At 44.8% G+C, this 144179-nt stretch overlaps 1 protein-coding gene across 2 annotated transcripts; it reads right to left on the reverse strand.

The window, feature by feature from the left end:
- Nucleotides 1-8014: 8014 nt before the first annotated feature.
- LOC127582047 (rab-like protein 6) lies at nucleotides 8015-87791 on the reverse strand. 2 transcript variants are annotated; one of them, XM_052037004.1, is made up of 15 exons: nucleotides 87508-87791; nucleotides 83149-83283; nucleotides 79950-79997; nucleotides 66097-66149; nucleotides 63531-63622; nucleotides 61165-61305; nucleotides 55663-55768; nucleotides 45499-45602; nucleotides 37478-37842; nucleotides 36158-36305; nucleotides 25234-25410; nucleotides 19129-19486; nucleotides 18323-18500; nucleotides 13412-13461; nucleotides 8015-11599 (listed from the first exon to the last, which is right to left on the reverse strand). In XM_052037004.1, the coding sequence occupies exons 1-15, from the start codon at nucleotides 87635-87637 to the stop codon at nucleotides 11348-11350; spliced, it is 2337 nt and encodes a 778-aa protein (XP_051892964.1). In that variant the 5' UTR covers nucleotides 87638-87791; the 3' UTR covers nucleotides 8015-11347. The 2 variants fall into 2 exon arrangements, with proteins under 2 accessions (XP_051892964.1, XP_051892963.1); XM_052037003.1 differs by having other exon boundaries at nucleotides 13403-13461.
- Between the last annotated feature and the right edge of the window lie 56388 nt (nucleotides 87792-144179).

A 144179-nucleotide genomic window follows, 5' to 3' on the forward strand; every position in this document is an offset into this window, starting at 1 on the left:
AACGCCCAGCTTTGATCACCTTGCAGCCACGGTTCTGTAATGGTAATTAGATCATACATATTTAGTTTTATTTGTGCCATTTATCCACCTATTTTGTTGCTAATACCGCATGCACTTTGATTTATATCTTTAGTTTTGAGGTTTTAGCATTTACCCATGTTTTGACCCCCATTCACACCAGCCTTCGTTTCTTCTGCCTATTTTGTTTCTTACTACTTTTCTAACTTCCACTTCTTGTTTTTTGCCTCTGCTTCGTGAACTCCCACCAAGATTCCCATCCTGCTGCCGAGCTAGTAAAACCCTGCCCATGAGCGCCAGCAAACCCCTGGCTAGGATACTTGCCCTGGTCTGTTTGAAGTGAAACCCATCTGATTAGCGCTGGTCCAACTTGCCTCAGGAACAGAACCAACGCCTCATAAACCCAAATCTCCCCCTCCTCCATGCTCCACCCTCCTATTTCAGTCGCCATTGGCAGATGGTATAGGCAGGAATGCTGGGATAAGTCCCAGTGTCCCATACTCTTCTTCCAGGTGATGGAGTTATGGGAAAGCAAAAAGCTGCAGATGCTGGAAATCTGAAATAAAAATAGGAAATGGTTGGGGTGAGGCGGTGCCTGTGGGCAACTCTACAGGGTTAATGTGTCAGTGTGAAGACCATGCTCTGAGTTTGGGAGCAGGAGCTGAAGAGCTCTGCGGTAGCTGCAGTGGATGTGAAGGGAATGAACGTTTAGCACGGACGGTGGTGTGCCAATCGATCGGATGATGCTGGCGGATTGTGTTCACCTTCCTGAGTACAGGCAGTGCTGCAGTCCCAACGAGCGAGGAGTATTCACGCACACCCTCAACTTAGGGCCTGCAGTTGGTGGAAACTCGTTGGCTCGATAGAGACGAGTCACTCGTAATAAAAATGGAAAATGCTGGTCAGGCAGTGTCTGTGGAGAGGAAACGGTTAATGTCTGAGGTCTGGAACCTTTCATTAGAACCACAAAAGAAAGAGACAAGTTAGCCCAGGTAGCAGAGGAGGTGGGGAAGGACGGGCGGAGAGAGGGAATTTGTCCAACAGGGTGAAATGATGTGGCAGTTATGATAAAATTAAATTTCTTTGTTGTGTAACATACAGTATGTGTAACGTTGTACGATCTGTAACATCATATGAAGAACACGATGATGCTGGAGGAACTCAGCAGGCCAGGCAGCATCCGTGGAGAAAAGCAGGCGGTCAACGTTTCGGGTCAGGACCCTTCTTCAGGACTGAAGATAGGGAAAGGGGAAGCCCAATATATAGGAGGAAAAGCAGAGCAGTGATAGGTGGACAAGGGACGGGAGGCGGGGTGGGCACAGGGTGGTGATAGGTAGATGCAGGTAAGAGGTAGCGATCAGCAGGTGTGGGGAGGGACGGGAGAGCAGATCCCTGAGGGATGGATCAAAGGTGAGGAGAGAAAGGGAAACAAAAGGGGGCTAGGAAAGGGAAGAAGAGAAGTGTGGGTGGGGGTGGGGATTACCTAAAGTGGGAGGATTTGATGTTTATGCCGTGAGGCTGCAAAGTTCCAAGACGGAAAATGAGGTGCTGTTCCTCCAGTTTGCGCTTGGAATTCTCCTGGCAGTGGAGGAGGCCGAGGACTGACATGTCAGTGATGGGGTGGGAGGGGGAGTTGAAGTGACTGGCAATGGGGAGATGCAGGTTGCGGTTAACGTTATATAGTATGTGTAACATACAGTCTGTGTGTCACGTTGTACAGTCTGTAACGTCACACAGTATGTGTAACATACAGTCTGTGTAATATTCTATAGTGTGTGTAATGTTGTACAGTCTGTGTAACTTGGCTGTGTAATCAGAATCAGGTTTATTATCACTGACATATGTCATGAAATTTGTTTTGTGGCAGCACTACAGTGCAAGACAGAAAGGCATAAAAATTATTGTAAGTTACAAAAATAAATAAATATTGCAAAAGAGGAATAACGAGGAAGTGTTCATGGGTTCACGGACCGTTCAGAAATCTGGTGGCGGAGGGGAAGAAGCTGTTCCTGAAACATTGAGTGTGGGTCTTCAGGCTCCTGTACCTCCTCCCCGGTGGTAGTAACATGAAGAGGGCATGTCCCGGATGGTGAAGGTCCTTCATGATGGATGCCTCCTTCTCGAGGCGCCGCCTCTTGAAGATGTCCTGAATGGTGGGGAGGGTTGTGCCCGTGATGGAGCTGGCTGAGTCTACAACCCTCTGCAGCCTCTTTCAATCCTGCACATTGGAGCCTCCATACCAGGTGATGAAGCAACCAGTCAGAATGCTCTCCACCGTACATCTGTAGAAATTTGCAAGTCTTTGGTGACATACCAAATTTCCTCAAATTCTTAATGAAGTAGAGCCATTGGCATGTGAATTTACAGATGGCGTTTGAGCTGTGCCTAGCCACACAGTCATGAGTGTAGAGAGAGTACACTCATGACTGTGTGGGCTAAGCACGCATCCTTGAGGTGCGCCTGTGTTTATTGTCAGCGAGGAGGAGATGTTACTACTGCTCTGCACTGACTGTGGGCTCCTGATAAGGAAGTCAAGGATCCAGTTGCAGAGGGAGGTACAGAGGCCCAGGTTTTGAAGCTTGTTGATTGGTACTGAGGGGATGAGAGAGTTGAATGCTGATCTGTAATCGACAAACAGCAGCCTGATGTATGTTTTGCTGTTGTCCAGGTGCTCCAAAGCTGAGTGGAGAGCCAGTGAGATTACATCTGCTGTAGACCTGTTGTGGCAGGAGGCAAATTGCAGCAGGTCCAGGTCCTTGCTCGGGCAGGAGTTAATTCTAGTCTTGACCAACCTCTCAAAGCACTTCATCACAGTAGACGTGAGTGCTACTGGATGATAGCCATTCAGGCAGCTCAACCTGCTCTTCTTGGGCATCGGTATGATTGCTGTCCTTTTGAAGCAGGTGGGAACCTCCGATTGCAGTGAGAGGTTAAAGATGTGCTTGAACACTTGAGCCAGTTGGTTGGCACAGATTTTCAGTACTCGGCCAGGTACACTGTTGGGGCCTGATGCCTTGCGAGGGTTCACCCTCTTGAGGGATATTCTGATATTGGCCTCCAAGACAGAGATCACAGTGTCACCAGATGCTGTGGGGATTCGCACAGGTGTAGTATTATTCTCCCTTTCAAAGTGTGCAGAAAAGGCATCAAGCTCATCAGGGAGTGAAGCATCACTGCCACTTATGCTGTTAGGTTTCATCTTATAGGAAGTAATGGCATGCAAACCCTGCCACAGCTGTCATGCGTCCAATTGTGTCTCTAACTTCACACGGAATCGCCTTTTCGTTCTCACAATGGCCTTCCGTAGGTCGTACCTGGACTTCTTGTAGGGTTCTGGATCGCTGGTCTTGAACGCCACAGATCTAGCCCTCAGCAGACTGTGAATCTCTGGTTCATCCAGGCCTTCTGGTTTGGGAAGACTCGGTATGTTCTCAATGGCACACTCTCGTCCACACAGGTCTTGATGAAGTTGGTGATGGCCGTGGCATATTCATTCAGATCCGACGATGAATCCCTGAATATGGTCCAGTCCACCAATTCAAAGCAGTCCTGTAAATGCTCCTCCACCTCCCTTGACCAGACCTCTGTGGTCCTCACCACTGGTGCTGCCGTCCTCAGTCTCTGCCTGTATGTTGGGAGTAGAAGTACAGCCCGGTGATCGGACTTGCCAAAGTGCAGGCACGGGATGGCACGGGCAGTGTTCCTGATGGTGGTGTAACAGTGATCGAGTGTGTTGGCTCCTCTGGTTCTGCAGGTGACGCGTTGGTGGTAGTTTGTCAGAGACTTCTTCCAGCTGGCCTGGTTGAAGTCCCCCGCAATGATCGGGAAGGCATCAGGGTGCGCTGTCTTGTGACTGTTGATCATGGTGCTCAGCTCCCCCAGTGCCAGCCTAATGTCTGCCAGGGGTGGAATGTTCACCGCCACCACGCTGAGAGTCGGGAACTCCCACGGCAGGTAGAACGGACGACACTTGACCACCAGATGTTCCTGGTCGGGGGAGCAGGACTGATACAGAACTGCCACGTCTGTGCACCATGATGAGTTAATCATAAAGCAAACGCCGTCACCTCTGCCTTTACATGATGCCACTGTCCGGTGGGCGGTGAAGCCCTCGGGCTGGAGCGCTGTGTCCGGAATGCTGGGGGTGAGCCATGTCTCTGTGAAGCAGGGTACACAACAGTTCCTGATGCCCCTCTGGTAAATCAGAGACTGGCCAGACGGGCAGGGGTGCCAGCTCAGATAATTCCGGCAGGCATTTGGGTTTATATTGGAATAAAGGCAGAGACAGCGGTGAGATTCCAGGTGTTGCCAACAGCAAGTGTGTCCTGCAGATTAAATCCCAGCCAGGGTACATCTGACCCAGAGAGGCAGGGGAACATTGTGCTGGAGCTGAGTGTCACTCCAAATTCAACCTGTTTGGATTGGAATGGGTGTGACGGAGGAAATGGACACAGGCACACAACAGGTAAATGGGATCACCATTGGCCCTGAAAGAGGGCAAAAAGGCAAGAGATGGGTGATGGACAATTTCCACGTTGTAATCCATTGTATTTTTGTAGTTTAATCCAGAAAATCTGTCAGAGCAGTCTCGGGGGAGGGGGACGGTGGGCAGTGACCCTCACACACTGGGGGTGTGACAGTGGGCAGTGACCCTCACACTGGGGCTGGGGGTGGATGTGACGGACCGGCTGCACGGTAACAGTATATTTCAAGGGATCTCCAGTTCTGTAAACAGGTCTCCACTGACACCCAGCGGTTCGGTGAAGTAAACTCTCCCAGAGAAATGAACCGGCAAGTTCCTGAGCATCTGGAATCCGAGGAATTCCCATCCCCGAGGCTCCGTCACCGAGTGCATTGGAACGGAGACCGGCGGAAGGGCCGTGGGGCCAAAGGAATGGAGAGATCAGGCGTGGTCACACTGAAGGGCAGGGCTGACTCGAGGGGCCGAACGACCCCCTCTCGCTCTCGATAGACCTGCAGCCAACATGTAGTGTGATCCGGTGAGCAGTCTGGCGGTGAGGTGCCGTCACTGGGAGTCCGAGCGAGGCGCCGGCTCTTCCCCGCCGGACTGTCTCGGTCACTGGGGCTGGATCCGGCCACCACCCGATCTCGGGGGGAGGGGGAGGGGGGGGGGTGGTGGTTCCCGGTGGGATCCTGGACCTGCCCCCCGGGGTCACCAGGACGGAGCCCCCGCACCTGGGACCCCGTCCCCCGACCGCAGGCGGCGGGGCGCTCGGCTGCAGCCGCCCCTCCCCCGGGGAACAAGCCGCCCCACCGGTGCCGGTACTGGAGGCGAGGGGCCGGGGAGCCTTCACCCCCGGACAGCGGGGGGACACCGGGGGGGGGGGGGGGCGGCCGGTCACTATAGAGGTCGATCCTCCGCCTGACATCAGATGCTCCAGCCCAGAGCCGCCGGGTCTCCTCCTGTCCCTCAGGAAGCTGCCGCCCACCTCCCCGGGGGTCGCTGACAGCCCCACGGCGGCGACCACTCGCCCGGCTCCCCAAGCCCACGGACGGACGGGACCGGCGGGAGGTGGTCAGCGGGGGCACCTTCTGTCGTTGTGGAAACGCTGAGCAATGATCAGCACATCTGGCTGTGAACCTGGGGCATCTCGTTCAATGGTCAGGACCCGGGCTCAGCGGCCGAGCGTGTCCACGGCAGAGACCGGAGACCGGTGGGTACGGCGTCGGTATAGTGGTGGTACTGAGGTCAAAGACCAGCCGGGACCCCGCAGAACGGCAGAGCAGGGACAGGCGACCGGCCCGTGAAGCCGAGGGTGTTCGGGGGTCGGGGCCGGGACCTCAGGGGTCGTTTCTTGCATTAAAGTAAATGCAGTCTGACCACCAGATCTTCCCCACACCCTCCTTGCTCACTTCAATCTCTATATTGGCTTCTTTCTCACCTGCCACACTACTACCTTGGGTCCCTCCCATCTACCAGAATAGTTCAAACTCTCCCAAGTAGCTCAAGCAAGTCTGCTCGCCAGGATATCGGTTCCCCCTCCAGTTCAGACGCAACCCTCATGTACAGGTCACCTCTGCTCCAGAAGAGATCCCAATGTCCAAGAACCTGAATCCCTCCCTCCTGCACGAGATCCTCAGCCACACACATTTGCCTGATCCTCCTACTCCACCCCTCACTACCACGTGGCACTGGGAGTAATCCAGAGATATCAATCCTTGAGGTTCTGCTTCGTAACCTTCTGCCTAACTCCCTATATTCATCCTCATCCCTTTCTCTACCTGCTCAGTTCCCTCAGCAATACCCCGAGGCTTCCAACAACCACAGTGATCCTTCCTGCTCAGTGGGACTCAATCCAGCGCAGAGCGTTCCCTCCCGGCTTCTGTGACAACTCTTCCTTGAGCACAGAAGCCACCTCCGGGCCAAGTTCCAAGGAGCCAACCCCCACGACAGACAGCTCCATCCTCATCAAGGAGCTGTCTGTTGGAGGGAAGGATTAACTAGACAGCTGCAGAAAGAGCCAAGGAACCAACACCAATGTCAGACTGGGCTGTTGTTGGACAATGATCAATGGAAATGGACAGGAGACAGCCAAGAAACTAGTTATTGTGAAAGATTTTGTATTCATTTTGCAATTCAAAGGGCAATGCAGCCAGTGTGAACTGCCACTGATGTTGTGGTCTCTGCCTGGGATTCCACTATCAAGTCTCTCTCAATGTCCAATAATCCCATTCCTCTCAGGAATTTGATGGATCCATTACCCAGGACCGCAGGAACTTGCCGCAGATGGCTGCTCCTGGTCAGTTGCTTCTTCCCTAAATGAGGAAATGTCTCCCAACTTAAAGAACGCCAACACTGTGACAGGCATTCCCAATTGTGGGAAGCCTGTTCTCATACCCTCCTGAATTGTCCCTTCCCCGGGTCAAGAATCCCACTGTGGCTTCAGCCTATCTTGCCGTGAAGCTGACACATGGTCTAGGTTTGGTCATCCATGGACACCCACATTCAGTGACCGTCTCCTTCCTTTACAACCCATCAGAGCCAGGCACATTCACCACCCAACCTGGGCCATTTCTTCTACATATCAGGCCATCAACCTGATTCTGGTCATGATTGAATTGGGACTGGGTGTCAGATGGACTGTGCGCTGATGACTATACTCACATCTGTAATCCCCTGATGACAAACATGATGATGCTGGAGGAACTCAGCAGGCCAGGCAGCATCCACGGAGAAAAGTAGGCGGTCAATGTTTCGGGTCAGGACCCTTCTTCAGGAGTTCCTCCAGCATCATCGAGTTTTTCATCTAGGTTCCAGCATCTGCAGTCCTTTGTTTCTCTGTAATCCCCTCTCCACCCATCCCCAAGTATTTCTCACCGCCTGGATCTTGGATGGTTCCACCAATCCTCTCTCAGTGGATATAAGCCTAGCCTGTCTGACCTTCCTCATAAAACCATTCCAGGTACTGGTCCAGTAAACCTCCTCTGAACTCTTCCAACGCATTAACATCGGCACAAAGTTCCCACCCACCGCCCCATGAACTGCAGTTACTCTATCCCCCACCATGGGTCCTCTGAATCTGCCAGATTCTCCATGTACAGTGGGCACGTAGAGGTGTCAGCCACCACTGAAAAATTGCATAGAACAGTACAGCACAGGAACAGGCCCTTCGTCCCACAATGGCTGTACAGAATTAAACTAAACCTCTTCTGCCTGCACATGGTCCATATCCCTCCATCCCGGCATATTCATGTGTCAAAGTCTCTCAAATGCCACTATCATATCTGCTTCCACCACTACCTCTGGCAGCCTATTCCAGGCACCCACCACTCTCTGTGTAAAATAAAACTTTCCCCCTCTAACCTAAATGCATGTCCTCTGTGACTTGACATTTCTACCCTGGGGAAAAGATTCTGACTGTCTACCCTATCTGTGCCTCTCATCATTTTATAAGTTCAAGGATGCCAGGGGATGTCCTACAGAATATCAATAAAAACAACCAAACACCAACAAAATACTCATCAGGCCAGTCTGTTAAGCAAGAAAATATGTTTTTTTGTCTTTAATGCAGAAACATAATCGAAGATGTTTACATACAGGGTGCAGAGGAAGGCGCCAAACTCTCTCAGCCCTCTTGTGACAGGCCACACTCTCTGAGATGCCAGCCAGTAGGAGGGGCTTTGATGATGTAATTCTCTATGCTGGTGAGCGCTCCAATTGCTTTCAGTATCCATGCCTCTCCACAGGAATGGTTGCCCACTAATTAGCAACATTAATCACCAGCCCCATTGGAAAACAGGCACCTGATCCACGAACAATGAAGACACCAAAGTCTGCAACATCAGAACACTCCAATCTGCCCAGCCACTTGAGGGACTTCCCCACACTATGGTTTCTAAGCAAAGTCAGAAAATGCTGGAAACGCTCAACATGTCAGGCAGCATCTGTGAAGAAAGAAGCAGAATGAACATTTCAGGTTGATGACCCTTCTGGCTTCGAGAAGTCTCTTGGACCTGGAACATAAACTCTGCTTCTCTTTCCACAGATGCTGCCTGACCTGCTGAGCATTTCTGGCATTCTCTGGTTTTGTTTCAGATTTCCAGCATCTGTTCATGTTTTAATGTTGATTTGCAGGACAAGGGCTTCACTGGCTGGGCTGGCACTGCCCGTCCCTGTTCCTTGAACAAAGCCGGCGTGACTGGGTCTGAAGTGGCACACTGAGCAGACCCGGCAAGGTTGGCAGATTCCCTTCCCCGAGGGACGTCAGTGAACCAGAGGAAATAATTTACCTGCATCTGCAGCAAGTGGTTTTCACAGACTAAGAGGTTTCAATTAGTGGGAGGGCCACTAATCAGAGTTCATTAATTTAGGGTAATTGGAAGAGCAGCCAGAGGTGAGAAGCAAGCTGTGACCCTCTGGAACACTGTCCGTGCAGTGTGGGAACCCACTGCGTAAGGGAACTGGACAGACAGGACCACCTGCACTTCACAGGCCGCAAGTACAATCCGATGTTAGGTTCCAACTCCACTCCGTCAGCTCCCCCATCCATCCTGTTCAACAGTCTGGCTCTGCTGTGCACTGACTGGAAATGGGTTAACACTGCTCCCGACACCCCACCCTCCAGGTAGCCTGGTCAAGGCCACTCCATGGAAGCTGGGTGGGAGTCCACTCTCTTCAGCGAGCCCCACTGAGCTGCATCCCTTCTATTGCCTTTCTAAAACGTCAACGGCAAATGGGCCAGACAAGTTATACGTGGATACTACACCTTAGCAGAGCACAGGTACAGCTCTAAGAAAGGGTCCTGCAGAAGGGCAAACCTGCCTGCACACTTCAGCTCAGAGTGCACACAACGTGTGGAGGTGACTTATCCCAAAAGGAGGACAGGGCAGCTCGAGGTGCTGTCAGGTACAGCACAGGTGCTTTAATGATGTGTCACATAGTCCCCACTGCCTGCTCATGGGTGGGGGAAGTGAACAGACACAGGTGAGGGGACGGTGAGGCAGAGCAGGAGCGGATGAACTCTCAGTCCTTAGTGGTTAGCAGTTTTGCTTCACTGCTCCAGTGATGCAGGTTCACTCCTGACCTCGTGTGCCGTGTGAAGCTTGCACCTTCTCCCTGTGACCAAGTGGGGTTCCCCGGGTGCTCCAGTTTCCTCCCACATCCTGAAGACCTACAGGTTGGTAGGTCAACTGGCTGCTGTAAATTGCCCCTGGTGTGTAGGTAGTGGAAGGAGAATTGGTTAATTGGTTGGGGGGGGGGGGGGGCAGTTGATGGTGATGCAAGAGGAAAATTGGGATTGGTGTAAATAGCTGCTTGGAAGGTAGGTGCAGACTTGGTGGGCTGAAGGGCCTGTTCCTGAGCTGTGACCCCACATCTCCAGTGAGAGAGCGAGCGTGGAAATGTTTCACCAGTGCAATGTGTCACGAAAGACAGATCCAACGCAGACTGTAGTGCAAGAGTCACCGGACAGTTTGGGAAACACAAACTAAAATCTGAACAGGCCAGTGTAGTAACTGAAGAGAGCGGGGAGCTTCTCCACCCGGGTTATGCCATGAGAGGGAAGCTCTGGAACTGCAGAATGTGGGATACAAGTTCTCCCTGGAGAGGAACAACAGGGCGGAACGGCACAGGCACAGTTCACCTGTACATTCGGCACCTGCCTCACAGTAACTACCCTCCCGCTGCATGAAACTCTTTGCCGACATCACCCTGGGGCTACGATTCCTGCCCAAAGCACCCCATTCACATGGGCTCCCTCAGTGCTGCTCCTGTAATCCGGGACAGTAACACACAAAGGACTCATGTTAGATTGGGGAATTAATTAGTTTTACACTCTGGTAGTTACCTTGATGGTTATAAAAGCTCTGCACCCAACAATTAGATACTAATCATTCCATTTTTATTTGAAGCTGCCTTAATTACACTGATTTTAATCAATTCTGTGGAAATGGAAGTCAGGACCACACACTGGGACCCCTGTGAAACAGGCTTTAATTACCTCACAGGGCTACACTCATTCCCACCCTTGCCAACCCTAACATACCCGTTGTCTGAGTGAGTGGGGAAGAGGCCGTGAATGAATGCCACAGTCATCGACAGCTCAGCAGTTTGAAGAGCCAAGGGCAGGTTGGAATATCCAAACTCTTTAGTGGTTCAGGGTTCACGGATCCAGTCACTCCAACGGGAAAAGAAAGGTTAACGAGTGGGGGAAGGGAGGAGACACTTCTGTTTTTAAAAGGAGTCTTTAAGTCACAAGACTCCCAAACTGCCTGAGTTTACTGCAGGTTTTTAAAGGCACAGGGCCAAGTCCCGAGGCAGAGCGTTGGTTCTGTGCTGTAGCACTGGTGACAGGATGGGAGGGAGGGGGTGCTGAGCCATTCTTACCTGGGTACAGCCTGTAAGCGAGCACAGAGCAGGAGTGATGGGTTTGTCTGCAGTCAGAAGACAATCCAAAACCCGATGGTAGAAATGCAACAAATTCTGCTGAAGATGAGCTTTACTAAAGGCTAAAATCACCAGTTTCAACTTCAAGGAATCCACCCATCTCCTTGAGAAACACGACTAAAGTTAAGCTGCCCCAAGGACTTGTTTAAACTCAAAGGCAGCTGGCTGAAGCTGCCAGATCAGACCAGACACATGACACCCCGATTCACCTTGCATTGATACACGTTCAACACATCCTTCCCGGCACTGGGGAATACTTACAGAGACCCGTGATGGAGGTTGAGTGGACCAAGGAGTGCTTGGGACAAACAGCTTCTGCCACAAAGCCAGGGCACATGCTTTGCACCAGTGTTAGAGAGAGACTTAAAGTGTGGAATGAACAGGGTTGTAACACCAAGACAAACACCAGTACCGATGACCAGTCTATAGCTCCTCGTAGTCTCCTGCTCCCCTGCTCCTCACGTGACTGTCGCCACTGCCAATCAGAAACTTCTCCAAATCGTCCACGTCCGCGTCCACATCCGCTTTGTTCTTGGCTGCCTTCTTCCTCTTCTTTTTCTTCTCCTTCTCCCCCTCGGCTGTTACCTCTCTCTCCTTTTTCTGCCTCTCCTCTGTTGCTTCCTTCTCTTTACTTCTCTTCGGTTTGTGTCTCTTTTTTTCCATTTTCTCATCGTCCTGAAAAAGCAGAGCATGAACTGGTGCTCGGAGCTGCAGCCCCTCCGGTGGGGAAATGGGGAAAGCTGCTGGAATAGCTTCTGCATTTTCAGTAATTCTAATCCAGCCTTTTATTGCTGCCTTTCCCACATTATAACATTTTATCCCCTCAATGCACTTGTGTCTGGAGTGATGTCTGAGTGGCATGCAAACAGAAGTTCTTCACCTTACCTTGGTGCACATAACATTAATAAATTACCAACATTAGCTAAACTTCAAAAATACTTCAGTAAATGGCAATTGACAAAGTGAAGACACTTCATCGTGAGTGAATCTTTTCAGGATGCCCCGAGGATGTGGAGGTGCCACAGAAATGCATGCATTAAAAAAAATGCAACAAAGAAACAGCAACATTAGATCGCAGGTGAAACTGTGGGCATGATATTAACATGAAGATTCTTATGTTCAGAGGGAGAAACAAAACTACTGGAATCTTTTATAACTATCAAAAATGTTTGTGCAGTGTTGTAGCTTTCAGCATCAGAACAATGTGAATGGCTTGTTTAACCCATTAAACGCTCTGACCCAGGGACCTGGTGCCACAGAACTGAGGAAACCAGCAATAATTAACCATGGTAGCCCATGAAGTGGATCAGAAAGGCCTCTGGTTTTAGTGAACTGACTCTTCCCAGATCCCTCCAACAAGGGCCGGCATTCCTACAGTATCTGGATATACCAGAAGGCTACACAGTCAAAAAGGTGTCTTTCATTAGTCGAGGAACTGAGTTCCAGAGTCAGGAAGCTATGCTGCAGCTTTATAAAACTTTAGTTAGGCCGCATCTGGAGTATTGCATTCAGTTCTGGTCGTCCCATTACAGGAAGGAGGCTTTGGAGAGGGTGCAGAAGAGGTTCACCAGGACGCTGCCTGGATTAGAGGGCATGTGCTATGAGGAGAGGTTGGACAAACTTGGGTTGTTCTCTCTGGAGCAGCGGAAGCTGAGGGGAGACCTGATCCAGGTTTACATGATTATGAGAGGCATGGCTAGACAGTATATTTTTCCCCAGAGTTGAAATGTCTAATACCAGAGGGCATGCATTTAAGGTGATGGGGGCAAGTTCAAAGGAGATGTGTGGGTCAAGTTTTTTTTTTAAACACAGAGAGCGGTGCGTGCCTGGAATGTGCTGCCAGGGGTGGTGGTGGAGGCAGATATGATAGGGGCATTCAAGGAGCTCTTAGATAGGCACATGAATGTGCAGGAAATGGTAGGATATGGACATTGTGTAGGCAGAAGGCATTAGTTTAGTTGGGCATTTTATCACTAATGTAATTGGTTCGGCCCAACATTGTGGGCCGAAGGGCCTGTTCTTGTGCTGTCCTGTTCGATGTACCTTTGAAGTGTAGTCCAATTTGTCATGTGGGGAAGGCAGCTATTTGCAGTCAGCAAGATGCCACACACAGCACTGGGATAAAGATCACACCATCAGTCTGAAGCAGCATTGGGTGCGGGACAATTATCAGCTGCCACATTCAGAGACCTGCCCTGCTTCCCTCTATAGTGTCACAGGGTCAGTTAAGTTCACCTGAACAGGCAGACAGGCCCTGCTTCAATAACACAACCTAACAACGGCACTCCCTCAGCAGGGCGATGGATTGTCAGGTTAAGGCCTGTGGAGGGTGACTTTAATCTGTGACCCTTCTGCCTCAATGTGATCACTTTTTCCTTCCTCCCCGCCCAACTCAACAGCTAGTCGGTACTTTCGGGGTGCCTGCTTCCAGAACATGCAGTGGTGTGAGGATTATTCATTACTATGGAAAAAAAGTACCTCTCTCACTTTTTTCTTCTTTTTCTTTTTGTCTTTCGAGGAAGTCTTGCTCGTTTTTTCTGTCAAGAAAATCAAAGACAATTTCAGTCAGCCGTGAGCTGGTAATGTGTAATCCAGGTTACACTTACCAATAGGAGCAAAGGTACCTGGCCAGGGGAATGAGTGTCCAGCACGTTAAGTTAGTAAGAAGGTAGAACACATCACTGAAACAACACTGAAAGCCGCCACATCACAAATATATTTGACATTCTTGATAAAAGTACTTAAAATTCAAATAGTTTTCCACCTTCTTCCTTTAAACCTGTGAATTCTGATCTTAACCCCATGCCTACAGTTCCAGTTAGTATATTTCAGCCAGATCCCATCCCCGCCCCTCCCCCTGGACCATTTCAGCCCAAGGAAGGACACTTCCTGGCCCTGGGAGACTTGAGGACAGACTCCCAGCCCCTGGTCTACATGGTTCAATTCCCACAACCCCTCCAACTCAACACTGTTAATGAGGCATGAGAGAGTCAACCTGATCTGTGACTGCCCAGGGGTGCAGGAGAGTGGGCAGGGTGGGGGTGGTTACCTGCTGGTTAAAATGCTGTTCTATAATACTACAAGTTTAATAAGTCAACAACGAGTTACATTGCTCAAACGACAGCCTGGAGACGTGAGAAATTTCAGGCATGTCAAGTGATGGTGGAAGAGTTTTGGAAGTCCTGCCATTGGAAACTCTGGAAATCACCACAACCTGCTCTTAAACTTCGGATCCTCTTTAAAAGTTGTTATTTACCGAGTGTTCTTGGCATCAGCAATGGGCTATTTTTACATAAGAGCCAAGGGTATACCTGCTGCTCATGAGGTTGGCCAGTCATTGGATGCTGGACTTGAGAGATCTACGGGAGGTTATTGGTTTAGTTCTATATAGGGCAATAGACAATCTAAACCCCAACCCCAGTGTGATGATGTCAGGAGGAGTGAGATGGAAGTAAGGTGCGCAAGATACAGTAACTCCACACGCTACCACTCTCAATGCGTGATGGGCACCTCAGTCAGAGGATGCCATCTCCTTGCCAGAGGCAGGGTTGGGGTTAGGATGAGGGCACAGTGGGCTCACTATAGTGCGGTGGCTGAGTGAACTGTTGCCAGTGGGAGCCTTGGATAAAGCAGCCTCTGAGTCACCTCCTGTATTCCTGATCAGTAACGGTACAATAAGCTGTGCGCTCTCTGCCTCTGGCTGCTCAGACATTAACTTCCCTTCCGGTCTCCTCACTCTCCCTCCAAGATGCTAGTTGCTGGGATCCAATCCAACACTTCTCATTGACCCCTCACTCCCACCAATCACTGTCAACTGCATTCCTGACCCATCCTGCAACTTATTGGGCTGTCCCTCAACAAGACAATCAGAAGTAGAGACACAGCTCTCGTCTGATTTACTCTGCTTCACACTGGGTAAGATGTCGATCACCAGCAATTCTTGAAAATCAAAAACACTGCAGATGCTGGAAATCTGAATTAAAAACAAAGTGCTAGAAACACTCAGCAGGTCAGGCAGCACCTGCGGAACCACAAACAGGAGTTAGTGCTTTGGGTTGAAGACCCTGCCTTAGGGCTGGGAAGGAGAGCAGGACAGAAGAAAGCCGCAGGGAGGATGGGATAAGGGAATGTCTCAGATAGGGTGAGGGCAGGGTTGCCCTGGGGACAAGCTGTAGATAGGGGCCAGTTAGACTGTGGTCCTTGAAGCCATGAAATGAAGGCAGAGAGTGACGACACAGACAAGGGAATGCAGAGCTGTGGGACATGCCCAGCAGGTTAGTGGAGGGAGGAAATCTGAGACCCGATGGAGAATACAAGTTACCCAAAACTGTTGAGTCCGAGGCTGCAACATGCCCAGACTGAAAGTGAGGTGCCGTTCCTCAGACTTATGTTGGGCTCATTACAACAGTGGGGGAGCCCACAGACAGACTGGTCAGAGTGGGATTGGAGAATTAAAGTAGCAAACAATCTGCTGGAGGAACTCAGCGGGTCGAGCAGCATCTGTGGGGGAGAAGGAATTGTTGACGTTTTGGGTCAAAACAGTGTCCCCTGATGCAGGGTTTCGACCTGAAACATTGAAAATTCCTTTTCTCCTACAGATGCTGCTCAACTCTGAGTTCCTCCAGCAGATTGTTTGTTACTCCAGATTCCAGCATCTCCATCTCTTGTCTCTCTGGAGCATTAAAGTGGCAGACAACTAGAAGCTCAGGGTCACTCCTGTGGAATGAACATAGGTGCTCTGCAGAGCAATCACCCAATCTGTGTTTGGTTTCTCCAGTGAAGGGGAGACGAGACCGTGAACACTGAATGCAGGCCATGAGATCGGAAGACGAGCAAGTGAATCGCTGCTTCACCTGGAAGGAGTGTCTGGGTCCCTGGGTGTGGGAAGGGAAGAGGTGAACGGGCTGGTGTTGCACTATGACTGCATGGCAAAGTATTGCTTTTAGTATATTATTGTCACTTGTACAGAGGTACAGTGAGAAGCTTGTCTTACAAACCGATCGTACAGGTCAATTCATCACACTGTGCAGTAATGCAGTCAAAGCCATGACGAGCCTCAGTCGAACAATAGTGAGGCAGATGTGCTTTTATGACAATCCAGCAGCCTCAGGCTACCATTATTGAAAGTCAAAGCAGAGTGGTTGGAGGAGGCAGAAGAGTGGAGCCAGGGAGTCACAAAGGGAATGATCCTGTTGAAATACTGAAAAAGAGGAGGGGAAAGATGTGTCTGGTGGTGGAATTTTGTTGCAATGGCTGACATTGAAAAGGATGATTGTTGAATGTGGAAACTGGTGGGGAAGGTGAGGACCAAGGGAATTCCATCTTGTTCTATTCAAGAGGGGAAGGAAGCAGAAGTGCGGGAAATAGACGAGATGCAATCAAGGACTCTGTCAATCTTGGTACAGGAGAAACCACAGTTCAGGAAGACATCTCAGAGGCACCTCTATGGAAAGTCGAAGAGCGTAGACTAGCGACAAACATCCACGAAAGGCTTACAACCTCCCACAGCTACCTCAGCTATTTGTGCCATCCTGCCTCCTGTACAGACTCCTTTCCATTCTCCATTTCTCTGTCACATTTGCTCCAACGTTGAGACTTTCCATACAGATGCCTCTGAGATCCCTTCTTCCTGAACCATGCATAGCTAACAAAGCCCTTGCCTACACCTCATCCATTTCCCACACTTCTGCTCTCACCTGCTCCTCCAGGACATGGCAAGGATGGAACTCCCTGGTATAAAAACAGAAAGTGCTGGAAACACTCAGCAGGTCAGGCAGCGTCTGTGGGAAGAGAAACAGTTAAGATTTCAGGTCAGAGATCCTCCTTCAGTATTTTCTGTTTTTATTTCAGATTTCCAGCATCTGCAATTATTTTTGATTTACTTTGAGTTCCCAGTCCTCCCAGTAGAGCCCACCAGCATTCAGAGGGCAGATTTCCTCAGCCGAACAATAGTGAGGCAGATGTGTTTTTAAGACAATCCAGTGGTCTCAGGCTACCATTATTGAAAGTAGCTTTAATTCCAGACTTATCCAAATCCAAGTAAGTTGCTTTCTGTTCACATGTTGAAGACCATGATGAGAAGGGAGGATTTGGTTTCCTTGTGTCATTATTTAAGACCACCTGCGAAATCCATTACCAAGCCTTTCCCAGGCTGTACCTACACCACATCACTCTGACTGTGACAAACGTTCATGGTCTTTGACTTCCACACACATTCATTAAAATAAATTATTAAAAGTTGAAAACATAATAAATCAAAGACCTGTACATGTAAATTAAAAACATTTAAACTAATTTAATTAAATCAGATTAGAGCTCTCCTCATCTTTCTCCCCATAGCCAGTTTCCTCCATGCATTTCAATGGACCCACCCTGGGAGCTGGAAACCCGTTGAGGCTCCACTGGACTGCACTAGGGGAGGGCCGGCAGACAGCAGGAGTCCCAGAGCCTGCGCTCCACTCTGTGGAAAGCCGTGCCCAGGAATTTCCCATTCTCGGCTTATCTGCCAGCAGACCTGTGTGGATCTCAGCAGAAGATTGGGGCCAATGATGCACTCTGTGAAAACCCAGATAATTCAGATATTATGTTCCATCCACAGGATCGCAATAAAACTAGGACGCACTGGTTTGCTGGAAATCTATTTGTTGTTCCTATTGCTACAGCTATTTTAACCGTCATGGGACTTGCTGTGCTACACTGAGCAAGAGTAGTTATTCATAGAGTTATACAGCATGGAAACAGGCACTTCGGCCCAACTCATCCATGCTGACCAAGATGCCCATCTACAGCAGCCCCATTTGCCTCAGTTTGGCCCATAACACCCTAAACCTTTCCTGTCCATGTACCTGTCCAAGTGCCTTTTAGCTACTTATTGAGCTGAAATTGAATGCAATGAATCGGAGCAGAGGTTGCGAGATGAGTGCTGAACCCCCCTCATCAACAGTCTTCTCTTCTATAATGAACAGCCGGCAAGAGGAAGGAAACACATTTCAGGCAACAGGGAACAACTGGACACTGGAAGTGCCTGTGGGCAGCAGCTTTCTGCCTGAAGGAGCCAGGAGCCACAGTGATTTTCAGAGTCTGTGTGTTCCAGGCATGTTCACACCAGAGAAACAAATAACCTCAGCACACTCACTCCCCAAATTCTCCTTAAAAAATATATGGTCTTTACACAGTTACGCTGAGAATACAAGCAGGTGACGCCTGTAGCATTACAGAAGGTGGTCTGGAAAACAGTAGGAAGAATATAACCGTGTTATTGTAGGATAGTGCCCTGCAACAAGTTAACACTGCAACCTTGAGAGAGGCATTTATCCAAGCCTTGGTACCAGAATAAACCCAGTGTTAGCTCCCTCATTAAATCCAGAATAGTTTCCGTGCACAACCTCTCGCCATCACCTTCATCGGTGCTCTCTGGGGCTGCGGGGCTTTTGCTGTTGATGCCTAGGCCGAAGATGTCCATGTCATTGGTCCCCTTCACGATCCGTGCCGGGGCTTTCACTGGCACGGTGGGCTTTGCCAAGCTGACGTCATCGTCGGAGAGCTCAGAGCTGTCCTCTCGCACAGGGAACTCCTCCTGCAGAAAGGCAGCACCAGGCAACAGTCAATGGGTGAGGATCAGGACCACAGAAAGAAAACAGGCAATGCACGGAGCCAGCAGCCAGCTCCACAGGAGGAGTCACCCAGGGCTCTCACCTCCAGTCACAAAGTCGTGAGGTCCAGTCCCATCCCACAGACTCCACAATAAATCCCAGGTGGGACTTGAGTGTTGCACTGAGAAGGAATGTCACTACCACAGGCCTCATTCAACCGGTATGTTAAACTGAGGGATGGATTGGCCTCTCAGAAGGGGAGGGGGGAACCAAAAAGAACCCACAGGTTTATTTCAGAAAGAGCAGGCGAGTTCACCTTGAATTTGGGGGCCTATATTCAGCCCCAATCACGTGTGCAATCTCCCGGACCCACCCTCCGACACACTGGATCTCTCCCCCCCCCGGGCCTGCCCTCCGATGCACTGGAACACCATTCAGCACTCGACTGGTATTCTCACTCCAACCAGCCCTGGGAGTAACTGGTGCAGAAACTGGGGGAATACCCTCACTGCTGACTCTGCCTGAAACTGAGGCCACTCTATCCCATTGCACCATTCCCCTCACACTGATCACTCCAACATCAAAGAAGTCTCAGCAAATCCAGAAACCTACAAGTTTTGGTCTTCTGTCAGAATCGTCACTCTCGAAGTCAGGGTCGTCCAACACAAAGGACAGCAACTGCTTGGCGATCGGCCCTTCGGGGTCACTCTCAGATGACTCTTTGCCTTCTTGCGCTTTAGCTTTGCTCTGGTCTTTGCCTTCGGTCCTGTGGAGCGGAGCTGCCACTGGGGCTAGTGGAGTTGCCAGAGAAGGCATGGGGGTCAGGAGGGTGTTAGCAGGCTGGCCAAAGGTCATGTGTCTGTTGCTAGGTTGCTCTGGTTGGATGGGAACAGAAGAGCTGATGCCAGGACTGTGTTCGGTGGTTTTGGCTGGGAATCCGTCTTGGGATTTCAACACATTTTTGGAAGGCCTGTAAAGGAAGGAGAAAGTAATGAATATAAAGAATACTCCTGCTTTAGACTGCTCAATCTTAGCACTTGCTCCCAATACTTTCACTGCACCTGTGCATATGACAATAAACTTTGACTAATTCAGGCCACTGGAGAAGAAATTCAGGTAGGAGGGCCTGTGATCAGCTAATTTCTACATTTTTAACAGAGATTTGATTTTTTTTGCATCTGCTACTCATCTCTGAGAGAGGGAGAAGCAACTGTCATCTTTGGAGATCCACTCTTGATGCATCTGTAAAGTGGAAACTACAATGTGTGTGAGATTCACAAGGGCAAGTTCACAGGGCTACAGGTAGATGGTGGTCACCTTGGCTGGTAATTCAGAGATGCAATTATGACTCAGAGTCAAGTTCAAATTCCACCATACATGGAAAAGTTAAAATACTACTTTGTAGCGGCTGCTACCGCGATGTGAAAACAGACACTAGTCGATGGGTTTCAGAACAAGAACTGGTTTATTTTCCCACCTTGCGCGGGCCTTTTAAGAGAGACTGTTCCCGCCCACCAAAAACGGAAGTGACGTATACGCTACGTCATCAAACTTTTCCCGTGCGCGGGTCCTCCCTGTCGCTCGGGGAAGACGAAGGCCCAACACCATCTTGGGCCTCGCCGCTCCGACAACACGTGACCTGACCACCGAGCCGGTTCACTTGCTCGGACGGTGAGTCGCTACAACTTTAACAAATCTGTTGATTAACGAAAACTAGCATTAATAATGGTGACCATGACACCATCAGATTGTTAAAGGAAGTTTTCAGATGACACAATGGAAGCAGTGTTGATGGAAGGATTCGATTATATGGAGATTATTAACAGATTAAGTGAATGGACAGAACTATAGGAGATAGATTTCAGTGTAAGCAAAGAACGAACATGAGAACTGAGGTCCATCAATAAGACCATGGCTGATCTTTAACATGGATGCTCTGTTCCTGCACTAACCCCATATTACCTGATCCTTTACGGTCCAGGAATCTACTGCTCTTCGCCTTGTGAACTCAGTGGCCAAGTCTCCACCACCTTCTTGGACAGAGGATTCCAAAGATTCACTACCATCTTGGTTAAGAAATCTCTCCTTGGCCAGAATAGTCAAAGATCCCTCCCACCCTGGACATTCTCCCTTCTCCCCTCTCCCATCGGGCAGAAGATACAAAAGCCTGGAAGCACGTACCACCAGGCTCAAGGACAGCTTCTATCCTGCTGTTATAAGACTACTGAACAGTCCCTTTGTACAACATATACTCTTGACCTCACAATCTACCTTGGTATTGGTTTATTATTGTCACTTGTACTGAGGTACAGTGAAAAACTTGTCTTGCTTACTGTTTGTACAGATCAATTCATTACACAGTGCAGACACATTGAGTTAGTACAGAGTGCATTGAGGTAGTACAGGTAAAAACAATAACAGTACAAAGTGTCACAGCTACAGAGAAAGTGCATTGCAGGTAGACAATAAGGTGCAAGGTCACAACAAGGTAGATTGTGAAGTCAAGAGTCCATCTCATTGTATAAGGGAACTATTCAATAGTCTTATCACAGTGGGATAGAAGCTGTCCTTGAACTCGATGGTATGTGCCCTCAGACTCCAGTATCTTCTGCCTGATGGGAGAGGAGAGAAGAGAGAGTGACCCGGGTGCGTAGAGTCTTTGGTTATGCTGGCTGCTTCACCAAGGCGGCAAGAGGTATAGACGGAGTTCATGGAGGGGAGGCTGGTTTCCGTGACGCGCTGGGCTGTGTCCACAACTCTCTGCAGTTTCTTGCGGTCCTGGGCAGAGCAGTTGCCATACCAAGCCGTGATGCATCCAGATAGGATGCTTTCAATGGTGCATCGATAAAAGTTGGTGAGTGTCAAAGGGGACATACCAAATTTCTTTAGCCTCCCGAGGAAGTAGAGGCACTGGTGAGCTTTCTTGGCCGTGGCATCTACGTGGTTGGACCAGGACAGGCTATTGGTGATGTTCACACCTAGGAACTCGAAGCTCTAAACCCTCTCGACCTCAGCACCGTTGATGTAGACAGGTGCATGTACACTACCCCATTTCCTGAGGATTCCTTACCTTGTTATGGCCTTGCACCTTATTGTCTGCCTGCACTTTCTCTGTAACTGTAACACTTCATTCTGCATTCTGTTATTGTTTTCCCTTGAACTACCTCAATGTACTGATGTGAAGAAGTGATCCATCTGGATGACATGCAAATCGAAGTTTTTCACAGTACCTCAGTACATGTGACAATAATAAACTAACTTAAAAATATCTGCTTTTCCATTTCTTCTACCTTAGTGGATGACCTCACATTTTACCACATGATATTCCATCTGTCTTGCCCTCACCCTTTCACCTACCCTAAAGCCTCCTCACAGCACACACAGGCACCCAGTGTTCCTTATCAACAAACTTACATACATTACACTTGGTTCCTTCATTCAAATCATTGTTATAGTTCATAAAAAGCTGGGGCCCCAGCACAGATTCTTGCATCGCCTGACTGCTTACACCCTCCCAACCCAAAATAAAATCTGTTTATTCCCACTCAGTTTTTTTGTTAACAAATCCTTCATTCATGCCAGTACATTATCCTTAATCCCACTGCTCCAATTTCATGTAATAACTTCTGCTGGCACCTTCTCGAAGGCCTGTAGGTTCAAATACACAACAACCACTGGTTCCCACTCATCTATTCTCAAAACACCCCAACAGATTTGTCAACCATGATTTCCCTTTCATAAATCCAACATGACTCTGTCGAATCATTTTCCAGGTGCATTGGACCCACTTCTTTAATGATGGATTCCAGCTATTTCCATACTTCTGATGTCAGGCCAACTGGTCAGTAGTTAACTGTTTACTGTACCTCTATTCTTGAATAATGGAGTTATATTTCTCACCTTCTGATCTGTGGGAACTGTTTTAGAACCTATGGAACTTTGGAAGATGACAACCACTACATCTATTCTCCTCATCACCACCCCCTTTAAAACCTTGCTCACAGAACATCAGGTCCTGGGGATTTATCGGCTTTTAGTTGTTAATTTTTCTAATACTTTTTTTTAAACTAAAGTTTACTTCACTCAGTCCTCATCACTTGAGACTTGCTGCTCTCCAATTCATGGACAGATGGACATCCAAATTAACAGCAGGAATAGGCCATTCAGCCCCTCAAGCCTGCTCTGCCAGTTAGATCAGGGATGATCCAACTGTAACTTCAACTCCACATTTCCATCTACCCTCTCTCTGAAGTTATCAAGAATCTATCTACCTCTGCCTTAAAAATACAAAGACTGCTTTCACTACCCTTTAAGGAAATATTCCAAAGAATCATGGCTCTCAGAGAAAAATTTCACCTCACCTGTCTTAAATATGTGGAGCCTTAGCTTTAAATAATGATTGTTAGTTCTAAGTTCTCCCACAACAAGCAATATCCTCTCCACAGCCGCCCTGCCAAAACCCATCAGGGTCTTGTAGACTTTCAAGTCCCCTCACTCTTGTAAACTCCAGCAGATACAAGGCTAGCCTGTCCAATCTTTTCTTATAAGATAATATCCACATTCCACCTAAAGGCCTGTAGATATTCTTAGAACCATTTCCAATGCATTAACATCCTTAAAATAAGGAAACCAAAACTGTACACAGTACCCCAGAGGTGGTCTCTTCACTGCCCACTGTAATTGAAACACAATCACTTTCCTTCTGCATACAATTCCCTTGCCATAAATAATTTCAGCTTTCCTAATTACCTGAAGTACCTGTACACTAGCCTTTTGTGAATTATGCACTTGGACACCCAGATCCCTCTAAATCTCAGACATGAAACATATAGGAGGACATGGATGGAATTTAAAGCAAAGGAAAAGGGAGTAATACATTCTGGTGGGAAAACTGAGAAGAAACAATATTAAGTGGAAAATCAAAATCAAAGATGCTGGAAAGCTGAAGTAAAAACAGGAAGCACAGGAAACATTCAGCAGATCAGGCAGCATTTTGTGGAGAGAGATATTTAATGCTTCAGGTCAATGACCTTTTATCAGAATTAAGTGGTGCATTTACTATAGCTGAACAGGGGATTGAATTTTGACATTCAGCCATAAACATATTGGACGGCAGAACAGCACAAAAGGTTGAATGGCCCCCTTCTGCTGCTATTTTCTATGCTTCTATTTGTAAAGAGAACGCAGGAGCCAAGGGACTGGAAATTTGGAGGTGTTAGGTTGAGAAGACAGTTACAAATAGCATTGGCTGTATCAATCCAGGAAGAAATTCCTCCCACATTCCAAAGACGTACGGGTTAGGAAGTTGTGGGCGTGCTACGTTGGCGCCAGAAGCGTGGCGACACATGCGGCTGCCCCCAGAACACTCTACACAAAAGATGTATTTCACTGTGTGTTTCGATGTATATGTGACTAACAAAGAAACCTTATCTTATGACCTGCCCCTCACCCACACCCTCCTCCCTCTGGTCCCCCACCTCCTTCCCTTTATTCCATGGTCCCCTGTCCTCTCCTATCAGATTCCATCTTGTTCAACCTTTTGCCTCTTCCACCTCTCACCTCCCAGCTTCTCACATCACTCCCACATCCCCCCCTCCCCCACCCATATACCAATCCCCCTCGCCTGGATTCATCTATCACCTGTCAGTTTGTGCTCCTCCCCCTCCCCCCACCCTTTTATTCTGGCTTCTGCCCTCTTTCTTTCTAGTCCAGATGAAGGGTCTCAGCCCAAAATATTGACTGTTCATTTCCCTCCGTAGATGCTGCCTGACCCGCTGAGTTCCTCCAGAGTTTTCTGTGCATTGCTCCAGATTTCCAACATTTGCAATCCCTTGTGCCTCCACTGTGAAATCTCTTTGGGCTCTTTCACCAGCTTGCCTGTGTTTCCCTCCTAAAATGTCACTGTTTACGGCAGGAATTTCATGACCCTGAGATGCAGAGGGATCTGGGTTTCCTAGTGCATGTTTGCAAAGGCTAGAACGTACGTCCTGCAAGCAATCAGGGAAGCTAGCAGAATTCCAGCATTTATTGTTAGTGGAAGTTGTACTTCAGTATGTATGGCATTGGTGAGACCACATCTGGAATATTGTGTAGTGTTGATCTCCTTATTTAAGGAAAGGTGTTAATATGCTGGAAGCAGTTCAGCAAACATTTAGTGGACTAATACCAGGATGGACAGATTCTTATGAGGAAAGACTAGGTTTGTACCTGTTGAAGTTTAGAAGAGTGCTTAAATTAACTGTCTTATCTAAGATCCTGAGGGGTCTTCATAATATGGATGCAGTGAGGATGTCTCTTCTTGTGGCAGAATCTAGAACTTGGGGCAATTAAAAGGGATCGCCCATTCAAGACAAAGGTGAAGCAAAACTATTGTCTTTGGAGCTCTCTTCCTCAAAGCACAGGTGGGAACAGAATTGTTGAATATTTTTAAGGTGAGTAGATAGATACTCAACAAGGGAGGTGTGTGAAAGGCTACTGCGGGTAGACAAGGCGGCAGAGGTGAGGTTACAATCAGATCAACATAGTTTTATTAAATGACAGTACAGGCTTGAGTGGCTGAGTGGAGTACTCCTGCCCCAGATTCGTCAGGTATGCAGGTCTGGAAATTATGTGCTACACACCCAGGTCCTGTTGTCTATGTATGTCAAGACCAGTGGCTCCCACATTGCTCCTGGGCCAGCACCATTATACATTTCCCTCCAATCACGAAGCACTGACCTTTTTGGTGGATCCAGACTCCTGGTGACTTTTGCATTCTCATCTTCATCACTGGACAGGGTTATATCTTTACTGGGAACCTGCGACTTCACGCTGGGCTTCTGCAGCATCTGGTCATCAAGATCCAAATCGTCCTGGAAACCGGCGACCATGGGATTGCCCTGCCTCTCTCCGTCACTGCAGCAGAGAAAGACAAGCAGCTGTCAGTGGATAGTACAGCTGTTCTACCACCTGTGTTACTAAATGCCAGCATCTGTGTTCCCCAGCACTCTGCACGTGGCCACACCCTCCACCCAGTGGCCTCAGCTGGCCTTGTGCTCATCACTCAGTGCATCGCTGCCTGTGGCCTCCCACAGCTCTGTCCCATCACCTCTGCACCCGGTGCAAAGGCCACCACGTTTGTCTCCCCGAACACTGACCCTGTATCCCCTGTACATCCAACCATCTACCGATCTCTGCCGTGAACACACTCAGAAAACGAGCCTCCCCAGCAGCCCTGCCTGGGCCGTGAGTTCCGCAGATTCACCAGCCTCTGGGCGAAGGCATTTCTTATCCCTCTCCTGGCTGACTGATGCTTTTGACACAATTCATCTGTCAGGCCCTGTAGAATTTTTTTTAAAACACTTTAAACAAGATGCTCCGGCACTTTAACAAGATGCTCCAGATGTGCTGATAATTGTTCAACATTTACAGAATCAAAACCTGTGTTAGCACAAGATGGCAACGGGTTCATTTTGCTCTCACTGCCACTTCCTTCCTGTCATTTTTTTTCCTTTTTAAGTGTGTTTCCAGTTGCCCTTTGAAAGTTATCACTGGATCAGCTTCCATCCCCGTCAGACAATGCACTCTAGATCGTCATATGCATACCACACAAGGGTTGGGCTGTTAACAGCAGAGCAGAGGTTAACAGCATTTCATCTAATGCAGGGACCTTCCTGAGGCAGGCCTGTCAGTCAGTCCAGGCACTTCGGGGGTCATCCACACCCCACCCCCACAGGGCGGGGTAAACACTGCACTGCACCTGTACGCTACACGGCAGCCTCAAAAACATTCCGCCCCCATCCACGGTGGATCCCACTCCCCAAGTACAGAAGGCAACTCTGATGCTGGCAACCATCTTCAGCTGCCAGTGCTGTCTCGGCTCAGCCTACACCACAGACTAGGGTTTCAGTGTGTCCACAGACCTCTGACGGCAAAAACACAAAAGCTCACAGGGTTACTCGCAGCAAGGCTAACTGTATGGGAAAGGTGGCTGTCAAGGAATGGGACCCTCCAACGGTGAGTTGTAGGGGGAAGAGGGGCCAACGACCTGCGATGGGGCACGTTGTTCCCAACACGGAGGAAGAGACCTTGGCTGCGAGAGGTACTTGGGAAAGGGTGGGGAGGGGATTACAGCGATGTGAGAGCAGTCCTCAGCACACAGGACGTTGGTGACCCCGGTGTGAGTTACCACAGCTCTGGAGTGAAGATTTCATATCGTCTTATGACACTGGAGCTCACTATGTAACCCAATTAATCTATGCTTGCACTCGGAGAAATCTCATCAATCCCATTCCTCCACTTATTTCCCTGTAACATATTCTCTCTCACATGCCCATCAAATCCATCCCGATTCTCCTTCCACCCACCTTCACGAAGGGCAATTTTCTGTGGCCAATTAATCTAACAGCCAGCACGTAGGTGGGCTGTGGGAGGAAACCAAACTGCAGTCCCAGTTCCAGAGTGGTCAGAATCAGGAACATGGCCAGATATTACAAAAATAACTGGGGCAATGACAAGAAAGTGCTTTCAATGATTCGATGACTGGGTGGTGTGAATGTTGCTCTCCATTTATCAGCTCATGCCTGAATGTTACCTAGCTGGGACTGTATGCAGGCGTGGGCTGCTTCATTCGCTGAAGAGTTGTGAATGGAAGTGAACATCTCCATTTCTGACCTTCTGATGGAATGAGAGTCAATGATGAAGCAGCTCGAGATGGTTGGGCCCAGGACGTTGCCCTGTGAAGCTCCTGCAGATTGGGCTGGGATGAATGACCTTCTACAAATTCGCCGACACCGCTGTTGTTGGACGTATCACAGGTGGGGATGAGTCAGCGTACAGGAGCGAGGTAGGACACCTGGTTGAGCAGTGCCGCAACAACAACCTCTCGCTCAACGTCAGTAAAACTACAGAGCTGATTGTTGACTTCAGGAAGGGGAAGGAAGGTGAACATGTGCCAGTCTACAGTGGGGAGATCGGCGGTGGAGAGAGTCAGCAGCTTTAAATTCCTGGGCGTTAACATATCGGATGACCTGTCCTGGGCCCAGCACATAGACGCATTCATAAGGAAGGTGTGCCAGTGTCTTTACTTTCTTAGGAGGTTAAGGAGGTTCAGCTTGTCACAGAACACTAACAAACTTCTACAGATGCACTGTTGAAGGTATCCTGACTGGGTGCATCATGGTCTGGTACAGCAATTCGAATGCACAGGAACATAAGCTACAGAGAGTCATGGACTCAGCCCAATACATCACGGGCACATCCCTCCCCACCATTAGTAGTATCTACATGAGGCGCTGCCTCAAGAAGGCAACATTGATTAAAGATCCCCACCATCCAGGCCATGCCATCTTCTTGCAGCTACCATCGGGCAGGAGGTACAGAGGTCTGAAGTTCCACACCATCAGGTTCAGGAACAGCTACTTCCCTTAGAACATTCAGTTGTTGAACCAACCGGCACAACCCTAATCACTACAGTTTAGCAACACTATGACCACTTTGCACTAAAATGGACTTTATTTTTGTTCTAATTGAGTTCTTTGTAAAAACTGTGTACAGTTTGTGCTTAATTTGTGTTTCTCTTGTGAATGCTGCTTATATGATGCTACATGTCTGTGATGCTGCTGCAAGTTTTTCATTGCACCTGTGCACACGTCCTTGTGCAGATGATGATAAACTTGACTTTGACCTCCCAAACCATGCAATTTTTGACCCAGACGACTTCAGTAGAATCGTTTTGATGCAGGTTGCAGTAAGCCAGCCTATTGAGTCTTACCTGACTCCTGGGGGAGTTTTTACATACATATTCAATGTTGTTGTGCCAAACCTTTAAACCTGTGTCCTGGGTAGCATTTCCTAGTCCTCTGGAGCTCTGCTCATTCTAGGGAGCACTGGAAGAACACAACCAGCTTTTCTGCAACCTTCACTCTAATCTCCCACAGCAATCCAAGTTGCAACCAATCCACATCAGGGGGTGTGTTCACTGAAGGCATAGCCAGCCTCTCTCCTGCCTCCTCTTTGTCAAATTTGACCTACCCATTATTTCTACTACCTCCCCATATGCTGAGATTCTGACAGCATTCTCTTCCTTGGCAAAGAATGAAGTGGAGTACTCAGCTCGTATTCCAGCACTGTTCTCTGCCTCTGTGCTCAGATAACCTTCATTATCCCTAATCAGCCCCACTACCCTCTATCTTTCACTGAATCAGAAAATTTCTAGCTCATATTTGTGCTGGTCGAGAAAGAATTCCCAAGCGTAATTCCCAATTCCCAGCACTGGGTCTGTAACCTCACAGCTAGAGCTCTTCAGCAACACCTCCCAGTACCGTTTGTGTGTATAATCCTCCATCCTCTCAGGCAGTGAGTTACAGAGCTCAATGTGCTCTGGGTGAAGAATCCTCACCACCCCTTAATCCTTCCACTAATACATTCAAGCTCCCTCAACCCCTTTGTTACGGGAAATCCTTCCTATTTACTCTATCCAGAGCCTCCAGTTTTATACACCTCAATATATATTGGGAAGGGGTTAGAGCAAAGGAAAAGGGGAGGAAATTCTGAAATGTGTTCTCAAGAACCTCCTTGACTGCAATCCAATAGGCAGATGTTGCTGGATTTGGTGCCAATGAATGACATAGGCACACAGGTGGGGAGCACTCGGGTAAGAATGAGCATTATCAAAAGCCTCAGATAGTAATGAAGAATGGCAACAATTCATCTAAAATACAATTTCTAAATTGGCAGAGGGCTGACTTCAATGGGATGCAAGAGGTAAAATGGAACCAAAGATTGAAAGGAAAAACCACAATAGAACGATGGGTGATCCTTAAAGAGATGCTTCAGGTATGGGCTGGGTACATTCCCACATGAGGGAAAGGTAGGGGGAACCAAAGCCTGGGTTCCTTGGATGATGAAAGAGACAGAGAACATGATGAAACAAGAAAAGGTTATACAATGCAAATCAGATGAATTCTTCAAGGGATACATGGAGAAGTGAAGACAAAACGAGATTGGCAAGGATAGGAGGACAGAATGCAGTTAATGTAAAAAGGGAACCCAAAATCTTCCAACAGGGTGGAGGGTGGCGGGTAGGGGTTGTGCCCAAGGGTCAGCACTAGGACCACTGCTTCTTTTGATTTGTATAAATGACTTGGATATTGAATTACAGACTGAAGTTTCAAACTTTGATGATACCAAATTTAAGGGTGAGGATGATACCAATGACTACAACATGGTGAAACTGCAGCACAATACAGGGAAGTGTGAGGTGATGCCAATATTGTCTTCTGCCAAAGTGCGATGGCACAGTCGTAAAGAGTGTGTGGGAACAGACAGACCTTGTGCTCACCTGCATAGGAAGTGACAGAACGTACCAAAGGGCTACATAATGAGAGGCAGAGGTATCGAGTACAAATCAGGGAAATTACGTGGAACGTTTACGAAGCCCTGGTTAGGCCACAACACTTGTCGTCACTACATTTTGGGAAGGACGTGAAGGTCCTTGAGAGGGTGTGGAGATTTACTGAAGTGTTCCAGGAATGAGGTATGTTAGCCGTGAGGTTAGGTTGGAAAAGTTGAGGTTGTTTGCTTTGAAGGAAAGGAGGCAGAGTAGAGATATGACAGATGTACACGAACATGACAGGTTCAGATAAACAAAGAAATGCCATTCCCATTAGCTGGTGGTAAAAGGGCTATGAGACCTATTTTTAGGCTTTCAGGTGGAATTTAAGGAAGGACTTGTTACACAGGTGAGGACCTGGAAGACAATCCTGAGGGCGAAGGAAGAGGCAATGATGAATGATTTGGCTATCATTTGAGGGGAGTAAGTTCGCAGGACCACAAGGATAGAATGTGGAATTGACAGGATGCTCCACAGAGCTGGCTTGGATTTGACAGTCTCCTGCTGTGCTGTTTGGACTTTGATGACTTCATTCACAACCAGATGTGGTAGGTCTGCTGAAATTTGTTGCAATCTGTTAAATCAGGGATTGCTTAGTGATGTTCTCTGAATGTTGATTTTGCTTTTTGGCATAAACACAGACCTGGCTGCAGTTTCCCCAAGTTGGATCCTCAATTATAGGTACACATGGTGCTCCCAGCATGCCCTTCTGCACTCCACATTGACCCTCAGTTGGTCTCCTGGCTTGGTAAGTAATGGATATCCCAAGTCATGAGGTCACAGCCTGTTGTGGTATAGAACCACTGTTAGTAGATCACGAACTCGGTGATGGGCCCTGTATTCTACCTGCTGGTCTACGTCAGAAGGAAACGTTCATGACTGGGTGTTGCCGATTAATGCACTCCAAGGACCAGAAATACCTGCTGCATGATGCATTCAAGTCAAGTGTGCCTTGGTACTGGGGAAGATTATTGCCCAAAGCCACCTCCACTGAACCTCTGGGCACAATCTACGATTTTTTGAAAAGAAAGGACTAGATATTACAACAAATGTGAAAATGACACACAGCCTGTGTTTCAACAATATGCACAAATCTTCTGTGAAATTTTCTGCAAAAATGCAGTACTTAGTTCTGTCATAAACCTTAAATACATGTCGATAAACATAGAAATTGTAGATATTCACATGAATGAAGCTGGAAATAACGTCCAATGATCCAAATGTGACCTTCTCCTTGCCAAACTGTGGTTCAGCTCACAAAGGTCTCTTGTGTACTAAACAAATCAGCACCAACACAACCATGAAAGGTGGCACAACAGCAGAACCCAAGGCAGACGCAGAGCTCCGGTCTCTACCCACTGCTTCAAACATCCTATTGGGCATCTAATGTTGGAGAAGGATATCCTCACTAATGATTCCAGACAATCCTACCTGTACCCTCAGGCGTACAAGCACTGATTCCAGTCATCACTAACACCATCTCCTCCACCCATCTGTAGGGCGGAAGCTTTAAATTCCTTACCTTTACTTCAGTTCAGAAAGAGGATACTGGGAGACTCTCTGTAACCTTCTCCAGCCCTATACTCGCCAGGATACGCGTTCTCCTCCACTTCAACACCCTTGAATTTAATCAGCCCTCCTTTGGCATGTTCACCCTCCGCTGACAAGGCCTCATACTCCGCATTTCACCCTCTAACCCTCTTCTTCCCCCATTTTCCAATGACACTCCTTCCTACCTCTTAGATCAAGTTTTTAGTCACCTGCCACAATGTTACATTTGACAATATTCTTGTGGAGTACAACACACTTCGCTACTCCCACAAACCACAGACAATTCCACCTGTACACACCCTGTATATCAATAATCCCACAAACTGGTCAGTTCCCTACATACACCCTGTACAGTGCTCGTCAACTCATTGGAATTAAATCTACCTGTACACACCCTGTGCAACACTAATCCCACCAACTACAGTCAACTACACCTGCACACACCTCATAGAGCACTCATTGCTGTCAATTCCACCTGAGCACTTCCTCGACAGTACTAAATTCATTCACCCAATCACTCCGCAGAGTGGGTGCATTTCACCTGAATGTATCTTCAACAGCTTGGGAATTAGGTGCAACAAAGAAAGAGGCGCTATATTGGAATTACTGAATAATGGTTGAATTAATAAGCAGCACCAGTGGAAGCAACCTAAGAGTTTGAGAAATGGGTGGCACGGTAGCGTAGCAGTTAGCGCGACGCTATTACAGCGCCAGCGATCGGGGTTCGATTCCTGTCGCTGTCTGTAAGGAGTTTGTACGGTCTCTCGTGTCTGCATGGGTTTCCTCCCACATTGCAAAGACATAGGGGTAGGTTAATTTGGGTTTAAAAGGGGCGGCGCGGACTCGTTGGACCGGAAGGGCCTGTTACCACGCTGTAAATAAAATTTAATTTATAATTTATAAATCAGCTTGTGACACGAGGAATCAAACACGAGTTACCTCTCATAAATCCATGGCAACTCTGCTCAATCTTATTATTTTTCTCTAGGTCTAGTACAGATTCCAGAGTTTTCCAGTAGTGATGTTAAGCATAAATTTGATAGTTCCGTTTTCTCTCTCCCTCCTTCCTTAAAGAGTGGATCACATTTACTCCCCTCCAACCTGCAGAATCTATAGAATTTATAGGATCACATCTATACAGGATCACATTTACAGAATCTATAGGATCACATTTTCCCCTCACCCACCAAACTGTTTTTGTTTTCCTTTATACATACCTAAAGAAGCTCGTACAGTTCTTAAGTTTCTCACCAGTTTACTCTCATCTTTGACAACTTTTTGATCCTCTTTTGCCAAGTCCCAAATTGCTCCCAATCTTAGGTTTACTGCTATTGCTGGTAGCTTCATGCCTCTGCTTTAGATAAAACACCATCTTTACTTTCTACTGTCAGCCACAGACGGATCATCCTGTCGGCCTTCTGCACCTCACAGAATACATTTTTCTTTTACAAATCATGCAGTATCTCCTTAAATATCAGCTGTTGCCTGTGCATCACCATTTTAATGAAGTTTTCCCATTCACCCAAAGCCAACTCATCTCTTGTAGCGTCGTAGTTTCCTCTTTCAGTTCAACACCCTGCTTTCAGATTGGACTACCGCAATGCAAAATTCTATTTATGCTCTCCATTCCTTAAGGTCCCTTTCCAGAAAGATTAACACGTTCTCACTGCACAGTACAAGATCAGAAAGGCTTTTTCTTTGGTTGGCTCCTCAACATATTAATCTAGAAAACATCTCATACACAGCCTATGAACTCATCCTCCACCTTATTATTGCTAATTTTCCTTCTACTCCCACCTCACCCAGACATGCTGTTTGTTATGTATTGTCCCTTACCACCACCTTTCAGCTAACACCATCACCACCCGTTTCTCAATCTCCACCACCTCACAGATCTTCCTCTTTTCTCTCCACCCTTCTCCTTCCCCTTGTGACTTGAGATTCGTTTCATTTCTAACTTTCTTCAGTCTTGGTGAAAATTTATCAACCTGAAACATTAACTTCCGTTCTTCACAAATGCTGACTGACCAGCTGAACGTTTTCGACATTTTTTGTTTTTATTTTAAAAAGTAGATTCAAAAGCAATGGTGGACATCTGAGAAAATATTTCATAACCTTCAACAACATACTGAGAAGTAGAGGCCCTCAAAAAATGCTAACTCTGAAGTTCAGAATAGTATCACATTGAAAGAAAATACTTGTGAAGTTAGTGGTGGTCAGAAAACTGTGAGCATTTCAAAAATCATAAGGAAGTTGAATAAAATGGAAGCAGAAAACAAATTATGACAGCATACTAGCAACTGATGAAGGATCTTTGACCTGAAATGTTAAACATAAAGAAAAGTGATATGAACTCCTGCAAATATATAAAAAGGAAGAGAGTAACTAAAATAAATGTAGGTCCATTAGAGGTGAGACGTTCTCTGGGAATGATTAAGGGGAGCTAAAGAAATGGCAGAGATTCTTATATCTCATCAGAGCAGAGACCAGTAAAAGCATTGGTAGAAAATCTGAGGGTAAAAGGGAAGAGGGAGTTTCAGCACAATAACTAGAGGTAAAATATTAGACAAACTAATAGGAGCGAAAACTGACAAGCCTCCTGGACAAGATGCATCTTGGGGTCTTAAAAGTGGCCAAGGAGACGATGGATGCATTGGTTACAATATTCTAATTCCCAAGATTCCAGAAAAGTCACAGCAAATTGGAAAACCGTAAACATAACAACCCCAATGAAGAAAGGAGAATGATAAGGAGCAGAAAACCATTGCTAGGGATGGAGCAGTGGGGTTAAACTCCTAACTTTGCACAAGGATATCAAAGGATGCAATGTCAACCATTACATTAAGTTATTGTAACTGCTCAATGCGAGTAAAGGTAGATAATCACAGAAAAAGAAATTCTGGTTTATCATCATTTATTTATTTATTAAACCCCTGGGACAGACTTGTCCAGCCAATGGTGTTTAACTCTCACCCACTGCAAACACTGACAGGCGATACTTATCCTACACTGGTGAGGGGCTTCAGGGACAATGCTGGAGCCTCAGCTATTTACAATCGATATTAATGCTGTAGATGAAGGCAATGAGGCTGATTCCTGGGAAAAAGGGGCTGTATTAAGAGAAACCATTGAGCAAGTGGGACCTATGACCCTAGGAATTTAGAACAATGGTAAGCATATTGAAACTATAAAATTTTGAGGGGGCTTAACAAAGTAGATGATGAGAAATTTCCCCTTACAGGGGAATATAGAACTTCTAAAGTGTCAAGAGGACTTTTCCCTCTGTGGGTCTTGTGAAAGAGGTACCCTTGAATATATTCAATATTGAGAAGGTTCTTTAGTCTGTGGGGGAGTTGAGGGTTATGGGCAGTAAACCAGAGCAGAGGCCAAGGTCAGACCAGCCCTGATCTTACTGACTGGTAGGGTAGGCTGGAGGCCTCCTCCCGCTCCTCTCATGTTCACTCTGACAATCACCATCTCCTCCACCCATTCTACAAGAAACGTAATAAAGAGTTGCATCTATATAAGCACCTTTCAAGAACTATGCCCAAACCAATGAACATGACTCAAATCCACCCTACTCTATTTCTCCTCTATATAGTAATACTCTTGCTCTCCACCAATAAAGTCTTCACCCATAGTCTGCAGAGTGATAACACTCTGCTGATTTTGCCTCCTGTACACAGCCTGCATGGCTCTCATCCACTCACCACCAACAACCTCCTTTGCACACATCCTGAGTAGCACCAACCCCACTAACTGCTGCCCGTGCCCATCCTGCACACTGCAAATTCCATTCACCACCAACAGCCTCCTCCTCCTGTCCCCACCCAGTAAAGAAAGGGAGAAACAGAGACTTGGATTTATAAAGCATCTTTCATCACCTGTGGACAAGGCAAACACTTTACTGCCGAAGCAGCAGTGTAAATCTCACTCACCCTGCCTCAAATACAGTGTTACCTCCACTCACCAACACTGCCTCCTGCACAGTACTGATCCCAATCTTCACCAACACCTGTGCGATGCTGTCCGCCCCTCGTGCAAACCCAATCTCACTTCCATCCTTCACAGTGCCTATTCCACTCAGCAGTCATGGTCTCCTGTCCAGGACCAACCACACTTACCCTGAAGCTACCCCCTGTACAGTGCTCATCATCACAAATACCGGGATTCAAGAGTATGGGAACACCACCACCTGCAGGTTCCCCTCCACGCCACACACCATCCGAATTTGGAAATACGTTGCTGCTGCTTCATTGTCGCAAGATTTAAATCCTCAACTACCTCCCCAGTGGGAGCACCTTCAGCAGAAGGACTGGCGGTTCAGGGAGGTAGCTGACCACCACCTTCAAGGGCAATAAATGGCCTTGGCAGCAACATCAGATCCCAAAAATGAATAAATACAAAGAACCACTCATACTCCCTTGCACAGTGCTAATCCTGCTCAGCAGTAACACTGCTTCCTGTACACGCTCTCTTCACCTCTATCCCCAGCCACCTGCCTGTATCCAGCTGGTGTAACAGTAATCCCGTTTGATTGAAGATTATTGACAGTTCATTTCTTTAGATTATCATCAAATCATGAAGAGTAGATAAATGATTAAGTGCAAGTAAATACCATCATTCATTATGAAATCTGAGTGTTGTCCTTCTCAGTTCGAAGGCTCCTGAATCAGTACCTAAGATGAATGGTGGCAGTGAATGTGCTGGAAGCCCTACCTGTCACTCTCCTGCCCTGCTTCACTGCTCTTTTCCTTCTGAGGAGCTAGGTCCTCCAAGAAGCTCTTGTCCAGTCCCCCATCAGGGACGAAGTCATCAACGCATTGTGGCTTCACTTCTTCCTCCGGGGATACCGGGATTACTGCATCTGCACAGGAAGGGGAGAGAAGGTGGGCAAGAAAATTGAGAGACAAGCTTTGGGGAACTGAGGACTGTTGTCCAGGGGGTGGGGGGGGGAGAAACTCCATCAGATGTGATGCAAGAAGGGCTAAGGCACAGAATATACAGACAAAGGTCAATGGAGGCAACTTTCCAAATGACAAAGACCACAGATTATTTGCTCGTAAAATAATGGGGGGGGGGGGGGGGGCACGGGGGTTAGAGTGGAGGACAAGGGAGAAACAGCCAGTGAGGGTCTGGGGGCGTGTTAATGCAGTTTCGAACATCTAGGAAGACAGTAATAAATGGAAACCAGAAGGGAGGGGTAGGTTAAAAACTTTGAAGAGGGGACCATGAGGGTGAGTGGATTGCAAAGGGGCCCAAGCAGAGGGGTTACTGAGGGAGGGATACAGCTGTGGGTGGGAAAACACGAGCTGTGGGAACAAGGATCAGCAGAGAGAGCAAACTGTGTCAGTCAGGGGGCTTAAAATTATTCAGGTCAGGCAGCATCTGAAAGATCACCCACCAGAAACATCAACTCTGTTTCTCTCTCCCCAGATGCTGCTCATAAAATTACCAGCAAAACCAGTCAGGCCCACTGAACCAGTGCTCTGAGTTTTTACGTTAAATTTACAGCATCTGGAGCGTTTTGCTTTACTTTAAAATTATTCTGATAAATTGGATGGAGATTTGACTGTTAACCGGCAGAAACTGGGAAGTTAGTTCAGTAGGCCCCATTGCTTTTCCTGGTAATTATAATATTTTAAAGTGAGGAGATTTAAGATCAGATTGGTGTTGTAACTGCACCACTTTCCGTATTTATAATGGGACGTGGGAGAGTATCCACCCCACCTCCCCACTCTCAGTCTGTTCCCTATTCCAGTATTCCCAGACTTTAACTCAATCTACCCGTCCTTGGTGCACAGCTCTCGATTCCCCGTAGCAACAGAATCCCAACAAGCCCCCTGCAACCACTGACCGTGGGGAGCTCTCGACTACCAGCAGCCACAGTGAAGACCTGCTGCCTGCTTTCCTCCTCAATGGCTTGGCTCTGATTAATGCCCCACCCCTTGATGTCTCCTGCTCCCCACCCCAAGGAGGGTTTTGCTCCAACAACCCTCAAGTATCCCAGTGTATCCCTGGAATTGCTTCAGTCCTTACCAGGCTTGGTGGCCGGAGTCTCGGGTGTGAAGGAGGATCCAAAGAGCCGGGAGATGAAGCTGCGTTTCTGAGCCACGGGTGCAGCCGGGGTGCTGGCAGGAGGGGAGGGGGACGGGGTGCTGGCTGGCACAGGTGGCATTTCGGTGCGTTGCTCAGCAGTGGGGGACACTGAGGGAGGGGGAGGGGACACCGATGGAGTGGGTGGCGCTTGGATAAGAGGCTGGGGAGTTCCTGGACTGGAGTTGGTCGTGGAAGCTGAGCTTGGGGGTACCACAGGTGACTGTGACCCTGACGACGGGCTTTGCTCGTTGGCTGCGACAGGAGAATTGAAATTCCGATTCTTGTTATCCATCAGCTCAAGAAATCTGCAAAACAGGAAGGAAACACAGAAGATGTTAGTCAGGCTGCATCTGTGGAGAAGGGTTATCAACTGGAATGTTGGAACTTGCTTGTCCGTATTAGAGCATCTCCAGGATTCTTAAAAACAAAACTAATGCCAGAAGTACAAAGCCATACTTATTGAATGAACAGCTAATGTTCTACCTTATCATACTGACTGGTCACAAATTAAAGCAAGACCATTCTGTTGGCTTTGAATACAACATTTCTTAATGATGGAAAATATGTGGTGTTTTAACAAGAGAGTTAGGATTACATTTAAAAATGTGGGGAGAATAAAATGTACTGCAGGATGAGTGAAGATGCGAGTTTGATGTTCAGTGTGGATTTGTCGCTCTCTAACACTTTGCGACTCTAAGCTTCTGCTTCGTATTTGAGGGGTGCAATGTTTATACCCTTGACTGACTGCTGTTTTCTGTTCATTGTCCATCTAACAGTCTCCCTCGTCATGTTCTCAAACTTCAGTCCGAAGGCGGTGAGTTCAGTCCGCTCTCTAGAGGAGTGCACTATCCAGGAAGACTGTAGGGCAGAGGGAGCGCTGCACCGAGCGAGGGTCCAGGCAGATGGAGCGCCGCGCCGGGCAGCGTATGTGCGTTGAACACTGGTTCCAAAATTCAGTTTCCTTTTCTTCACGATTCTACAAAGATTCATTGCCAAGGCCCCACTTCTATCTCAACACAGCTCTTTGTGAAGTTTATTAATTCTGGCATTCCTTAACTTTCTTCCAAGTAATTTTCCACTGTGGGTTAACTTTCCTCCTCCAGATAACACCTCGGTGCCTCAGTTCCAGAGAACGTTATTCAATTATCCAGATACATTTCCAATAAGTTGGATTAGAGGGTGGGGTTTGGGTATAAGCCAGGAAAGAATTGTTGCATCACCTTTCCACCACTACCCTTTGTCCTCTCAACTCACCCGCTTCCAGCTCAGCCTCATCTGCCTTTGTGCCTAAACAGCAGCTTTGAGGAGAGAACTGGACAGTCGACATTTTGGGTTGAGACCTTTCATTTGGACTGAAAGATAGAGGGGAGATAGTCGGTATAGGGGCAAGGGCCAGGGGCAGGGCATAGCTGGCAGGTGATGGGTGGATCCAGTGAGGGACGGGTGGAGATAGTGACAGAGGCTGGGAGGTGAGAGGTGGAGGCAACAGAGGGCTGCAGATGGTGGAATCTGATGGGAGAGGAAGGTGGAGCAAATAAAGGAGGTGGGGAGGGGCAGAGGAAGGGGAACAGTGAGGTGGGGGTGGGAGGGAGGGAGGGGGGACACTGAGGTGAGGGGGCAGAGGAGAACTGGTGGGAGGGAGGGAGGGAGGGTGGGAGGGAGGGAGGGGAACACTGAGGTGGGGGGTGGGAGGGAGGGAGGAGAACACTGAGGTGGGGGGCGGAGGAGAACTGGTGGGAGGGGTGTTTGAGTGAAGGGCAGATGGAGAGGGTGCAGATGGGGAAAGAAACTGGGTGAAGGGTGTGGGTTGGGGCGGGGCTGGGTTGGGGCGGGGGTGTAGGAGAAACTGGGTAGACCAGGAGAGAGAATGGGACAGAGGGGGAGCAGGTTACCTGAAATTGGAGAGTTCAATGTTCATGCTGTCAGGTTGCAGACTATCCAGGCAACACGAGGTGCTGTTCCTCTCATTTCCCTGGCAGCAGAGGTGGCTGAGGACAGACGGGCCTCCTCTGCATCGGTGAGATCGAGGGCAGACTTGGCGACTACTTTGCTGAATCCTGCACTCCCTACGCCGTGGCTATCTGGAGCTCCCGGTTGCCAGCCATTTTAATTGCCCTCCCCATTCCCACACTGACCTGTCGGTCCTCAGCCTCCTCTACTGTAGGCTGAGGCCCAATGCCAGCTAGAGGAACAGCACCACACGTTCTGCCTGGGTAGTCTACAACCCGATGGCATGAACAGTGAATTCTCCAATTTCAGGTAACCCGCTCCCCCTCCGTCCCTTTCTGTCCTCCTGGTCTACCCAGTTCCTCCTACACACCCCCATCCCACAACACCCCACCTCGAGCACCCCCATCACTGTCTCTTTCCCCTCCCTCACCTATCCATCGCCTATCACCCACACACTCCCCTCCGACCCCTACTGCTCCCATCTGCCCTCCCCACCTCCCTTATTTGGTTCCATGCTCCATCTTCCTCTCCCATCAGATTCCACCATCTGTAGCCCTTTGTCACCTCCACCTCTCACCTTCCAGCCTCTGTCACTATCTCCACCCCTCCCTCCCCCACTTGACTCCATCATCTGCCAATCACCCCTCCTCACCTGGATCCACCTATTGCTTGCCTGCTCTTCCCCTCCCCTCTTTATACTGGCTCTCTCCCCTCTACTCTTTCAGTCCAGATGAAGGGTTTTGACCCGAAATGTTGACTGTCCATTTCTCTCCACAGATGCTGCCTGGCCCACTGAGTTCCTCCAGCACTTTGTTTTTGCTCCAGATTCTAGAATCTGCACCTTCATGTGTCTCAATAAGAGGCATTTTGCCAAAAGTTCTTTACAAATTCAAATAAGCCACATTCTGGGCATCTTTCCCAAGTACAGTCAACATAGCTGGTCAGGTGGTACCAAGGACACATTACCTGTTCATATGAATTGTCAACAATGCATGTCTAACAAAGCAGCCGGTGGCAGATGGGCCTGTTACTGTGAGTGAGACTTGTCATGGGAGGGGCTCGTTCTGTAGTGTCAAAAAAGAAAGGCAGAACCAAACCTGTACAATTCAAAGGTGGCCAAATGTCATCCAGCCATTTGCCCCCCTCTCTCCCCACTTCCTCCTGCCCCCCCTTCTCTCCCCCACTTCATCCTGCCCCCCTCTCCCCCTCATCATTTTGTACACCACTATCAGGTCCCCCTCAGCCTTCTTCACTCCAAGGAAAACAAGTGCATCCTATCCAGTCTGTCCTCGTAAGTGAAACGTTCCATCCTGGTGAATCTCCTCTGCACCTCTCCAGTGTAATCACACCCTTCCTATAGAGTGGTGACCAGAACTGCACAGTACTCCAGCTTTGGCCTAACCAAAGTTTATAAAGTTGTACCAAGACCTCTTATGCTCTATGCCTCAGCTAATGAAGACGAGCGTCCTTGATGCCCTCTTCACTGCTCTCTGCCTGTGCTGCCAGGCCAACTTCAGGGATCTTTGGACCAGTACACCAAAATCTCTGTTACTCAGTACTCTCTGGGGTCCTCCTGTTCATGGTGCAAGTCCTATCCCTATTTGACCCACTGACTCACACTTACCAGGATTAACTTTCATTTGCTCTTGCTCTGCCCACCTTAACAGCTGATCAATATTATTCTATAGGCTGAGACCATTTTCCTCACTATCAACAATAGCATCAACTTTCATGTCATCTGTAAACTTACTAATCAAAGTCTAGAATAAAGGCATCATTTCAAAATGCTGCATCACATCTTCAATACAGAGATGAGAAAGAATTTCTTCTCTCATTAAGTTGGGAATCATTTGATTTCTCTACCCCAGAGAGCTGTGGAGGTGGAGTCTTCGAACATGTCCAAGGCAGAGATGGACAGATGTTCGGCCCATAGGAGTCAAGAGGTAAAGTGATTATGCAGGAAAGTGCAGTTGGGGTTGAGACCAACAATCTGATTACAGAATGGCAGAGGCATACAGATGCCTCTGTTTGTTACTATCTTTTCAAAGCTGCCCTTGGCACTTCCTTTGGGGCTGAAACAGATTGACAGTTGTCTTTCTATGCTGAATGCCACTTAAGTCAACTGCCATCAGTTTTGGCTCAACTTGTAACAGTCTCAACTCTTGACTAGATGAGCATAGTGTAGGCTGACACCTTAGTGCAGAACTGAAGGAGCGTTGTGAGATCAAAGAGGAAACTTCAAACTCAGACTGTGTCGACGCTCTTTGAGAATGGGGAGCGTTCCCATCAATTTATCATCTTGTACACTGCAGCCTGCATCCCAACTTGCATTAAAAGCTGCTCCTCATTGAAAACCATTGTGGGTTAGTCAATCTGGTAAAGCCTCAATTTTAAAATTCTCACCCTTGTTTTAAAACCCCCCTCTGGCATCGACACCCTCTTTATGATATTCCAACCATTCCTCCAAATCTGCCCTCTGTTTCCCCTGCTTTAAGCCCTCCATCACTAGGAGACAACTTCATGTGCCAAGTCTGGAATGCCAGAATTCCTTTCCTTACACCCTCTGCCTCTTTCATCCTTCAAGAAACTCCTTAGAAACTGTATCTTTGACCAATCCATTGGTCCTAATATCTTGAGTGACTTGGCTAAGTGTTAATTGATAATGTTGTTGTGGCACATCTTGGGATTTTTAACAAGTTACCAATGCTATACATGTTACTGTCTTGTGTACTGGCCAATACCAATCCCCCTGGCCAGCATCACTTAAACAGCTGAGGGTCCTCATCATCTTGCCGCTTGTGGTAACTTGTGCACAACATTGGCAGTGATGTTTCTTACATTAGAACTCTTTAAAAGTAGTTGTTCTTTAAGACAATCTGTAAATGCAAGAAATTTACATTTCTTCAGTGCATTTCAATCTTTTGCTTCCTTCAGTCTTGCTTTCACCCTGTTGCAGCAGTAAGGCAGCTGCTCCAATAGCTTCAGAACATAGTAAGAGAACAACTACAACATGCTCTCCCACCCCCAACAGTTGAAGTGCCTATCCTGTCATGTTCTGTCATCCTACTCATTGCCAGCTCTGTCAGTCCTGACAATCCCATTTCTGGTTCAAGCAGAATGTCTCCACAGAGGCTTCTCTCCCCACTTTCAGTCACCTGGCAGCTGCCCAAGGATTTAACTTCAGCTCTGTTTTCTCCCTTGCGTAAACGCTGTCCTCTGGTCAAAATGAATACTGGCAGGTCCCAATTCCATTTGCTAACTGCTGATGCCAGGCTCCAAGCCATCAGCATTCTCCTTAAACACCTATCACCCAATATCACACTAATTAGCCAGAATTGCCTGGAAATTTTTATAAACACGAGAGCAATTATTTGGAGCTTCATTACAACCCACTCACCCCACGATTCACTCCACCCCTTTTTGTTGCTTAGCCTATTCAAAATTGTACCTTCCTGAGCAATCCAGAACCGAGCTTCTAAACAAAAACAGTAATAACTTTCAAACCACCTCTTTCTAACACTCTGTGAATGCTTTCACTTTACTCCAATCTATCCAAAGTTCAGTTAGGTCATTGGTGGATGGACGGTTGCAGAAGACCACTTTTTTTGGCGGGGGGGGTGGGGGGGGTGGGGTGGGGGTTGCAGGGGAGCGACAGAAATTTAAAATCCTCAATCTCATTTTTAAACTTACTATGCTTTTACTCTTAAATGTCCTTTTCACTTGTATCTGCCTCCTCAACTCTTCACCTCTCCAATTTTGGCTTAATCAGATGACAAAGTCTTCAGCCAGTAATTCCCAGTATCAATGGCTTTAACAGGGTGATTTCTAGCACTCTACAACTTCCACAGAGGTTCCAGCAACCTGAGGGGGCTGCTTCAGGAACATCTGTTGTGAGCCTATGATCTCTGTCCTCAGACTCACCAATCATCACCTGGGCTTCCGTTACACATTGGGTCACGAGGCAGATGCGCTTCTTAACTTGAACTCTTATACACATGCAAACTTCAGGGGGAACTTATTGACGCCTCCCAAAACAGAAAGGATAATTAGATCAAAATTTTACTCCCAAAACAAGATTCCAAACAGAACAGGGAAGTCAGAAATCCATAGTTCCGAGCCTGCTCCCTTTGCAGAAATGTTCAACGATCAGAGCGGTTTGCTGAAACAATGACTTCAGCAAACTTCTGATTTCTGATGATTCCACCCACCTGGTCAATCACATAACTGACGACGAGGCAGAATTACAATGTAGCACGTGATGAGGACTGCCACTCCAAATTCCTAATTAAAATCCAGGCCTGTCTCCTCACTGAGCTCCTTACACAATGATATTAACAAGTTATGGGGCAGTGACGCTACGGTTAAGAACTTCTGCAAGGATACACTGCAATCAGCTCGTGTTGAGAATCCAAGTGTCCCCACATTGGAACGAGTGTCTCTGTTGCTGCAAGGTGGGCAGGGAATGGAAAACCGATCCCTTACGCAACCACTCATCCAACATTACAATAGCTTTAAATAAATTAATTAAGAGGCCAGGCACTACAGATTCAATATCAGGGACACTAGTCTTCTCTTACAGGAGAAAACTGATCTGTAACTATTTGTGGCTCTCGCCCAAGGGTTGCAGAGTGTTAAGCCCACACATCACAACCGGCTGCCAGTCACCATTTTGTGTGGGCAATAATGCCTCGAAACTCCTCCATTCCAGCCTGTCCCTGATTCGCCGGACACCACAGGATCATTCCCCTTGATTATTTCCCACCCCCACTGGGATACCCTGGTGTTATTTCATTCTCACAGAATATCCCAGGAAAATATCAGATGTGTACAGGGCAGATAGGGCAATGGGTGACGTAACTGCATACAGAGGGTGGGGTGTTGACTGATGCGCCCCAGTCATGGTGTCAGTGAGTATGCGGTGTTGGTGATTCACCCGAGTCATGGAAGAGTGAGGGGGGTTGTTGGTTGATACACGTCAACTCTGGGACTGACTGCTGACCAATGCCATGGTACATCCTGGCATCAGATTCCAATGAAACACATGGAGCACACGCAGGTCTATGCCCAATTTCTCTTGTGAGAAATGAGAAAATATTGAAGCAAGCTATAGTTAAGTGACTGATTTTGTGAACATTTGTTATTTATTTTCAATCTAACTGAGCCACATCCAGATCAGGCTTTACTAATTCAGTTAGATCCCAAGGGCCAGTGCCAGAACAGGCAGACTCTGGATGTCCAAGTGTTAGTTTAGTCTGGTGCTAACAGGCTTGCTTCAGGCAGAATGACTGTTCGCTCAAGCTTCACTCCAGATCTTGAACGCATAATCCCAGCTGTCTCCTCTGTGCAGTACTGGAGGAAAGTTACACTGTTAAAGGTGCCCAATTTTTAATAATGTGTTGAATTGAAGGCCTAGTGACACTCTAAACACTAAAAGATGAACTCTTGATCTCCCAATCTACCTCATTGTGGCCCATGCACTTTATTTGTCTACCTGCACTGCTCTTTCTCTGTAACTGCAACACTATATTCTGCATTGTTTTTCCTTTTTGCTACCTCAATGAACTTATGTACGGAATGATCTGTCTGGACGGCACACAAACAAAAAGCTTTTCACTGTATCTCACTATGTGACAATAATAAACCAATACCAATTCCAGTTGAAAAATCCCTAACACTGGCCTCTGACATCAACAACTATCTTTGTAACCTATCCTTCAACCACCTAACTGGTTATTTATCTCTTTAATGTTTTGGGGAACTTGTTGCAGGCTCAGTACTTGAAATAATTGCCTTGGATCACTATGAAGATGAAAGATTTTATAAATACAAACTCCCTCTTCGAGATGTGGCATCATGTTCCCTTCATAACTTCAACTAAGTTCCTATTTTAACGGGAGGAGGAAAAGAAAATCCCACAGCAATCAACTGCATGGCAGAACACACCCAGAGCTAATTAGAAATGGAACACATCTAGTACCTGCCAACAGAAACAAAGCTGAGCTTATACCTACAGCTCATAGTTCTGGTCCTCGGTCTCAAGCTGCACGGAGAGTTCTTCCAGTGTGGCATCAATATCCAGCTGATTGGTCTCCAACTGCCTCAGCAACGTCTCTCTCTGAAGGAAGAAAAGACCCAGTCAAAGTCTGGGAAACGAGATATCCACTCACCTGTACACTGCAGCCAACACAAGTTATCATTCGATGCTCCAGAATTCATCATCGTAGACCCATACAAAAATTAAAATATTACTAATGGGTGAGCTCTTTCTCAGTTCTGATAAAGGGTCTCAGACCCGAAATGTTAACCGTTTCTCTTTCCGCAGATGCGGCGGGACCTACTGAGTTTTTCAAACATTCTGATTTCAGAACAACTTCTCTGCAGCCTTACCTCTATCACACTGGCACTACGTCACTGTTCCCATGACCTTTTCTCTCCTGTTCTACAAAGCTCTGAATCGTCCATCATCTGCACACTTTCCCCTCCCTGTATCCTCAGTTCAATGAACACAATTTCACTGCTCTAACTCATTCACCACCTCCCTCACTCTCGTCTTCTCCAGGGAAAGACGAGTGTGTGGACCTTTGATTCTACCAGTCTTTAATATAATTACCCAAATCTACCAGTCTTTAATATAATTACCAGCTGCACATCTGCAGTCCTCTGAGGCAGACATATCAAAAGGTGTGCAACCTTTTGAGTGAAGAAACCTCTCATATCAGTCTGAAATGATCAGTCCCCGACCCTTTACCCTGCCTTATCACAGACTCTCCAGCTAGCAGAAGTAGCATTTTAAGGGCAGCACAGATCACAGCTCATAGAACTGCTGCCTCAGTTCCAGAGACCTGGATTCAACCCTGAGCTCAGGTGCTGTCTATGTTGAGTTTTCACATTCTCCGTGACTACATGGGGTTCCTCTGGTTTCCTCCCACATCCCAAAGGCATGTGGGTTAGTAGGATAATTAGGGACTGTAAATCTGGCGGGGGGGGGGGGGGGAGGTTGATGGGACTGTGGGGAGAATAAAAAAAACGGCATTAATGTGAGATTAGTGTAAATGGTGGCTTGTTGTTTGGCACTGACTTAGTGTCAATGGGTCTGTTTCCATGCTGTATAACTATGGGAGACAGAGACAGAATTTCATTCTCTTATCTCATCAATTCTCTTGAAATTTTTTGTTTCAATGAGGTTCTCTCTCCAGTTGGTGTTGACCCATCCTCCTCAATGATTCCTCGCAGGAGAATGCCATCACTTCAGAAATCTTCCCTTCACCACCGTGAAGGTATAAAGATCTATCTCTAATGAACAAAAACAGGTGTGGTCTCACTTCATACAACTGCAGTGTGACCTACACCTGAGCTTTATCCTCCTTGCAACAAAAGCCAACACAGTACTTACCTTCCCAACTGTGTGATGCATCTTCTTGTTAACTCTGTTTTACATACGAAATCTCTGAACAACAATACTTTGTTCACCCCCACCCCAAAAAAAGCCCTGCATTATTCTCCATCTGGCACCTGCTTGCCTACCTGTTTATCCTTTCTCTATACCTTTGCATGCAATACATCTTATGTATGGTTTATCTCCCCACCAGCCATGTATTACCAGCACGACACACTGCACTCCACCCCTCTGCCCCCCCCACCACACTCCACCCCTCCATCTCTTCAACATCCCCCCACTGCACAAGTATCTGAAAGGAAGGAAATCACCGAGAGTAGGGAGATACCACTCGCGTCACATCAGGTTATGTACTGTCAGCAAACTTTGAAATATGACATTTGGTCCTTTCTGCTGAATTGTTGATATAGATTGCGAATAACTGGGATCCAAGTACCAATCCCTGCAATACCCAGCTGCCAACCTGTGAAAGACCCACTTATTCCCACTCCTTCTGCCTGTGAACCAATTACCAGTATATTACCCCCTATTCCCATGTGGCATCTTATCGAGAGTCTTCTGAAAATCTAAATACACAATCACTGGCTCCCCCCTTGCTATTCCAACTAGACACATCCTCAGAGAACACCAACAGATTAGTCAAACATGGTTCACCTCCATTCATAAATCCAAGCCATCTCTGCTCAATCCTATTATTCTTTTCTAGCTATTTGTTATTACATCCTTCACAACAGATTCTGATATCAGCCTAACGGTTTGGTTGTTCCATATTTTCTTTCTCCTTTCTTTCTTTACTAGTGGAGTCACATTCACTACCCTGCAATTTGCAGGACTCATTCCAGAATTATAGAGTTGATAACTGAGGCATCCATGATTTCTGCAGTCTCTAATTTCAAAACTCTGGGACATAGATCATTGGGTCCTTGGGATTTGTTGGCTTTCACTTTCACCAGCTTCTCTAATTCTGCTTTTTTTTGAAAATTAGAATTCATTACAAGAAATATGGGGAATAAAAGAATATTTTGTTGCAACTTTACAGGGCACTGGTGAGACTGCACCTGCCATTCTGCACAGGGTTTTGGAGCAGGTTCACTTGGTTGATTCCAGGGATGAGAGAAGGTGAGCAGGTTGGACCTATAACTCATTGGAGTTTAAAAGAAAGAAAGGTGGTCTTACTGAGACAACAGATTCTGAGGGTGACTGACAGGGTAGGTGTCGAGAGGGTGTTTCCCCTTGTGGGGTATCTAGAACTATGGGACCTAATCTGAATAAGGGGTCACCCATTTAAGATGGAGATGAGGAGGAATATCTTCTCTTGCACGATCGCGAATCTTTGGTATCCTCTGCCCCAGAGAGCTGTGGAGGAAAAGTCACTAAATATATTCAAGGCACAGACTGATACACATTTGAACTAAAAGGGGGGGCTAAGGAACACAGCAGGAAAGTGATGTTGAGGCCAACACTGGATCAGCCATGATCTCAGTGAATGGTGGAGCAGGCTCAAGGGTCTTCTGCTCCTTTTTCTTACATTTTTGTGTACTTGTTCCTCATTCTCATGACCTTTGGCTCTTCACTACTTCCAGCAGGTTTTTTTGATTCTTCCTCTGTGAAGACAGTCACAAAGTATATTGCCTAATTTTTCTGCCATTTCTTTATTCCCTACACTAAATTCTCACATTACAACTTGATTATGTTCTTACCAATTTCTTTTTTCTATGTCATGCATGGGATATGGCAATGGCTAGAAGGAAAGCACTTATCGCCCAGTCTCATTTGCCCTTTGAAATATGGTGATGACCCATTCTCTCGAACCACTACTTGAAAGCATCCAATCTAGATACATCACAATTTGGTGTGGCAACAGCTCTGCCTGAGACTGCAGAGGGTTGTGGACACAGCTCAGCACATCACGAAAACTAGCCTCCCCTCCATGGTCTCTGTCTACATTTCTTGCTGCCTTGGTAAAGCAGCCAATACAATCAAAGACCCCACTACCCCGGACATTCTCTCTTCTCCCCCCCCCCCCACTGGGCAGAAGATACAAAAGCCTGAAAGATGTACCACCAGGCTCAAGGACAGCTTCTATCCTGCTGTTATAAGACTATTGAACGGACCGCTTGTACAATAAGATGGACTCTTGACCTCACAATCTATCTCATCATGGTCTTGCAACTTATTGTCTGCCTGCACTGCACTGTTTCTAACTTGTAACATTTTATTCTGCATTCTGTTGTTTTCCCTTGTACTACCTCAATGTACTGATGTGATGAAATGAGCTGTATGGATGGCACGCAAAACAAAGTTTTCTGTTGTACCTTGGTACATGTGACAATAATAAACCAATTACCATATTATTCACCGAAGCCGATGTGATTAAGGTACACAAAATAAGTAGGAAGTTCCAAATTCTGACCCAGTGATAAGGAAAGAACACTGAAATATCTCCCCAAACAGGATGGTGTACAACTCAGAGGGGAGGCTGTTATCATGTGCCTATTGCCCTTCTCCTAAGCACAAGAGATCTAGAATTTGGGAGGCACTATTAAAGAAGCCTTGTGATAGAAGTGGCTTGCTGCAGTGCGTGACGTAGGTGGTAAACACTACAGCCAAGTTGCAGTGGTGATAGAAAATGTGGCGGTTAGTAGATCCAGTGCTTCACAGCGCCAGAGATCCGGCTTCAATCCTGACTTTGGGTGCTATCCATGTGGAGTTTGTACATTCTTCCCGTGACCATACAAGTTTCCTCAGGGTGCTCCAGCTTCTTCCCATATCTCAAAGACGTGGGTTGGTAGACTAATTGGCTGCTGTAAAATCTCCCCCAGTGTGTAAAGAGTGGTAGAATCTGGGGGGAGCTGATGAGAATGTGCAGAGAATAAAAAGGCAGCATCAGTGTAAATAGGTGGTTGATGGTTGGCACGGACTTGATGGGCCAAAGGGCCTGTTTCCGTGCTGTATCTCTCTCTGATTCAATGACTAAAAAGGATGCCAAGTAAGTGGAGTGCTTAGTCTTAGATTACAATGAGGTTCCTGAGTATTGCTGGAGCTGCACTTATCCCAGGCAAGTGCAGAGAATTCCATCACAATCCTGACATGCCTTATGGATGGTGAAAAGCCTTTGGGGTATCAGGAGTTGAGTCACTCAGCATAGGGCACCATTTATGTGCTCATAATATTTTCATAACTAATGGTGACACCTGGAAATTAATGGTTGGGGTGGGGAGGTGGGAGGTTCAGCAATAACAGTACCGGTGAACCTCAATGGGAAGCAACTGGACCTTCTCTTGATGAAGACAGACACTGCCCAGTCATTGTGCGGCTTGCACGTTATTTCCCATTTATGGAAGTTGTCCAGCCAAGCTGCACAATACCTCTTTCAGTACATTGAGCGTTCTTTCTTCTTAATGCCTTCAGGTAATGATTTGTCATACAATGCAAACGACACCTCCATGAAATGTTTCACTGTGTACATTACACAAGGACATGGTTAAATGGGATATTATTACGTATTTATGTGTTGCCATTGGATGACTTTGTGTGTGTATCTTGGCCAATTCTTCAGTTTAAATGCCAGAGAGAACGGAGGTTATTTATATAGGGAAAAAAAACAGGAGGCATTAATTTAGGAATCCACTATGCATGCTCCTTCATTCATTGACAAGACAGCCCTTAACTTTAAAAAGGCAATTTCCTTTCACAAACAGAACTGCTGTTTTTGGCTTACTGAGGCAGTGAACACAAAGGCAGGGCTGTTATTAGCCATGGACAGGAATTACTATCGCCCAGATCACAATGATCTGCAGCAGTGTTTAATCAGAACTGTGGAACATTATACACAATACCAATGACATGTGATACTACTCTCGTCCAAAATTAAAATGAACTCAGTGCTTTTACTGGTGGCCTTAAACTAAAAGTCAAACCTTCCATTAGCAAATGTTCAACATTTTAACTCTTGGACCCGTGACCCAGATGATATTTGCATAGACAATGAATAGCAAAAGGAAATCAGCCCAGATTCCTGGATCTAGTTCCAATGCAGAACCCGTTAGAAACTGTGTCGGTGGAAGGTGGGACAGAACACTGGCTTAGCCCTGATGCCCTGCAATAGATCCACCTCATGAGTGAGCCACGAGTGTGTGGTGAACTCCCGAAAAGGTTTGTTGTCAAAATCACAATTTTAAAAGAAGTTTCACTACATGCGGTACAATTAATTTCCTTCAGCTATCAAACCAACAGTTGCCTGATTACATATTTTCAAACCGACCATGCACAATTACATAAACTTAGTGAACCAAGGGATTGTATCAGGTTCCAAATGCAGAAATGCCTTGATCACATGATCAGTTCAAGATGTGGTAATCCAGCTCCATTACATCAGCACCTTGCTTATCTCCTCCAGTCTCCAATTTATCTAATTGTTTGTCTGACATCTAATTCTAACTACATCCCAGCTGCAGTACTAAAGACTCATGCTCCAGAACTAGTTGTGCCTCTACTTCCGGCATAGATACAACACTGACATATACCATATTTTGTGGCAAATTATTTAGCTGTGTCCTGTTCACAAAAGGTCAGGCACTTTTATTCAATCTAGTCGCTGCCCAATCAGTCTACATTCACTCATCAGCAGAGTGATGGAAGGTGTCATCAACACTGCTGTCAAGCTGCACGTACTCTCCACTAGCCTGCTCACTGACGCCCTATTTGAGTTTCACGGGGACGACTCAGCAGCAGATTTCATCACCGCCTCGGTCCAGATATGAACCAAAGGCCTAAACTCCAGACACGAGGCAAGTAAGACTGGTTTGATTTTATAGCATTGGACCAAGTGTGGCATCAAGCTGCTTAGTAAAACTGAAGTCAATGGGTGTCAAGAGGAAAACACTCTAGTGGTCGGAGTTGTACCTCAAACAAACGCGGTTGTGGTTGTTGAAGATCAATCGTCCCAACCCAGGGATAACCCAGTAGGTTTTCCTCAGGGCAAATATCCCACACCCAAACCATCTTCAGCTACTTTGTTGGCAGGAACAGTGGTGTAACAGCGTAACGCTATACAGCACCAGCAACCCGGGTTCAATTCCGGCCACTGTCTGTAAGGAGTTTGTATGTTCTCCCTGTGTCTGCGTGGGTTTCCTCAGGGTGCTCTGGCTTCCTCCCACATTCCAAAAGCGTATGGGTTAGGAAGTTGTGGGCATGCTATGTTGGCGCCGGAAGCGTGGCGACACTTGCGGGCTGCCCCCAGAACACTCTACGTAAAAGATGCATTTCACTGTGTGTTTCAATGTACATGTGACCAATAAAGATCTTATCTAATGACTCTCCTTCCATCACAAGGTTAGACGTGGGAATGTTTGCTAATGATTGTACAATGTTCAATTCTATTCACAACTCTTCAGCAAACAAAGCAGCTCATGCCTGCATGTAGCAAAACCTAGACAACACTCAGACATGGGCTGATGTGGCAATCAATGACCACCTCCAACTGGAGAAAGTCTAACCATCTACCCTATCTATGCCTCTCACCCCTCAGCTGCTGACATTCCAGAGAAAACAATCCAAATTTGTCCAGCCTCTTCTTATAGCTAATACACTCCAATCCAGGCAACTTCCTGGTCAACCTCTGCTGCACCCTCTCCAAAGCCTCCACATCCTTCCTGTAGTGTGGTGACCAGAATTGCACAAAATACTCCAATTTGGCCAAACCAGCTGCAATATGACTTGCCAACTTTTATACTCAACGCCCCTACAAATGAAGGCAAGCATGCCTATACCTTCTTTATCAGCCTTATACATTGTCGCCACTTTCAGGAATCCATGGACATACACCCAAAGGTTCCTCTACATCAAAGCTCCAAGGTTCTTACCATTTACTTTATACTTTACTGCACACAAACAGAGGTCCCAGCACTGCTCCTTGCAGAACACCGCTGTTCACAGATCCCCAGTCAGAAAAACATCATTACCCACTTGTCTTTTATGCCCCCGACAATTTTGGATCCAATTTACCAACTCACTGTGGATCCCAAGTGACTTAATCTTCTGGACCAGCCTACCATGAGGGACCTCGTCAAATGCTGCACTAAAGTCCATGTAGACAACATCCACTGCTCAACACTCAATCACCTTTGTCATTTCTTCAAAAACAATCCAATTGTGAGATAGGACCTCCCCTGCACAAAGCCATGCTAACTATCTGTAATAAGTTCATGTTTTTCCAAACGCAAGTAAATCCTGTGCCAAAGAATCGTCTCCAGTAATTTCCCTACCACTGAGGCAAGGCTCATCAGTCTATAATTTCCTGGTTTGCCTCTGTTGCCTCTCTCAAACAAAGGAACAACATTGGCTATTTTTCAGTCTTCTGGCACCTCACCCATGACGAAAGAGAATACAAAGATCTTTGTCAAGGCTCCAGCAATCTCCTGCCTTGCTTCCCTCAGTATCCCGGGTAGATCCCATCAGGCCCTGGGGTTGTATCCACCTTAATGCTTTATAAGACATCCAACACAACCTCCTCCTCAACATGAGACTGCAGTTACTAGTTCAGGCTACTTCAATGGCACCTGCCAAACCTGTGGTCTCTAAGGACAAGGGCAACGAGTACAAGGACATATATCACCTGCAGTGACACTGAATTCTCCAGCTTCCAGTAAACTGCTCCCCCTCTGTCCTTTTTCTCTCCTCCTGATCTACCCAGTTCTTCCTACACTCACCCCATCACTCTGTTTTGTTCCCTCGTCCAAGTGGCTGGACACGTCTTCCTGCTCTGCATTTTGCAACTGACATTCTTTTGCCTATGAAGCTGGTATGAAGGCTGAATTTTTCAACTTCAGGTCACCCACTGATTGGATGGCAATGAGCATGGTTACAGGAGTGAGATACTGCAGATCAGCTGGTTGAGTGGTGTCGCAACAACCACCACCTCACACTTAACATCAGCAAGACCAAGGAACTGATTGATGGACTTCAGGAAGGGGAAATCAGGAGAAAATACGCCAGTCCTCATTGTCAGCAGTGGAAAGGGTGAGCAGCTTCAAGTTCCTGGGCGTCAACATCTCAGAGGATCTATCCTGCACCCGATACATTGATGCAATCACAAAGAATGCACACCAGCAGCTCTACTTCATTAGGAGTTTGAGGAGATTTGGTATGTCACCAAAGTCTCTTACAAATTTCTATAGATGTACCGTGGAGAGCATTCTGACTAGTATGGAGGCTCCAATGCACAGGATTGCAAGAGGCTGCAGAGGGTTGTAGACTCAGCCAACTCTATCAAGAGCACAACCCTCCCCACCGAGGATACCTTCAAGAGGTGGTGCCTCGAGAAGGTGGCATCAATCACTAAGGACCCTCACCACCCAGGACATGCTCTCTTCTCGTTACTACCATTGAGCTGGTGGTACAGGAGCCTGAAGACCCACACTCATCGGTGCAGGAACAGCTTCTTCCCCTCCACCATCAGATTTCTGAATTAACACTACCTCGTTATTCCTTTTTTTGCAATATTTATTTATTTTTGTAATTTATAGATTTTTGTCTTTTCACTGCACTGCCACCGCAAAACAACAAATGTCACGGCATACGTCAGTGATAATAAATCTGACTCTGATTCCCATGGCCTGTGTTCTCCTGCCACACACACTCACCTGCCCACCCAGGTTTCTTCTCCATTTGTTCACCTTTCCCATCCCCTCCCCCACCTCATCAGGTTCCACCCATCACCTACCAGCCTCTGTCCCACCCCTCACTCGTACTGCTACATACTAGCAATCTTTCCTCATCCCTCTCAGTCCTGATGCAGCATCTCAACCTGATATGTCGACTTACACCTTTTGCCTCCACAGATGCTGCCTGACCCACCAAGTTCTTCCAGCCTTTTTTTTATTCTTTTGTCTGTTCTTTTATTTATGTTCTCACTCTCTAACTGCTCCCATTCACTAACTGACCAGACAACCTTGTTTACAGTTTATCCCCATGGTCACACTGATTTCACCAGATCAGGGAAACTCCCCCCCTCCACCGCCATCCCTGCAGCTTAATGAGCTTCCTGTGTCTCTTTCCCAATTCTGATGAAGGGTCTTCAACCCCAAACATTAGCTTTGTTCCACTTCCCATAGATGTGACCTGACCTGTTGTGTATTTCTGTACTTTGTTTTTATTTCAGATTTCAAGCATCTGAAGTTTTCTTTTTGATTTCTGCAATATAACTGCAAGTTGTTGCTGTTGCTTGACTTGCAACTTATTGAAACTCAGAACACCGAAGTGGATGTGACAAATGACTGCACCTTGAACACTACTGTGCAATGAAGGAGCCCATAAAATCAAAGATAGTTCCCAGACCTTAGATTTTTCTGAATTTTTAATTGATTATCAAATACAGTACATTTTCTAATAACACCTTCATTTTAATATTGAACTTCCGTCACTTTCCAAACAATGTATCAAGTAGAATTAACTTGCATTAAAAAAAAATTCTCTTCCTAGTTTCTTGTCTCTCTTCCTGGGACCACCCATTGCCTTACCTGTTACCACCCTGCCTAACTCAGCAGTAAGGATGAAATGTCCTGCCCTGCCACAAACTGTCCATTTTCCACCAACTCAGAAGAATGGATGGAGGGTACTTAAAGAGCCAAAATGTTTCAAAGGTATGGGATTTTATTGCCTTTAATTATGTTTTTTTTAAATAATTAAGAGATGTGTACAATACAGGTAGCATCACAATACAGACAGCATTACACTGCAATTGTAACAGAAAATTCGAAGCATGATCCAAGTAACTCACCTGCAATTGAAGGAAGGGAATATTGAAAAACTTATGCAAGTACTTCAACCCAAAACCGTTCCTCATTGAAGATTCTGCATATCGAATATATGATGATCTCGGTAACCTAATGGTCAAAGAGAAAGCAACATTAGTTGGAAATAAAAACTGATCAGATTGGTGAGTGGGATTCTCAGTGACACGACAGCTAGTACTATCAGTTACATAAAATTACACAGAATGATAGAGCAGAGAATCAGGAGTCAGTCCAACTCATCCACCCCGTGGTTGATACTCTACATGAGCTTGCTTCCACATTATTAGCAAATATATTCCATTCGTTCTCCCTCATATTATTATCCAGTTTCTCCTTGCATCCCTTTATGCTATTTGCCATAACTACCTACATGCTATAGCAAGTTCTATAGTGTTATCACACCCTGGGTAGAGAATTTTCTCCTTAATTTCCTTTATCACAACAGTGACTATAAGTCAAAAAGTACTTCCTTGGCTGTAAGGAGCTTTGGCGGATCCTGAGGTTCTTAAAGGTGCTCTTGAAATGCAAGTCTTTCTTTCCATCAGATTTGCATTTTCCCCATCAAACAAGGCACTGAGTTACCTCTCACTTCTCCCTGCACTAGTCTGCTCATTCTCTCGTGATACTTGAAGGCTAGGCTTTGGCCAGGAAGCCAAGAGAACTCCTGCCCTTCACCTAATAGCGTTATATTTTACACCCCAAGGCAGATCCTTAGTCTATTGCTGCATTTGAATGACAGCAACTTTAATCAGCAATTAATATTCATGGATGTCAGCCGAGATAATGGGTGCAAATCCTGAAGTGCAGCTTCAAGTTACTATCTTCTTAGAGGCTCCAACTAATAATAACCGCCTCAAAACACTGAACAAACACAGAATTCATCTACTGATTACTCACTGCCTGTCACAGCTTTAACACTTTTTATTTAAACAATCCTTATGGGAAAGTTGCACCGCTCCATCGGTGAAATGATGCTCCTTATTATCACCCTGGCTTTATGCCAGGGTGACAACACAGAGCATCATTACACTGGAGCAGCAGCATGACAGAGGGGATGAACCGGCTCCAAACACACACTTGGACACAGTGGCAAAATGTTGAGGTCAGCAATGCTGTTCTCCAATGGGTGGAAGGTGGATCTTACGTTGAGCAAAGATGGACCCCCTTGATAGTCCTTGTCCCGGGTGAACATGCAAACAGTCAAGGAGTTCAGGGGAAAAGGGAAGAGAGCAGGATCTACAAAAACACCAGCAATTCCAGCCACTGTCTGTAAGGAGTTTGTATGTTTTCCCTGTGACTGCGTGGGTTTCCTCCAGATGCTCCAGTTTCCTCCCACATTCCAAAGTGGGTCAGTAGGTCAACATGGGTGTAATTGCGTGGTGCAGGCTCGTTGGGCCGGAAGGGCCTGTTACCGTGCTGTATAAATAAAGATTTAAAGTGGAGAGAATACCACCAGCTGTCCTCTCTGCCAGCTAACTCCATGAACCAGATGCAAGTCAACCCCTTTCCCAACAATGACATTTGCTGGCCACACTCGGTCAGCAGGACATGCATCCAAGGGTTAAAACTGCAACAGCAACAGAGTTGTTGTGTACATCGGGGTTATTTGTGGGATTAATCTGACATTTAAACTGTTTCCAAAAATAGACTGTGACAAGAGTACTTCTGGGAATTGAAAGCAGTTCACAATAGTACTGCAAAATATGCAGAAGGAACATTGCACTACTCTCTCACCACTCTAACAGATCACCACATCTCCATAGCAGACGGTGATGCTTATTCTGTAATGCAGTTTCTCGGCCTGGGAGAGGAGTGTAAATATTTCCTTTGTCCAGTAAAAGCCCACAGACAAGCCGGGCTCACAAGTCTGAGCCTGGTGGTTGCCAGGAGCAGAGAGATGCGGTGTAACAACGTACTGAGCAGCAGGCAGGCAACTCAGCATTCCCACAGCCTAACCCAACACTGACAACTTCTCAGCCTCCAGAGGTTAATTTTGCTTTTCAAACTTCTGGCTCAAGGCTTCAGAGTTGGCAGCACAGGAAACCACAGGGGAAGCAGTGTGTGAAGTGTCTGGGCAAAGCTCTCTGCCTGGCATTAACTGTTTTGATGCATCAGCTATTGGTACATTGGCATAAATACAGAGGGAGAAAAAGACGGAGCTCTGATCCACCCCGAACAAAAATCACTTGTCACATCCTACAAACACCAACTGAACTACCATGCACTTGCAGAACTGTGTCTAACATATTATGATTGGGAAAGGAAGGACATTGTGCAATGTCAGGAGTCAGCTCTAATGCTTTATGTCTGCAGCTCCACTCACAACCTCAGGACACCCAAAATGCTTTACAGCTACCGCACAGCTATTTGAAGTGTAGTCACGGCTGAGCTGTGGGAAACATGGCATACAGCAAGCTCCCGTAAACAACAATATGATAATGACCACGTACTTGCCCAGAATTTCCACCAGGAAGCTGGAAATTCCACATGGAACTGTGGTTTGTAGCTCCAAAGCTGTGCACAAGTTCTGGACTCCACAGAAGTGTGCACAAACGCAGAAGTCCTAAACTTTCACACAGCTGAGTGCAGAGGATTTCCCAACTGTGCTCCAAAGTTGGAGTGAGAACTTCCATGGATTTGCCAGCACTTACGCTGGGCAATCTGTCGAGCACAGGAACAGTCAGCCCATTCTTTGAATAAAGAGGAACAACTGCAAGGGAGAAGGGCAAGGAAAACGTAAATGGCTCATTTTTAATTGAGTTAATTTAAATGTATTAAATTAATAAATTTGAAATGATTTTTAATTCTTTAATGTTTTGATTTTGTTGCTTTTGAAAATATTTAACATCATTTTTAAATACAATAGCTCTTGAATGCTTGAAAACATCAGACACAATCACAAACATTCAAGGACTTTGACAGCCTAGTTTTCAAACCATTTTGGTGTGGCCATTTTGCTCACGGCCTCTCCCATCAGCTCCCTTGTGGAAGTTCGAAGGGGAAAACCCACACTGGACAACAAGGGTTTAAGCAGGAACTGGCAGCGAGTACCTTAGCAAACATTACAGCCAACATTTAGGTGTTGGCTGGGGATAAAGGCTGGGTTCAACAGGGAGAACTTCCCTGCTGCCACTGAGACGTACCATTCTACTTCTCACAATAACTGCACTCGCCAGAACTCTGCCTTACCCCATTCAGCCTTCACAGTACCAGAAATGCACTTGTTGAGTGATATGATAAGATCATCTGACAATTCCACTATTAATTCTGGCTTCATGGAAAAGTAGCTGTAGCTGTAAACCTGGTGGGCTCAGAACAGAAAGCAAGAAGTTAAATGGATAAAGGGCTATGGTTTGTACCATCAAGGTTTCTTTCAAAGGGAAAACAAGAAGTCTGTGCCTAAAGAATTCATCATTTGTGGATCAATCCAGAAATCCTCATGACATGTCTGACTTCCAAGTCATACATTCACTTCATCAGATCTGTCTTCAGGCATCAGCACTTCACCTAACTGGAATACCACATTGGTCCACAATCTTTCAATGAAGAATTCTTCAGGCACAAATGTCCTTTTTTCTTTTTAGCACTAATCTTGATAGCACCAACCATTCTTGGTCTCTGTTCTGCACACATCTGGTTTACTGCCGCAGCTACTGCCGTGAAACTTGACTTGCACTTCTGTGACATGGCTCATTAGAGTTAGCATTAAGGTTAGGTCAATCATATTGATTAAAAAAAACTGAAAATGCCACAAATCTGAAATAAAAACAGAAAATGCTGGAAATATTCAACAGGTCAGGCAACAGAAGTAGGAGAGGGATAGAAAGGGTAAATGCCTCTGATGGGGTGTAGCCAGGGTTGCCATGGGGGTAAGCTGTTGATGAAGTCATCTGGTTGATTAATTAATGAGGTTACATAGAAAGAGAGAAAACAAACAAATGAACATGTAACAACTATGAAATGCAGGTCGAGACTGTGTTTTTGTTCTAGATTCCAACATCTGCAGGATGTTGCCTGGGAATGAGTATTTCAGTTATGAGGAGAGACTGGAGAGGCTGGGTTTGTTTTCCTTTGAGTGGAAGAAGCTGAGGGGGGCATGGACATAGTAGATAGTGGGAAACTGTTCCCCAGAGTAGAGGTATGTAGAACTTGAGGGCACAAGTTTAGGACAAGGGGTAGGAGGTTTAGAGAGCATCTGAGAAAGGACTTCACCCAGAAGATGGCTAGAATCTGGAACATGCTGGCAAGAGTATTGAACAAATTGCACTTACATTGCACCTTTAATATTGAAAAGTGCCCACAGTTAATTAAACTCTTCTAAAGGTCATCTTACAATATCTCCTACATGCCATAATGTCATATAATTCAACTACATAATGCAAATTGTGTGCACCCAGACATTGTGGAAGTAGAATTATCAACTTGCACACCTCTCCTGGTTTTGCTTTAGATGCTGTAACTAACTGTACTATAATTATTCAAAGCAAAACAAACCTATTTCCAACTTTCTTCCTGTAGCTTTGTATCAATTCAAGAACAATCCCTGAGTCCGCACTCTCCCAGTTGTTTCAGTTACCATGTCAATTACCGTGCCTGACCTATCACAGCCCTGGAGCAATCTAATGCAAACTCCACTACTCACACTGTTTCACCACAGACCTCGACCAATTGCAACTAATTCCATCACTTTGCTCTCTCCCTTTATCCTTGCATCGGTCCCAAACTAATTCCATTCCTCATCTCTGCCCAAAGCTCGACTTCAATCTAAATTAGTACTTGCACTCTCAATTCATGTAGACCTGGATCAGCCCCAAACTGTGCCCCCAGAGCCTTGCTGCATCCTGAAACTAATCCCACTGGCTTGCTCTCTCCACAGAATCAGATCAATCCCAAAGTCCTTCCTCACTGCTATCAGACTTCTGAACTAATCACCACTTTCACATCCCCTTCCCCGTGGTGCTGCCATGTTCTCCGACTCTTAATTCTACCTCATTATTCCATTGTCACTTTGGCATTTCTTTTTGCACCAATTCAGACTGCACTACAATCTTTGCACCATTCTGCTGTTTTGTGCTCGTCCTTGTATTTATTGTTTTTAAAACAAGGAACTTCATCGGATCCTTGTGTATATGACAACAAACCAATCTAAACAATCTCAGTACTCCCTTCTCCCTGCAAAACTAAATCTACCCTCTGTCCCACTCCCTCTCCATAGCACTGGAACAATCACCCACTAATCCTACTGTCCTGGTGGCCATGCTACCATTCATCAATGCACAACTAATCCCATTGGCCCACCCTCACCCCATAGCCTTGCAGAATAAAGAGCACAAGGAGGATTTTGAGAAAGAGAGAATAAAACAAAAGGCAATCCTCTGACTTTCTCCACAATCTGAGAACACCCATCTTGCTTCCTGATCATCAACCAACCTGAAAGGAGCCCAAGCCTTCTGAGTTGGAAATGCTGCTGCTGTAATTTGCTATACCTGTTGATACTCTGAATGAACTCCTTGACGTCATCAGGGAGGATGACCCGGTGCTCTCCCATATCACGGTGGTTCCCAAGGACACAGACTGGAATATGGTCAGGCACTTTGGGAAGTTCCTTCATGATATAACTGAAGGTCCTGCAGAAAGAGAGAAGGAATTAATAAATATATTGCTTGTGCTTCTGAGCACATAATTTCACCTCCCTATAGACGTTCAGTGTAGTGGATACAGTGCCAGACTAGTAACTCAGAGCAAACCTCGAAAATATCTTCAAGATGAATGACATTGGATGTTAATTCTATTGGAGATGGCACTGATCACCATCTTACAAACCGCCCCAAGAAAATGACCTCTTCAAAACAAAAGCAGCCACCAAGGTTCTGCCGAGGCAAGAATGGAGCAGGAAAAACACAGCCGAGGGGCATCCAGATGAGGGGCTACCAGTCATCACCATACACCTGGGAAGCTACACACCCAAGGGGGAATTTGGGAGGCAGGGAGAGAGCAGAATAACCTGACTCACTCTCCATCTCCGCAAAGGCCACAGTTGGAAGTCAGAGAGCGTCCTAGCCCACCTGGAAGGGATGTAGAGAGGAGGGTGGCACAGGTAGGGGCCTTAACCCTCTTGGAGAAGGATAAAGGGAAGCCTTGATCTCTTGTGGAGGGTCAAGGAATACTTCATTCCTTTACATAGGGTGCAGGAGGTCCTGAACCTTTGGGAGGACCAGAGATAGGCCTCCCCCCAATGAGACTCCCACATGTAGAGTAGGGGAGCTGTGTTTTGTCCCATTGTTTAAATCTGCAATTAGCTTCCTTATAGTTTGATATAATACCTGTTGCAGTACCATTCACTAAATGCAAAATAGTGACCATCTCCAACAAGCAAGAATCTATCTATCTATCCCACCTAAACATTAAGCATCTTTACCATCATCAAATCCCCAGCATTAACATCCAGAGATCACCAGAGAGACCAGCCACAAAGTAACAGTTGCCAAAAGTGATTGAAGGCTGAATGTTCTGTGGCCACAGTTACCTTCCGACTCCCAAAACACTTTCCACCATTTACAATACACAAGTCACAGTATTATCTCTTCACTTTTTGTTTTATTTAATTTTGGGATGCAAGCGTCACAAACAATGCCAAAATATACCCCCCATCACTGGTCATCTTTGAGAAGGTGATGGTGAAATGCCTGATGATCCTTCAGAGTGACGCCCTGGGATAATGGACCTCGAATAATCACAACCATCTTCTTTATGAGGGGTGATCCTATTGAAGCTGGTAAGATCCTTAAGGGTATAACAGATGTCAAGATGCTTCCACTGGTGGGGGAATCTCAAATGAGGGGACACAGTTACAAGATTAGGGGCGATCATTTAAAACTGATGTGTGTCAGAACTAATCACAGAGGGTGGGGAAATCCCTGGAACTCTCTACCTAAGAGGGTCGTGGGGGCTGGATCACTGGGGGTATTTAAAGAGGAAGAAGATAATTATTTGCAAGATGAGAACTGAGGGTTATGGGAACCTGCACAGAAGAGGAGATGAGACCTGGGCAGATCAGCATCACATTGACCAGGGCAGAGGAGATGAGACCTGGGCAGATCAGCATCACATTGACCAGGGCAGAGGAGATGAGACCTGGGCAGATCAGCATCACATTGACCAGGGCAGAGGAGATGAGACCTGGGCAGATCAGCATCACATTGACCAGGGCAGAGGAGATGAGACCTGGGCAGATCAGCATCATATTGACCAGGGCAGATTCAAGGGGCCAAATGTTTACTTTCTTATATTTTCATTCAAGAAGCTTGAGACCATTTCAGCCAAGACCACCTGCCTGAAGGGCAACATCCACACCCCTGATCATCAACATCCTCGACCAATGGGGGACCGTGGCTGCAGTTGTGAACGAGATGTACCACAGGAACCCGCCATAGCTTCAACAGAATCTCCCTATAACAGGCAACCTCAACCACCGAGGACACAGGCAGCAGGTGTATGGGAACACCACCATCTACACCTGCTCTTCTCACTCACATGCTATCCAGTGATGGAAATACACCCCCACTTCAACTTCACCACTAAGACCCTGCCACAGGGTTGCAGGATGACCTTTCCCACAGCAGCTCGAAGGGCAACCCGTCACCAAGGGAAATTAGGATGGACTTGGTTAGCCACATCCCACAGGAGAATAAGTAGAAGGTGGCTCAGCGGAGTCAATTCCCTTTTCACCAGTCACGTTTTCAAGCTGCAACTTTAGTTTAAGTACCTAAAGTTAGTGGGGTTGCAGAGAGTTCTACATTCACAGAATCACATACAATGGGGACCTGGTGTAAAACACTGAAAATAGTCTTACCATTGCTTGGTGATGTCAAACATCATTATAACACCATTACAGTTCTTGTAGACATCGAGGAATTCTGCATCCAGAGCTATCTCTGCATCAGACTACCAAAAGAACACAACAGGGAGGATTATTGCTTCTCACTAAAAGCAACCACTTGTAGCAGCACAAAGTGACAAACTTGGATCCCAAACACAAAGTAAACCTGTATCTGGTCAGACACTTCTTCAGAGTACTGAGAGCAGTGCTGGGCACTGTATCTCAGAGAACCAGAAACAGAGAGATATACAACACAGAAAAAGGCCCTTTGGCCCACTGAGTCTGTGCCAGCCATCAAGCATCTATTTACCCTCACCTTTGCCACCCCTCTTCCCCTTCACTCCCAAGGTTCTACCACCAACTTACAGACCAGGGGTAGTTTACAGCGGCCAATTAACCTACCAACCCACGTCATTGGAAACCAGAGCACGTGGAAGAAACTCACGTGGTCATAAGGAGAACGTGCAAACTCCACACAGACAGCACTGGAGATCAGGTTTGAACCCAGGTCGCTGGAGCAGTGAGGCAGTGCCTCTGCTCGCTGGGCCCCTGTGGCAGTGGGAGAACTTACTGGCCTTGTAGGGGGTGCAGCAAAGATCCTCAGAAGGAGGTGCTTTAGATCAGAATAGGCAAGTGTATAACTGCGAAATCCCTCCCCATGAGAATAGATAGTGGGAGATGACTAGAAAAGCCATCTATCTTAGCTCATCCATATAGTCCGATCAAAAAATTCCAATCGGTTGAGAAATATTTTATAAGTTCACCTTTATTGCATCAGGGTTTAATAAAAGGCTGAAATGATGAAGAACCTCCTGACATTTAATCTAATTTGCCTCTGTATTTTGTTTTTCTGCCTCACTTGGAATTTCATTTCATCTTATTCACTGTATCAGTTCCGGCCCTGGCCTTTTTGTACTATTACTCATGGCTGATTTCTTGCCGACCGAGGAGCTAAACAGATTAACCTCGGCCAGGCCTTCGATAATGAAACTGCATAGATGGAGCAGCAATGGCTTTACTGATGTGGGTGCAGCTGCTTGCACAGTGACAGGATCTGGAGTTGAGTATTTAGCTGCAATAAGTGGGGTCTGAAAAATATAAACAGCTGTTCCCTCTGTTGAACATGAATAAAGCAGGGTGATCATCACTTCTCCACAAGCATCGGACTTTCACCCTGTTTTCTACTGATCTAGACCTGGGTTTGAGTAAGCTTTAACTCAGCCTCAGCTTGTGTACTGTTCTGTGAGCTCGATACTCAGGAATTATACTGGCACTCAAGTATAATGAATGCTGTTTATTTCCCAACACTCCAAGTAACCACACAGTTCAAGTGTTTCTCCAGCGTGTCAGTCATTGGGAAGAGTGCTTGAGGACTGGAATCTCCACACTGTAAAAATACAGGCAGGTCTCACTTAAGAACCTGTTAAATGAAAACACGGCTAACTAATGTGAACACAAACCAACTGCAGACCTACCCACAGAACCTATTCATCCTTGAAGCTTTATAGACAGATGATACTGGATGTCATTGTATCATCTTGCAATCCTGGATCATTGCAGTCATCAACTAAAATATTATTTTTAAGCTTCAGTTCTGCTGCAACTCGCTGAACTGCTACCAAAATGGAACTGAAGTGCACAGGCATGCAATAGATGCACATGACATCTTAGAAATGCATGCACACCTGGAGATCAGCGACTAATAGCTGTAAATTAAGGTACTCATGTTTATTTAAGAATATTAGTAAAGATTTACAAAGTGGGAGGAAAACTTACTATGTGTAATTTCTGCACTGCAGGTTACATTAAATACAGCAACCTCCAACTGATCACTGCTGTCACTCCTTGCTGGGGACTGAAGAACTGACCAACACCTCCCATAGCAACAGCACACTGTTCAGTAAAAGGTTGCCTTAGTTGAGGGCTTCACTTCTAACCACGTGGGAAAGATTACAATGTACCCAGCTATCTTACATATTCATATATAGGAAGATTCAGGACTAAGTGTGATTTCAGTTCTGATGCAGGGTTTCACCCTGAAACATCGACATCTCTTTCTCTCCACAGATGCTGCCTGACCCGCTGAGTTTTCTAGCAGTTTGTTTTTTGCTAGATTCCAGCACCTACAGTTTTTTGTATCTCTTGCGATTCTGAGGTCATTCAATCCCATTCTAAAGTCACATTGTCCATCCCCATTTCTATATAATACTTGGAATTACTAATGGGTAAACAACAAAATTTGTTGTGGTTTGGGAAGGAGACAGAACAAATGAGAGCAAAAGAGCTGGGTGATGAAGAAGTGGACTTCAGTGTCACCAATAGCCGAAAAATTGCAGGTTTACATGGGCAGTTCATGTTACAAATATGGCCATGTGATTATATACTGCAAAAATGTGACAACAGGAAGGTCTTGTAGACGGGAACTAGATGGAGAAACAATGTCTGCAATACATTACAAGCAAGGCGTCTCAATGAGATGTTGATAACAATCAATGTCAAGGTCAAACTCCATTACAACTCCAAATACATCAAACATTACCTCTTGTGGATCATTCTCTAGTTTCAAGCCATCTCCTTTTCTTCGGCTTTTACCTGAAGGAGGATAACAATTCGTTAAATTTAGGGATAAATATGTCCTGGTGAGGCAGAGAAGGAACGGCAGGGTGAAGGAACCGTGGGTGGCGAGAGAGGTGGAATGACTAGTTAGAGAGAAGAAGGTAGCATACATGAGGGATAAGCAGCAAGGTTCAGACAGGGCCTGTGAGGAATATAGAGTAGCGAGGAAGAAACTTAAGAAAGGGCTGAGGAGAGCTAGAAGGGGACATGAAAAGGCGTTGGCTAGTAGGGTTAAGGAAAATCCCAAGGCTTTTTTCACGTACGTGAAGGGTAAGAGGATGGCTAGGGTAAAGGTAGGTCCGATTAAAGACAAAGGTAGGAGAATGTGCCTGGAGGTGGCAGAAGTGGGAGAAGTTCTCAATGAATACTTCTCTTCGGTATTCACCAAGGAGAGGGGTCTTGATGACACAGAAGGGAGTGCTGGTAAGGGTAATGTTCTCGAGGTTGTAGATATCAAGAGAGACGATGTGTTGAAGTTGTTAAGTAATATCAAGACAGATAACTCTCCGGGGCCTGACGGGATTTTCCCCAGGCTGCTTCGGGAGGCAAGGGAGGAGATTGTTGAACCGCTGGTAAAAATCTTTAAGTCCTCGTTGTCCACGGGCATGGTGCCGGAGGATTGGAGGGTGGCAAATGTAGTGGTTTGATATTTATAGATGACTTAGATGAGGGGGTGGAAGGCTGGGTTAGTAAGTTTGTGGACAACACTAAGATCGGCGGTGTTGTGGATAGTGAAGGGCTGTCAGAGCTTACAGAGGGATATTGATAGGATGCAGAGCTGGGCTGACAAGTGGCAGATGGAGTTCAATCTGGAGAAGTGTGAGGTGGTACACTTTGGAAGGACAAACTCCAGGGCAGAGTACAGGGTAAATGGCAAGGTACTTGGCAGTGTAGAGGAGCAGAGGGATCTGGGGGTTCATATTCACAGTTCACTGGAAGTTGCCTCACAGGTGGATAGAGCAGTTAAGAAGGCCTATGGGATGTTAGCTTTCATAAATCGTGGGATTGAGTTTAAGAGCTGCGAAGTGATGATGCAGCTTTACAAAACTCTAGTTAGACCACACTTAGAGTACTGTGTTCAGTTCTGGTCGCTGCATTATAGGAAGGATGTGGAGACACTGGAGAGGGTGCAGAGGAGATTTACCAGGATGCTGCCTGGGTTAGAGCGTATGGAATATGAGGAGAGGCTTAAGATGCTAGGGCTTTATTCACTGGAAAGGAGGAGGATGAGAGGAGACATGATAGAGGTATATAAAATATTGAGAGGAATAGATAGAGTAGACAGTCAGCGCCTCCTTCCCAGGGCACCAATGCTCAAGACGAGAGGGCATGGCTTTAAGGTTATGGGTGGGAGATTCAGGGGAGATGTCAGGGGGAGGTTTTTCACCCAGAGAGTGGTTGGTGCGTGGAATGCACAGCCTGGAGTGGTGGTGGAGGCAGATACATTGGACAGGTTCAAGAGTTTGTTGGATAGGCATATGGAGGAATGTGAGATAGAGGGATATGCGGGAGGAAAGGGTTAGATAGTGTGAGGGTGGTTTGATGGACGGCACAACATGGTGGGCCGAAGGGCCTGTTTTGTGCTGTATGGTTCTATGAATTGCAAGTCTCAATTCCCTTCCAAGTATCCCACCAAACTGTATACCAGTTCAGTACCAGTAGGGAGGGATGAACGATGAGTAAACACCCCAGAAGCTTCGACTTGCAGTCCCAAAACAAAGCAACATCCACTGGACTCCTTTCCCATCTATTCCAGCTTCTTTCTATTACATCCTTGTACTAAATTTGCATTTAATATCAAAATTTCTAGTTTTCTATTTAGTTGTCATTTGTCACATTTCTTGGGTATTTTTAAGGAGTTTTTTTGATGGACAATTAAAAATTTAGGTGCAAAATAGAGTATTATCTGCACAGTTCCATCAACCACTTCTGGGACTGCACAAGTTAAATACAAAACAACAGCATGACCCCAAAAGATGAAATTAGCTTTAACTTAATTATGTAGGTTTAAAAATCAAATTGCCAGTTGACTTCCAGAATAGAAACCTCTCTGGTGCACTGACATGTCCTTAATAGTTTCAGACTGGTCCTGTCATCAAAAGTCCCTTCATAGGATTTTGATTTTAAAAATCAAACAAAAAAAAAGTACCTTTGAAGACATATTTATAAACTTTCAATTGACATGTAGAGTGACATAAAACTAAACATAATTCCTTTTGTATTATCTGCCCTGAATAACTCAATACTTTAACCATTATATTCAATGATATTCCCCAAGTTCCCTGCTATCAACATTGCCCAAAATGTCAAATGGACCAGCCACATCTGCTGGGAATCATGTGGTGAGTGACGCGTCTCCTGACACCATCTACAAGCCGTACATCAGTCTGTGACAGATACTCTCCACGTGCCTGGCAGAGTGCAGCTCCAATAGCAACCCAGAAAGTGGAAAAGATGGCGGTGGAGCAGTGTCTTCGCAGCAACATGGTTCAGTTACGTTTAGCGTTGTTGTAGAAAAGGATAAAGACGAGACCTGGCGAAGGTTCAGATCTAACACTGAATGTGGGGACTCGACCAAAAACGTCACAAGTTTCTCTCCCTCCTCCTGCCCCGCCCACCCCAAACAGACACTGCTTGACCTGCTGAGTTCCTTCAACAGACTGCGTTTTGCTTTAGATCCAATATGCTGGATCTAATAAGCTGGAAAGAGCGCAGAGGAGATTTACAAGGATGTTGCCAGGATTCAAGGGACTGAGTTAGGAGAGAGGTTAAGCAGGTTGGGACTTTTTTTTCATTGGAGCATAGGAGAATGAGGGGTAATCTTATACAGGTGTATAAAATTATGAGGGGCAAGATAGGCTGAATGCGTAGTCTTTTTTCCAAGGTTAGGGAATCAAGAACTAGAGGACATAGGTTTAAGGTGAGAGGGGAGAGGGAAGCTGAGGGATAACTTTTTCACCCAGACAGTGGTTGGTATTTGGAATGAGCTGCCAGAGGAAGTGGTTGAGGCAAGTACATTAACAACATTTAAAAGGTACTTGGACAGGTACATGGATAGGAAAGGTTTAGAGGGACATGGGCCAAACACAGGCACTAGCTTAGATAGGAATCTTGGGTCAGCTGTATGACCATGTTTGCAATAACAAAAAGGGAGAACTCCCAAATCTAGACTCTCTGGAATGTGAAGGAACACAGAGTAGAACAGCTGAATGGGAGGCTTATGGCAGGTAGCAAAAACTTAAGACTGCAGAAAAAGTGTGGAGGAGTTTAGAAGAGTGAGATCAAAGTAGAGATTAAGGTTGCATGGAAAAACATTGTCTGGTGTTATCAAGGAAAACCCAAGATGTTTCGAGACCACACTATTAGCCTGGTGTGCAGGCAGAAGGCATACATGTATCATTCTCAATTAACACTTTATGGAAAGGGGGAATGATATGGACATTGATGTTAGGAAGATCTTCGCTAAGTATTAGAAATGACAAACACTGGAGGGCACATTAAGTAGTCAAACAACTTTGAAAGTGGATGAATTAGTAGGCTGGGCAAAATGTGTTAAGCAATAGAGGAAACACTATAGGTTTTGTGACTAACAGATCCTATTCATCTCTGGCTACAAGCACGGTACTGGAGGGACTTGTGTCTCGAGAACCGGGGAAGGACAGGGGAAATTAGGTCGTGAGAAAGCATTTAATCAAAAAAAAAATCGCAAAGGAATTTCCTATTATTTTCCAATGTAAACACTGCTTCTGTTCCCAAGCTCAAAATCTCAGTCAACCTTAAAATATTAACACAAATATCTGAAATAATCAAATATGACTTATTTACAAGCAAACCTTAAGGTAATAAAATCATACACAAGGTACACTTTCAGGATTTTCACCAAGTGAAAGGAGAATAAAATGGGTTCCGGCAAGATTAATGTAAAATGGGTGCTTGATGGGCAGCACAGACTCTGGGTTGAAAGGCCTGTTTTCATGCTGCATCTCTCTAGGATTTTATGAAACATAAGAGATCCTGATAAGGTGGACACATCCCCTTAGAGTAAGGGGCTCAAAGTCTCATGATAAGGGCTTAACCATCTAAGACAAATGAAGCAATTTTTCTCTCGCATTGGTTTATCAGTCTTTGAAACTCTTCTTCAAAAGCTGATGGATGCAGAATTTTTGATAAGCAAGGGGGCGAAAGGTTATTGTGAGCAGGCAGGAATGCAGTGCAGAGGTAGCAAGTAGGTCAGTCATGTTCTTAGTAAATGGCAGACCAGGCTCAACGTGCTGAGTGGCCCATGCCGGTTGCAAGCTCAGTGGATCTGCACCTCAAGGTGCTGGTAAGAGAGGTGTGAGGCATAGTGGCATTGCAGGTTCTGTTGCTGCCTCACAGTTCCAGTGTCCGAGGTTCAATCCTGACCTCCAGTGCCATGCAGAGGTTGAACATTCCCCCTGCAATTGCATGGAATTCCTCTGGGTGCTCCCACATCCCAAAGGTGCACAGGTTGGTAGGTTAATTGGCCACTGCAAGTTGGTGGGTGGCAGGAGAACTAAGGGGCAGGGGGGCAGAGGTATTAATTGGAATAAATAACTGGGGAATGGAATTGCTCTGAAAGCTGGCACAGACCTGGTGGGGTGAATGGGCTCCCCTCTATATCATCAGGAAACGAGACGTGCAAGTTGTCACTGGAATTCAGATAATGGTGATGCTGGTGAAACTAAGCTTGGAGTTTATAGTATTGAGGGCAAGGGTTCTTCCTGTGACTGTTCCTTGGTGGATGGTGAACTGGACTTAAAGATGTTGATGGACATCTGAACAGCTCTGCTACCTCACCTGATAAATCTCCTTACAGCAAAGCATTGCATTTTCCATCATGTGGCCACATCGAAAGCAATGCTCCACATTGGCATCATCATCTCTGAAGGTGGCAATAACTTTCTTAGTGTAGAAGAAACCTCTGAAAGCTTGCTCATTTGGTAGTTATGGTGTTACGTCAGTGGCTTCTTTCTCCTCCTGTGACCTCTGTCGCTCAACTCTGACAGATCCTTATTTGTGAGCTCTGCACCATGTGATTCCAGTAGCTCTTCCACATTATCCTGGTCAACTTCACCCACTCTTCATTCACCAGATAGACAATGTCTTCTCGGAGGTTTTCCAGGTGCCTAAACCCATGGGAATCATGCACACACTAGCAACATCTTCCTCCCTATGCCACCCATTGGTGTGCAGGACGCATCATCCCAAAAGACACTGATGTACTCTTACGGACCTAATGCTGTATCTCTTCCAAAGTTCCTGAACGTTAAGTTTGTGATTGTCGACTCTAATGTTGTTAGCCACATTCTCAATGTTAACCAAACGTCCAGGAACATTGGTGATGATGAGCAAGACTCTTATCCAGGATATTCCTTGGACAGTATCGTTCAATGAAGGGGGAGAGAAACAATGTGATGCAATCATAGAAGAGCATTGCATCACCCAATCTATTTTGTTAGATTTTTACACCACAGGAAGGTCGGCCTTTGAATAATCCTCAAGAGCCCTTGGATTCTCCAAGTAGATTAAGAGAGATTTAACCTATTACCACCCTTGGCATTGTCTCCAAGGCGCAAGACTGTCTTTGGCTACCTTGAAACCTGGAGCAGATTTCGCATCCTTTGAGATTAATGAGCACAAGGATGCCCTCTTCCAAAAGAGCCCCATCTCATCTACATTAAACACCTGCTTAGGAGAAGGGTCACCCTCCACGATGACTCGTTTCTGCTCCTATGGAAAATTTTCTTCTGCCACAGTATCTGCACTTGCTGCTTCCCCTGAAAGACAAATACTGTGCATGTTGCACATTTCTTGAAACATTCAAACCAGCCACAGCTGGCCTTGAACATATCAGCACCCTCAGAAGATTCATCACTCCCTACACGCCACATTCTTTGAATTCTTGTTTTAACAATCTCATTTTTTCCTGCATCGTTAAATAGGGACGTATTTCGTTGATTCCGATCTTCTAATACATGCTTTTGTTTCAATAGGCACTTACATCAATAGCCTATAGAAAACAGCCATGAGTGAAGTTGCCAGCGATCATTGCTGGTGCAGTCATGCCTGGGATTTTAATTGCAACTTACTGCTAATATTGATACAAATCTCTCTCTGCCCCCTAACATTAAGTTTTGCAATTCAAGAACTCATTACCTATAATGTCAATTGTGCTAACATTAAAATTCATAAATTGTGAATCTGCAAATCAAAGGATATAATTTAAAAGGGATAAATCATAATCAGGCCAGTAAACTTATCACATCATGTTGGGTAAATTGGTCAAAATTCCAGTGACAGCACAAATCCACATTTAGAAGCATGGGTTGATCTGGGAGAGTTGGCATGAACTTATTAAGGACAGTTGTGTTTGATTAATTTGAATTTTTGGAATATAGCACAAAATCCCCATGGGCTTCAGTGTGACTTTTCATGAAGTTCTGCACAGCAGATTAATCAGGAAAGTAGAAGTCCATGGAATCCAAGAGCGAATGATAAGTTGGGTTCAAAATGCAAAGATTAGTTCCAAAGTTTCAATGGATTGCGAACATAAAGATCTGCAGGTCTCAACACTAGGTTCCTCGATTTAGTGCTACATTTTAATAATTTGGATTAAAAGTATGGGTCATGATTAAGAAATGTGCCAATGGCAGCAACTTTAGCAGTGTGGCTAGCAACAAGGAAGAAAGTTAAGCCTAAGGAAGATATCAATGAACTGTTTAGTGGGCACAAAAGTGGCAAATGTAATTCAATCAATTGTGGAAATACAATTGGGGTAAGCAAATAAAGCCAGGGAGTACACAATAAATGGCAGGATGTTAAGTGTAGAAGCACAGAGTGTAGGTGGAGGTAGTGAAGGACAGAAAAATAAGGTGATTGAAAATGTGCTTGCCTTTATTGGTTGAGTACAAGAGTGGGGAGATAATGCTTGATTTGCACAGGGCACAGGAAGAACAGGATAGCACTACAGCAAGTACAGAGAAGATTCCTTGGATGTTGCCAGGAGTATTGGAGTTAGAGGTTTAGGCTGGGGTTGAGTTTGAAACAAAGGAGACTGACAATAGGTTTAGTTGAGACAAAGTTTGAGGCCTCGACAGAGTGGACAGGAAGGACTTGGTGACCTTCCTGCCAAGAGGAATAAGGACATACAATTGACTGGGGCGTGACCAGCAGAGATGCAATGGACTGAACAGCATCCTTCTGCACTGTGCGATTTTATGAATAGGCAGGCTCGGAAGTTCAAGTTGAAGCAGGGGTATACAGAAATTAGACATAGCTGACAGCAAGGGGAGGGGATACAACACATGGAATAAATAGGACATGTGGGCAGTAAAAGGTCAATTTGGGAAGTACAGTGGCACAGCAAGTAGAGCTGCTGCCTCACAGCTCTAGCCACCCAGGTTCAATTCTGACCTCCGGCACTGTGTGTGGAGGAAATGGGATTCCTCCAGGAGTTGGCAATGAGGTGGGCATCCAGCAAAGCCAGGTCAGGGGGAGCTGTAGAGCCTGTGACACACAACCTGCACTAGCCCCTGAGAATCTACTCGCCAACTCTCCCAAACTACATTCAACAGGAGTGTGGCTGCTCCCTGAAAAATCTGTTCGATATTTTGCTCCTTAAACACATACCTAGCTCTGATATTTTAAAGTGGAGAAAGGGAACAAACGGGTAGAAGAATGTGGTGAAAGGATCACTACAGCCATTGGTACAGGACAGAGTACACTGCAGGTTGGAACAGTGTCAGGTGTCCATATAGGAGACTAACACAAGAGAGACTGCAGATGCTGGAATCTGGAGCAACACACACAAAATGCTGGAGGAACTCAGCAGGTCAGGCAGCATCTATGGAGGTTGATTCTATCCAGCCTTGTTAACAGACCCATTTTAAAAGTGTTAGCCTGGAGGATCCAGAGAATGGCTGGGTGAATAATTACAGAGGCAAGGCTACCTTCCTTGGGATTTAGTCTCAAAAAACAAACCTCTATTTCTATAGCACTTGTAGGTTTTAACTCTTCAAGGGTCACACGTTTTGCAGATGGTTGAGGAACAATAAAAAGTTTATTAGCTTATTGAAAAGAAACAGACAATTACAGCATGAGAGTTGACCTACAGCACTGTCCACAGGCTGAGTCCACAATACCTTCTGGTAAGGATGTTAAACCAGTAATATCCTTTTCCTTTCTCTTGCATAACTTTTGCTTTGGGTTGCCTACTTTTAAGGGCCAAGTTAGAGGCAGCGGAGACTTCTCAAACCAATCACCAATTGAGCTGCACACACTGACTCACTCATCCAAGACAACGACTGTGCTCAAGTCACTAATTCCCAGAGAAACCTTGTTAAATCATCATCTGCAACCCCCTTCCACACTACCATATAAAATGATAGAAACACGCAGCACAGAAACAGCCCTCTCAGCCACCTCATCCATGCCAATCACAATGCCTATCTTAGCTTATCCCTGCATTAGGCCCATGTCCCTCTACTCCTTTCCTACCCAAGTACCTTTCCAAATGCCTTATAAACACTAATTGTATCTGCGTCTACCACCTCATCTGGTAGCTCATTCCAGATAACCACCACCCTCTGTGAAAAACTTACCCCTCAGATTCCCTTTAAATTTCTTCCCTCTCATATTAAATCTGTGCCCTCCAGTTTTAGACTCACCTGGGACAAAAGATTCTGACCATCTATCTATCCCATGTCCCTTATAACTTTGTAAACCTCCATAAGGTCAACCCTCAGCCTGCTACATTTTAGTGAGAACAAACTCAACCTATTCGATCTCTCCTTATAGCTACAAGTCCTCCATCCCCGAGACCATCCTGGTGAATCTCTTCTGCAGTCTCCCTATTACTACCAAATCCTTCCTGTAGTGTGGCAACCAGATCTGTACACAATGCTCGAAGTGTAATCAATGTTTCATACAACTGCAACATCTTCATGGAGAAGATACTTTACAAAGGTCAGTATTCTAGCTTACAATATATTTCCACCAAACACTTTTGGAAGCAATTTCATTCTGTGCCTGTCAGGATCATGCAAACAATGCAGACACGGTTCTACACAGACAAACTTCAGGAATTAAAATTTAGTATTGCAATCACATAACTGATCAGAGCAGAACTTGGTTGTATTGGCCACAACTATTTCTAACATACCTTTCACATCTTTACGTGCAAGTTAGTTTAAATAATCAGTTTAGTAATGGTGATTAAGACACAAACATTGGCCAGGGTACCAGACAGAATTCTCATGCTCTTTTTCATATAACGCACTGGGATCTTTCATAGTCAAATTACTGATCCAGTAATTCCACAGTCAATACTCGTCTAAAAAACAAGGCAAATTCCACTAGAGCAGCTTGAGTTTAATTTTAAGTAATTACTACATTGAAGCACCTAGTATTAGTAATGATGATGATGAAATGACTGGATTGATGCAAAAAAAACCCATCTGGCTCACTAATGTCTTTCATGTTTATTCTTAATTGCCCTCAGTTGATAAGTGATCTTGGACAGGAAATCAGTGCAGGCCCAGTCCTGTGAATCAATAAGTACAGAGTACGTTGACAGCATTTTGTAATCCAATTTGCAGCAAATAAAATTTAATGCAAGTTTCCTGCCATATAACATGGCACCACAAAGGGAACAAGAAAGGGGCACAAGTGTGGAAAGTTTGGTGATTGCATAGGAGAGACAAATGAAATCAACAGGAAGTTTGCAAAATAAATCCTCCCAAAATGTGATGCTGGAATCAAAGCCATTTTCAGGGAGGTTTGCAAGGAAAGTAACAGGCTGAACAAGATGGAATTTTAAAAATATTCTTGGATATTTTTATTTAAATGAAAGATCAGTAACTTTGGTACTGTATAAAACCAATCACAGATGGAAAAAATCTATTATACTCTGTCAGTACTGAATTTAGCAATGAAAACAAAGTACAAAGGACTGAAATACAAATAGATCCAACAAACAGGAACAGGAAACGGAACTGTGTGAAAAGGGTTAATCAGGATGTGGATAATCAGGAATGCAGCTACCGGTGATCCTCCAAGCAGTCTCATAAATCATCCAAACACTTTCCGGACATGACAGGAAAATCTCAAGCTTCAGCAAATCACAATAACCACAGTCACGTAGTCACTGTGCCATAAAACAGCTGATTAAAGGCATTTTCAGGAGTGGCAATGGCCACATCATCTGATGGTTGGTGATAAGGCTGAGGAGATGTGAACAGTGAATAAAGTAAGTGTCCAATTAATGATGAGTGATGATGTGCAACTGAACCAGATTTCACTCATGTGCCACATGGGCAATCAATTAAAGTTGACATCAAGAGAATAAGAATAAATAGGAGTCTGAAGCCATTGCTAATCTGTGGAGCCATGCCCCAATGAGGGTCAGGGCCCAGGGGACTATTTAGGGTTGGGAGGCTGTAACTAGTGGGGTGCTGCAGGACTGGTACTGGGGCCCAGCTGTTCACAATCCTTATGAATGATTTCAACTGAGGAGATGAAGTGTAATAAGATCCAAGTTTAGCAATGACGGTAAGCTGGTGGGAGTATCAGTTGCGAGGTTGGAGAGGCTTCAGGACAAAGTGGATGGGTGCAGACAAAACAGAATGTAATGTGGAACACCAGTGGTCACCAACTTTGGAAGAAAAGAAATAACGAGGTTAAATATTTTCCTTTATAATCAGTGACAGATTGAAAGATGCTGGCATTTCAGGGGATCTGGGGGTCCTGGTACACAAACCACTGAAAGTTCATATGCACGAACAGCATGTAATCGAAAGTCTTAATTCCAATAGGACTGAACTAAAGACCTCTTCCTGCATCTGTGATGAACCCTGCAGAGACTGCACCTTGAATTACATTCACTTCCCTGCCACAGGAACGATATACTCATGGAAGAGGGAGTAAGACCAAGATTCACCAAATTGGTACCTCAGAGATCGTCCTACAAAGACAGATGAAGCAGACTGGGTCTGCCCTCCCGAGAATTTAGTGGAATGAGAAGTGATCTCATTGAAATGTATAAAGTTCTTCGGGCTCTTGATGGGGTGGATACAGGAATGACGTTTCCCCTAGCTGGAGTGTCTGGAATTGTGACACTGTCTTAACACTACACATCAGCCATTAACCACAACTTGCTTCACTCAGGTGGCAACCCTTGGAATTCTCTGCTCAGATGGTGTGGGGCTAGGTTGTCAAATTTATTCAAGAAACAGATCAATAGATTTTTTAGTGTCAAAGGAATCAAGGGATACGGGATTAGTGCACAGGAGACTGGCACTGAGATAAAAGATCAGCTGTGATTTTACTGAATAGCGCAGCTGGCAGAAGTGTCAAATGGCCGACTCTTGCTCTTAAGTTCTTATTTGTCCTGGAGAGGTCACATCAGCGGGACTGTACCCCAGTCAGAGGCCACGTCGGCGAGTCTGTAACCTGTGTAGTGCAGCTGAGTCAGTGTTTGTGGAACTATATCCCAGTGAGAGTCAGAGCCCATGGAAAAATTCTTCATCAAGAGTAAGCACTTGTAGCAGCGGTTGATAAACTGGTGAAAGTGAAATGGAAGATGTACACACTAACAGTATGTAGGATTTACTAGTCACTGCAACAACATGCACTTGGGACAGCACAAGACTATCAACTTCAAATTCTTCATCAAGAGTAAGCACTTGTAGCAGCGGTTGATAAACTGGTGAAAGTGAAATGGAAGATGTACACACTAACAGTATGTAGGATTTACTAGTCACTGCAACAACATGCACTTGGGACAGCACAAGACTATCAACTTCAACATATGCCTCACACTTGCAATTAAAATTCTGCAGCCAGAAGCTAAACAAAGTCATCGCCAGGCAGACCAACACTCACCCAATGTACCAGCGGAGGGAACTGCACCACCTGAACAGAATGAATTCAGAGGACTGACAACCTTAAAACAAAGTGAAAGACCCAACAGGGGAAGGAGCTGACTGAATGTAGGAATAACACTTTACCAAGTTGACCTCAACTGGAGCCAATTCTGACAAGAAGGGAGGCCAATGAATTTTTCCCAAGTTGTGGATTAACTGACAGGGAATTGCATAAATGGAATTTATGGAAAATATGGGACGTCACAAAAAAGGGACAAAAAGTGGGTAGATGGGGTTGAGGGCCAGAGAGAGGTTGAAGTACAAGGCTGGAAGGTTGAGAGATAAAGCAATGATGTTGAGTGACAGTGTAGGACCACTCGAATTTGGGGGTATGGTGAAGGAGAGGAAGCGGGGCGTGGGTGGTGGTGCTGTCAGGAGCCATGTCGATGAGTCAGGGGCAGCAGTGGGGCAGAGAGTACCAACAGCCCAAATGGCGTCAACAGGTCAAGAGTGCTGGTGGATCAGAGGTGGGGAAGCACCAACAGGCCTTGGTGAGCAAATAATGTCTCACTGAAATAAATAACATGGAAACCATAGTTCACCAATGACCAGACAGGCACTAGTCTTATAAAACAGCAGGACAGATTGAAAAGACCCAAAAGAGAGATTGCACTGGAGGGGGTGCAGAGAAGATTCAGCAAGATGTGGCCTGGGATGAATCATTTCAATTCTGAGCAAAATCTGGACAGGATGGGCTTGTTCTCCTTGGAGCAGAGGCAGCAGAGTGGGGACCTGACAGAGATATAAAAAATTATGAGGGATACGAACAGGGTAGATAGTAGGAAACTTTTCCCGTAAGTAGAGGTGTCAGAAACTTTAAGTGAAAGGTTTAGGGTAAGGGGTAGGAGGTCTAGATGGGATTTGAGAAAGAACTTTTTTCACTCAGAGGATGGTTTGAATCTGGAACATACTGCCTGAGTGGGTGATGGAGGCAGGTACTCACAACAATTAAGAAACATTTAGACAAGCATTCGAATCACCAAAGCATGGTAGGCTACAGGCAAAGTGTGGTAAATAGGGTGAACATAGATGGGCCCAATGGTTGGCATGGACTCAGTGGACCAAAGGGCATTTTCCATGCTGTTTGACTGTGTGATTCTATTGGAGTGTTCTAATTCTGGATATCATGCTTAACAATGGATATCAAATGTTGGAGAGAGCATAGAGAAGATCTATTCGAATAATACATGAAATAAGGAACCAGTTGTGTGGAAATCCAGCAGAAGGTGGATTATTCTCCTTACAGCGCAGAAGGTGAAGGAATTTAACCAACGTTGAAAAATCATCAAGTTTGATAGAAAAAATAGGAAGAAACTGATTCCACTGGCTGGAGACTCAGCAACATGAAGATCACAGACAAGGTTTTTTTTAAAAGAAAGAGTTGTTATTTGGATTCCACTGACTGGAAACGTGGAGGAAGCAGATTCAAAACCAACTCTCAAAAGGAAATTTGATAAATAGTTTGCAGCGCTACAGGCAACAAAGGAATATTAACTTGCACTTTGAGAGAGCTGGAATAAACAAGATGGGCTAAAGGATCTCATATGCTGCAAGTTTCTAAGATTCATTTTAGGCCACACTAATAACAACTCCCATACAAAAGTAGGGTTAAAAAAACCCCATGCCTATGAATCCTCGAAGGTGCGGTGAATGCAGGTAGATCAAGGGGAACTTAAAAATTGGGATTAAAAGACGAAAGCAAATTCACCGAACTGTACTGAGGTTCTGCTCTTTCCAGAAAGATGGAGACATTTACATTCAGTAAAACACAACGTATGCAAGAGAAATGAATCTGTGTTTAACAAATCAGGAAGAGGTTAAAGAGAGCACTAACCTTTATCCACTATGTCCCAAACTTCCACCTTCACGATGTCGTCAGTTGCTGAAACAACACAAAAGTTGTATTCTTGCACTTGAACGTAAAGACTGAAAATTCAGAAAATTTACAGCATTGATAGAGACACAAGATCAGAACACAGTTGCACACACCAGGCAGGAAGGGCATTGTGCAACAGAACCCCCTGCACCACCTAAACTTCAGAACATAACATCACTGTGCAGGTCAATTATTGGACAGAATAATCAACCAAGAAGTCTCAAACCATAATGAGACAGCTTAAGCCCAGGGCACGAAGCAATCACTGATATAGATCTGGACAACCTGACTGAGCCAAGACACAAGAGACTAACTGAAGCCAGGACACCAATGACAATGTGGTACAACCAAGCCCAGAACAGGGCAGCAGAATGGTGAACTGGTCGACCTGCTGCCTCACACCTCCAGTGACCTGGGTTTTATTCTGACTTCTGATGCTGCCCGTTTGGAATACTGAATGTTCTGTGACAAAGAGGGTTTCCTCCAACATCCCAAAGACGTGCGGTTGATGGGTTAATCAGCTGTTGTAAACTGCACCTAGTGCACAGGTGAGTGGTAGAATGAGGAGAACTGATGGAAATGTGGAAGATAAAGGATTAGGTCAAATGGGTACTTGATGGTCAGTGTGGACCCAGTATGACTACACTAATCAAACAGGGCACCAAGCAATAATGAGACAGGTTCTCTGAGCCCAGACAACATCAATAAGCCACAAGGCTATAACAGGCCAACTAACCAAGGACCTGACACCAGCTAATTTATTATAAGGGCATGGGCTAACCTAGGACCCCAGGCAATAACAAGAGAGACAAGTGAGCTTCAAATGCTGGGCAATAATGGGCTGGGATAAGCAAGCCGAGGATTTCACACATCAACAGGACAGGAAACAGTGTCCGCCCACCAGGCAATAACTCGAGAGGCAAACTCAGGACCTCAGACAATAAAGGGATTGTCTCACTGAGCACAGGGTGCCATTACCTGGAATACTGGGACAAGTTAACTATTGAACAATAATGCGACAGGCCAACTTAGCCCAGGACCCCAGATGATAAGCAGGGCCATATCCCTGAGCTCAGGAAAAACATCAGAATCAGGTGAGAGGCTAACCAAGCCCACAATGATAACCAAGCAGGTAAACCAAAGCCTGGGCAAGAAGAAAAATAAAGCAGTGGGCAGGGTAACTGAGCCCAAAACACCTGACAATAATGGGAGAGGCTTACCAGCCTCCAGACAATGGTGGGACAGTCTACCCGAGTCTAGGGCTCTAGATAATAGTGGAATAAGATAACCAAGCACTGGGTAATAATGGGACAGACTAACAAAGCTCCAGAATATTGGAACTGGCTAACCAAACCCAGAATACTAGAAAACAACAGGATAGGCAACCTGCATCCAGAGCACAAAATAATAACAGGGCAAGCTAACCCAAGCCAACCAACCTCCAGAGAACAGTAAACTTGCCAATAGAAACCAGGAGACCAGACATTAATGGAACATGGCAAGCTGACCAGGCAAACAGGTAATGATGCAAAAGGCTAACTGAGCCTCAGAGACTAGACAGTAATAGGAGAGGCTGCCCAAATTCCAGATACCAGGCACTAACAGAACCATCTCACTGAATTCAGGGTACCACACACTATCAGAACAATCTAACCAAATCAAAGTAATGGAACTGGCCATGCCAGAATACAAGGCAATAACAGGGCAAACTAACCAAGCCTCATGCACAAGGAAATAATAAGACAGGTAAACTGAGCTCCAGATGATATACGATAACCAAGATGGGATAACCAAGCCCAGGACCTCAAACGATATTAGTGGAGACTAACCCAGCTCAACCCAAGCTCTGGCAATGCAGTGGCTTGCAAACCAGAGACTGAACTAACAACCCATTAATGCAATTTTAATCACCACTGAGCACCTGGGGTCACTCTTGATATGCTAATCATGAAGCTCAAAGCAATCAAATCATCCTAAAGTTTTGCAAACTTGAGGAAGAAAAATATTTGAAAAATCAAAAGTGCATTGAATTTTAAAGCCAAGCAGAGTTGGCCAGTGTACAATGGTTACCACAGCGAGCAGCTAGAGGGAATAGGATAGAATTCATTGGATTCATTTCCATTAAATGCAGCAATGCTGATCCTTCTTCAGTTCAGCTGCAATGATACCTGGCACTGAAGTCCACTTACTCAAATTACTGCTTCTAAAAAATGGCTTGAACAGCAACATTTTACAAAAACAAAATCAATATTTCACCAGGATTCAGTTTATTCCTTATGGCACACATACTGATGAAAATGAACTGCTTGCATTAGAATAATGAAAACAGCAAAATTCAGGTGCTAAATTTAAATTTATTATTCTTCAGGACTAATTATTTCCTGTAATGACAAGCTTCACAACAAATGTAATGCATTAGGGAGATATTTAAAATACTTCTTAAACCAGTGGCAGTTAGTACAGATGCCAGTTATTGCTCTCTGATCGACAATTATTGGGAGCTTTAATCAGAAACTAATCCATGCCACATCTGCCCTGTGAATACAAATGGAACATCATGGATGAATTTTTACTCCATGTCTAATCCATGCAGTACTAGACCTGAGAACATCTGATGGGACTGTTTGCAGTCTGAGTTGGAGCTGCACTTTAATTGGGCTGGGAATATTTGATAAAACACCATAAAGGAAGGTTTACTTTCCATCTAACCTGTGTCAGACTATTCAGGGACTGTTTGAGGGAAGAGAGTAAAGGAGTTTTACTCCATGCAGTACCCTGTCCTGAAAATATTTGCTGTGGTGCAGTGATAGCTTTATCTTTTTATCTTCAAAGTGACAGACTGATACATATCCTCAGCAACATTTGATCCAAATATGATGGAGGAAGGGTTCTTCTGCACATTACAGCAGAGACACTGATACCCAGATACTGTTCTGATCTCAAATTGCAATTAAGGCAGCAGCACATTCACTGGATGAGGATTCTCAGCTTTCGCAATTCCAATTTAACTCCGCCTTAAAACATTGAGGTTAAAGAACAAAAGCTTCTAATGAAGATTAGCATCTGAATCATTGCTCATTCATTTTGCATAGATAACTGAATAATGCACTTTTGTTTTTATTTGCATTTTCTAAAAATTTCTGCTCTCAGAACTTACTTTTGTAACTCCAGTGAATGCTGGTGACCTGGATCTCCTGAGTTGGGATGTATTGTTCCACAAATTTCTTGCCTTGCAGTCTGTGCCATAGTGTTGTCTTTCCTGTATTCCTATCACCTCGAATCAATATCTTCACTAGAAAAGAAAGCCAGAACCATTAGCTAGTTTGTTAGCACAATTTTAATTTCCCAGTTGCCGTGTCAAAGAGTTATACAGCACAGAAACAGGTCCTTCAGTCCAACTTGTACATGTCACCCAAGGGGCCTAACTGAGCCAGCCCCATTTGCCCACATTTGGCTCATCTCTCTCCAAACCTTTCCTATCCACGTACCCATCCAAATGTCTTTTAAACATTGTAACTGTACCCACCTCTCTCACTTCCTCTGGCAGCTTGTTCCACATATGCACCACGCTCTATGTGGAAAAACTTGCCCTTCAGGACCCTTTAAATCTTTCCCCCATCACCTTCAACCCTCTAGTTTTCGACTCCCCTTATCCATGCCCTTCATAATTTTATAAACCTCTCCAAGATCACATCTCAGCCTCCTACACTCTAAGGAAAACAGTCCCAGCCTATTCAGTCTCGCCTTATAAATCAAGCCCGCCAGTCCTAGCAGCATCCTTTTGAATCTCTTCTGCGCCCTCTTTAGCTTAGTCACATCTTTCCTAAATAATGGTGATCAGAACTTCACACGATATTCCAGGTGCGGTTTCACCAACATCTTGTACAGCTGTACCATGACGTCCCAACTCTATGTCCTCACTGATGAAGGCAAGTGTGCCATACACCTTCTTCACCACCCTGTCTCTCTGTGTTGCCATTTTCAGAGAACGATGTATTGTAGCCCAAGCGCTCTCTCTGTGCTACAACACTCCCCAGGCCCTGCCATTAACTGTACATTTCCTGGTCTGGTTTAACTTCCCAAAATGCATGACTTCACACTTGTCCAAGTTAAATTCCATCTCCCATCCCCTTGTCCACTGCCCCAGTTGTCCAAATCACGTTATAACCTTGGACAACCTTCTTCACCGTCCACTATACCACCAATTTTGGTGCCATCCACAAACTTAATCATGCCAGCTACATTCTCACCCAGATCATTAATAAACATGACAAAGAACAATGAACCCAGCACCGATCCCTGCGGCACTGCTGGTCACAGGCCTCCAATCTAAAAAACACCACTCCACTACCACTCTGACTCCTTCCACCAGGCCAGCTTTGAATCCAGTTGGCTAGCTCACCCTGGATCCCAGGTGATCTAATCTTGTAGACCAGCCTACCATGTGGGACCTTGTCAAAAGCCTTGCTGAAGTCCATCAAGTTTATGACAGTCTTACTTTCCTTCTCTGCTCCAAGGCAAATCATCATGTATACTTCTGCCTAATGGCAGGTGACAGAGCATGAGCAAACAAGCTCACACTGCCAGTGAAGGAGGCAATGGGGCAGTGCAAGGGGTGGTGGAAGGGAACGGGGTAACGAGAAGTGCAAAGGGAATGAGTGGAGAGGTGGAAGATGGGGATCGGGAAGTAACAGAGAAAAGTGCACAACAATGCAGTACAGTAGTTATGTGAACAAGTGCTTCCACCTATAATACAAGGCTACACCACAGGTGGGTACAGATATGTTCTTTTATAACATAAGTGTACACTGGTGAGTACAGATCTGTCTCCCTGCAACATAAGTCCTATATTGCTGGGTACAACAAATTTTACATCATCTAAGTCAGTGATAATACACCTGATTCTGATCCATACAACACTGGAGTAGAGGTGGGTATGGGTTCGTATCTCTAGAACATTGAAGCAGAGGTTAGTATAGGTTCAACCTCTACACTGGGAGCAGTACTCGTGGGAAAAGGTTTATCCCGATGCAATGCTGGTGGCGAACTTGGCAAATGTAATTTAATGTGGGAAAGTGAGAGGTACTGCACTTTGGCAAGAGGAATCTGAAGGCATACTATTATCTAAATGATTAGAAATAAGCAGTAGCGAGATCTAAGTGTTCCCATGCACAAATCGCAAAAAGTTAGTGCGCAGGTGTAACAAGTGGTTCAGAAGTTAAATGGCACATTGGCATTTATCACAAGAGGGTTGGAGTTTAAAAACAGGGAAGTGATATTACAATTGCACAGGATACTGGCAAGACCACAGCGTCCCTTTATTTGAGGAAGGAGATACAGGCATTAGAGGCAGCATAAAAGGTATTCACTAGGCTAATTCTCAGGATGAAAGAGTTATTCTTTTACAAGAAACTAAAGAAATTAGATCTATATTCTTCATAGATTAGAAGAATGTCGATGATCTGACTGAATTAGAAAAGATCCTAAGGGGTTGTGACAGGGTGGATGTTGAGATGTTTTCACAAGTGGGAAAATCTGGAATGAGATTAGGGGCCGGTCATTTATAAAACATAACAGCACAGTGCAGGCCCTTCGGCCCACAATGTTGTGCCAACATTTTATCCTACTCTAAGATCTAGCTACCCCTTCCCTCCCACATAGCCCTCCATAAAACTGAGGTGCATAGGGACTTCTTGCCGAGGGCTGTGATTCGCTAGAATTCTCTACCCCAGAGGCTCGTGGAACCTAGATCATTGAGGGTACTTAAAGAGGAAAAGTATTCCTTTATGATACTGGGTTACAGTAGTGGTGCGTACAGCTGTTACTGTGTAACACTGGGGTAGTGCAATGGTGTGTGCAGCCTGTGTCACTGTATAACACTAGGGTAGTGTATTGTTGGGTACAGCAGTGTCATACACAACTCTGGGGTAAAATAGTGACGGATTCAGCCTGTGTCATTATATAACAGAGCAATTAGAGCACTGGTAGCTACAGCCCTGCCACTGTATAATACAGGGGAACAGTGCAAGTCTGTAGGGCACTAAATATTGAAAGGGAGAGGGAGGAACAAATCCCCAGGGAATTAAAAAAATACAGGAAATGTAGGATGCCGATATTCAGGTTTGAATTACGCCAATACTGACTGGAACAAAACTAGGGTCAAGGGCAGAGGACTCTTGTTACACCAGTAGTGATGGGGATAAGTTAGTCTCTGCATAACACTGGGTTACAGTGCTTGTTGTGACAGGTCCACTGCTGCATGAAACCCAGATATAGGTTAGCCTCCACATAACACTAGGGAAGGGAAGTCTCTCTGTGTAACACTGGGGGTACATGTGTGTTATTGTAACACACTGGGGTGCAGTTCCAGCAGGCATGGCGTCTATCCCTATATTACACTGGCTTGGAGTACCAGTGGGTACAGGTCTGCCTCTGTATAACTCTAAGATATAGGACTGGGGGGGGGGGGGGGGGTAGTCTGTCCCTGTATAACACTGGGCTACAACATTTGTTCTCTGTTCAATTATAAATACATACCATCACTTTGACAACGACTGAGTCTTCGAGATACATCATGAGCAAGTCTCTGTATCTTATCACTATTTCATTAAATTACAGGAGAGCATGGATAGTGTCAAAACATTTAAAATTAGTGGCATTCTGTAGACAAGCACTGTGTTGTCCTGTATCTCCTCCTAGTTCCTATCATGGTATAACTGTACTTAAAAATGAGCAAATTGCCCTGTCACATTCCAGAAAATTGACAGCTAGAGGCTACTGATGCAACATTAGTCTTTGCAGTGCCTGATTTTATGTATAATTGAGTGTCTTCAGAACTTCCAACTACTGAGCCAATGTGCAGCAATCAATTTTGCAGTTTTCCAAGTTGGAAAACAGTGTGAAGTTGACTGGTGGAAAGTTTTGACCCGCCAGTTTGAGCTGACTGGGACTGATCCACAGCCAATGCAGCAATCAGAGAACTGGTTTCCCCACCCAAAGACAAAGGACTGGGAAGACCACTCTTGCAGCCACACATCTCCACCCTCAGACATTTAACCTCCTTTGCTTCACTCCCATCACCCTCTCCATCCTTGATCTGTACACAGGACCAACCTCAACACCCTGCCCAAGCACCAATCACACTCACTCATTTCTGCAACACCCCTCACCGTTCACAGTTGCTCATTGATTTGGCACCACTCCCTGTTTCTGTATATTTGTTTTTCATCCTGAGCCAAACTAATCCTTGCCACTATCCCAGTTGCTGTTATATTTCTCTTCTGACTCCAGCAAGACCCCTAGACCCAGGTCCAATGGCCTCCACCACCCTTGGCTATTGACCCCCACCACCTTTAACCGCACCTCCAGCAGTTCAGTCACCCTTAACCCCATCCCCAGAGTTGAGCCACCCCTGGCCCCAGCCCCCACCACCACCCGTGCCCCCCAGGCCCTCCCACCACCACCACCCCTAGCCCCCCGACCACCCCCGGCTCCCCACCACCCCGGCCCCGCTCACTGTTGTACTGCACTCCCTTGGCGAATCTCCGCTGCAGACTCTGGTTCATGCTCTGGAGCCCGGCCGGGATGATCCGGTCCCTGCCCGGGGCCTGCTCCGTGCCCACCAGCTTTTTCAGAGCCGAAAACATGTTGGCGGGGTGACAGCCTCGACTCAGCGGCCGGGCCCGAAGCCGAGGACGAGCAACCGCAGCTCCGACTCCGGGAGGGGCACATCAACGCGGCAGGCCCGGCATCGCGGCCCGGGGTCAGGGGGCGGGCGAGCCCAGTGCGCCTGCGCACTCAGCACCAACCGGCACGGCCGCGCCGAAACACCCGGCATCCAGTCACGCATTGCGCCTGCGCACTCGGGGCGAACCGGCAGGTCGGTCACCCAGCGCCTTGGTCACACACTGCGCCTGCGCACTGCCTTCCCTCTGGGGCGCTGGTCTCAGGTGCTGCAGCTGGTTTGATGTTGCATTGGGTGCAGTGGGGGTGATGGCTGGGCAGCGTGGACCAGAGGCAGCCCATGCAACCGTACCTGGTTCGTGTAGCTTCCCTTTGGCAGAGAGGAGTTGGATTCCTGTCCCGAAGGGAAGCAATGATGTGGCACTTCTCGCATCATCCCTCAGCCCTGCACCACACCTGCTCTGTCACCACTGGGCGGGCAGGCGCTGACCTGGATTAACCGATAAAGTTATTAGACACACGGATTCCTACATCTGATCTTGCACGCAACATTGCAAAGTCTGTGGAAATGGCATTGAAGAATGTTCATCAACGCAGTACTTTAAGTTTACAATCTAAGTGCGATAGTGTGCTAGAACTTCAAAAGCGGAATCCGAGGCACGTGGACGGGGCTGGCACGAATTGAAGTGACGGATGTAAACGCAAGACATCTGCAGCGTGCAAATCTGACAGCCCCTCCCAAACTCGCAACCTCTAGAACCCCGGGGGACAAGCGCAATTGGCATATAGGAACACCACCATCTGCAGGCTCCCCTCCAAATCGCACTCCGTCCTGACTTGGGAATAAAAAAAATTAAAATAAAAAATGCAGATGCTGGAAATCTGAAATAAAAGTGGGAAATGCTGGAAATACCCAGCGGGTCAGGTGGCATTTCTGGAAAGAGAAACAGAGTTAACATTTCAGATCAGAGTCCCATTGTGAGACCATAAATGATAAGATATCTTTATTAGTCACATGTACATTAAAACACACAGTGAAATGCAGCACGTCTTTGGAATGTGGGAGGAAACCGGAGCACCGGGAGGAAACCCACGCAGACACGGGGAGAACGTACAAACTCCTTACAGACAGCGGCCGGAATTGAACCCAGGTCGCTGGCGCTGTAATAGTGTTCCGCTAACTGCTACACTACCGTACCTGCCTGTGACAACCAAAATAAACCAACTACAGGCAATTCCTAGGTTGACAGGGTACCGTTCCTGAGAATTGTTTGTAACCTGAACTTTTCCCCAACCCAAAGTTGGAAATGAACAAAAAGTGCGTGGGAGAGGATCACAGAAACAGCGGTGATGAGAGAGCTAGCAGGCACGGGAAGAGCGGCCACCGGCCAGCCTCAGTGGGTGAGTGAGTGTGCTCAGTGCTCCCAGCTCTGCTCGGTTGGACCCGGCCCCTGATTGTTGCAGCTCTGGTGGGAGAGAAGGCATGTGGAAATGTTCATTCTCAGCCAGCAGAAGATGCCTGCTTCCTGCAGCAGCCGGCAAATCCGTCCCATCCATCCTGCTGGTCTCCCAAACACTCGTTCATATTTACGGGCGTCCATAAGTCGGGCATTCGTAACCTGGGGAGGACCTGTATTTCTGATGACCTTTCATCAGAACTAGAAGGGATGTGGCTGTTTTGGTCAACACCTTCGCAAAAACAAGAGAAATAGAAACTATCGATGGTGAACAAGGTAAAAGATGGAAATCCCATCAGAGAGGAGCAAAGCTCTTTCACGGTGGGCACCCCGGAGATGAGTGGCGGAGAATTCAACAGTAATCAAAAGCAAAACACTGCAGGTGCTGGAACTCTGAAATGAAAACAGATGCTGCAAAATACTCAGCAGATCAGACTGTCTGCGGGGATAGCGTTAACATTTCAGGTCTAGAATCCTTTCATCAGAACCAGGCATTGCTGTTTAATTATATATAGTGTCTCTTCTTCTAATTCGCCATGGGTAAAATTATGTTTCTAAGGAACTACCAAACTACCATTGCTGCTTTATTCTCAATCAGTCCAAGGGACTAACTGTACTTCAGCCATTGTGCTATGTAGAGAGCTGGCCTTTAGGGGATGACTATCTCCAGACTCCTGTTACAACTGACTGTCACTGAGACACCAGTGCCACTGATCCACAGGCACCTTACACGTTTCTTGGAGAGGCTGCATACTCTTTTGTGTTCTGATGTGTGTGCTCTATAATCTGGCCAGAATGAGGGTTCAGCTCTTGCTTGAAGGCTTCCAACAGAAGGCAGAGAGTCAAGAATCATACAGACCTTCAGTCAGCACTGATCATCAAACATCTTATACTAATCCTGCACTAACCCACTTTTACTCTCCCCACATTTCCATCACTACTCCCAGATTCCACCACTCACCCACACACTAGAGGCAATTTACAGTGGCCAATTACCTACCAACTCGCATGTCTGTGGGAAGTGGGAGGAAACCGGAGCACCAGGGGAAACCCATGTGGTCACAGGGAGAACATGCAAACTCCACACAAGCAGTATCCGAGGTCAGGATTGAACCCAGATCACTGGAGCTGTGAAGCAGCTACTCTACCAGCAGTGCCACTGCGCACCTTGAAACCTCCCCTGCCACGGCAGCTCTACCAGCTGTGCCACCGTACCTCCCCAAAGCTATGGAACATTCAGAGTGTGGTGGCTGTGACAAGCATGGGCCCACCTGAATGTGATGCCCGGCATGCATCATAATGCAGAGTTCCCTTGACTGCTCTATTCTGCCAGCTCCCCACCTAGGCAGAAAGCCAGCAACTGGAGATATAACTGCCCATATGAGAGTGTATTCTGCAGTACCTCCCAAGTGATGGAGCCAAAGGCTTTGGTGAGGTTGAAAAAAACATGTATAGTGTTGCTCCCTACATTTGCCTGGTGCAGATCTGCCCACTGTCCCTCTGGATGGATGGTCTGTCACAGAAGTGCTGTTCATAATGGATGGTTATAGGATGTCACAACTAAAGTTTTGCTCTATATCTCTTCGAGATTGAACACACTCTAGGAGAGTTTGATAAGACATCCTGGAGGGAATTTGTTTGTATCAACCTCCAACCCCCACCCCCCCCCCCATCTTTCACCCACCACTGTCCCTGTCCCAAAAGTGTTTTTGTTGGGTTAGTTATAGGGATCCCTAAACTGCATGGTAATCAAAATTAAAAATGCCAAAAACATTCTGCATGTCAGGCAGCAGTTGTGGAAAGATAAACAGACTGTCTCCAGACAACATATCAGGTCCGTGACCCTTCAGCAGAACTGCACTGAGCCTGCACGGGCACGTTTGATGGGTGTGTGTACAGAGCAGTTCCCACATCTCTGCTCTAATGTTGTTTACCATGAAACACACAGAGAACCAAGGTGGGTGCACAGGACGCTGAAGTATTGGTCCACCAATGTTAACCACACATAAGTAGCAACATGCTGAAATAATAAACTCTTTCCACTCCTTTGTTTTCTCATGTAAATGTTGACATACAAACCTGCCAAATGTTTGCCTGCACTGTTAAAATGCTTTATTTTCAGTGACTAATGCACAGTCAATCTCAGATAGCTATTTAGCAAACAACTTTTTTCTTGCTGACATATCGTTTCCTGCCCTTCTTCTTCACTCTTCTCACCACTCTTGTTTTATCCTGGACTAGAAGCTCACTCTGTCGTTTAATTTCCTCCCTCGTGAGAACACCATCGCTGCCTGCTGCTATGTAGTCAATGTCATCTGGAAAAGGAGAGTAGTAGAACACAAAACACAGCAGCAAAGGAACAGGCCCTTTGGCCCACAATGTCGGTGCTGAGCACGCCAACTTTAACTAATTCCACCCGCCTGCACTTGGTCTCCATCCCTCCATGTTCATGTGTCTGTCTAAATGCCTCTTAACCATTGCTGTTGTATCTGCCTCCACCACCTCCCCTGGCAGCATGTTCCAGGCACCCACCACTCTCTGTGTAAAGAAAAGGTGCCTTGTAAATCTCCTTTAAACTTTCCCTTTCTCACCTTAAAGCTATGTCCTCAAGTATTTGACATTTTCATCCTGGGGAAAAGGCTCTGACTCACCATGCCCTTCATAATTTTATATTTTATTTTATAGGACACAGCTCCCAATGGTGAACTCCTATCTACCTAGTTCAAGCCACATGTGCTCTGGAGGATCCTTTACAGGCTCAATCCCATTCTAAATTGGTTTACAGTAAGACCACAATGAAACTATTGGCATTCCCCATTATCAAACTGTAAACTGGACAGTAGGGAACACACAAACTGTGTTTAGATGGAAATGAACATGTTGCCCTGTCCCTCCAAGAAGCTTCATTTTAACAGCATCTTGCCTGGAGGGTCAGCGTCAAAATACGAGGAAGGATTTGGGGGAGTGCAGAGCGGGTGGCCACCCACATTTCATTCTATCCATTCAGTCGAAAGGGCAAGAACTGAGCCTGTGTCTATTTCTACTCCAGACCCCTCTTAGTGCAGGCATGGCCACCTTGGTGGCTAGGTTGCAGAGTTAACGGACGTTCTTTGTTGTGCTCACCTTGGATTTCATAATCTACTAAATCCACAATGTTTCTGCTCTTCTGATTCTCACCGAATGCCTTCTCCATTAATTCAGTCAACTTAAACAGACAAAAGATCCAGGTGAATTACAAAGAATGAATTGGAAGGCTGAACCACATTGTAATCACAGAACTCCAAATACAAATCCTTGAAGCAGCTCACTGGCTGGTGTGGATGCAACTTATTATGATTTAGCCAATAGGACCTGGTCCCAGACTGTGTCAATCCACAACTCCTGTCAGGTTAGCTGGATTCTGGCTGCTGTGGCCTCCTCCCGCAAGCACAGTATTGGAAACTTGGCATTTCTCCTGAAAACAGTTTTAAATATCAATCCAATACCACCCATACTCTCCCCCCCACCCCTCCTCATACTCACCCCTCTCCCACCCCAGGGTTTAGAACTTGTCACAATCATAAATAAGTTATCGATTCCTACTCATTTGTCACCATCAGGATCTCAAATCTTCAGTAATCTCTTCCCAATGTTTCTTTTCCTCAGACTGACCAACGCTGATGTCTCATGCATTGTCAGTTTCTATCCCCAATGGCTCCAGTGTAGTACGGAGACCAGGTGTGGCCACAAGGGCCTAGAGTTGTACCCTATATACTCCCAGTGTAGGTGCCAATGCTAAGACTGCAGACAGTACCAGACAGCTTGTTTGCTGTTCAGTCTCAGGTGTGTCACAACTGAAACACTGTAAAGCTGAAGCCATTATCTTTGGTCTTTGCTCCTAACTCATTGACTCTAAATGGAGATCATCTCAGAATGAACGGGACTTACCACATCTCTGTCCAATTTGACTGAGCTTAGTTACCTCATATAACTGTTAGCACCTCAAATTTACAATTTATATCCAAACAAACAATAACAAAGACTAGGGCTTATATGAGACCAAAACAGTACGCTGAATGTGGAGGGGGAAGACAATTAGAATGGAATAGCACAAAATTAAGGCAATTATCCACATGGGTGAGTAGCTAGACATCCTTTTGAGTGTTTACTGTATAGCAGCTATGTCTAAAGTTTGGCTAAGTACAAGTAAGTCAAAGAGAAATCAGCCAGTGTTCACATTCATTCATGTTGCCATAAATGAATTAATTGTCACTGCTTCAAGAGAGCCCAATTCCGAGGTGTCAGTTGGGATCCGAGCTTGAGATGGTCCAGCATGCAAACGAGCAGCATGAAGGATTATTAGTAAATAATTTATACCAGAATATAGTTACACACCACCAAGGTACTAGTGCAGGAAGGAGAGGTGCGGCTATCAGCTAGCTAGGGGTAAGAGGTATAGAGGAGAGGTGGTAAAGGAAGTTCAGCAGGTTTTGCTCTTATCAAAAGCTACAGCATATTCAATACCTGTGAGGAGAAAAAGACTGGAGAAGGACAACAAAACATTGAGCCTGCAAGGAAGGGAGGCACGGAGTAGAAATAACTCAGTTCTGTGGGAATCTATAATTAGGAGCATGGACAGTAACCTAGAACTTTGATTTCTGTTTTTTTTTCCCCAAGTTATGTGATTGAAGATTGACTTTACCCAGAATGAAAAGCAGTGAGCAGCATTCCCTGGTCATTTTGTGTCAGGCTGGAAATTGGACTGGGTACTCTGAGTGATTGGCTCTTGTGCTCCTGATGTGACTTCCAAATCAGTCATGCGTGGGCTGGAGCCATTCCCAAGCAACATCTCCACTGAAGAAATATTACAAAATTGTCCGGGAGCGACCATTATTGGGCAAACCTGAGACAATTAGGTTCTAAGAATGCCACAGTAGGTTAGGCCTCCTGTAAGCTAAATCCCATACTTACGTTTCATCTTTAAACCTACCCACCCCCCCACAACATACAATGATGATTCCCCCAATCCTATCATTTTTCTCCCAAACTTTCCCTCTGCCCCCAGGCTCAACCCCAATCCTCTTAAACCAAGGCTTAGGCCTCAACCCCAGCCCCACCTCCCCCATGAACCTTCCCAACAAACAATCTCCTTCCCCACCCACCCGATCCTCTCATCAGCTCACACCCCCAGCTCAGCCAACATATGGAGAACCCCTTTCAACCCCCAAAACCCCAGCAACCTACCTGATTGCTGCCTCTGAACCACCACACTCTCCAACACCTTGCCCCTCATGGCCCCAACCTTTCTAAAACATCCACTCCACCTTCCACTTATCTTGCATGTCAATAGAATCCCCAGCCTCAATCCTTGTTGCCAAGCCCACCAGCTTCGCTCCCTGGTCCCCTAGTAGCCTGGGTCCTGTACAGCATACTTTTGGCAACAAAATGTGCAGTGCTCTTTCTGTAGTGGCTGAAGCTCATGGCTGCAACTGCCACCTAAATCTGCAAGTTGGGATCCATAAATGAAACTTCCATGAGAGCTCCAACATGATGATAATCTAGCACATCCATTTGGGTGCTCCAGAATTTCCAGACCAGTGTCGTTTGTACTGAGATCAAGAGTCCAGAAGGGTGTATTGCCTACCTAGTTATCTCAAAATGGCAGGAAAATAATCTGGACAGAGAGTTGGAGGATCCAGTTGTGCTCCAGGGACACAGAAAAGATTAGGTTGTACTCAGCAAATATTAATAGAAAATTATCTAGGTGAAAAGCAGAATGTCACCAGTAATAATTCTGGGATTAATATCTAAACTACTGACCAAGGCACAGACACATGAAGGTTAATGTGTGGATAAAAATTGAGGTGGGAAGGAAATGTTTCGTTGTAAGGACACTGGCAGCAGTGCTGGTACAGAAAGGATATTTAACATTTGGATGGCCAATCCCTGAACAAGGCTGGGAGCAAGGATCCAGCAAAAGAAATAGCAGGGTCTGCTCTTGTCATACCTCGGTACTATCCTCTCTCCCCTTGTCCAGTCCCTTCCCACCTACTTCCAGGATACCTCTCATGCCCTCCACCATTTTGAGAACTTTCAATTCCCTGGCCCCAAATGTCTCATCTTCAGCATGGAAATCCAGTCTTTATACACTCCCACCCCCCATCAGGAGGGTCTTAGGCCCCTCCATTTCGTCCTGGAACAAAGTTCCCCTCTACCAACACTCTCATTCATCTGGCAGAACTTGTTCTTACCCTCAAATATTTCTCCTTCGATTCCTCCAACTTTCTACAAAAGATGTAGGCACGGGCACTCACATGGGCCCTAGCTACACCTTTCCTTTCATCGGCTACGTTGAACAGTCCTTGTTCCTAGTCTACACTGGCACTACTCCCCAACTCTTTCTCCACTACATCGATGACTGCATCGGTGCTGCCTCCTGCACCTGTGTGGAACTCATCAATTTCATCAACTTCACTACCAACTTCCACCCTGCCCTCAAATTCACATGGACCATTTCTGACACCTCTCTCCCTTTTCTGGATCTCTCTGTCACCATCTCAGGAGACAAACTATCCAACGATATCTACTATAAACCCACTGACTCCCACAGCTGCCTTGACTACACCTCCTCCCACCCTGTCTCCAGTAAGGACACCACCCCTTTCTCTCAGTTTCTTCGTTGCATCTGTTCTCAAGGTGAGGCTTTTCATTCCAGGACATCTGAAATGTCCTTTTTTTTTAGGAAATATGGCTTTCCTTCTACCATTGTTAACAGTGCCCTTACCTGTATCTACATCGACTCTCAAACATCTGCTCTTACCCCCATCTCCCACCACCCCCAGATACAGAGTTCCCTTGGTCCTCACCTTTCACCCCATTAGCCTCCACATCCAACATTTCATCCTGCCTCATTTCCGACAGCTGCAACAGGATCCCACCGCCGGTCACATCTTCCCCTCCCCACCCCTTTCTGCTTTCTGCAGGGACAACTCTCTCCATGACTCCCTGCTCTGCTCATCCCTCCCCACCCACACCTCCCCATCCCCTGGCACTTTCCCCTACAACCACAGGAGGTGCAACACTTGCCCCAATATCTCCTCCCTCACCATCCGGGAACCCAAATAGCCCTACCAGATGAGGCACAGATTCACGCGCACCTCCTCCAACATCGGCGAGACCAAGCGTAGACTAGGCGACCATTTTGCAGAGCACCTGTCCCCAATGATTGTCCCCAACAACGATCCTGAACTTCAGGTTGCATGTCACTTCAACTCCCCTTCCCATTCGTATTCCCACACCGACCTGTTGGTCCTCAAGCTCCTCCACGGCCACGGTGAAGCCAAAGGCAAACTAGAAGAACAACACTTCATATTCCACTTGGGTAGCCTACAACCCAATGGGATGGACATTTGGTCTTCCAATTTCAGGTAAGCTACAGCCCTGATGTTCCTTTCCCACTCCTACTGGTCCATCCAGATTCTCTCTCCTTTTGTTCACCTCTCCCACCTGCCCATCACCCACAAAGCTATCCACCGAGGTTTCTTATCCCCTGGCCTACCCTTCCTATCCCCTCCCTCCTCTGGTTCCATCTGTCCATTAGTTTTTCCTTATCTGTTTCCACCAGCCTCTATCTCTTACCTCCCCCTCCACCTCGCTCCACCATCATCACCTGGTTCCACCTATCACCTACCAGCCCCGTCTCACCCCCCCCCCCCCGCCTCTTTATACTGACTATCTTCCCTCCACACTTCTAGTGCTGATGCAGGGCCACAAACCAAAGCGTTGACCATCTCTTAGCCTCCACATGTGCTGCTTAACCTACTGAGTTCCTCCAGCAGAATTTTTTTTTAGCAAAAGGAATAGCAAGGTTGCTAATAAGACTTTAAACAATGCTTGGAACTGTAGGAAGTACCAATAAAAGAGATAGGAAAACAAAACAGGAAAGGACAAACTAAAGAAAGAACAGCGAAAGCACAAATGGTGAGAGATTGAATAAGTCATAGTCTATAATGGTAAAATAACCATTATAAAATGGAGGAATTATAATTGACTGTAGTGACAACAATGCATGCAGTGTTTAAAACAAAATGAATAGACAATGCAATAATTTGTGGTCAGGATCTTGATACAGTGAGGATGACTGAAATATAGCAATATAGTGAATACAATTGGCTTCAAAATTTTGCTGGGCATTTCACAGCTGAGAAAAGCAAAGGCAGGAGAGGCAGCAGCTGGACTGGTGAAGGATTGTACAAAAATAGAAATGCTGGAAACTCTCAGGTCAGGTAGCCTTTATAGAAAGAGAAACATACTCCCTGACCTGCTGAGTGTTTCCCGGAGTTACTGTTTTTATTTCAGATGTCCAGCATCTGTTGTTTTTGGTTTTCAACGATAATATAAAGGCAGCTAGAAAAAGGACAAAACTGGCACTGTCACAAAAACAGAAGTGACTTTAACAGACTGAATTGAAAGATTGGGGATCCACCACCCTAATATAGACATTCTTTACACCAGCAAGTAGAGGAAGGGAATTTGAGGAAGCAATATGTTCGCAAGTACATGAGTAGAATAATAATTATTGGGGATTTTCACTATCCTCAAAAATACTGGTAGAAAGAAGTTGCAAAAAGAAAAACAGAAATTATAGAGGCACAAGAGAGACTGCAGATGCTGGAAATCTGCAGCAACACACACAAAACGCTGGAGGAACTCAGTGGGTCAGGCAGCATCAGTTGATGTTTCGGGCCAAGTCCCTTCATCAAGACCCTTCCTGACGAAGGGTCTCGGACAGAAATTATACAGTGGTCACAGACTGTTTTCAAATGTAAAATGTCCAACAGACAACCACTGCTAGACTTTGCAATAGTTAATGGGACACAGAAAGTAAGAGAAAAAAAGCATAGGAATAACCATAGCAGATTATTCTCCAATATTACGATTAAGCACACCAGCAAGACATGAAAGAATGGGATAATAGATGGGTAAAGAGCAAATTATTAAAAGTTATGAGAAAATAGATATGGTACTACAGATACTAATCAGGGAGAAAATACTGAAAAACAAGCAGACTATTAAACAGTGGCAGAACTTTAAAAGGGGAATTAGAAATGCATTCAATTAAAAACCAAAAACAAGCAAGCTAATTAAGATACAAAATAAAATACACTCTCACAGAATTTACGTGAAAAAAAGTAAATATATCCACACAAATTTTTTTTCAACTCGACGCATGTGCAGATGATGCAGCTTTGTGTTACTGAAAATCGTGATATGAGCTGTTTTCTAGGAACACAACTCCCTGGTAATATCAGGGGGTGCCTGTATAAGATTTACATGAATGGCACCAGAACATAGAGGTTGGAAATGAACGTGCCAGGGTTTCCTGTTCTTTAAACAAATAGAGAAGACATGATTGTGGGTTTGAAAATTCTAATAGGTTGGACAGGGAAAGGAATATTTCCACTTGTAGGTTAATCTAAAATTAGGAGCCATAAGTACAGGGTAGTTACTAAAAAATCCAATGGGGAAATAAGGAGACATCCCTTTACTCAGAGAGGCTGCAGCATGAAACTCATCTTCAGAGAAATGGATGAGGTGAGCATCATAGATGAGAGAAAGCGAATTGAAAGGTCATTTGGAAGTTGAGACAAGGTAGGTGGAATGAAGGAGACGTGTGGAGTTCACACAGCAGCAGACCAGGTGGGTTCTGCCTAGGTGATGTGTATTCCATATAACCTGGCAGAGGTTCCTCAGAATCATTTCTCATGGCTGAATTTCACTGAAACACAATATATGAGTTGCCTTGTTTCATCAAGGGGACCAGCATTGAATTAGAATCCTGGCCAGGAATGGACAGCACTTCCTGTGCCTGTCTCCTCCAGCTGAATGTGAAGCTTAATTTAATGCCAAAATGGAGCAGATGAGGTCAGTCACATCCCACATTTCACAGACTCCAACACGTCAGGGAGCTCACTGAGCCTCCAGACCCAGAGCAACATCTACATCTCCCATCCTGTAGACAATGTAGCTATTGAATAAACATGACTTGTAAAATCCTTAACTTAAACATATGCTGATATATCTCCTGATGGTTAGGAGAGTTTAGAACCCTCATGGCCTGTTTACTTAGTTTTGTGCTTGTTTCAGTTTAATGCAGGAAGAGCCTTGTTGGAAGCAGTACCAAGTGCAAGAGAGGTGGTAAGGAATTAGCAAAAAGGGAGAAAGAAATGCTCAAGATGCTAACATACCGCCTTTTACAAAATGCAAAATATCAGTCATCATCCAAATTGCTGCGTAACAAAGCTGAGACTGTCTCGAGGATGCAACTCAGGTAAATTTAGTGACAGAGATAAGCCACAAACAACACAGGACTACAGAATTCATCTGGCAATAGACCAACAATTGCCAGAGGCACCGTGGCCTAGAAATTTTGGTCCACCCAAATGGTTGCATAAATGTGCATTGCAGTGGGGCACCAATAACCATTTCTACTGTGGGACCCACTGCAAACTTCAGCTGTACGTGAAACACAACTGTAGTGTCCAGGAGTCAGGACTGAGGTAGGGTTTGGCAGGCATTGGATACTGGGTGGCCATTGGTCATGATGTAATACATCTTTTGGGGAGAAACCACACCAAAGCTATTGGACACTTCTTTGCAGCTAACTTTGCAACATTTTTGGGGACGACTGATCTAGCACCAGTGAAATCCACTTCCAGATATGTCTTTTAGCCAACTGGAATTGTTCCCACTGTGGTGTGATTGTGGGGTTGGATGAGGAAGGCAATGATCAGGCCTCTGCTTTGGAAGATGTGGGAGAGGGGGGCAATGACTGGGGTTTAAGGGTTAGAGAAGAATTGTGGTGAAGGGTTAGGGACGATTGCCCAGAATTATGGCTTAGAATCAGTGGTGAGCATGAGCTGTGGCAGAGTGATGGAGCAGTCTGGAGATCGAGGCCTCGGTGATTACAAAGTTATTTGGTCTGGAGTGGTTGGAGGGACGGAAAATTGGACCAAATTGGAAAATTTAGTCAGGAGAATTGGGGAGATCAGGGGGTTGGAACCTTGACCTCAAGGGGTTGCAGGCAACATCAGGGGTTGGTGCAGTAGGGGAAGGAGTCAAAAGGATGAAAGGTAAGTTAGAGGATGCCAGCTCAGTGTTGTGTTGGGAAGATCTCGTTGTCCTGGGTCCTCGTTGTTCCAGGCCCCTATCCAGTTAGAGGCCGATTAATACCTGAGCCATCTTTACTCAACTGTAGCATGGCAAAGAGGACCCATGATCAAATTATTGCTGTGTTCCTCTGTAATTGGACAACTTAAGTGATGAATGTAATGGATGAACTACCATTTGCCTATAGCAGGAGGACGTAACTACCTCCATTCACAACCTGTAGTGCATTCTGTCAGCATCAACACAGTAAAGTGCCTTTCTGGTGTAAATAACTGCCAAGGCAATTCCATGAGATCTTCAGTCATATCTTAACTGCTGTATAGTCATTGTAACTGTACTGGCAGCATTGTGGCATTTTAACTGTTCTGCAAGGGATATTCTATAGGAAAGCGCACGAGACCACACCACAGGGTGTAAGGTGCACTAGACTGCATCAACATTGCCATCAGCAGTCTGGCATCTTCTCAAAGAGAAAACAGTTCTTCTCCCACGACATTCAGCTGGCTTATGAGCATCAGGCCTGTGTCAGTTATCCCAGCTGCAGCCAGCTCTCAGACTCAAGTTCATAACATATAACTTTACCTTCTCCTGTTCGCCTCTCATCCAATCCTCGTAAACAAAACCTGCAAGTTTATTCTCCAAAAAAACTAATTTCTCGTCACATATTCGTAACTTCTCATAGGAATCTTGTGGTTCACTAGATGTAGGCTAAGGCAAAGAAAAACAGAGTTAGGTGGCTCACTGTGGGAACACCCCTGTCGAGATATTCACTCAACCGGCAATGGATTAAACTTCCCCTAGGGAAGGTCACCACAAACTATTTCAGTACAGTTACGTGCAAGCAGGGCGAAGGAAAGGCCAGCAGCTGCAGATAGAAACGGCAGACAGTGAGGGTCAGTGTCAGTTGAACACATTCCGCTGAGAGTCAGGGTCAGTGGGACACATCCCGCTGAGAGTCAGAGTCATGGAATGCATCCCGCTGAGAGTCAGAGTCAGTAGAACACATCCTGGTGAGCATGCACAGAAGAGTGGCACGGGAAGTTAGGGGTAGCACAGGAGAGCGAGGCTCAAGAAGCCTGGGGGGAACATGATAAACAGACACCTCGAGCTGAGGGTCATTGTTTTTGCTGGATGAGGTCGGTGGCTGAGTGAGGTGCTGCTACCCCACTTGTATCTTCAAGGCATAGAAAGCTACGGACCAAGTGCTAGTAAATGGAATTAGTAGTGAGTATTTGATGGTCTGCATGGACAGGGTGGGGCGAAGAGCCTGTTTCTGTGCTGCACTACTCTAGGACTATTGCAGGATGATTCCCCACTCCCCCCAACCATGTGAAACTTTCATCTCAAGGTACCCTCACTACATTAAAAAGCACCTGGACAAGCATTTGAATTGCCAAGGCATAGTAGGCTGCAGACCAAGTGCTAGTAAAAGGGATTAGTATAGATAGGTACGATGGTCGGCACAGATATGGTGGGCCGAAGGGCCTGCTTTAGTGCTGTATGACTCTATAACTCTTTAAAAGTTGTAGAAAGTGGAGATGAATTTGAGCTTTGAGACAGATATCAACAGGGTTTATAGATAACTACCTGAGAAGGAAGCAACAGTGGCTAGGTGGAATTAAGATGCAGATCAGCCACAATCTCACTGAATGGTGAAACAAGCACAAGGGCTGAGTGGCTGACACTTGTTCCTAATGGAACTGTCTGAATGGCCACTCTTCCTCTGATACTACTATTGTGGGTGTAGCACATTGTTGAAATGGCTTAATGTTAAATGAAGATCTTATCGTTACTATAAAAATTGCTTTATGAACACACAAGCAAAATGTGGATATTGAAGATTTGAAATAAAAATCGAATGCTGCAAACACTCAGCAGATCAGAGAATTTGTGGTGAGAGAAAGGAAGTTTATATTTTCAGTTAAGAACTATTCTTCAGAACTGGTTGTTGTTGGAGTCAGAAATGTCTGCATTCAAGGGACACCCCTGAGACCTGAATGCACAATCCAAAGTTAATGAGTATTTTCGAGAGACAAGTCACACAGGGGGCCAAGCTTGGGAACTTGGCCATTGTGGGAATTCAGTGCATGAGGAGGGAGGTGCTACTCAGTATCCGGTCATTACCTTATTTTCAAAAAAAAATCTTTCAACAGATTAAAATGTGTATTTAAATACTATAAACTATTTAATTTTTAGTAAAACTATTGAGTTAAGAATGAATTAAACACAAGTAAACAGAAACTTTAACTAACTGAATATTCTGAACAGGTTTGAGAGGGATGGCAGTGCAGGCATTGCAGCTGCTGCGAGTGAAGTTTCTCAAGACCTGTGAGATCCCCTGAAACCAGGTCTGCAGTTTTGCGTCCACACCTTAAGGAAGTCTGACTCAGAGCTGTTGACCTGGAGTCTGAGCTGCAGACATGATAGTGCTTCAGGGAAGGTGAGAGTTACCTGAACAGTTTAATCCAGGAAGCAATCACGTCCTTTAGCTTTAGTGGTACTTTGATATTGGGAAAACAACAAATATAATACCACTCTTCAATAAAGAAAAAGAGAAAACTCAGGATGAGTTAGCATTAGGAAGATGGTGGACTCCATAATGATTCATGGACTGGGGTAATATATTAGCACAGGAATGGGACAGGTGAATAGACAGGAAACAGAGAGCAGAAATAAATGGGTCAGTTTTGGGTTGGCAAGTTGTAAATCATGGATGAAGGACAATGCTAAGCTAGGAGGGGAACTAAGCTGTGAGGGGGACACAAAGAGATAAAGGGAAATGGATGTTCAGTGGGCAAGAGGGTGGGAGATGAACTAATAATATGAACCGATATGTTAATTTAGGTAGACTTTGAAAAACATTTTAAAATGGAGAACAGCTATTAAATGTTAGTGTTCAGAGATTTAGAAGTATGGTACATAAAGATAATTATAAAGATAACTATATTTGGCTTTTATTGCAAGTACCAGAAATCTTGCAAGGAAATCTGGTTACAATTGTGCAAGGCTTTGCCAAGACCACACCATTAATACTCTGTACAGTTTTGGTCTCCTTATCTCAGGAGGGATAAACTTGCTTTGGAAGTAGTACGTCTGGCACAAACCTCATTGGCACCTTCAATGCCATACAGAGAGTAGTATAGGCTGTCAACTCCATTGTCAAAGGCCAGGAGCAGCATGTCACAGTTGTACAGTTTCCATAACACCACTTTCAGATTATCCTTTTCACGATTCAGCTGGTCTTCTGTACCTGCCTTCAAAGAGGCCAGACTGATAGGACAGAAACAAATCGCATCACAAAACTAGCTAGGGTAACAGAACAGAAATAGAAAGCATTTCCATAACTATCCAGGGTAAAGAACATTGACAAGTCTTGATGTGGATAATCAAGATAACTGGGGAGGTTACAGCCAAGACACAAGTATCCAAAGTAATGGAGAGGTCATTGACTTAAATTGTTAACTCTGTTTATCTCTCCACAGACACTTCAGTGTGTAACTAACAAAATAGACTGCAGTTACTCCAAATGGCTACTCCAACAGCACCTCCAAACCCATGACCTCCATTACCAAGAAGGACACCACCACCTACGGGTTCCCTTCCAAGTCGCACACCTGCCTGACTTGGAAATATGTTGCTGGTATTTCATCACCACTGGGTCTAAATTGTGGAACTCCCCTACCTGCCCTCAATAGCAGTGTGGGAGCACCTTCACCAGAGTAACTGCAGTGGTTCAAGAAAGTGGCTCACCACCACCTTCTCAATAACCAATGGCCTTGCAAGTGATGTCCAGATACCAAAGATGAATATATAAAAGAAGATACTTCCTGAAAGCCCACAAATTATGAAGAGTGAATACACAAACCAGGGCTGTGCTACCTGAATTTTAGAAAGTTGTGGGTGACTGAAATGTTAAAAAGGTAGGGTAGGTAAATATAGAATCTAGGACCACGATCAAAAAAATTAGCTTCTCTGGGCTAAAGATAGAAAACTTCTACACTGGACACTAGAAATCGGAATGCCAGATCAATTGTTACTTTTAAATCTCAGATTAATAGACTACTAATAACCAAAGGTATGAAGGGACATGAGGAAAGTGTACCTTTATGGACTTACACCCAAAAGTTCACTGAATGTGAATCTCATGATATGGAGTTTGCACGTTCTCCCAGAGACCATGAGGGTTTCCTCTGCATGCTCTGGACTCCCCCCACATCCCAAAGTCGTTCAGGTTGGTAGCAACTGACTGCTGTAAATTACCCCAAGCATGCAGTATCAAGTGGTAGAAACTGAGTTCTAGTTGTTGAGAATGTAGGGAGAATAAAAAAAAGGGATTAATGTAGCATGAGTATAAAATGGGTGGTTGATGGTCTGCATGGTCCTGGTGGGCTGAAGGGCCTGTTTCCATGCTGTATCTTTCTATGACTCTATGAATGGAAGAACAACCATGAGGAGCTGAATAAAGTTCTCCTGTTCCATGTTGTTCCAGTCACCTATTGGCTATTTATCATACTAAATCATTAATCCATTGCTGCTTCCCTTTCCATTGCCACCATCCCAGGCTGGAAGGCCCTTGAATAAGTCTGCAGCACTCCCTGTTTCCCACCTGGCACGTTCCTCACAAGCAGCAACCCAAATGAGACCACATAGAAACAAAGAGGGTGATCACTCCGCTGGTGTTGTACTACAAACTCCAATCAGTCTGTGGGAGATAGAGGAGCAGATATGTAGGCAAATCACAGAGAAGTGTAAAAAATAATATGGTTAATAGTAGTAGGGGATTTCAACTTTCTCCAGTTTTAACTGCAATCGCTTTGCTGTGAAAGGCTTATAAGGGTGGAACTTTTACAGTATATCAGGATTGGTAGTTCTACTGGAGAAGGAAGTTCTGAGGTTGTTATGGAGAGGACAAAGATACATCAGATATTAAGGTCCTGAATTGGGGGAAGGCTGATTTCAATATGTTAAGACAAACCAAGCAAAAACTAGACTGGGAGTGGCTACTTGCAGTCAAGTCTGCATGCAATGAGTGGGAGGCATTCGAAAATGAAATAGTGAGGGTTGAAGGCCAGCACGTTTCCAAAAGGGCGAATGCTAAGGATACTGCAGGCTGGATAATAAAAATAGGCAGCTTACAGCAAATTTAGGGAACTGAAAACAGGTGAGGTAAATAGGAATAAAAAATAATTGTTGAGGGGTGGCGTTGCTTAAAAAGTTAATCTTGGAGAGCGATGGGGGGCTTAAATGGCATAAGTGGACAAGATCAAGGAAAATCCCAAATATTTTATGAATGTTCCAGTAACCAGAGTAGGGCCCAACAGGGACCAAAATGGCAACCTGTGCATGAAACCCTAGGATGTAGGTGGTCTTAAATGAATACTTCTCATCTGTATTCGCTATGGAGAAGCACATGATAATGGAGAATTCAGTGATGGGGTTGGCAGAATTCTAGAACAAATTACCATCAGTAAGGAGAAGATATCAGATGTCTTTGTGGATTTCAAGGTGATAAATCCCCAAGACTTGAAGAGATGTATCTCAGAAAACAAGGGAGGAGACTATTGAGACTCAGGCAGAAATTTTCAAATTTTCCCTGACCACCAAAGAGGTGCCAGATGACTGAAGGACCATGAATGGGGTACCTTGAATAAGAAGGGCAGCAAGGAAAAGCCATTTAATTACAGATGGTGAGTCTTCTATCAGTGGTAGGGTGACTACTGGAAAGAATTCTGAGGGACAGGATTAATCTGTACTTCAAGAGGCAGGAATTGACCAGAGATGGTCAGCAAGGCTTTGTCAAGGGGAGATGCTGTCTAACTTGATTGAATTTTTCATGTTGGTGACTAAATGTGTCACTGAAGATAGTGTAATTGAAGTGGTTGACAAGGGAGACTGGTTTTAAAGGTAAGAGCCCATGGGTTCCAGGGCAATTTTAGAATTTAGCTGGGCAATATGAGGCAGAGGGTGATGGTTTAGGGCTGTTTTTTGTGATTGGCAGTCTGTGACCAGTGGTGTACTTGGGGATCAGTGTGGGACCCTTGCTGCTTGTTATCTACATTAACTATCTGGATGTAAAGGCAGGAGATAGGATTAGCAAGTTTGCAGATGACACAAAGATTGGTGTTGTTGTGGACAATGAAGAGGGTAGATTCAAAAGCAGGACCTCTAATGCTGTTATTTATGGATTACTTCTGGTGCAATGTGCTTTTGAGTAGAGGAATAGGACGATTGGTCAGATGAATACAGGAAGGATGTGGAAGCCATAGAAAGGGTGCCGAAGAGATTTACATGGATGCTGCCTGGATTGGGGAGCGTGCCTTATGAAAGCAGGTTGAGTGAACTCGGCCTTTTCTCCTTGGAGCGACGGAGGATGAGGGGGGACCTGATAGAGGTGTATAAGATGATGAGAGGCATTGATTGTGTGGATAATCAGAGGCTTTTTCCCAGGGCTGAAATGGTGGCCACAAGAGGACACAGGTTTAAGGTGCTGGGGAGTAGGTATAGAGGAGATGTCAGGGTAAGTTTTTTTATTCAGAGAGTGGTGAGTGCGTGGAATGGGCTGCCGGCAACGGTGGTGGAGGTGGATACGATAGGGTCTTTAAAGAGACTGTTGGATAGGTACATGGAGCTGAGGAAAATAGAGAGCTATGGGTAAGCTTAGTAATCTCTAGGGTAGGGACGTGTTCAGCACAGCTTTGTGGGCCGAAGGGCCTGAATTGTGCTGTAGGTTTTCTATGTTCTATGAATATGTGGCTGAAGAATGGTGCAGGAGGGAGGCTTTATATTTCTGGATCACTGGGACCGTTTCTGGAGAAGTGGGACCCATACAAGCTGAACAGGTTGCACCTGAACCAGAATGGGTCCAACATCCTCACGGGCAGCTTTGGTAGAGGTGCTGGGAAAGGTTTCATCTAATTTGGCAGAGGAATGGGACATAGAGTAGGAGTACAGTTGGGGGAGAGATAGAGTCAAATACAGAAAGAAAACTGAGTCAGTCCAGTAGGCAGAGCACACATACACTTGAAGGCACATGGGAGGAGTGCAAGGCTGGGGCTGCATCCATTTTAATACAAGGAGTCTGACTGGTAAGGCAGATGAACTGAGGACGTTGATCAACAGATGGGAGCATGGTATTTTTCTATCAACAGAGATATGATTGAAAGAAGGGCAGAACTGGCAACTCAACATTCCAGGGTATAGCATCTTCAGGCGTGACTGGGTGGGGATACGGGAGGAGGGGGTGGAAGAATGTAAAAGGAGAGGTGGCATTCCAATTTTAATCAATGTCCATTACTCTGGTAAGGAGGGATGTAATTGTGCAAGGTTCTTCAAATGAAGCCATGTAACTTAGAAAGAAATGGTGGTGATGGGGAGGTGATCACTTTGCTGTGGCCTCCAAACAGTCAGTGAGAAGTAGAGGAGCAGTTATGTAGGCAAATCAGAGAAGTGTAGATGAGGTCCTAAGTGAACATTTCTCATCTGTATGGAGAAGGGCACTACAGTTGGAGAGAGAGAGAGAGAACAGGAGTGACAATGGAATTCCAGAACAATTAAGAGGGGGTATATTAGATGTCACTGCAGGCTTAAAGGTGAATAAATTCCCAGGGCCTGATAAGCTGTATCCCAGGAAACTAATGAGTCAAGGGAAGAGATTGGTCAGGTCCTTACAGAAATTTTCAAGTCTTTTTGGACACGGAAGAGGTGACATCAGATCAGCAAATGTGGATTCAAAAAAGGCAGTGGGGATAAATCAGGTTGATGGATCCAACGTCAGTAGTAGGGAAATTACTGGAAAAAATTCTGAGGAACAGGATTAATCTGTACATGGTGAGGCAGAGATTAATCTTTGGTGAGGAGAGATATTGTCTGACTAACCTAAGTTTTTTTTAAGAGGTAAGTGTGTAGATGAGGATTGCACGGTTGACATCGTCTACATGGATTTCAGTAAGGCCTTTGACGAGATCCCACATGGGATACTGGTTCAAAAGGTTAACAGCCCATGGCATCCAGGACAATTTGGCAAAATGGATTTGAAGCTGGCTTGGTGACAGGAGGCAAAGGGTTGTTGTTGTGATTGAAAGTCTATGACTAGCACTGCACCACAAGGATTGTGGATGGCCCTTTGCTGTTTGATATATACATTAATGATCTGAAAGTGAATATAGGAACTATGATTATTAAGTTCACAGATGATATGAAAATTGGTGTTGTTGCTAGTGAGGAGGATCGCCTTCAGCTGCAGGATGATAATAATCAGTTGGTAAAATGGGCAGCAGAAGACAGATTGCTTTTAATCCTGAGAAATGTGAGGTGATACTCCTTGGGAGGATTAGTAATGCTTGGATATGCACAATTAATAGTAGGACAGAGGAAGTACTGAGGAACAGAGGGACCTTAGTCTATGTCCAAGGATCCCTAAAGGCAGCAGCACAGGTAGCTGAGGTGGTATATAAGGCATATTTGCCTCATTAGCTGGTGAAAAGAATATAAGAGCAGGGAGATTATGGTCACAGCTGGAATGCAGTGTGAAGTTTACCATGCTATAGGATGTGATTTCACTGGAGAGGATGCAGAAGGGTGTCACCTGGGGTCGAGCATTTCAGCAGTGAGAAAACACTGGACTGGCTGGATTTGTCTTCCTTGGAGCAGAGAAAGCTAAGGGAGACTTGACTGAAGTATACAAAATTGGGCAAGGTCTTAGACGAATATTTTTCGTCTGTATTCACAAAGCAGAAAGTCATTGGAGTTGGAGATTTCAATTGGAATTGTGAACTTCCAGAGTACATTAAGATTGAAAATGAGGTATTAGATGTCATAGCAGGGACAACAGTGGATAAATCCCCAGCACCCGATGAGGTGTATCCCATGTTGCTATGGGAGGCCACGGAGGAGATTACTGCCACAGGTATCTGATATCTGATAAATCTGATATTTAAACTGAGCTATCAGATGACTGGAAGACAGCAAATATGGTACCTTTATTCAAAAAAGACAGCAGGAGTAAGCTAAGTAACTACAGGACAGTTAGTCCAATTTCAGTAATAGGGAAATTATTGGAAAAAGTCCTGAGGGACAGGAGTAAACTACACATGGAAAGGGTGGAATAATTAGGGATAATCGCATGGATTTGTTGGTGAGAGATCCTGTCAGACTAATCTAGTTGAATTTTTTGAACAGGGAACTAAATATATTGATGAGGGCAGTGGAGTTGGTATGAGTTACATGGACTTCAGTAATGTCTTTGACAAGGTCCCACATATCTGGTTAGAGCCCATGGAATCCAAGGCAAGTTGGCAAATTGGACCCAAAATTAGCTTGGTATTAGGTGACAGAGGGTAAGGGTTGCTTTTGTGTTTGGATACTTATGACAAGTGGTGTTCCACACAGATCAGTGCTGGGACCCTTGTTGCTCTTAATATACATTAATTATTTGGATATGGATGTAGGAGGCATGATCAGTAAGTCTGCAGATGACAGTAATATTGGTGTTGTTGTCAATAGTGTGGAGGGTAGTCCTAGGCTACAGGGTGATATTGATGTGTTGGTGAAATGGGCTGAGAAATGGCAGATGGAGTTTAATCCTGGTAAATGAGAGGTGATGCATTTTGGGGAGTCAAATCAGGGTTGGGCATACACCATTAGTGATATGGCCCCATGGAGTATTGAGCAACCTTGCTATGCAAGTCCAAAGATCCCTGAAGGTGGCAGCACAGTAGAGAGAGTGGCGATGATGGCATATGGGATGCATGCCTTCATTGGCCGCGGTGCAGAATGTAAGAGGAAGGGGGTCTTAATGAAACTTAATAAAACATTAGTTAGGCCATAGCGAGAATATTGTCTGCAGTTCTTGTCTCCGTACTACAGGACGTGGAGCGAGTACAGAGGTGATTTGCCAGGATATTGCCTTGGATGGAACGTTTTGGTTATGAGGAGTGACTGAATAGGCTGGCTTTGTTTTCCTTGGAGCAGAGGAGGCTGAGGGGGGACTGATAGTGGCAGACAAAATTAAAAGAAGCATAGAGAGGGTTGATAGTAAGAAAATGTTCCCCTTGACAAGTCTTAGAGACCTGACAGAGGATTTGGTTTCAAGTGTGAAGAGGATTTGAGGAATTTTTCACCCAGAGGGTAGATGAAGTCTAGAACATCCAGCCTGAGAAGGTGGTGGAGGCAGATACTCTCAAACATTTAAGAAGCATCTGCATGAGCATTTGAATTGCCAATTTATAGTAGGCTGCAGACCACCTGCTGGTAAATGGGATTAGTGCAGATGAGTACCTGATGGCCAGCATGGAAATGGTGGGCTGTGGGGCCTGTTTCTGTGCTGTATGATTCCATGACCCTATAAAATGATGAGGGCATAAGAGAGGAAGGTGGTGAAAAACTCATTCCATAAGCAGATATTTTTCTACTCTGATGGGAGTTATATACAGGCCTCTGAATTGTAGCCAGGATGTGCAGTACAAATTACAACAAGATATAGAAAAGGCATGTAAAAAGGGCAATGTTACAGTGGTCATGGGGGATTTCAATATGCAGGTAGATTGGGAAAATCAGGTTGGTACCGGATTCCAAGAGAAGGAATTTGTAGAATGCCTACAAGATGCTTTTTAGAGCAGCTTGTGGTCGAGCCCAAAGGTAAAAGGCAATTCTGGATTTGGTGTTGTGCAATGAACCAGATTTGATGAGGGAGCTTGAGGTAAAGGAACCCTTAGGAGGCAGTGATCATAATATGATAGAATTCACCCTGCAGTTTGAGAGAGAGAAACTAAAATTGGATGTATCGGTACTACAGTTGAGTAAAGGTAACAACAGAGACATGAGAGACGAGCTTGAGCTCATGATTGGAAGGGGACCCTAGCAGGGATGATGGTAAAGAAGCAATGGCAGGAGTTTCTGCAAGTAATTCGGAAAATGCAGGATCATTTCGTCCCAAAGAAGAAGAAGCATTCTAAAGGGAGGATGAGGCAACCATGGCTGACAAGAGAAGTCAAAGACAGCATAAAAGCAAAAGAGACAGCATACAATATTGCAAAAATTAGTGGGAAGCTAGAGGATTGGGAAGCTTTTAAAAACGAACAGAAGGCAACTAAAAAAGCAATAAGGGGAGAAAAGATGAAATATGAAGGTAAGCTAGCCAATAATATAAAAGAGGACACCAAAAGTTTTTTCAGATATATAAAGAGTAAAAGAGAGGCAAGAGTGGACATCGGACTGCTGGAAAACGATGCTGCAGAGGTAGTAATGGGGAACAAAGAAATGGCGGACGAACTGAATAAGTATTTTGTGTCAGTCTTCACTGTGGAAGACACCAGCAACATGACTTCAGTGGTTGGTAAAATGTTAGAGTCCATTATTAAGGATGAGGTTTCGGGGTACTTGGAAGCACATGATAAAAGAGGCTGAAGTCAGCATGATTTCCTTAAGGGGATATTTTGCCTGACAAATCTGTTGGAATTCTTTGAGGAAGTAACAGGCAGGATAGATAAGGGAGAGTCAGCGGATATTGTTTACTTGGATTTTCAGGCCTTTGACAAGGTGCCACACATGAGATTGCTAAACAAGATAGGAGCCCATGGTACTACAAGAAAGGTGCCAGCATGGATAGAAAATTGGCTGACTGGCAGAAGGCAAAGAGTGGGAATAAAGGGGGTCTTTTCTGGTTGGCTGCCAGTGACTAGTGGTGTTCTGCAGGGGTTGGTGTTGGGTCTGCTACTTTTCATGTTATATGTTAATGATCTGGATGACGGAATTGATGGCTTTGTGGCCAAGTTTGCGGATGATACAAAGACAGGTGGAGTGGCAGGTAGTGTTGAGGAAGCAGGGAGTCTGCAGAAGGACTTGGACAGGTTGGGAGAATGGGCAAAGAAGTGGCAGATCAAATACAGCATAGGGAAGTGTATTAAGTATTGTTAGAAGGAATAAAGGCGCAGACTATTTTCTAAATGGGGAGCGAATTCAGAAATTGGAGGTGCAAAAGGACTTGGGAGTCCTAGTGTAGGATTCCCTAAAGGTTAACTTGCAGGTTGAGTTGGTAGTAAGGAAGGCAAATACGATGTTAGCATTCATTTCATGAGGACTAGAATATAAAAACAAGGATGTACTGCTGAGGCTTTATAAGGCATTGGTCAGACCACATTTGGAGTATTGTGAGCAGTTCTGAGCCCCATATCTAAGGAAGGATGTGCTGGCATTGGATAGGGTCCAGAGGAGGTTTACAAGAATGATCCTGGGAATGAAGGGGTTAACATATGAGGAGCTGATGGCTCTGGGCCTGTACTCGCTGGAGCTTAGAAGGATAGGGGGATCTCATTGAAACCTACCAGATATTGAAAGGCCTGACTAGAGTGGACATGGAGTGGATGTTTCCAGTAATGGCAGAGTTTAGGACCAGAGGGGACAGCCTCAGAATAGAAGGATGTCCCTTTAGAACAGAGATGAGGAGAAATTTCTTTAGCCAGAGGGTGGTGAATCTGTGGAATTCATTGCCACAGATGGCTGTGGAGGTCAAGTCATTGGGTATATTTAAAGTGGAGGTCGATAGGTTCTTGATTAGTAAGGGCGTCAAAGGTTATGGGGAGAAGGCAGAAGAATGGGGTTGAGGGGGAAAAATAAATCAGCCACGATCGAATGGCAGAGCAGACTCAATGGGCCAAAATGGCCTAATTCTGTTCCTATGTCTTATGGTCTTATGATCAGGGGACATTGGTTTATGGGATGGTGTAGAATATTCAAATTGGAGCACACTGCCTGAGGGATGGTGAACACAGGTATTCTCACAGCATTTAAGAAGAATTGAATTGAGCAACTGAAAAGCAGTGGCATAGAAGCCTGCAGGCCAGGTGCTGGAAAATAGAATATAGATTGTTACTTGATGGCTGGCTTGGACACAAAGGGCCAAAGGGCCCGTTTTCTTTGCTGCAAGACGATGACTCAGATGCGAGTGACAAGGGCAATTATGAAAGGGATGGGAGAGAATGCATGTATCTGTGGAGGCGGCGGTGTAGGCAGGAAGAAGAGGACATGGGAGAAGTGAGAAACTAAAGCTTTTGCAGAGTTTCAGCATCTTTCACATCTTCAGGAATGTCAAAGCAATCTACAGCCAAAGTGCAGTCACTGATTTAAAGCAGAAACAACACAGTGGGGCAAAATAGGAAGAGGCAATTTTGGCCCAGGACAGAGAAAGAAAACTGTTGCAATGATTAATAGAAAACAATAAAATAAGAGGAAGAAAAAGAACAAGCTGCATGAATCAGTGGGTCAAAAGAGAAAAGGCTGGGTGTTATCAGCAAACCTGTAGCAACTGACTTTGTTTCCACGTGGTATCGCGAGAGATAGTGTAGGGACGGGAAGTAGCAGGGAATGGGGGTGGAATGCCAACAGGGGGATGCAAAAGAGGAGATGGCATTGCAATATTGATTAAGGAGTCCATTACTGTAGCAATGAGGGAGGATGTCCTAGTAGGATCGTCACATTAGGCCACATGGATAGTGCTTAGAAACAAAAGATCATTTTACGGGTGGTTACTACAGGCCTCCTAAAGCGAGTAGGAGATTGAGGAGCAGATATGTAGACAACTAACAGTGAGATGTAATTTGGTTCCAGTACTAGGGGACTTTGTGATGGATATTCACTGTCCAAGCCCAGGAGGCCTATTGCTAACCTCAGCATTTTAGCAAGTCACTGTCCAGGGATTAAGATGCTTCTCAGTAGAAGAAACAGATACCAAGGCTTGCCCTAAAAAAAAGTTACCAAGAATTAGTGTGCCTAACACCAGAAGAAAATAGTTACCAAGAATTAATATGCCTATCAGCAACAGAAAATGGTCCACGGATTAAGGTGGTTGTTGTTAAATAATTCAAATTCCTAACCAGTACATTTTGCTCATCCTGTTTATCTAACCAGGAGAAAACAACATCACTTGCAGGTGAGGCCTTACTAGATGACTAATAAAAGAGAACAATTTTTTTTCTCTCCCCATTCCCCATTTCTTTTTCCCTTTTCCTTGGAGCAGACTCGATGGGCCGAATAGCCTGCTTCTGTTCCCTTGTCTTGTGATCTTGTGAACAATATAAATATTAGAAGGCAGTAAGGGTTGCTCAGAGTTACAGAGATGAAGACATAGAATCCACTCCTCAGCCTCGACCCGAGCAGGATCTCTTCCCAGAGACTTCTTTCTGTGATGGATGACTTGTTCATCTGCAACTCACTGGTATGGTTTCCTAGTTTGTAAGAATCGTACTTGTGTTTGTTAATAGTTTGTAGAATTATAATCTCTGTTAGAATTTACTCGTCAATATAAATGTGCTCCATTTAAAATAAATAACTATGTTGAATTTGCTTTGTTAGCTTGAAGTACCTCCTCCTTGGCTGGGAGGGGGGAACTCACCGCTCGAAATAGTGATTATTGACAGATAAACCCCTTTAGAAAAGAGACTAAAGTAGTTAAGTAAATTAGTTTTTGAACTATAGGTTGATACAGTATAACCTCCCGAAAGTGAGGATACTGATAGTCACCTATAACTGATAAGACTTAAGGTCTTGACTTAAGTTTAGGCATCTAGAACAGGTGCGCTCAATATCATCACAATTGGCGCCCAACGTGGGGCACAAAATATTTAAAAAATTATTATTAATAATTATTATTAATTTGCAGTTGTCCAATTCAGAGCACACTCGACAAATGCTACGGCACGCCAGCTGGTACTATAAATGGCCGACATCCTAGTTCCAGTAGCTGCACAGGCAAATGCTGGTCGATATTATGAGTGTGTTAATAGCATAACAGAAATATGGAAAAATAGATTCGATGCTCCTCAAATGGTGGATATTTCATTCTCCAAGTCAGAGGCTGGGATGACAAGAGCGTAGAACATAAAGTGAGGATATTGAGAGACACTATAACTGATAAGACTTAAGGTCTTGACTTAAGTTTAGGACTCTAAAATGGGTACACTCAATATCATCATAATTTCAACTTCCCTAATATTAATGGGGATCACTTTAGTGTGAAAGCCACAGAGGGGTGGAATTTTTAGTGTATCCAGGAGAGCTTTTTGAACTAAAATGTCGATAGTCCTACTATGTTAGGGAATGCTGCTGGGCAAATGGTTGAAGTGGCAGTGGAAGAGCATTTTTGAGATAGTGACAGTAAGTTTCAAGGTATCTACAGAGAGGGATAAGAAAGGCTTGGAAATTAAGATCCTGAATAAGACAGGGCCTGGCAGAAGTAGACTGTGAGCAGCTGTTTGCAGGTAGGTCTGCATCTGACAAGTGGGAGTCAATAAAAAGTGAAAAAAAGAGAAAGTTTGGGGCCAATGTGTCCTTGTGAGGGCGAAATGACAGCAAGTCCATGGAACCCTGGGTGTCAAGGGATATCCAGGACTGGATAAAAGAAAAAGGCATGTGGCAGGTATAAAAAATTAAAAACACTAGAGGTCTTTCAGGAATATAGAAACATAGGGGTACTTAAAAAAGAAATGAGGAGGGAAAAGAGGAGGTAAAAACTATCATAGGCAAACAAAATTAAAGGAAATCCCAAGTCATTTTATGTTTATTAAGGACAAGGCAGTAACCAGGGTAAGAGTGGGGCCCACTGGGGACCAAGCTGGCAATCCGTGTATGGAGCAAGAGAACATAGGTGAGTTGTTATGATACTTCTCACTGGTATTCACCATTGCAGCTGGATAATTCAGGGAAAGGGACAACGAAATTCTGGAGCATTTTATCATTAGAAAGGAGATATTACGTGTCTAAATTGGCTTAAAGGATTCAGCAATGAAAAACTAAAGAGCTCATAAAAAGGGAGAAAACTGATTTTGAAAGAAAGCTCCTGTAATATCAAAACAAACAGTAAGAGTTTTTATAGATTTATAAATAGGAAGAAGTCAGCTGAGATAGTTGTGGGACCTCTAGAGAACGAGGCTGGTGAATTAACAAGAAAGAAAAGGACTGATATATTACATTTTTTGCACCAGTCTTCACCATGGAGGATACTGCAAATGTCCCTAAGATAACAGATGAGCTAGTTTCAAATAACACGAAGGAACTTGTAAAAATCTCAGTCACAAAGGATAAAGTTTTAGAGAAAATCACAGGGCTAGATTGACAAACATTAAGGCCTGTACCAAGGGTTTGAAAGGAAGTGGCTGCAGAGGTAGTGGACCCAGTGGTTGAAATTTTTCAAAACTCGCTAAATTCCTGAGGGTACCAGAAGATTGGTAATTGGTAAATGGTTTATTATTGTCACTTATACCGAGATACAGTGAAAAGCCTTGTTATGCATGCCATCCAGACAGATCATTCCAAGCATAAGTACATTGAGTTAGTACAAAAGGAAAAGCAATAACAGAATGCAGAATATAGTTACAGTTACAGAAAAAGTGCAGTGCAGGTGAACAAATAAGGTGCAAGGGCCATGACAAGGAAGATGGGAAAGCAGTCAATGTGACTTCCTTGTTCAAAAAGGGAGGAAGACAGAAGGTAGGGAATTACAGGCCAGTTTGTTTAGCATCTATTATTGGCAAGATGCTGGAGTCAATAATTGAAGGAAATAACTAATCACTTTGGAAAGCAGGATATAATCAAACCTAGGGAGAGTTGATAGAGGGAAACCTGCAGGTAGGATGTATTTAAATTTTCAGAAGGCATTTGACAAGGTGCCATATAAGAGGCTGATGCATAAACTAAGAGACCAAGGTTTTGAAGGAAGTGCATTAGCATGGATTGAAAACTCGCTGTCACATAGAAAACAGAGTTAAAGTAAATGGGTCCTTTTCAGGTTGAAGGGATGTAACTAGTGGAGTACCTCAGGGATCAGTTCTTGGTCCCTAACTATTTACTATTTACATTAATAACCTGGAGGAAGGAACAACATGTAAGGTTTCCAAGTTTGCTGATGGTACAAAAATCATTGGAAGGTCATGTTCTGATTGAGGACATCACGATTCTCCAATGGGATATAGATAGATTGAGTGATTGGGTGAAAATTTGGCAAATGGTGTTTAATATGGGAAGTGTGAGGTCATGCACTTCAGTAAGAGGAATCAAAAGGCAGATTATTATCTTATGGAGAGAGACTGAATGAGTGAAATTCAGAGGGATCTAGGTGTTCCGGTGCATGAATCACAAAATGTTCGCAGGCAGGTGCAACAAGTAGTTAAGAAGGCAAACAACGTTTTGGCTTATATTGCGTAAGGGTTGTAGTTTAAAAATAGGGAGGTTTTATTACAGTTGTACAGGGTGTTGGTGAGACCACACCTGGAGTACTGTGCACAGTTCTGGTCCCCTTACTTTAAAAAGGATATAGTAGCAGTGGAGGCAGTCCAAAGAAGATTCCCCAGGCTCATTCCTGGGATGAGAGAGTTGTCCTATCAAGAGAGGCTAGTCAGTTTGGGTCTGGAGTTTAGAAGAATGAGGGTTAACCTTATTCAAACATATAAGATGGTAAGTTCATAGGGGAGCTTGACCGGATAGATGTCAGGATGTTTTCACTAGTGGAAGAGTCTTGAACAAGGGTTAGAGCTACAAAATAAGACAAAATAAGGGGTCAGTCATTTAAAACTGAGGTGGGTAGAAATTTCTTCTCTCACAGGGTAGTGAATCTCTGGAATTTCTCTGCCCCTAAGGGTGGTGGAGGCCAGATCATTAGATATATCTAAGGTGGAGATAGATAATTTTTTTTAAAGATTGAGGACTTGGGAGTTATGGGCAACTGGCACAGATGAGGAGTTGAGGCCAGTGTCGATCAGCCATGATCATATTGAATGGCGGGACAGGCTTGAGGGGCTGATGAGATGTATCACAGGCTGCTAGATGGGAGGCAAGGGAATAGCTTTCTGGGGCCCTGATAAAGATTGGTCACAGGGGTGATGTGCCAGATGATTGGAGGATGGCAAATTTGGTACCTTTATTCAAGAAGGGCATCAGGGATTCGCTAGGTAATTGTGGGCCTGTGAGTTTAATGTCAGTGGTAGGGAGGTTACTGGAAAATGGTCTGAGGGACAGGATTAACCTACACTTGAAAGGCACAGAGTAATCAAAGAAAGTCACATGGCTCTATTAGGGGGAAGTCTTGTCTGAAAGATTTGATTGAATTTTGGACGTCAGTGTGGAGCTTTGTAGACAGGTACAAGAACAGGCACCCTGCTGCTGCTCTTGTTGAAAGAGATGGACATGTGAAAGGAGGCCTCGAACACAAGAGATCCCAGTGGGAGGTGGCAGCCAGTGAAATAAATTCCCTGGAATTCTGCTCCAAGGATCTAATCTCAGTGCTATCAGATGTTCCATCTTGCTCCAAGGTTAGTAATACAAGTACAGAAGCCCACCTGGCTACGCAAATACTGCTGCATTCACACACATCATATTCAAATGCAAAGCTCACACCTTACACACACTGCCATCATGGTTGGCATAATATAAGCAAACGTTGCAACATCTTGATATTTTTCCTCTTGTGTTGAAGGTAAGTCATAACTGCAGCTCATTCCTCAGCAGAAGCAGATATCAGAACCCCTTCCTTCCACAAAGGCACCGTTCAGATGAGGGAGTGCTGGTGGACATTGGCTCATCTGTAACAGGGCCAGTGGCCAGTGGTGGATCAGAGATCACTGAGGAAGAAACTGTGTTCATAGCCAATCTACCTTCTCAATCCTATTTGCCTCTCATCACACAATAACATCTTATAACATCAAGTTAGTTTTCTCATTTCAAATAAAAGTAAACCACCACCTGGCCAGAACACTAAAGGGAATCTAAATGATTCAGAGAAGGAAGAAAATGCCATTCAGAAGGAGGCTATTCAGCCCATTGAATTTCTGCTGGCTCCAAGAAAAGCAATCCTTTCCTCACTCTTCCCCAAAAGCCCCAAAAATTCTCTCTCATTTCTAATTCCCTTTTGAAGGCACCAGGTAATGCTGAGGTATAAACATCGGCAAACACTCCTGCCCTCTTTCCAAACAGTAACATGGGATCTTTCTGAACCATCTGAGGAAGTAGATGGGACCTTAATTTAACATTTCACTCAATAGATAGCATGTCTGAGGTGCTGTACTCCCTCAGTTCTACCCTGACCTGTCAAACCACTTTGCTGTGATAAATCATCAAACTGGAACTTGAATCCAGAAGCTTTTGACTTAGAGGTAAGAAAATCACCAACAGGTCTGACACAAGAAGAATTCAAAACAGCAGAAAAGAGTAACTGGTGGTGCAGCTCCTTGTAAAAGAACATGATACACCTCCTGTACCTGCTTATGGTCTTATTGGGGTCAAACTTCAACTCAGCATGTTCCAGCATCAAATTCTCAAACTCTTCGTTCAGCTTATTCCGTTTTTCTTTCCGCTGGCTGAGCTTCCACTGCAGGTAGTCACTGGTTGCAGTCTGCATGTTGATTCTCTGTTCTATGTCCTGGTTAAGATATTTAATATACATTTATCATCTCTGTTGTAATGTTAACCAATTGAATGGTACATTCAAGAACAAGGCAGAAACATTCCGGTGCTGAAGACTTTCCCTTCAGTACATTTACCCCAGATCACTGAAGTCTCTCCCACCCCTGTACATTTACCCTGCCTCATTGCAGCTCCTCTGTGCATTTACCCCAGACCACTAAAGTCTCTCCTACCCCTGTATATTTACCCCACATTGTTACTGTTCCTCCAGTACACACCCACCCAGCACTGAGAGTGGGACTGAGATCCCCGACACTGTGAGGGGGACTGTCTTCCACTGTTGGCCCTTGTAGAGGGCCATTAATGTTTACAGTGACCTTGTTGATTCACCTGAATAAAAAATGCTGGAACTACTCAGCAGGTCAGGCAGTATTTGTGAAAGAATATGGATACACACAGCCTCACTCTGTTTCCTTTGTGTATCTCCACAGGTGCCGGCTAACTTGCTGAGTGTCTTCAGCACTTTCTGTTTTACTTTCAGATTTGCAGTAGCTTCAGTTGTTTTGATTTTTCTTTATTTACCTCTAGTTTTGAGCAGGACATCAGTTCCTTCAATTTGTTGATTTCATTGATCACTGTATTTTCACTCCCACTGTGTGATCGTGCTCCAAAATCTATGCAAAGTGGAAAAAAATAACTTTTGATAGTAGCAGGACAATATCTGGAATCAGACTGAAGTTACTGTGCACTGGAAATGAATAAAGAGTTCTATTAGAACTGCCCTTGCCTTTGTATCCTCCCAGCACATGATCTTTTCAAAGATAATTTTATTAAAAGGTGCACAGATGGTGCCTGCTGTGAAATGGCAGCATGGCTGTAATTCTGAGCACGTCCTACCTGGGGAGCTGCTCTACTTGGTTACGTATTTTCTGATCACAGCATATGCATGCCATTTTCCTGGGTTCTTGCTGTGGATACACATTACTTATTGGCTAAAGGCCTGATGTTCTTATATATATTTTGTATTAATAGGTAATTGTACACTCATATTTGTAGATAATTTCACACTTGTCTTATCCATTACATTTAGAAAGTTCTGTGTGCATTGCTGCAATCTCATCACCCAGCATTGACTAGTAATTCCACATTCTTATCGAGTTTTTACACCGCAATTCCATGTTCATTTTTGCAGATGACAAAAAGTTTTTAAATGTGGTGAAATGGGAAGAATAGAAACAGGGTGTTAGAAGTCTTAGATCGGCTGGCTGAAGGGGAAGAAGCGGAAGCTGAAATTTAATATAGAGAAGTGCAAAGTGATGCACTTTGACTGAAAGGATAAGGAGATACAATATAGACTAGGCAGCACAATTCTACAAAGTGTGCAGGAACAGAAGGACTTGTGAATACATGCCTGAATCCTTCCAAGTGTCAGGGCATGTTGAGGCAGTACTTAGTGAAACATATATGGTCATATGAGGATTCATAAATAGATGCACAGATTGAAAAGACAGCTTTGGAAGCTGAAATTATATCAGGCAATGCTTTGGCCACAGTGCTTTCGGTTCCAGTCACCACACTTTAGGAAGAATGTGAAGGTCCTAGAAAGGGCACAAAATAGATTAACTGGAATGGTTCCAGGGTTGAAGGATCTCAGCTATGAGGTTAAACAGGAGAAGTAACTGTTGTTTTCCTTGGAGCAATCAAGGTTGAGAGGTATGCAGGATCATAATTCATTTAGGTGGAATAGACAGAGGAAAGGTGTTTTCTGCTAGTGGATGGGGAAACACAGAGCAAGAAGTCTAAGGGGGGCATGATGAAAAAGTCTTTTGTTATGTAGACAGAAGTTATGATCTGGAATTTAGTGGTTGTAAGGCTGGGGGAACAGAATCAAAGAATGTCTACAAATAGGAATTGGATAGACATCTGTGTCAGAGTAATTCGCAGAAAGAGCATGGGAGTTGGATTGATAGGATTGATCTATTAGAATATGGCAAATAATGGGTGGAAGGCTGCCTCTCTACTATTCATAATACTTTGTACTTGTAGATAATACCATACTCTTAATGCCCAATATTTACGTTTCCCCAGATCTGATTTACCTGGAATGTTTTTTCTCAGTCTGATTCCACTGGTTGATGACTCTCTACTGCCTGATCTCAGAGATGAAGCATCGATCTAAAATGGAAAGGTCTTAACTTTGTAATTAGAGCAGATAATCAAACCCTTCTTATTTGAGTCCGGCAGGAAGAAAGACCTTTTGTGATGCACTGTCTAAATTCTGAAAATTATTCAATCTTTATTCAATTACATTGTCACTGGATTTGGCCTGTAAAGCCCTGAGACCATCTGAGCCTGCATGAGTTATAGCTGATTTGGGTTGTCAGTCTGATTGTTGTCATTTTTTTTGGGAGTGTACCACAAAGTGGCAACAAAATGTGTTTCACTAGGTAAATTTGAGTTACTCAGTGTGACAAAGGCACAAACCACAAAGACCATGAGCACTGAAGATATTAAATCCTCTCTGGAAACTGACTGAGATTTTGTTGGAGGTTTGTGATGCCATTCATGGATGAAAATATCCAACAGGTCCAATTTTGTGTTACATGTGGAATGATCATGCTCGTTAAAGTTGAAGTTCAAAGGTTAATGAATTTGTGATTGACATCATTGGAGGTTAGGAGATTTAGCCCGCTGTCTGAATGGCAAGGTAGAGATATTCACAGTTTGCCAGGATGCATGGTTTGGTGAAACAGGCAGTTCCACCATTTGGTAAAAAATATTTTATTCATTGTGTTATGAGACTTCAAGATGCATTGTATTATGACAAGGAGACACTCTTCTGTGACAATCAGTTACACAGCCAGTGATACGGTGAGGTATGGCTTGACAGCTGGGGGTAAACCATTTAGCAAGAGCCAGTAATGTGTTATGTGATAGTGAGATACAATTATGATAGGGAAGGGAGATGAGTTGGAGTTGTACACTTTGGTGACACATCAATTGAAGATAGAAAACAGGTCCATCTGGTCTTTGACAATTTCATTCTTGGTCATAAAGGGAAACGGACCATTTGGTGACCGGAAAATGCACCAGGGGGCAATATAAGCAGATTAAATAACTTAGGGAGTTATAACACTTGATGACACAAGGCAATACACAGTTTGGTGAAAAAGAGATTTAACAATGCCTTGACATGCTCCCTCATTCAGTGAGACTATGGCTGATCTGACCCTCAACCCTGTTAACCCGCTTTTGCTCCAAATCCTGTTGTATCCCCACTCAACAAAGATCCATCAGTCACAGTCTTGAAATCTCTCCAGAATTCAGCACCTTTAGGAGAGATTTCTATCGCTGCTTGTATGAGAAATTCTTTTCTCATTTCACACTTGAATAGCTTACGCCAGCTCTGGGATTGTACCTTCTGGTTCTACATTCCTCTGCACCCACACTGTCAAATCTCTTTATCAGTTGGAATGCCTTGCTATGTTCATTCCATATCTGCTAAATGCAGAGGACTATGGGGAGGTTGTAATCATGCAGCATGACAACAGGCCATTTAGCCCACCACCTCCACACCGACCAGTGGGCACCCAACCGTATTAAACCCATCTTCCAGCACTTGGCCCATAGTTTCTACACCTGGGTGATTCAAGCACTCGTCTAGACACTTTTAAATGCTATCATTGATTCTGCTTCTACCACTCTCTCAGGCAGTGTGTTCAGGGTGAAAAAGATCCCTCTCAGATCCCCTCTAAATCTTTTAGCCCTTACCCTAAATTGATGTCCTCTGGTTTTATCTGCCTCTGATATGGGGAATAGTCTACCCTATCTCATAACTTTATACACCTCAATCCTTTCTCCCCTCTTAACCTCCTCCAGTCCAGGGAAAACAGACCCAGCCTATCCAGCCTCTCCTCATAACTGAAATGCTCCATCCCAGGCAACATCTGGGTGAATCTCCCTTGCACCCTCTCCAGTGCTGTAACATCTTTCCCATAGTGTGGTGACCAGAACTGCATGCAGTATGCCAGCTGAGGTCTGACAAATGTTTTATAAGTTGAAACATAACCTCCCTGCTCTGCTATTCAAAGCCACAACTAATGAAGGCCGGTATCCCATATATCTTCCTAGCCATGTTAACTAGCTGTGCTGCCACCTTCAAGGACCTTTGGACTTGTACACGGAGGTCATTCTGTTCCTCTGTACTCCCAAGGATCTGCAAATGCAGTGTCTAAATCAGGAACTGCCATCCACTTTGCTGATGTGGGCTGGATCATCTGTATCAAGCAATTTTGAAGTCAGGATGAGGTGAAGTGAAACAAGGATGACAAGCTTAGAATAGGTGGGTATAATCTGTAAATTGTTTTGGAATGTCATGCCGTAGCTGAATGTGAAATGGAAAATTAAAATGCCAACATTAAATGGGTGAGAGGACAGAAAGTGCCAATCTGAACTGAGAGCACCTGAGGTGAGAATTGTACCAGGATGGGAAGGACTGTGTTGTAGAGGAACACAAGGTAAATTTAGTCTGGAATTGGATAAATAGTGGCTTCTCTCAGAATTATCGTGATTTGTCCTGAAGTATTTCCTTACTGCCATGCATAATTCAATCCATGAATTTGGTTCCTTGCCTGGAAAGGGGTTAATTCTACTCTACATTCACCATGGAACATCCACAATGCTGAGGCAAAAAAACAATGGGCAGCCACCAGGAAGAGTAGCAGATATAGGTAGGTAGTGGCCATCCTCTCTCAAACAGATATACCATGGTGAGACTGCAGATGCTGGAATCTGGAGCATCAAACAATCTGCTGGCAGAACTCAGCAGGTCAAGCAGCACAGTGAGAGGAACGGAACTGTTGACGTTTCAGATTGAAACCCTGCACCAGGACTCCATGGCAGCCTCTCAGGAGAAAGCAGCAACTGCCAAGTTTGTGGCATCATGGTTAGATCTGCTGCAGAACGAGGGAGGAGAAAGACTGGGAAAGCTGTAGTGATGGCGGAGTTGATTGTAAAGAGAGTGGACAGGTGTTTCTGTAGCTGTGAAGTATCTCAAATGGCATGTTGTCTTCCTGGCGCCAGGGTCAGGGATGTCTTGGAGCAGCTGCAGGGCACTGTGAAGGGGGAAGGTGAAGAGCCAATGGTGGTGGTACACATCCGTATCAAGGACATGGCTAGGAAAAGGGGTGAGGTCCTGCAACATGAATTCAGTGAGTTAGTTGGCAGATTAAAGAGCAGTACCTCTACTGCAAAGTGCTACTGAGTATAGGAAGATAGATCAGATGAATATGTAGGAGGGTGGGTTTTAGATTTTTGGATCATTAGGAACATTTCTCGGTAGGTGGGACCTGTACAAGCAGGATGGATTGTATCTGAACAGGAATGTCAGTATCCTTGCGGGGAGGTTTGCTTATGTTCTTGGGGAGGTTTTTCAACCAATTGGGCATGGGGACGGAACACCGAGGTTCAGTCAAATATAGACAAAAATCTAGATCAGTCCAGTAGACAGAGCAGACATGGGCATGTTAAGGTATAAGGAAGATGTTTTCAAAGGCTCTTCAAATGAGGCCATGTGAGTAGAGTTTAAGAATAAAAAAGGGGTGGCTACTTTGTTGGGATTATAATACAGGCCTCCAGATAGTCAGCGGGAGATAGAAGAGCAGATATGTAGCATATCACAGGGAGGTGTGAGAGGAATAGGGTTATAGTAGTGGGATTTCAACTTCCCTAATATTAACAAGAATCACAGTGTGATAGGTGTGGTGGAATTTTTAAAGTGCATTCAGGAGAGCTTTTTGTGCCAGTACCTAGATAGTCCTACTAGGGATAAGGCATTGTTAGACCTAATCCTAGGAAATGAAACCAGGCAAGTGGATGAAGTGTCAGTGGTGGGGCACTCTGGGGATAGTGATTATAACTCTGTCAGTCTTCAAGTAGTTACGGAAAGGGATAAGGATGCTCTGAAAATTGAGTATCTGAACTGGGGGAAGGTCGATTTCAATATTGTTACACGGGACCTGGCAATGACAGACTGGGAGCTGCCACCTGCAGTTAAATCTGCATTTGGGAAGTGCAGTCTTTTAAAAATGAAATACTGAGAGTTCAGGGCCAGCATGTTCCATAAGTGCAGCCACTTTGAGACATCCTTGACCCTCCCACCAGGGATGTATCAAATCATCCTGGAATCTCGTTCACAGCCACAGAAATGCCAAGCTGCCCCCACCCATGAAAAAGTCCCCTGAAACTATCACACTCTCTCAGTCTTAGTCCTCTCTTTATGTGCATCAAAGCCCTCTGTGGTGCCATGAATTGGGTTGTTGCTGCTGTTTTCCCCTGGGAGGCAATCCCTCCAGTATCCAATGCAGTATCTGAGAGAGAAATGACCACCGGGGACTCCTGCACAACCTACCTGCCCTTACTGCCCTTCCTGGTGGTCACCCACCTCTTTTCTTTCTGTACCTGCGGCGTGACCAACTCGCTAAATGCATTATCAACCGCACTTTCTGCATCCCAGATACTCCTTAGCAAGTCCATCTCAGCTCTAACTGCTCTAGGTCATTTGCCAGGAGCTGTAGCTGGTATAGTCACCAGGTGTGGTGCTCTTTGATAGAGAGCAGCAGCAGATAAAGAGCAAAGTTGTGCCTAATGGAGTTTCTCCTATTGTAAAGACACATGAAAAGATGGCAGTGACAATTAAAAACCAGACACAGCACAAAAGCAATGTGACTCCAAACTTACACGCTTCAGCGCATACTTCTCCAGGTTCAGGAGCTTTCTCCGGTTGGCCAGTATGGTTTCTCGCTCTTTCTTCTCTGCACTGTAAGACTTTTCCAGAGCATCTAACTCCATCTTTGTACAATAATAAAAATTAATTAAAAACCACTTCATATGTTGAAAGGTACCATTACAAACACTGCATATACATTTTGCCAAAGAATTAATCCAGGATTCCAGAGCTCAGTACTATAGAACTAAATATATATATATATATATAATATATATATATATATATATATATATATATATATATATATAGACATACATACAGATAGATAGATAGATGTCAATAGCCTGTGTGCAAATTGAGTGTTTCTGAGAAGGAATGCAATACAGGTTTTTTTGGAAAACAGCAGCATCTGTGTTCCATGACCCCTTGGGTTACATCTTGTTTTCCCTCTTCTCCTCCACCCCGCCCTCACCATCCCCCTTGGTTTTCCAATGGTGTTTGGCTCTTTGCCAGGTACAATTCCAATTATGTCCATGTGGATAATGCTGAGAAATCAACAGTGAAATAGCCAGGGGTTTGTAGTGGAACATCTAACTGCCCACATATTCAAATGATTTGGACAGAGCCAAAGGAAATAATGATCATTTTTTAATTTTAAAGACCTTTTTATTAACGGAAGGTAATATAAGATATGAGGCAATGGTAGATAGGAAGAGCTACTTCCTGTACTCAAAAATGTCATTATTTTCACTATCAATTGCGAAAGTCAATGAGGACAATGTCTACTGTGCTACCTTTGTCAATCCTCTTGGTCACCTCTTCAAAAAGCTCAATCAAATTTGTGATTCATGATTCCCACACACAAAGCCATGCTGATAACCCCTAATCAATCTGGCCTTTCCAAATACAGATAGATCCTCTCTCTCAGAATCCCTTCCGTTAACTTTCCCACCACTGACATTAGGCTCATCGGCCTGTAGTTCCCTGGCTTGTCCTTGCAGCCCTTCTTAAATAAAGGCAGAAAATCAGCCACCTTCTAGTATCTCACCATAGCTAAGGATGATACAAAAATCTCTGCCAGGCCTCCAGCAATTTCTTCCCTTGCTTCCCACAATATTCCTCGGATACACTTGGTCAGGCCCTGGGGACTTATCCACTTTTATGTGCCTCTATACCACCAACACATCCTCTTTCGTAATGTCGATATGTTTCAGCACATCACTGTTTTCTTCCCTGAATTCCTTGGTTTCTATGATCTTCTCCACAGTAAATACAGACAAGAAGTATTCATTTAAGACCTCGCGCATCTCCCGTGGCTCCACATATAGATGACCACACTGATCCTTAAGGTGACCTATTCTCTCCCTAGTAATGGTTTTGCTCTTAATATACCTTTAGAATCTCTCAGGATTTTCCTTTACCTTATCTGCCAAGGATATCTTATGTCCCCTTTTTGCCCTCTTTATGGCACTCCTTCATATGGCACTTTCCCATATCAGTACAGGAGATGCAAAACTGTCCAATCATCTCTTCCTTTCCCACCATCCAGAGACCCTGACAGTCTTTCCAGGTGTAGCCAGTGATTCACTTGCACTTCTGCCAATCTAATGTACTGCATTTGGTGTTCACATTGTGGTCTCAACTACAATGGAGAAGCCTAACACAGATCATGTGACCACTTTGCAGAGCACCTGTTTTTGGTCCACCATCCAACATCCAAAGACGTACGGGTAGGTTAATTTGGGTTTAAAACGGGCGGCGCAGACTCGTTGGGCCAGAAGGGCCTGTTACCACATTGGAAATAAAATTTAATTTAAAATATAATTTAAGAATACCCTTCCGCTATCCCACCCATCGTTCCCCTGTCAGAACAGTGCTGGCAGTTTTACTCCATATCGAACATGCCCTGTGCATTAAAGGATTTCTGGTCCTTACCCACATGTTTTTCCGAGCCTCCGCAGCTTCCTGAGACACCTGAGCTAATGCTGTTAGCTCAGCTTTGTGTGCATCCACAATTGCGCTGAAGCTGTCCACTCTCTGAGGTATGAAGGCGGCATCCTGTAAGCACATGGACTCAGCACATCAAGTCAGGCATAATGTCCAGCTACCCAATCTGCTCCTGCTGCATCCAAACAGCATGTGTTTCTACCACGCCTCAGCACATCTACACCTGCAGCTGCTTTGCCCCAAGAGACAGGGATATACTTCCACTGTATTTAAAATAGAGCTGGAAAACTCCCTGACAAAAAATGGGGTAGCGGATGCAGACTGTTAAGAGTGGTCACCTCAAACAGTTTTGATCACAGCGGAGCTGGAGAGAAACGTTTCCAATTTCTATCCCCGGTTGCCCTCCTCTCTCAGGTGATGGTATGATATCTAAAGGGTAAGCAGTGTTTTGAGAGAACTGATCATAATGTGTGCTGAGGATTCTTGTGGCACCCCAACCTCAGCCCTACAGAGAACACTTTTCTCCACCTCTGCTGAAGCACAATTCCAGGCCCTGCTTTTGTGTGGCCTCTGTGCAGAGCAACTCCACCAACACTGGTGGTGTTATCAGTGTTAAAGTAGCTTCAAGTTTTGTGCTGTATGGTTCTATGGTATTTCACACGGATTGTGCAAAGTGGTGTTGGGATCTTAGGATCAAGCAGCTATTGATCCCACTGGATCGTGGGCTTAAGCATTGATTAATCAGAGTAGAGTTTGATTTTCACGGATGGAGTGATTACCCTGAGCAGCTTACTTCTCTGTGACGTCTTGGAGGCATTGACGAGCCATTAGAGGGTCAGCCTACAGAAGTAAGAGTATGCTAACTACAGTATTTGGGAACAATTGGCTCCTCATAGCTTATACCCACGGACTTAAGTGGTTTCATGTCTTCATTATACCATGCCACGTGAAGTCTCATGACAGACCTTTACCCACCAGAACACTACCTGTGTCTTACAGTGGGACTTTCCCACCTGTACTGTACCCATGTCACAAAGTGACAGAACAGGTCTCACCAACACGACACCTCATTATCATACAGTGATAGACCAGCAGCCACCATTTTGTACAATAATAAGCCTAATTCCACCCCAATCTCCCACCAACCACCACCACACCAACCCCCCTCCCCCACCCCGTGTTGTATAGGGACAGATCTAAGTGTTTGTGCATGGACACAGCCATACCCAACAACTGCACTTCAATGTTATCCACTAGTACTGTAGCAATGTTGTCCAATGACAGACCCAGACACGAGTACTGTACCTCAGCATTATACTGTAACAAACTGTACTGACCAGTACAATATCTCGGCATTATATAGTAATAGATTGCTACCCAACAATAATGTACCCCAGTGTTATACAATAACAGATCTGTCCCCACCAGTAATATACTACCCATTTTCCACAGTCACACATAAGTACCATAATTCCACTCAAATAGGCCAAAGTACTGTCAAGAGTCAGGGCCATGATAGTTGTGGCAGAATAACAGCAACTTTTGTAAGCTATCTGAATGCTAAGTGTAGGATCCTTGTAATGAACCATAGAACCCTCGAACAGTACAGCACAATACAGGCCCTTTGGCCCACCATGTTGTGCCGACCTTTAAACCATGCCTCATTTGGAATACTGTGCGCAGTTTTGGGCCCCGCATCTTAGGAAGGATGTGCTGACGTTGGAGAGGGTTCAGAGGAGATTTACGAGAATGATTCCAGGAATGAAAGGGCTTAAGTACGATGAGCGTTTGTCGGCTCTTGGACTGTACTCGCTGGAGTACAGAAGGATGAGAGGGGACCTCGTAGCGACATTTAAAATGTTGACAGGTAAGGATAGAGTAGATGTGGCTAGGCTGTTTCCCTTGGTGGGCGTGTCCAGGACCAGAGGGCACAATCTTAGAATTAGAGGGTACAGTTTCAAGACAGAGATGAGGAGAAGTTTCTTTACCCAGAGGGTGGTGAAATTGTGGAACTCCTTGCCACGCACAGCAGTGGAGGCCAGATCAGTGGGGGTGTTCAAGGAGGAGATAGACAGATATCTAAATAGTCAGGGTATCAAGGGATATGGGGATAAGGCTGGCAAATGGGATTAGAATAGTTTTTTTTTTCTCTCTCTTTTTTTCCCACCCCATTTCTTTTTCCCTTTTCCTTGGAGCAGACTCGATGGGCCGAATGGCCTGCTTCTGCTCCCTTATCTTGTGATCTTGTGATCTTGTGAAGACTATCTAACCCCTTCTTCCCACATATCCCTATTTTAAATTCTTCCATATGGTTACCTAACACTCTCTTGAACTTGACCAATGTATCTGCCTCCACCACCACCCCAGGCAGCGCATTCCATGCCCCAAACACTCTCTGGGTAAAAAACCTCCCTCTGATATCTCCCTTGAACTTCCCAACCATTACTTTAAAGCCATGCCCTCTTGTAGTGAGCATTGGTGCCCTGGGAAAGAGGCGCTGGCTGTCTACTCTATCTATTCCTCTTAATATTTTGTATACATCTATCATGTCTCCCCTCATCCTCCTTCTCTCCAAAGAGTAAAGCCCTAGCTCCCTTAGTTTCTCCTCATAATCCATACTCTCCAAACCAGGCAGCATCCTGGTAAATCTCCTCCGCACCCTTTCCAACGCTTCCACATCCTTCCTATAATGAGGTGACCAGAACTGGACACAGTACTCCAAGTGTGGTCTAACCAGAGTTTTCTAAAGCTGCAACATTACCTCGCGGCTCTTAAACTCGATCCCACGACTTATGAAAGCTAATACCCCATAAGCTTTCTTAACAACCCTATCCACCTGTGAGGTAACTTTCAGTGATCTGTGGATATGAACCCCCAGATCCCTCTGCTCCTCCACACTACCCAGAATCCTGCCATTTACCTTGTACTCTGCCTTGGAGTTTATCCTTCCAAAGTGCACCACTTCACACTTCTCCAGATTGAACTCCATCTGCCACTTCTCAGCCCAGCTCTGCATCCTATCAATACCCCTCTGCAACCTTCAACAATCCTCCACACTATCCACAACACCACCGCCCTTTGTGTGGTCTGCAAACTTGCTAACCCACCCTTCCACCCCCTCATCCGAGTCATTAATAAATATCATGAAAAGTAGAGGTCCCAGAACCGATCCTTGTGGGATACCATTAGTCACAGCCCTTCAATCGGAATGCACTCCCTCCACCACAGCCCTCTGCTTTCTGCAGGCAAGCCAATTCTGAATCCACATGGCCAAGCCTCCCTGGATCCCATGCCCTCTGACCTTCTGAAGAAGTCTACCATGTGGAACCTTGTCAAATGCCTTACTAAAATCCATGTAGACCACATCTACTGCCCTACCCTCATCAACCTGCCTGGTCACCTCCTCAGAGAATCCTATCAGGCTTGTGAGACATGATCTTCCCTTCACAAGCCATGCTGGCTGTCCCTGATCAGTCCATGATTCTCTAAATATTCATAGATCCTATCTCTAAGCATCCTTTCCAATAGCTTACTCACCGCAGACGTAAGGCTCACTGGTCTGTAATTCCCTGGACTATCCCCACTACCTTTTTTGAATAAGGGGACAACATTTGCCACCCTCCAATCCTCCAGTACCACTCCCGTGGACAACGAGGACTTCAGAGATCCTAGCCAACAGTTCAGTAATGTGGAATGTAACTGGAACTGTATAAAAATTGAAGTCAATATTAAGCCCACATTCCCTCACTCACCCTGTGCAAACACTCCAGGATGCTCTGGTACATCTGATAAATCTGTTTTGCAACACTGACTTTAGTATCCATCTTCTCTATTTTATTCTCAATTTGACGGATTGTCTACAAATAAAGAAGCAAACAAGGAGAACTGGAGATAACAGTCAAAACGCAGATGAGGATAATTCTTCTGAGAAAATTCAAACCTGGGGACCAGACCAGGATGGTCTGGCAACAAGAACGTTGGCTAGTTTTGCAAAAGGATCACAGAACCAAAGCCACAAACTATTCATCAGCCGAGGCACAAGCGGCTGAATGATCAATCCTACCATTCCTTATTCAAGACGAGGCACTTTCCGAGAATCTAAAAACAAATTACAACACAGAAGGAGGTCATTATGTCTGTGCTGATCTAGAAAGAGCTCTCCAGCCTATTGCGGCCTTTCAGCACTCAGTCCATAGCCCTGCTGTTCATGGCTATTCAACCATATATCTAAGGACTAATTGTAATGAGTGCTTCTGCCTCCATCACCTCTCAGGTAGTAGGTTCCAGACACTCAACACCCTCTGGCTGAAAAATGATTTCTTCATCTTCCTTCTAGTCCTTTACCAATTAATCTATGGTCACAGTTTTTGGCCCCTCTGCTGAGGGAAATGGCTAGTTCCTATTTACTCTACCTGGGTTTATTGATCTCTATTAGGACTCCCCTCAGACTCCAAAGGAAATAATCTTCAAGTCTGATAAAGGGCTATCCATATGAAACATTACTGCCTGCCTCACAGTTGCTGCCTGACCCGCTGAATATCTCCAGCAGTTTCTGCTTTTAAAACAGTCTTAAGCTTAGTTTCCTCAGCACCTGAACTTAAACCTGATAAGGATAGAGTACCTGGCGATGACATTATTCAGGAGTGCTCTGCTGATAGTTGATGCTGCTGGTGGGCAGGTAGATGGATCCTAACCATGAATGTAACCCCAAAGACAGCCATTGAATTGATACAAGTCTCTGGATCAAGCACAGGGCATTTGATTACAGATCAGAAGGATATCTAGCTGATGAAGAGAGGAGAAAGGCAGCTGTGAGGCACAACATTAAAGACGCAATGGCTGTGCTGTTTAGTGGTCAGAGGATGGACAGATGAGTCCACTGGTGACAGACTTAGGCGAAACTTTCTTTCAGGGCAGAAGGAGACTTTAAAGGTCAGAAGTGACCAGAGGATGGTCAAAAGTTAATAATATCTTTGGATAACAGTCCTATTGGGATTTGGATTTACCGGGGATCAAGGCCTTTACAGTATACATAAGGTATGGAAATGCAAGGTACAGAAGAAAACCCAAGGTGACACGACTGTGAACAGGCAAAAATGATCAGGATGAGGAATGGCTTGGAACAAAGACCAAGGAGTTTGAGTAAGGAGTTCAAGTGAGGAAACATATTGTGCAGGAGATGTAGAAGAGTGGCACATGGAAGTCCAGGTTATGAGTGTGGTGAAATGTGAAGCTAGGTTAAATGGTCTTGGTGAGAGGGAGTTCAAAGTAGGGAAGGCATTACTTGCTACAGAAATGAAAAGCTGGTATTACTTGGAAAGTATACTTGAAGAGACCCATTGAGAGACTAGGGGAGCACTATGGGCTACTTACACTAGGGGGGCTGTGAAGACACTGGAAAAATGTTAGAACCAAGAATTTCTAAATTTTAAACATAGGTATTTTAATCCTAACAATGGTTTTGCTTAATAAGTAGTTAAGATTTGCCTCCTCAAAGACAGAATCAATAAAGAAAGAATAGCAGTTCTGTAATGCAGCTCATGATGTCAGGACATCTCACAGCACTGTAGCTTTGAACTGTTGTCATTGCTGCACGATTGGAAATACAACAGCCTATTTGCACCTGGAAGCTTCAGCAAACATAGAACCTTCCTGTTATTCTTTAAATACAACCTCCAGATACAATTACTATGTGTAAGAGGCATTTAGACATACACTTTTAAGCAGACAAGGCACTGAAGGATACAGTCCTTGTGCAGGCAAATGGAATTAGTGTCAATGGACAAAATGGTTGGCATGAATGTGTTGGGCCAAAGGGTCGTTCCTGTGTTGTATGCCTCTATGATTCTATGATGTATGATGCTATCATCTTATGGTTTTTTTCTTTTGGTAGCCACAGTTTAAGGTCCTTCGAACTAACTGTGCTACAAACTGTGATACAGCTGATGGTGTAATAAACTAACAGAAGGAAGTGTCAGTAATGACGAAAGAGACTGAAGAACAATAAGCCACTGTCCTTACATCTGATCCCACAAATTTCAGAAGGAAAAAGTGAATGAGCACAAGTATCTGAAATTTTTTTTGTTTTGATTTCCATTTATTGGGAAAATAAGATGTGAGGACCAAGAGTCTACAATGCAGATTAAATGAGCAAACAAAAAGGTCACAGATGGAGTACCACACTGGAAAATAGGAGGTTGTGCATTTTGTTTGGAAAAATAGAAAAGTTAACTGTTTCTTAAATGAAAAGAGAATAGTAAAAGATTATGAACAGAGAGATCTGAGTGTACTGGTTCCAGAATACAGGTAAAACAATGAGAAAGGCAAATGGTGCATTGGCTTTCCTTGCAATGGAGCTGGAACATGACAGAAAACCTTGCTGAGATTGTACAAGGCTTTGGTGAGACCACTATTTGGAAGACTTTTTCTTTTTTTGTCACTGCACCCAAAGGCAGATGGATTTGCCTTGGATTTCAGTAGAGCAAAGATTTACAAAATGTATTCTTTGGATATGAGATTTATTCTATCAGGAAATCTGACCTATCCTCACTAGAGTGTAGAACAATGAGAGGTGAACTCATTGAAATATAAGACTCTGAGGTGAACTGATGGGATAAATATCCTCTCAGTGGAGAGTCTAAAAGCAGGGAGCAGAATTAGCGCATAAGGGAATGGCAATTTAGGACTGAGGTGAAAATATCATCATGGTGTAACTCTTTGGAATTCTTTATCTCACAGGGTTGTGGAAGTTCAGTTATTTGACTGAGATTAACAGATTTTTGGACATTAAGAGGATCCAAGACTACGGTAATCAGGTGAGAAAGCAGACAAGGCACAGAAATTGCCATGTCCTCATTGAATTCTGAACCAAATGTAAAGGATTGTGTGGCCTGCTCCTATGAGCATTTATTATGAGATACAGAATGCAGCATCTGCTATAAATCTGAAATAGAATACTGGAAATGTTCAGCAGATCCAGCAGTATCAGTGGGGAGAGAAAAACTGAGTCATGTCACACATGGATGGCCCTACATCCAAAATGGCTGGTCCTGACCAAAACTGGAAATGATTGAATTTGATTTCGAGCCCCTAGAGCAATAAGTGCCCAGTCAGGAGAAGAGTGCTAAAGACAAAAAAATTGCAAATGCTGGAATTTAGAACAAAAAACAGAACACTGGAAGAACTCAGTGGGTCAGGCAGCATCTGTAGAGGCAAAAGACGTAAGTTAACATTTCAGTTCGAGACCCTTGATCAGGACTGGGAGGGAAGAGGAAAAATTGCCAGTATACAGCAGTACAAGGGAGGAGTGGGACAATAGATTGGCAATAGATTGAATCACATGGTGAGCAGATGATGGACAGATGAAACCAGATGGGGGAGGGGGAGGGGCGAGTGGATGGAACAGGTGAACAAAGGGAGAAGAAAACTAGCCGGACAGGTGATTGTACGTAGGATAAGAACACAGGGGTGTGGGTTACCTTAAACAGGAAAATTCGATGATCATACTGTTGAGCTATAAGCTACCTAAGCAGAATGTGAGACGTTGAGAAGATGAGTGCTGTTGCTCAAACTTCCATTGAGCTTCACTGGAATAGTGGAGGAAGCCAAAGCCAGCGGGGAGGTGGGACAGAGAATTAAAGTAACGGGCAACTGGAAACTCAGGGTCACCCTTGCGGACTGAACTGAGGTGTTCTAAGAAGAGGGTGCCAAATCTACGCCAATCAGAACATGAACAGGTGCTTCATTATCTGCTTTTTTTAAATAACAGATGAACAATGGTCTTCAAAGAATTTGGCCTCATTTTGTTTCATTCTTGAGCTGCTGGTAGCAGTGTGCTGGAGATTAAGGGCCAAGTGTGGAGATTTCACACCATCCTAGCGGGTTGATAAATTGTCTGAGAAATCTCTTTGTATATGTTAAGTTATTCTGCCAATCACTACTGATATGAGTTTAGGTCCAGTATTGCTGACACATTGATAAATATGGTGGACGTAATGAGCAAATTTAGAAGTATAACAAAGAGGACTACCTGAAGATCATTGTGCTCCTCTTCATTGAACTGTGTCTCCTTCTTCATAGACTTCAAGGTTTGCATAAGGTCCATCAAAATCCTTTGTCGTTTCTTAACCTCATAGCAGTTTAGATTGTACAGGTTTACCGTGTCATACAGATGCTTATTTAGCAACTCCTTGTAATCCTATAGTTTCAAAAATAAAGCAGATAGAGAGAGAGAGTGAGAAACATGACCAAACAATAAAAGTGCAGCTAACTTCCAGATGGCCAAATGCAAAGTGACAATAACCTTTCCTCCACTTATTCGTAGATTTTAACCCATTGGACCTATATCATCCTTTCATTCAATCTTTATATTTAATAGTAACAGTATTGCTGCAGTGTTGTCTTCCTATATCTGGCTCAAGCACTGAACTAGGTGCTGAGAATTTCCTCTGGAATTTGAAGTGGGGAAATGCAAATTGACTACTGCGATTGGGCCTATTCCTATAGGTTTCGTCAGAAGTCCTCATGCCTCAACTGTACCGCACCCATTCATTTGTCATTGGTCTATTCTCTGTCTTCCCATGCCAATTGGAATGGACGAGCCCTTGTCACCAATTATTCAGGACTGCTTGTCAAGCAGCCCTTTGAGAGAAAAGGTCATTTGTCTTTGATGCTCCATTGATTTTGCTCCTCGATTGCTTGGAGGTTAATCTTTAATTCCTGGAGATTCCACATGTAAATTTTAAGCTAATTTAGTAAGGGTTGGGACAGAAAGTAGATGCACAGTTTGGACAAGGTTCAGTCAAATATAGAAGTAAACTAGAGCACCACACAAAACGCTGGAGGAACTCAGTGGGTCAGGCAGCATCCATGGAGGGAAATGGACGGTCGATGTTTCAGGTCGAGACCCTTCATTTGGACCAGTCTCGACCCGAAATATCGACTGTCCATTTCCCTCCATAGATGCTGCCTGACCCAGAGTTGCTCCAGCGTTTTTTGTGTTGCTCTAGATTTCCAACACCTGCAGCCTCTCTTGTGTCTCCATAGAAGTAAACTAGGTCAGTCTAGTAGGCAGAGGAACCATGAGCATGATAAGGGACATAGGAGGCTTAGAAATTTAAAATGCAAATATTTTAATGCAAAGAACCTGACTGATAAGGCAAATGAACAGAGCATGTATCAGTAGATGGGAATATGATATTGTTGCAATCACTAAAACATGATGAAAGAAAGGCAGGATTGGCAACTCAACATTCTGGTATATGGAAGTTCAGAGCATGAATGGGAGGGATATAAAAGAGGAGGGGACTTTGCACTATTGATCAGGGAGACCATCAGTGCAGTAAAGAGGGAGGATGCCTTTGAAGGCTCTTCAAATGCAGCCATATGGGTAGAGCTTAGATATAAAAAAGGGGTAATCACTTTGTTGGGATTGTACTACAGGTCTCTGAACAGTCAGAGGAAGATAGAGAGGCAGATATGCAGGCTATTAGTTAGCCAATTCTCTTACCATGCTACCCATATTACCCCGAAGACATGTGCCACCTTTTGGAAGTCCAAACTATATCTTTTGGTTTGCACTTTATCTACCCTGCTTGTTATATTCTCAAATAACTCTAATAAATTCATCGAGCACAATGTGTGCTGTCACCGTAACAGTTAAACCTATACCAATTCAATGTACACTGGTGCTCTTCCAGACCATTACTGTGATGAAGCTCCATACAGACAAGTCATTCATATAAAGAACAACTAGACAGCTACATCCACAGGGATTTAAAGAGCATCCCAACTCATCTCTTCATCTTTCAGAAACCTTTGTGGACATGTGTACAAGGCTGAGTCGGAAACAACAGTGCAGCAACTTGCAGGAGAGTGTGTAATAGATATCTAGTTTCCAACCAAATAAAGCCTTGGTTTCTGTGAAAAATATGGAAGGTTCTGTATTAGATTCGTTAGCTCTAGCTGCTGTGGTTATTTGATCCATACATGGTGTCTAAGGAGTTCTGCAGATGTGATTATGGCAACCCTGAACAAACTGTAGCACATTAACAACTCTGTGCTCCTGTAACAAATTTGATGCTGATATTAGAGAGACATACAGTTTTTCTAAGTGTTAAACTGGTTAGCTGGTTAACCTAAAACGGGGCTTATAATTGAGAAAAGCTGATCAAATACAACTTTGCTTTCATAAAACACATTGACTCTAATTAATTGTAATATAATTTTCTAAACATCCTGTTCCTAACTCCTTAGTAATGGATTCCAGCATTTTTTCAACAACAGACGTCAGGCTAATTGTCCTATCCTTTCCTAGTTTTTCCTGCATTGAATAGTATTACTTCCATGGTTTTCCAATTCACTAACTCCTTTCCACAATCTAGAGAATTTAGGGAGATTCTAATCAATGCATCCACATTTTCTTCAGGCATTTCTTTTATCTCCCTAGGATACAAACCTTCAGGTCCAAGGGACTTGTCACCTTTAACTCTCATTAGTCTGACTAGCATCTTTTCCCTAGTGATAGTGATTGTTTGAAGTTTCTCCTTTCCTTTCGAACAATGAAGATGTAGCAACTCTATTCTGAAGAGGAGCTGCCAGTAACACCCAGTGTCCTATTCAAGTCAACACGACTAAAACAAATAAGCCACTAATTATATTACTGTTTATGGAAGCTTGCTGTGGATAAATATGCAGGTGGTTTCCTAAGTTATGACAGTAGATACACTTCCAAAGTACTTAATTAGTTGTAATATACACAAATGATTTGGATGTGGATGTAGGAGGCACGATCAGTAAGTTTGCAGATGACATGAAGACTGGTGAAATTATTGATAGTGTGGAGGGTAGTCTTAAACTACAGGATGATATCAATGTGTTGGTGAAATGAGCTGATGGAGTTTAATCCAGATAAACATGAGGTGACGCATCTTGAGAGTACCAATGAGGCTAGGACATATGCCATGAATGGTTGGTTGGGTCGTAGGAAGTATTGAGAAACAGAGGGACCTTGGTGCATAAGTCCAAAGATCTTTGAAGGTGGCAGCACAGGTAGATAACGTGGTTAAGAGGCATATGGGATGCTAGCCTTGTATGATAAGATGGACTCTTGATGTCACAATTTACCTCGTCATATCCTTGCACCTTATTACAGAATCTGTTGTATTAAACTTTTTCTGTAACTGTAACACTTTATTCTGCATTCTGTTACTGCTTGTCCCTTGTACTACCTCGATGTACTGATGTGATGAAATAATCTGTATGGATGGCATGCAAAACAAAGTTTTTCATTGCACCTCAGTACATGGGACAATAATAATAAACCAATTTCATTAGCCAGGGCACCGAATACAAGAACAAGGAGGTTTTGCTCCAACTTAATAAAACATTGGTCAAACCTCAGCAAGAAATTCTGTTCTGGTCACCACACTATAGGAAAGATGTGATAGTGCTGGAGAGGGTGCAGAGGTGATTCACCAGGATGTTGCCTGGAATGTTCCATTTCAGTAATGTGGAGAGACTGGGCTTGTTTCCCTTGGAGTGGAGAAGGTTAAGAGGGGACATGATTGAGGTTCATAAAATTGTGAGATATAGATGGGGTAGACTTCAGGAAACTATTACCCATATCAGAGGTATATAAAACTAGAGGACATAGGGTAAGGCAGAAAAGTTTTAGAGGGGATATGAGGGGGTCCTTTTTCACCCAGAGAACACCGAGTATGAGATATACACTACTTGACAAAATGGTGGAAGCAGAGTCCCTAACACCATTTAAGTATCTAGATGAGCACTTGAATTACCGAGGCAGAGAAGGCTATGGGCCAAGTGCTGGAAGATAGAATTAATACAGATGGGTCCCCACTGACTGGCATTGATGTAGTGGGCCAAATGGCCTCCATGACTAAAGTCAGTGGGGCATTCAGAGGTTTTGGAAAGGTGCAACAGAAATGCAAGTCTTTATTTCTTTGTCTATGGAGATCAAACCTGAATTGCTGTCAGTGGGGATGAGGTGATAAAGAACAAAAGAAAATAGGAGCAGGACAAGGCTACCAGCCCCCTCATGCCTGCCCCACCATTCAATACAATCATGGCTGATTTATGCTGGCCTCAACTCCTCTTCTGTGCCAGTTCCCCATAACCCTCAATTCCTCAATCTTCCAAATATTTGTTTATCTCCACCTTAAATATATCTGATGATCTGGTCTTCACCAATCTCTGGGTCAGGGAATTCCAGAGATTCATAACCCTCTGAGAGAAGAAATTTCTGTGCAGCTCAATTTAAATAACTGTCCCCTTGTTCATGACTCTCCCAAGGTGAGGAAGGGAGGCCGAAGAAAACAAGTTTAAGTTATAAGGTAGTTTTTTGTTTCCTCATGTTTCTTGAAATTTGAATCCTATGACCAGGTGAAGACCTGAGTTTCAACTCTACCCAAGAGAAAACAAGCCATGACCTTCGTGGGGCCAGTTCTGGAATGCAAAAAAAAATCTGGATGCAGGTTTAACAGTAACTGATTTGATTTTCTAAAAGAAATCTTGGAGAAAAGCAGGTCACGTTTCCTATGCCTGTGCCCAAGATGCTTGTCTAAATTTGATATACTTTGGAAAATTGTGGGTAATTCAGACTATAGCAAATTTTGCAAAATACATGTTGCAGTAACTTAAGTTACTAGATTTGGCTGAAGTATCTTCTAGAGTTCCTAGAGTTATACAGCACAGAAACACACCCTTCAGCCTAACTGGTCCATGCCGACCAAGTTGCCCCATCCAAGCTAGTCCCATTTGCCAGCATTTGGCCCATAACCTTCTAAACCTTTCCAATCCAAGTACCTGTCCAACTGTCTTTTAACAGTTGTTATTGTACCTGCCTCAGACACTTCCTCTGGCAGCTTATTTCACATATAAACCACTGTGTAAAAAGGTTGCCTCTCAAGTTCCTATTAACTCTTTCCCATCTCACCTTAAACCTATGCCCTCTAGTTCTCGATTTCCCAACCCTGGGAAAAAGGCTGAGTGCATTCACCCTTTCTATGTCCCCCATGATTTTATACATACAAAAAAATTATCTTATATAGACAAGTAACTTTTGCAAATAGGCATACAGTTCTCAGAAAAGAAAACCAATGGATAAAATGCCTTAATAATAACGGGGAAACAGTCATTCCTTTCAGTCTTCATGGAACAAAGCCGTCCATGCTCACCAGATCAGAAGAAAGCACTAATATGAAAGGATTAAAAACAGATAGAATCTTGATAGAGGTGAGTAAAACATTTTCATTATATTAATAAAGGACAAAATTGGGACAGTGATAAATGGCCAATTAGTTCTAGGAAGGTGTCAAGAAACGTCAGATCTTTAAGTATACCTCTCAGGTACCCTCATGATACGAATTACCCAGAGCAAAGAGACAAAGTGTCTTTGAAGTGAAGTCAAGAAATTAGTTCTGAGGAACAGGATGCAGGTAATGGTAAATATGAACAGATAATTCTGGCCCCAAGGAGTTTTGACTCCGTGATAAATGTATTGGTTATGGATTCCTTTAATTTCCATATTTCCTTACAACACACAAGGAGGCCATTTTGGCCCAACCAATCTATGTCAGTTCACAGAGCAATCCCATTGTCTGCTCCTTCTCCCTGAGCTCCCATCAATTCCTTTCATCTTCCACCATTCACCTGCACACCAGGGAAAATTTACACAGGCCAATTAACCCACCAAACCCATACTTCTTCGAGATATGGGAGGCAACTGGAGTCCCCAGGAGACACCCACACATTCAAAGAGAGAATGTGCAAACTCAACACTGACAGCACTGGAGGTCAGAACTGAACCCAGATCGTTGAAAGCTGTAGTTGCGACACTGTGCCACCCTTGTTCGGAGTTTATTAGTGCTTATCTTTTAGGTCTATGTGGAGTTTCAATTGCTTTCTTAAATAGCAATGATAAACACAAGGAATACAAAAGCTTCTTATGTTAAGAGCTAGAGATGACAACACACTGGAATCAATCAACATGATAATTCTTAGGAAGATAAATCTATAAAATGGCCAATGTCAGTTAATTTCTAATGAGACACTATGCTTTCAAATGAATCTTCCATGAGAGAGAAACTTGACACGGAGCATAGCAAGGCAATTATCTTTGAAAAGCTGATCAAGGAATGGTTGTGGTCATTCAGTCCTTTGAGTCTGCTCTTTCCTTTCATCCCTGCCAATTATTCTCTCACATGCCTATTTAATTCCATTTTCAAGATTGTTTGATCCTGTTTCCACCACACCTACAGGCTGTGAATTCCAGACCACAACTATTCTGTAGTAAATAAAAGCAGATGTTTTGCCTTGGTTAGGCAAGCATTAAATGCAAGTAAGAGGTGAGAAAAAATCTTAAATACAAACAATTTGCTCATCTTACTTAACAATGTTTAAAATTCTATTGGAAGATACAGGACTCAATGAATATATAAGATGAACAGGTAATTGAAATCTAAGGATCGCATAGGGACACTTGCACTGCTTATTACAAGTGGACCACTGGCATATTACTTTAACAAGATAGGTGTCATAGATCTAAAGGTAAGTAAAGACAATGCTATTTTCATCTTGTATTTTATTGACACAACAATACAATTTCATATTTCTGCACAAATACAAAGGAAAACAAAACCTATAGAGAAAATAAACAGGAACTCAGCCTAGCTCATCAAAATCTTCGATCAATAATGGAGGTGAATTCACTGACGAGTTCAGAGAAATGTGAGAGAATATTAATATAATTATCACGAATCAAACAGCTGAGACCATTTAGGAAAGATCTCCTTGTCAATGAACAATCATCTTTGATCATTAACACTGTTTATGAAGAAGTGGCTGATGAGCTTAAGTAAAAATCGTCAACGATGTTAACAAAGGCAGTTCATATCATTAATTTCATTTTAGAGGACTGGAGTACATCGTCCTTGCCAAATGGTCTATGGACACAATCCAAAGTTATCTTCTGAGCTTTGTAACAATCCTGCCTAGGAAGGCATTACAATTTGTGCTACTTTTCTTGAGTATTTTAACAGCTTTACCTGCTGGAAGATGGGCTTTTATCAAGGTACCAGGCAAGATCATTGAATCACCACCAAAACCACATGACACAGTTTGCTTCAGGAGATTGGGTCATGGTGAATGGAGAGGCCTGATAATTCAATAGGCTGTGACTGTAACACAGTACTTGTCAAACATGGCAATCAAAATTGAGGCTTCATTCCTAACAATGATTTGGAATTGTAAAATCTTCAACCCTGAGCAGCTGACAGAGTAATCAATGCTTCAGGTAAAAACAGAAAATGCTGGGAACACTCAGCAGGTTCGGCAACCGTTATTGAACGAGAAACATTTGTATTGGCATTGGTATTGGTTTATTATTGTCACTTGTACCGAGGTCCAGTGAAAAACTTGTCTTACAAACCGATTGTGCGGGTCAATTCATTACACAGTGCAGTTACACTGAGTTAGTACAGAGTGCATTGATGTAGTACAGGTAAAAAATAATAACAGTATAAAGTGTCACAGGTACAGAGAAAGTGCAGTGCAATAAGGTGCAATGTCACAATAAGGTAGATTGTGAGGTCATAGTCCATCTCATCGTATAAGTTCAATAGTCTTATCACAGTGGGGTAGAAGCTATCCTTAAGTCTGGTGGTACGTGCCCTCAGGCTCCTGTATCTTCTACCCGATGGACGAGGAGAGAAGAGAGAATGTCCCGGGTGGGTGGGGTCTTTGATTATGCTGGCTGCTTCACCAAGACAACGAGAGGTAAAGACAGAGTCCAAGGAGGGGAGGCTGGTGTCTGTGATGTGC

This window comes from Pristis pectinata, chromosome 23, assembly GCF_009764475.1.
Source record: "Pristis pectinata isolate sPriPec2 chromosome 23, sPriPec2.1.pri, whole genome shotgun sequence".
Classification (NCBI taxonomy): Eukaryota; Metazoa; Chordata; class Chondrichthyes; order Rhinopristiformes; family Pristidae; genus Pristis; species Pristis pectinata.

Bases quoted from the DNA above. Each gene is read 5' to 3' on its own strand.
- LOC127582047 (XM_052037003.1), bottom strand. From the start codon at position 87,637: ATGTTTTCGGCTCTGAAAAAGCTGGTGGGCACGGAGCAGGCCCCGGGC. The intron at 37,843-45,498 runs GTAGGTATAAGC...CCTGTTTTGCAG, and splicing joins GAGGACCAGAACTATGAGCT to ATTTCTTGAGCTGATGGATA. The intron at 19,487-25,233 runs GTCAGTGCTTCG...CTTCCTTTACAG, and splicing joins AGTCTGGATCCACCAAAAAG to GCCTTCCAAAAATGTGTTGA.